The sequence below is a fragment of the Pelophylax lessonae genome (assembly GCF_965119305.1).
Source record: "Pelophylax lessonae genome assembly, chromosome: 2".
Taxonomy (NCBI): Eukaryota; Metazoa; Chordata; class Amphibia; order Anura; family Ranidae; genus Pelophylax; species Pelophylax lessonae.
In genome coordinates, this window is record NC_138769.1 from 589,768,709 (window position 1) to 589,912,887 (window position 144,179).

The 144,179-nt window shown below is 43.3% G+C and overlaps 1 protein-coding gene across 1 annotated transcript; it reads right to left on the reverse strand.

The window, feature by feature from the left end:
- Positions 1 to 2,314: 2,314 nt before the first annotated feature.
- Positions 2,315 to 61,350, reverse strand: TMEM106C (transmembrane protein 106C). Its single transcript, XM_082246804.1, has 8 exons — positions 61,199 to 61,350; positions 37,283 to 37,494; positions 34,301 to 34,364; positions 26,289 to 26,448; positions 25,369 to 25,509; positions 24,287 to 24,336; positions 10,507 to 10,560; positions 2,315 to 2,746 (listed from the first exon to the last, which is right to left on the reverse strand). Exons 2-8 carry the CDS (start codon positions 37,476 to 37,478, stop codon positions 2,632 to 2,634), a joined length of 780 nt encoding a protein of 259 aa, XP_082102930.1. The 5' UTR covers positions 37,479 to 37,494; positions 61,199 to 61,350; the 3' UTR covers positions 2,315 to 2,631.
- Between the last annotated feature and the right edge of the window lie 82,829 nt (positions 61,351 to 144,179).

The window sequence follows — 144,179 nt, forward strand, 5'->3', positions numbered from 1 at the left end:
AAGCAAAATCGCCCAGCCCTACCTCCTATCCTTTAAAGCCAAGGGAGCTGCTTCTGTTTGATCTGCAACTGCCATGGTGCTGCTGTGATCAGTTAGGACTCCAGCCATTTCATGGTTCACCATTTGGTTGAGGTTTTGGTTGGTTGGTTAGAAATCCTGGCATTCCAGGAATGTAACAGTTAAATTTAAGGGTTTAGTTGTGCTTTATGATTTGCTGCTGTACAGGGGCTCTGGGCTTCAGAAAAATGGCAGCAGAATTATTAATGTGGAATGTATGCTCATTACTAAAGAATATTATTTTTTATCAAGTGATTATGGGTAAAGTCCCACTTTAATCAGAAGCATGGTGAGTTTTTTGAAGTTGTAATTATTTGTCACAATTTGTATACTTTTAACATCTCCTATCTTGTCTTTTTTGGAATAGTTACACTTTGCTGATAAAAACAATAGTATTTTTATTAATAGATGTTACCCTATGTCTTGACAACTTTAAATTACAAACACTACAATTACATGAACAAAATACTAACTAAAGTTCTCTCCAATGTACAGGTGAAGATTACATTAAAAACATGGCTCTCCAGCATATTATTTATAAATTTTTGCAATAAAGTCCGTCACCAACCCAAAAAGACAGTTCCAGACGGTGCATGAGCTAATTTTCTCCTTCCCTTACTAAATAAAACACACTTCACCCAAACAGACTCAACCCTCTGGGCAAGGAGTATGAAATTGGGTCCCGAATACTTTCAAACTCAGCAGAAGCAGACATTCCAGAAAAGACAACCATAGAACATAAAAGCCTTTATTTTTATTTTGAGAAAAAACAAGGTAAAAAAGGAACACAATCAGAAAATATCTTTTTACTGATCTGTCTATGCTGAACTGCTGGAAGATTACATTTTTGTGTAACTGGATCATCACACATTGACTTAAAAGGAAACCGGTCATAAGAAAAAAATAAACACAAATACAATGCAATTAAAAAATCTCCTTGGAAGAATGTAGGTGGCGTGGCTGTATGTTGATCAATATTTTTTAAGTCATTGACCCAGAACTACACAAAGATCGGGAGTTCTGACTTGCTTTAGACTTCACGCAATACACAATTGCTCCTGGTTGGTAAACCACAAAATACTAAAACTAGAGGATAAGTATGGTAGGCAATTAGTATTTTCAGGAAGAGGTCAAGAATGACAGCCTATATATTTAATGAGAAGTTTCTTTTAAAGTTACATCTGAGATGGAAATACCAGTCAAGCTTTAAAAGGCATATAGGGGCCAAGGCAACCTGCACAGCATTTTCATTTTTCATTCACATTTAACTGCAGTGCAACAAGTCAAGTAGTCTTAGAACATCAAATGGAGAGTGATGTGAATGGGCATGCTAGGTATTCCAGGTTCTCTTTCAGACAGACTGCAGTGGCAAAGCCCAGAATCCAATAATTAAGTGTGGGCAGTCCTGACCACAAATGAATGTAAGCAGCTTGCAGAATCTGGTTGCACTGGATTTAGTAAAACTCTATTTAGGGGATACTGGTCACAAAAGGAAGATATGGGGCGCTATAGCTTACCTCCTGAAAGTGATAGTTGCCTGGTTGTCTCGGACTTTGCCAATGAGTTGGTGACCCAGAACAAGCATACAGCTGGTGAAGTAAAAAAAAACTCTGTATCTGCATGAAAGTATTTACAAAACGAGTGGGGTCAGCAATGGTTCTCATGACAGGTTTAGGCCTGGAATATTATTTGCTGCATAGCATTATCAGGTCACAATTTCTGCTTGTTTCCAGGAAAAAAAAAGTGCTTGTAAGTTTATTGCAATGTTTGAGTTTGGATTCACATAAACCATCACTGATGTATAGTATTTGCAATGATGCACAGAAACTAGACATCTGACTAATTGCTAGCAACAGCCTGTTTTTTTTTTTAATTTGCTCCTGCTTTTAGAAACACCTACTGCATATTCTATACTTGAAAATGTTCTTGGATGTAAAAAAAACCCACTTCTATTCTTGAAGAAAAAAACAAACCATGTGAACACCTCTGAAAGCCCAAGGCAGTCCGAGATAACCATAAACTGTGATACATTATGGCAGAAGAGATTAAAATGGTGATAGGTCCTGGAATATTAGGGTGTCCAAAGCAGATTTTTAATGCACATAGCCTTAATAAATAGAGCAACTAGTTGGAGAATCCCACACTATTCCTTTAAGTCCCAATAAAAATCTACAACATAATGTAAAAGTATCTTCAAATATAAGTTAGTTATGTACACAAGCATTCCCCGATAACAGGAAGGGTGAGATGAGTTTTAAACTAGTGTGTATATTTTAACTTAAAATCCAAAAAAAATAAACAACAAAAAAGCCTATAAGTACAACTAAACATAGTGCCATTTTGTGCTTTCCTGCATAAAAATATTGCCAACATTCATCTATAAATATGTACCAAGTTACTGAGTAGTTAAGCACAAGCTGTACAATTAGAAGAAACCGTCCGTGTGCACTACAGTACTTTTTAAGGTAAACATGCACTTCGGGCCTCCACAGTGGTATAAGGTTAATGCTCTCTGCAGGGAAATCCGGACAGGTAAGGGATGTGGATGATGTTAACACATTGTCTCATTAAAGTTTATAATGCATGGTGGTCAACTAGTAGAGTTGAGTTTGCTCCACAGTCAATATACTGGTATGTCTCCAAAGAGCTCTGGGATGTGTGTCCAATGTAGGAAAATTTCACCGATGTTCTAAAAGGGAAAATAGAAAGTGATTTTCCAAGTAACAAACTTAAAAACAAACCATGGCATGCAAGGTTACCCAGTCTTATTAGCACCACAATAATATCCAGGTTTTTAAATTGCTTTGCCACTGCTAGGAATGAGTTATTACATGATTTTCTTGCATTTTTCTTAATCTGAACCCATGACTTGTGTGGGAAAACAGTGTCCTTCCTTTAGAGTCGATTCACACTGAGGCGACACGACTCCTTACTACTTCGGGAGCGACTTGTGCATTACCATGCACCACGACTTCGGAGCGACTTGCAGGGACTTCACATAATGGAAGTCTATGCAAGTCGCTCCGAGGTCGCCCTGAAGTAGTACAGGACCCTTTTTTTAAGTCGGAGCGCCTTGTGTCGCTCCTATTAAAAAGGGTCCTGTAGCGGTCAATGGACCGCGAGGGAGCGCGACTTGTCAGACTGACAAGTCGCGCTAGTGTGAACCGACTCTTAATAGCAGAAACAAGATACAAGAGGCAGTGCATTTAGATGAAGCCAGTATTTAATAACTCACAGCAGTAAATAACCATCTGATAATAGGGATATATGGAGCACCAATAGAATATGCAACAAATATATTAAAGAGGAAGTAAACCCTCCTCTGCAAGTTGTACCTATAGGTAAGCCTATGATAAGGCTTACCTATAGGTACTGTAAATATCTCCTAAACATGTACCGTTTAGGAGATATTTACCTTACATGCAGCCAGTGACATCACTGGCGCATGCGCTCTGAAGGAACGGCCGCTTGTGCCGTGACCATTGCCTCCCGCGCGCGTGCGTGCGTGGGAGTGATGTCACCGCGGCTCCGGCCAATCAGATGGCCGGATGCCACGATCCCGGAAGACTGGCGACTGGTCGTGTCACCTGTCATAGAGGTAAGCGGGCGGCACGGCGGGGGCTCGTTCTAAGGTAAGTATTTTATAATGAGCTAGTATGCGATGCATACTAGTTCATTATGTGTTTCTCTTGCAGGGTGAAAAAAAAATAAAATGTGGGTTTACAACCTCTTTAATGTAACAGTGTCTATGAGGAAAGCAATCAAAAAAGGTTACAACTGCACAATAAAATAGCACTGAACTTAAAATGTGAAAATTTTCTTTTAAAAGGGAATATTTAAAAAAGTGTTAATTGCGCCAAATCAGCACCCAGAAAAATCTCAACTTTTGTCTTGAATTCCTCCTGAACAAGAGCACCCATTTGCCCAAAGATCCATAGCTATATATCTGCAGTGAGATCATCTAAGGCACTGCTGCCTCCGACTACTAATCTCAAGATTTGGAGTGTTTAGTGATGTCACCCCTGTGCTGTTCACTGTTCTCTTTGATGTAGACTCTGACATTAGAAAGCAAGTCCCGTCTCTACCAAGATGGTCACTTCCATTAAGAGACAGAGAAGAATAAGTCACAGAAAGTGAGCAATGGTGGCAAATCAGCTGCAGGGAGAGCACAGACAAAACTGGTGGCTAGTACTGCCTCGACTTTTGGGCACAGCTTGCGGTTTCTCTTGAAAAACAAACACACGCACATACATCTTAAAATTTGGCTAGTTTGTGGTGTTCATCACTACTGCTATTAACTGTATAGCTAGCTGATATAGCTAGCTGAATCAAGATCAACACTTTCACTATTTAGCTTTACAGTGATCCTTATGTGCTATGGTAATGAATGTACATAATCAGTGGGCACCTCCCAAAACAAGGATATACAAGAATATACCAAGTGGAAATCCAGTTCTCCTAAATTCTGTAGGACAATAGAAGTTGTGGGCAAAAATAGACTAAGGAAACAGGAAGCTACTGTAGGAAGTAGGAGAAAAACCGCAAGCTGAATATAGAGACTGTTCTCTTTCATGTATGTACTAAATGTCTGCTGCCAAGCTACATACATCTTAAAATATAAACAGGCATCTCTGTGGCGAATAAAGGTCATCTAAAGCTCAAAATCATTTTCCATGAAATATTTTTATGGCTTTCTTTGACAAGCATTCCAGCAGTAATGATTACACTACAAGCTTTCACAAATGCTCACTACACAAAAATGGATTTTTGTAAAATCTTACCGTAAAATCCTTTTCTCTTAGCTCATTGACAGACGTAGTCCTCGGTGATTCAACACCCTCGGTTATGCTGCCCTCTACAGGAGTAGGACTAGACAGGAAAGAAAACGTTCTGGCCACACCCTAGGGGCAGTCCCAGAGGGTATATCCTCTCACTTCCTGCTCTAGCAAATCAGTTATGTCACAAAGCAGTGTTTAGAGAATTTAACCCAACCCAACTCAAACAGAGGGGCGGGTACTAAGTCTGTCAATGAGCTAAGAGAAAAGGATTTTACGGTAAGATTTTACAAAAATCCATTTTTCTCTATCGCTCATTGACAGACGTAGTCCTCGGTGATTCAACACCCTCGGGACGTCCCAAAGCAGTACCACAAATGAGGGGTGGGAAATTGGAAATCAAATCCAATCTAGAAGGCCCAACCGGTGCCAACTAGAAGTTTACAATGCTCATCCTCAATGATGAGACTCAACAGAAATTTTTCAAAAGAAAAAAACCCCCGAGGTAGACCACCGGTCTCCTCAAATTGCGGCCTGCAAAACCTTGCGGCCAAATGAGGCATCCGCCGATGCCATCACATCAATCTTAGAAAATTTTGTAAAGGTATGTACCAACGACCAGGTGGCCGCCTTACATACCTGGACCACTGACACCTGATGGCGATAGGCCCAGGAAGTACTGAGCGCTCGAGTGAAGTGCGCCCTAACAGGGAACGGAGGATTCCGACCCTTAATAGAATAGGCCTGTACCACCGTCTGACTGATCCCTCTAGATATGGTCGCGGCAGACACAGGCAATCCCCTTCAAGGGCTATCCGTGATCACAAAAGTGAGTCCGTCTTACGAAAACCACTTTAGGAAGGAAGGATGGATTCGGAAGAAGAACCACCTTATCCCTATGAACCACCAGATCTGGGGAACGACAGGATAATGCGGCCAGTTCTGACACCCTGCGTACAGAAGTAATGGCCACCAAGAAGGCCACCTTCTGGGATAATGTAAGCAAGGGAATCTCCCTGATATCTTCAAAGCGAAGTTTCTGAAGAACCGACCACACTAAATTAAAATCCCAGGCGGTAAGGGTGTGCGCACTGGCGGAGCCAGCTGTCGCACCCCCTGGATGAAATTCCGCACCAAGGAATGATTGCCAAAGGTTTCTAAAAAGAAGATTTCTAACGCCGAAAACATGACCCTTAATCGTGCTCAAGGATAGTTTCTGCTCAACCCCTTGTTGCAGACAGACCAAAATTCGGATCACCGAATAGGTATGTGGGGGAAATCCAAGAGATTCACACCACGCAATATAAGACTTCCAATGTGCTGGAAGTCGCTTTCCTTGCTTTAACTGGAAGTAGGAATAACTGAAGCTGACACTCCCTTGTCCTTCAGTACCTGGGTCTCAATGGCCAGGCCATTAAGCAAGCGACTGTAAAGCAAGATGGAAGATCGGTCCCCGAGACCGCAAATCCTCCCTGAGAGGAAGTCTCCAAGGAGCGTCCGCGACTAGCCTCACCAAGTCGGCGTACCAGGCTCGACGAGGTCAGTCCGGAATTTCCAGAATAACTGGAATTCCCTCCACCTCTATCCTGCGAAGAAGTTCCCGCAGCAACTTGAGAGGATGGAAGGCATGCCGTAGCTGATACTGTCCCCACGGGGTGATTAGCGTTTCTGCTGCGTCCGCTAGAGGATCGCGGTGCGAGCTACAAACCTCCGCACCTTCCTGTTGAGCCAGGGTGCCAACAGATCCACATCCGGGATGTCCCAATGAAGGGACAGCTAGTGAAAAACCTCTGGATGAAGAGGCCATATGCGATTGGATCCGAATCGGGCTGCTCTAGAGCTGCTCGATCCAGTAAATCAGACAAAATCTGATCGCTCTCAGTTCCGATACCCTATTGGTAATCTGGATCCTATCGGAAGAAATGACTTCCCCTGGTTGAGCATCGGAGACCTCCTGGTCCGCTCGCTCAACCGGATCAGATTGTCCAGGGAATCGGAATTCCATTAAAAAAGAATCTCCTTCAGGAGAATTCGGGTATGAGACTGGGTATACGGTACTGCCTCTAAGAAGGCCACCATCAGTCCCAGCCAATTGACGGACAGCAACATCCGAATCGTTGACTGAACCTTCTGGAGTTTCTCCGCAAGGAGAAACTCTCTTGCCCAGGATGTATCCAACCTTAGGCCCAGATAGTTCAGTCTCCTGGTGGGAACCAGGGATGATCTTTGGGAAAGCGAAAAAACGCTGATGTCCTACGATGATGGGGATATAAAGATAGGCCTCCTAAATGTCTATGGACGCCAGGAAATCCCCCTGATGCAGGGAGGCCACCACTGTACGGATGGACTCTATTTCTTCCCAAGTCCAGATTAGGACGCACCTTGCCCTCTTTCCTGGGCATTGTGAATAGGTTCAAATAGAACCCCTGAAACCATTCAATGTTAGAAGGGAAGAATCGCACCGGTGGAAGTGATCGAAACTCGATCCTGTGTCCTCCAGAAACCGGTGAAGACAACCCCCCCACCCCAGAGATGGGTAGGGGCGCATCAGGCTATATTCTTCAGGCTTGGCTGAGCCGGACTCTTTGTTTAGCCGACCAGCGCCCTTTGAAACCCCTCTAAAGGGGCTTTGGAGGGTTTCGCCTTATCGCCCCGCCCTCGCGGAACGAACAACTCTTATGAGCAGAAAAGGAAGGTCCTCGTTAGTTACGAGGTCCTTTTATCCTAACAGTCTGTGGCAAGACAGCAGGTGGTACCGTCTATCCTATAAAGAGGAATTCCTCAAACAGATAGCACCTAGCCATGCGTTTGGAAATAACAGGGGTTCGTTTCAAAACTACCCCATTTGGGTAAAGGAAAATCCTTCGCCCTTTTGGTAGGCTAACAAGTACCAAAAAGGAATCTCAGTCTCAGCTACCTCTGCCGGTGTAACCTCAAGACTAAAGGTTTCCCGGACGGACACAACTAGTGCATCCACCACTCTAGTGCTATGACGGAGGCAGAAACGTGCTCCTCACTGCTGAGGAGATATTACCTGAGACAACAGCCCCCTAGGAGGGACCTGCAACTGCATTGTATCTGAAGTATCTGATAAACAATAGGGGTAGGCGGGGGTCGCTACTTGAGCCCCGTCCCTGACAGGCCACCTCCACCCGGGATACCAAAGACTCCAAAAACTGCAGATAATGCATTAAAAACAAGTGGGGTACTGGAGGGTCCTGCGGCCACTTGGAGGGGATCAGATGGGGATACCTATGCGGCAGGGTCAATGATTATACAAGACACTTGCCAGCGACAAAAATGACAAAGTAAAAAACTTTTTTTTTTTTTTGTGTCCCCCAGTCGCAACAGCGCCCCTCAGTGTTACCTGCCTTTTTGGACCCCACAGAGAGAGAGAGAGAGACCCCAAGGCACAGAAGTTTTCATCAGCTTGCTCAGTGCTGTCCTGTTACAGACAGGAAGTCTTTGGCCCTATTTCCTGGGTAAAGGAGGCGGCGCCGCCCCTTAACACGCCTGCCGGCGCCTCCCCCTGGCTCCACGAGGTGTTTGAGTCACCTCAAACATGGCCGCCCCCATGCTGGAGACACGAGGCTACACCAAAATGGCGGCCTCGTGCGATCTACCAGACAATGGCGGCGGCCTGCACAGAATAGCGGCATGTCTGCAGAAGGATCTCGGCCTCACAACCCTTCACCCTCATGGTGGTCAGCGTGGTCAGCGGTACCGGACCCTGGCGGGCCGTATGCGGTCCGTGGCCGTCGGGAGGCATCTGCTAGCTGGAGGAATGATCTGGGATGCAGTACACATGTATAGACATCGCCCTGTGGCTTCTGACAGGTAGGATACCTTATACTATCACAGTAAAGTTCTAGTACTGCCACTGACTACAATCATTTTCACATCTTTACAATTAGATTGTCAGCTCCCAAACCAAGCCTCCTGGCTTCTTGTACACAAAAATCACACTCAATTAGGGGGATCTGTGACATGTTATAGGATAGAGGGGAACCCATCCTTACCATTACAGAGAGGGGCCCGCGTTCACCACAAGACCCGTCAGGGGGAAAGGGGGAACATACTACTCACCATACCGGAACCAGGCGGGCGCCAACTCCTGACAGTACCCCTCTCCACCGAGGTAGGAGGGCTGTCGACCAATACGGACGCCGTGACTCATGGTCTTTGGCGTTTCAGCGAGACGTTTAACTCGCAGGGTCAGTCCCCGTCCAGTGGGACTATGTCGCGGCCGACCCAGCGCGGAGCTATGGCCTGCACGCGCTCGTAGGCTGAACTGGGGTGACCACTGGATCTCAACATCCAGCCCGTCGCCCAGTTCAGCTTTCTTGCTTGAAGATCTCACAGGAACCCTGGAGAAAAAAAGCTGTCTAAAAAATCTTTTCTAAGAAAAAAATCCTGCCAGGACCGAAGATCCCAGCAAGGTATCTAGGTCCTTACTCCTAACTAGACAGAAAAAAACTGATTTGCTAGAGCAGGAAGTGAGAGGTTATACCCTCTGGGACTGCCCCTAGGGTGTGGCCAGAACGTTTTCTTTCCTGTCTAGTACTACTCCTGTAGAGGGCAGCATAACCAAAGGTGTTGAATCACCGAGGACTACGTCTGTCAATGAGCGATAGAGAAAATGTATTTAAATACACCCGTGTTCTAGGGAACTTAAAATAAAAATAAACCACTTGCTCCTTAAAGCGGAGTTCCGGCCTCAAAATCGATTTTGGGCCATTCGCTTGCTCTGAAAAACAAATGGATAATTACGATTTTTTTTTTTGTTTACTTCCCTTGTCATTGAAGAAAATATACTCCCCTTTCTTCCACTTCCTCCCTCTGCGGCCGCGGCCCGCGCCGTCACTTCCTTCTTGCATTGATTCCTGGGAGCTGAACGTCATCGCTCCCAGGAATCAATGCGTCTGCACCGGCCCCGCTCGTCAGTTCCAGTGCGGGCGCGTCATTACCTGCTAAACAGCTTCTGGGCATGCCCAGAAGCTGTGGAGGGATGACGCGCCCGCACCGGAAGTGACGAGCGGGGCCGGTGTAGGTGCATTCTGGGAGAAGAGGACACGGAAGAGGACGCGCTGGCTTCAGCTGCCCACATCCGAGATGGCAGCGCTGGAGAAGAAATTTTCAAGGTAAGTGCGACCCGGGACAGTTCAGAGGCTATCCATTGTGGAATGTACTAGCCCTGACTGTCACGGGGGTATTTTTATCTAAAATTTCACCCCCGAGGCCAGAACTCCACTTTAAAATTTCCCCGTGTGCACTTCTGATCCTGGAGCTGGATGCAATGCTCTAATAATGCAGCATACAATGCATTCATTTTGTGGCATAAGGAGCATCCTTCTCTCTCGTGTATTCTAAGCTTCAATCACACACAGAGAAAACCTCATTGGTGTAAATAGGCCCGGTATGTTTAATTTCACTAGTGCCCAAATAAACAATTTCCTGGGGGTGTGTGTTTGATAACAAGAGAATATTCCAAAAATAAACACACTTTCAATCAAACTGTATTTTTCTTTTTTTTTTAAACTTTGTATTTTTTAAACAGAACAGTGTGACTGCAAAAGTGAAATACTTGTTGGATCTTGAATTTCATAAAACTAATTTATATGAATTTTAAGGTTTGTTAATTATCCTAGTAATATCAAGATAAAGCAATACATACCGCACAAAAACAACAATGTTGTGCACTTTCACTGAAGATAATGTGCAGAAGTTGCTGGTAGGAAAAAAAAAAAAAAAAACATTAAAACTAACAGATAGTTTATGTCAAAATTTAGACTTTTTTTAGACTGGATAGACATTTAGTATAATTTTTTTTAAAAATACTTCCTTCTGCATGTTTATAATTATTTACTATGATATTTTATATAGCAGAAATGATGTAGGTTGTTAACAGAACACACAGACACTGACCTAAGTTCCAGTCCTGGAAGAGCTTAAAATCAAATGTTCCTACCACAGTCATACAAAAAACATAGTAAATGCAGCACCCTAACCACTTCAATACAGGGCACTTTCACCCCCTTCCTGCCCAGGCCAATTTTCAGCTTTTAGCACGGTCATGCAGCACTGTACCTAAACCAAATTTGCTATTTTTCCCCCAGAAATGGGAGCTTTCTTTCGGTGGTATTTGGCCACCGCAAGGTTTTTTCTTTTTTGCTAAACAAATAAAAAAGGCGGAAAAGTTTTAAAAAAAAATAATAGCAACCAAAAAGGCCACACTCTGCGACAGAGTGTTTTCAAAAGGAAGCTTTTGAAGTACAAAAATCGAGATCCCACTGAGGTACCGGGGATCGCACCGGAGGAGCCAGATGGCTAACTCCCTGCACAAAAGTGGGAACCAAGGACTTCGCCGCCAACGGCCATTGGAAAAATGTGGCCAAAGTGGAAATCTGGCCCTTGATGGTGCCCAGAGCCAAACCATGATCTACACCTAGTACTAGAATTTCCAACAGGCAAGACACAGAAAAGGAATGGGGAAAACCACCCGCCCCCCCCCCCCCCCGAGACTTACACCAGGCCTGCGTACCAAGACTGGCGAGGCCAGTTTGGTGCCACAAGAATGACTGGAATCCCTCTTACCTCGATTCTGCATAGCAGTCTCGACAGAAGTTGTATTGGAGGAAAAGCGTAAATAAGATGATACTGATTCCCAGGGCATCCAAGGTGTCAGCCAGAGGATCCTGAGACCTTGACACAAACCTCTGCCCCTTCCTGTTGAGTCGGGAGGCCATCAGATCCATATCGGGAGTCCCCCATCGAAGGCACAGCTGATGAAACACCTCCGGGTGAAGAGACCATTCTCCCTGATCCAACATCTGCCGACTGAGATAGTCCGCTTGATAATTCTCTACCCCCGGATAGTGCACAGCAGAGAGAGCCAGAACATATAGTTCTGCCCATTTCAAGATGCCAGCTACTTCCCCGGCCACCAAGGCACTCCCTTGTGCCCCCTTGATGATTGACATATGCCACAACCGTAGCATTGTCCGATTGTATCCTCACAGGGCATCCCTGCAGGCGATCCGTTCACTGGGACAGACAAAGCCTGACTGCCAAAAATCTCCAGGATGTTGATCGGCAGACTGGACTCCTCTTGAGCCGAGTATACTCTCAAAACACCTCTCCATCCGGACAGACTGGCATCCGTGGAAATCACTGTCCAATACAGGGGAAGAAAGGACTTCCCCAGGCGAAGCGCTGGAGAGCAGAGCCACCATATCAGAGACTCTCTACCTCAACAGGGTCAGATTGTCTAGCGACTGCTAGACGTGAGGGGAGGAGGGACACAGGGGGGGGGGCCCCGCGACCACCCCAGCAATTCCCAGGGAAAAGAGGGGGGGCACTACTCACCACATCTTGGGATTAGGCGGGCACCACTCCCGGCAGTCCACCGCACTCATCTTGGAATGAGGGTGCTGCGGCCAAAAGGTATGCCGTGACTCTGATCAGGACTGCTGTTGTGACCAGGGCTATGTGCCCTTGTGAGGTGTTTCACTCACCGGCCAGCCCCCCGTTCAGTGGGGCTATGTCGCGGCCAACCTAGTGCAGAGCTAATAGTTGGTTCGCGCTTGCAGGCCAGACTGGGAAGACCATAAGGATCTAGGATATCCAGAGCGTTGCCCAGTCCAGCTGTTGATTGTAGTTCACACAGGAACAGAAAAAGAGAAAAAAAAAAAAAATTCCATTTAAAAAAAGAAAAAATGCCAGGGAGCCAGGTCCTTAATCTTGACTAGGTAAAAGAAAAACTGAAGTCCTATAGCAGGAAGTGATGGTATACCCCCGGAACCGCCTCAGGGGCGTAGCCAAAATAGTTTCTGCCTAGTCCTACTCCTGAAGAGAGAGCAGCATAAGCCCAAGGGTCTAGAAGACATGGCGCTGTGTCCATCAGTGAACGAAAGAGAAACACGATTTTTTTAGGTCACTCCACAAGTTTTCTATTGGATTAAGGTCCAGAGATTGGGCTGGCCACTCCATAACATTAATCTTGTTGGTCTGGAACCACGATACTGCCCACTTACTGGTGTGTTTGGGGTCATTGTCTTGTTGAAACAACCATTTCAAGAGCTTTTTCCCTTTGAGATAAAGCAACATGACCTCTTCAAGTATTTTGATGTATTCAAACTGATCCATGATCCCTGGTATGCGAAAAATAGGCCCAACACCATAGTATGAGAAACATCTGCATATGATGCTTGCGCAACCATGCCTCACTGTCTTCACAGTGTACTGTGGATTGAATTCAGTGTTTGGTGTGGTCTGCAGCCCCTAGACCCAAAAATAACTATCTTGCTTTCATCAGTGAACAAAACTTTGCACCATTTCTTTTCAATCCATGTGTTCTTGGGCAAGCTGTAACCACTTCAGCACGTCCTTTTTTCAACAAGGGGACTTTTTGGGGCTTCTTGCCGATAGAAAACGTCTTTGTGAAGCCAAGCTTATTGTTACAGTACTCATGTGACGGAACTAACCATCACTAGGATTTCAAAAATCAGATACTTGGAGGTTTGGACTGTTTCAAATGGGGCCTGTATTTACAAGTGATGCTAACGTGTATTGTACTGCAATGTCAGCCATGTCTTCATATAGAGATGTGAAGGTTTTAATCCTACACTGGGAGACTTAGACTGTTCTAGACTGCTAATGTCTTCAGCTCAGCCACTTGTCATCCAGACATTGTTAAATACGTTAATACTGTCTGTGTTTTGAGATGGAATGTGTATTGTGTTAAGTATTCCTGTTCCATTCTTACATGCGAATGACCTTGCATTGTTCTGGCCAGGTGGCTAGATAATTAGTTTAGTGTTGTTTTGTGCCTGTTTACAAATCTATCTGCATATGATAATGCAATCAGACTCACATTACCGGATAGTGTATATAATGTGTTTGTGTGGATTTAATAAACAGTTCTTGGTTAGACTCACAGCATAGAGTGTCATCTCAGGTTTGTGGGAGAAGGCTATACAAGCTCTATCTCCCTTCTGCTTGGATCGCTCAATCACTAGCTATGGTGAGAGCGATTCCTGCTCTACTCTACAGCATCCCTCACACTAGGGGGAAGAGAACATCTCTGGCAGCGAAACCCCTCTTTCCATGGGGGCGGCCGCTACAACTGGTGGCAAGCGGTGGGATGGTTCTTTTCCCCTAGAGGAGATGCTACAACTGGTTCCAAGAACGGAATGAGCAGAGGGAGAATCGCTACAGAAGCTCGAAGAGGTCAACCTTGAAAGATTTGTTGGCTAACCGTGGCTGACCAACAAATAACCGTACCAAAAAGGAACTACTGGCCGAGCTGATGGAAATGGACCGAAACGACGGTGTGATTGAAGCAGTAGTCCCGAATCTGGAGGATGAGTTGATGCGGACTGTGCGTATGCGGTTGGCATTGTATGGACCCAATCCTCCTGCAGACATCATTTCCCAGGTGATGAACGCCGCTATCGCTGAGAACCGGGAGAAGCGATAATACCAGTTGCGCATGGCGGAGATCCAGAGACCAGTGAGCCCAACTGTGGAGAATGCTCCAGCCCCAACAGAGCGGAAAAAGGTACCATTCGCAGCCTTTAAGAGTTTCCAGGAATTGGAGGGGGAAATAGATGGCTACTTAGCCGACTTTGAGAGACAATGTGCCTTACACAAAGTACCCACGGACAAATGGGTCACCATCCTGGCCGGGAAATTAACAGGTAGAGCTGCCGAAGCCTTTAGAGCTATACCTGATGAGGAGATTCACCTCTACCCAGCAGTCAAGGAGGCTTTGCTTGCCCGGTACTCAGTCACCCCCGAGGCGTATAGGAGACGGTTCCGGGAGTCCAAAAAGCACAGCGGGGATTCCTACACAGAGTGGGCCTGCCGTCTTTACAGAATAGCCTCCCTCTGGATTACCGGTTGTCAAGCCATATCAGGAGAGGATGTGTTACAGCGGTTTCTATTGGAACATTTTTTCAACACCCTGCAGCCGGAGATACAGGTATGGATTCGGGATCGGCGACCGCTCACCTTACCCGAAGCAGCTTTTCTGGCTGATGAGTATATTGACTCCAGAAAAACGGAGCAACCCTCCGTAAGACCTGCTCCAGGACCAGTGGCACCAACCCGAAGCCCAGGTACCTGCAATCCCCCACCACCACGCTTCCAACAGCAAAGCCAGTTACAGTGCCATCGGTGCAAACAGTTTGGACACTACCAAAAAAAACTGTGACCAGAGAAGGAACCACGATTCATGGCTTTGAGCAGGACCACCTTCCCCAGCACGGACAGCCGTCCACTACTACCATGGCCACAGGCAGCAACAACCTAGCCTCAGGCCAATGCTCAAGCCCTGGATTACCAATCTTAAACCACCCCTACCACAGAGAAGGAGGGACTCCTCCAACTCGCAGGCACGCAGATACCAATCCCGCAGTGGGGTACAGTGCTATAGGTGCAAGCAGGTTGGGCACTACCAACGAGACTGTACCCAGAGCAGGGACCAAACTGCATGGATCCGACCAGGGTCACCCCCTCCAGTAAAGACAACGGTCCCCTACTATCATGCAGAGGCTCCCCCAGTCATACCAATATTCAAACCCACCGAGGTGCAATTGGGTACCCTTCACGAAGCTGACCCAGTGAAAGCCGCTACAGAGAACCGCCAGCACCATTGCCAATCTGTCCAGTTAAACGGAAAGCCTGGGCAAGGTCTCCGAGACACGGGAGCCACTCTCACTTTGGTCAAGCGACATTTGGTCCCAGATGCCACCCGAACTGGAGGTTCAGTAGTGGTACGGGTAGCAGGGGGAGGGGTGCACTAGATACCCAATGCGAGGGTCCACTTGAATTGGGGTGCTGGGTCAGGTCTGATTGATGTGGGGTTGATACAGGAGCTCCCCATCGATGTCTTACTGGGGAACGACCTAGGCCACTTGACCTCAGCGTTCCTGCCGGTCCAGATCCTGGGCCCACATCACGGAGACCTACTTACATTCTAAGGGTCCAGACGCTTGAATATTTGGATGGAGTGCGGTCATATGGGATAGGTTTTGGTTTGGGAGGGGAGGGCCATGGCAGATTTACTTGGAACTCCCTGGATTGACTCTTTGGGACTTGTTACCCGACTAACTCAGGCACAGACCAGTTGGAGGTCTGGTACCTGGATTAGTCTACCTTTGGGGGGAAGAGATGTGACGGTACTAACCGTCACTATGATTTCAAAAATCAGATACTTGGAGGTTTGGACTGTTTCAAATGGGGCCTGTATTTACAAGTGATGCTAACGTGTATTGTACTGCAATGTCAGCCATGTCTTCATATAGAGATGTGAAGGTTTTATTCCTACACTGGGAGACTTAGACTGTTCTAGACTGCTAATGTCTTCAGCTCAGCCACTTGTCGTCCAGACATTGTTAAATACATTAATACTGTCTGTGTTTTGAGATGGAATGTGTATTGTGCTAAGTATTCCTGTTCCATTCTTACATGCTAATGACCTTGCATTGTTCTGGCCAGGTGGCTAGATAATTAGTTTAGTGTTATTTTGTGCCTGTTTACAAATCTATCTGCATATGCTAATGCATTCAGACTCACATTACCTGATAGTGTATATAATGTGTTTGTGTGGATTTAATAAACAGTTCTTGGTTAGACTCACAGCATAGAGTGTCATCTCATGTTTGTGGGAGAAGGCTATACCAGCTCTATCTCCCTTCTGCTTGGATCGCTCAACCACTAGCTATGGTGAGAGCGATTCCTGCTCTACTCTACAGCATCCCTCACACTAGGGGGAAGAGAACATCTCTGGCGGCCGCTACAACTCACAGGTAACTTTAGACCTTGTTTGATCACCATGGAGCTGATCATTGGCTGAGTCTTTGCCATTTTGCCTATTCTTCAATCCATTTGAATGGTAATTTTAAGATTTTTTTACACGTCTTTCTGGTTTTGGTTGTCATTTTAAAGCATTTGAGATCATTTTAGCTGAGCAGCCTATCAGTTTCCACACTTTATATATTTTCCCCTCTCCAATCAACTTTTTAATCAAAGCACGCTGTTCTTCCGGTCTGGAACGACCCATTTTACTCCGATTTTTAGAGATAAATGCACTGTATCCAGCATGTACATTTGCAGCCTTCGTCCTTAAATAAGGGCCACCTGTTTGACACCTGTTTTTTCACAGACTGAATGACCTCACTAATTGAACTCCACACTGCTATTATTTTGAACATGGTTGTTTCAATTACTAATTTAAATACACGGAATCAGCAGCATGCATGTCATGACTGTTGGATCTGAGGGTTTTCTATTACTCTACTATACCTACCAGTAAATTATTTGCCACGCAGAAATATGATTTATACCAAAAACAGTGACTGATCTGGTTAGTGATGTTGGACTGCTATTATTTTTAACACAACTGTACTGTAGATTAAAAGTAACTAATCGAAGTCTGCACTAAATGGTAGTGAGGTGACCCACAAGGAACCTATACATATGCAAATTTCTAACAGACATAGGGTAAATACAGCGCCTAAAAGGTAAAATTATAATAAAGTGATGGACAGTACAAATAACTCAACTATACCAAAGAAACAATGGATTTCTCATTCTGTACACTGCTAACTCCTCTCCAGTTGAGATTTATAGCTCCAATCAGAGGTTCACTGTGGGTGAAATTGAGTCTTTATATTGTGCAGTGGTCTGTCAACATGCTCAGCCCCTGAAGATGTCCCAATGGATGAAACCCACGTAGGGCCGAGTTGAAGCCTGTTGACATCACATGCTGCTTCAGAGATAGGCAGTGGCATGTTGTAGTTCTGCATGCAGCACATCACACCTGCACACCACTGGAAAACAGTGGTGTGAACCTCACACATAGAAAACAAGGCATTTCACCTTGTCCATGTGGTGGGGCTGTGCTGAAAACTCCATCCAACGCAGTCCCACGCAGTTGGTGTCAACCAGCCCCAAGAGCTTCTTTGCCTGTCCTTTTAATTGTGGCACAGCACTGCTTTATATTAGCGGTGCTGGCTCTTTGAAAGCAGATTGAGCTGTGCATGCATCCAGCCTGGGACAATCTGCACATGCTGTTTTTCTGTGATTGGAGTAATATATCTCGACTGGAGGGGAGAGAGCGGTGCACAGCACGAGAGATTTATCCATCTCGGAATAGCTCATGCTTGCGGTTTTGCCTTGGATTGGGGCTATAAATATTTACCTCTGGTGGTGGGTGTTGTGTTCCTATCTCATACAGATTTAGGTTATAGAGGTTACAGTGCATCATTCACCTAAATTGTTTAAATTATGTATAAATCCGTATCACTATGATGAACAATCTTTGCAGAACCTTTGATGAACTCTTTTTCTTACTTCTGTGATACTTTTCTCTGCCACTATTTTATGTGTGTTTCATAAAGTATTTTGGGTAGCATATATTGTTTCTTTGATATAGTTATTTGCACACCTTATTAATTTATTTTTGGGCGTTGCATTGTCCCTATATCCATTAGGAATTTGCATTGCATATATCGATTCCTTGCAAGTAGCCTCACTACTTATTAGGGCTGCATGATTAATTGTTAAAACATTGCAAACTCGATTTAACCCCTATCTGAGACCGGAGATGTAAAATGAATAACTAGCCAGCAATTCTTCCAAACATCGACCTGAAAATGAACAGACCGACCAATATCATCAAAAGTTCCTGATCTACATATTTGTTGTAGGTCAGGACTCTAAGCTAAAGTCACTGGATTAGCAGGATAATCAGGGAACCAATATTTTAAAACAGAAGGCAACCTCAGTTCATATTTGACAGGCGATTCTGGGAAAATACTCCTATGTAACTAGACAACTTCCAACAGGAATTTATTTCTGAATATGTCGCTTTTGGAACCACAATTTTATTTATGCTGATCTTCGTTTCTCATAGAGAACAAACTGGATCAAGCAGATGAAGCCGACTGCACAATTCGGCAGACCAGAGAACAGAGTGTGCTGTATATATATATATATATTTTTTTTAAAGCCCGTAGCGTGTGCAACACACTCAAAAGATTCCACCCGGTGCATAAAAAAGTGCACACACACAAAGTGAGAACACAAAAAAGTGCACAGGGTGTGCGAAAACAAATGGTCTTCCCTCCGAAGAGGTAGGACCCGAAACCTCGATCCCCCGGGCCCAAGACTCCTGACAGGGATTTAAGGTACTCATGGTCTGTCTGGCCGAAACCAGACTGACCCTGTTCTCCAGGGGGACTGCCGAAACAGCCCCCCCGAGTACTAAGTGGGGCTCCCCCGAAGGGAGACCCCATGAGAGAGGGCAAACTAAGCCAAAAGGCCATATCCACCCCCTAGAAGTAGGCAAAATCCAAGCAGGGTAGACCGCTCCAGGTGAGACTGGGATCAGGTGCCGGTCGGATCCGCAATCCAGGATAACTTCAAACAAAAAGGAATGACCGCACTTCCGATGGATTTTCAAAGAAAGGAGTATCTTTATTCCACATCAATCAAATGGCAGGTACAGGTACACACTGTGAATGCAGGACAATCGGTGGACGCGTTTCACGACTGCATATGTCGCTTATTCATCACCAAGTTCACTCTGGATGTGCACCGGCCATATATACACCCCATACATGCAGCTGGCAACGATTAGAGTCATCAAGCTAGTTGTTCCTCCCATCGGTCAGCTGTTGGGAATCTATGGCCAGATTGCACAGACAGAATGACCCCAAACAAATTCAAACTTGAACACACTAGTGCAAAAAACATTGTACATTTTGACATAAATATAAGTCAAATAAATATCCTAGTGATGAGTGTTGAAGTGAGAAACAATCAAGAATAAAAAAACATATTCAATATTCGTAGTGCATTTTGTCATATGTCATATATTTGACAAAGACATATATATATCTGATATGAATGAAAAGAATATGTGTGGAAAAACTTTGTAAAAGTGACTTTAAAGTGCAAAGATTTATTGTTGTGAAATAATAAAAATATATTGTTGAAAAAATTATATAAAGTGTCACGAAAAAATTCTTGATTTCTAAAAAATCATTTTGACCGGCTTCAAAAAGCAATAGAGTGTATTTCAAAATAAGAGCAATATAGAAAAAACTCCAGTCTGTATTTTCTGCCCAATAATCATATCTGAAACAATATAATGGTATATATGTGGAAAATGATTCATATATAAATTACCATATGTAATTCTCAAAAATACGTTTTCTATAAAACACTTATAAGTGATAAGACACCAATAAAATTACATGAGAGAAAATCACATATGTGTGATCCATGCATATTTAGGAAACAAGGAATAAAAATTTCCATAAATAGATAGATATGCATGGTTCATAATAGTCAAATGTGATATGTATAAGAGATATGCAGTGCATAGTGATATAACCAGTGTTCCTCTAAATAACAATGAGTATCAATCAAAGTAATCAAAGTAATACATTGTAGCAACCCATTGCTGTATTGAGAACGATACAATACAAACACCGGTGTGCACATGCTTTCTCATGGACTAAATTTCCTATATAGTGTTTTAAAACCACAAAAAATCTCTCTAAAGAAAACCCTCGAAGAAGGCTCTAAAAAAGAATTGTTTGGGAAGAAAAAAGAAATACAAAAACAAAGCAAAATCGGGTGTGGTTCACTATACATCTGTTAGCTAAACTTGGCTAAACATAGCTCTCCATTTGTATTAGGATAGTCAACCATTGTTGTAGGAAACCCGATGTGTTGAAATCGGCCAGTCTATGGGTAAATGTGGGAATTTATCTTATCCAAATCAGTCTGAGCAAAAAGATAGTTACTACTATATCATTGCTATAAATATTGGCATCACCCACAGATCCCAGGGACGGGGAAAAGAAAGTTTGCAAATGAACCTCCAATATGATGTTATAATTGTGTATTTTAATATTTCGATACTGAGGATCTATGGCAATAAAGATGACTTCAGGACATATGGTCGAATATATCAAATATTGTGTCACTTGTATGTACATATACTATACGAGCATATATAGTCCGGAGTCACTTCCTTAATTGTCATTGATTCTGAGAAAAACTTATTTTAAGTGTCATTAAGGCTTTTATGTGTGTGTAAACACATCCTGGCTGAATAGAAAAAAGCTCAGATATTCCTATGTAAAAAATTTTTGTTATTACAAAATATCTGATATGATATTACCAAAACAGGGAAATATATATATTTTAATGGTCATTTTTCTGGACAAAATTTAATGCTAATAGATATCTAGGTGTAAAAGTGTGTCACGTCCCACTCAAAATTCATACCTTTAGGTAATCTTGTGTGGAGTTTAAATATCCAGAAAACTTCACGTTTGCAGAGTATCTGGAAAATATCTCCTCCTCTTTTAGGTTTTAAGATTTTTTCAATGACCTGAACCATGACCAGAGAAATATCTCCTTCATGTAGGTCATTGAAGTGACGAGCGACATTCGTTGACTTGAGACAACGTATGTCACTTAGATGGAAAGAGGAGGAGATATTTTCCAGATACTCTGCAAACGTGAAGTTTTCTGGATATTTAATGGTATGAATTTTGAGTGGGACGTGACACACTTTTACACCTAGATATCTATTAGCATTAAATTTTGTCCAGAAAAATGACCATTAAAATATATATATTTCCCTGTTTTGGTAATATCATATCAGATATTTTGTAATAACAAAAATTTTTTACATAGGAATATCTGAGCTTTTTTCTATTCAGCCAGGATGTGTTTACACACACATAAAAGCCTTAATGACTCTTAAAATAAGTTTTTCTCAGAATCAATGACAATTAAGGAAGTGACTCCGGACTATATATGCTCGTATAGTATATGTACATACAAGTGACACAATATTTGATATATTCGACCATATGTCCTGAAGTCATCTTTATTGCCATATATCCTCAGTATCGAAATATTAAAATACACAATTATAACATCATATTGGAGGTTCATTTCCAAACTTTCTTTTCCCCGTCCCTGGGATCTGTGGGTGATGCCAATATTTATAGCAATGATATAGTAACTATCTTTTTGCTCAGACTGATTTGGATAAGATAAATTCCCACATTTACCCATAGACTGGCCGATTTCAACACATCGGGTTTCCTACAACAATGGTTGACTATCCTAATACAAATGGAGAGCTATGTTTAGCCAAGTTTAGCTAACAGATGTATAGTGAACCACACCCGATTTTGCTTTGTTTTTGTATTTCTTTTTTCTTCCCAAACAATTCTTTTTTAGAGCCTTCTTCGAGGGTTTTCTTTAGAGAGAGATTTTTTGTGGTTTTAAAACACTATATAGGAAATTTAGTCCATGAGAAAGCATGTGCACACCGGTGTTTGTATTGTATCGTTCTCAATACAGCAATGGGTTGCTACAATGTATTACTTTGATTACTTTGATTGATACTCATTGTTATTTAGAGGAACACTGGTTATATCACTATGCACTGCATATCTTTTATACATATCACATTTGACTATTATGAACCATGCATATCTATCTATTTATGGAAATTTTTATTCCTTGTTTCCTAAATATGCATGGATCACACATATGTGATTTTCTCTCATGTAATTTTATTGGTGTCTTATCACTTATAAGTGTTTTATAGAAAACGTATTTTTGAGAATTACATATGGTAATTTATATATGAATCATTTTCCACATATATACCATTATATTGTTTCAGATATGATTATTTGGCAGAAAATACAGACTGGAGTTTTTTCTATATTGCTCTTATTTTGAAATACACTCTATTGCTTTTTGAAGCCGGTCAAAATGATTTTTTAGAAATCAAGAATTTTTTCGTGACACTTTATATAATTTTTTCAACAATATATTTTTATTATTTGACAACAATAAATCTTTGCACTTTAAAGTCACTTTTACAAAATTTTTCCACACATATTCTTTTCATTCATATCAGATATATATATGTCTTTGTCAAATATATGACATATGACAAAATGCACTACGAATATTGAATATGTTTTTTTATTCTTGATTGTTTCTCACTTCAACACTCATCACTAGGATATTTATTTGACTTATATTTATGTCAAAATGTACAATGTTTTTTGCACTAGTGTGTTCAAGTTTGAATTTGTTTGGGGTCATTCTGTCTGTGCAATCTGGCCATAGATTCCCAACAGCTGACCGATGGGAGGAACAACTAGCTTGATGACTCTAATCGTTGCCAGCTGCATGTATGGGGTGTATATATGGCCGGTGCACATCCAGAGTGAACTTGGTGATGAATAAGCGACATATGCAGTCGTGAAACGCGTCCACCGATTGTCCTGCATTCACAGTGTGTACCTGTACCTGCCATTTGATTGATGTGGAATAAAGATACTCCTTTCTTTGAAAATCCATCGGAAGTGCGGTCATTCCTTTTTGTTTGAACATATCCACCCCCTCCCAAGACTCAAGGCTGGGCCCGAGGACCCACACCCTACAAGTCGTGCAAAAAAGAAAACAAAGGTGATAGTGCAGGTGACAAACTCCAAAGAAAAGGACAAACAAACAAAGAAGTGGGGGAAGGGGAAGTGGGGAAAGTGCTATGGTGCCATGTGAGGAACCAAGGCAGGCCTTCCAGCCGGAATAAAAAATTCCTCTGGTGCAAGCCAAAAGGCCTGTCCCAAGAGGCAGGTGTGAAAAAGTTGTGCATAGTGCAGTGACCAAGGTGCCGAAAAAACTCAAAGCGAGCTGCCCCTCACCAGTGAGAAATTAAGGCACCCCTGGGCTGCCACCCCAGGGGCACTTACACTAGGGGCTTTTTCTATCTCAGCCCCCGGCCAGACCGAGTGTAGCCTATCCCCACCAGCAGACATCAGAACCTGGACAGCTTAGAGAGAGCTCACCTCCCCTGGGGAAAGGCCCGTTAGCCAGCCAGATCAAAACCCAGGAGAGAAAGCCCTCCCCTCGCCATCCTGTTCCTCAGCCCATTACATCCAGGAGCAGTTCCACCGGGCTCACCCTCCAGACCGGCTTTCCTGCTCCCTTCAAACTGGTTAGGACAGTTCAACCCATTTGAATCAGAAGGCGGCGGGCCCCACATGCTTTCCCAGATGACCTACTCCCCATACCTCAATACTTAGAGCGCTCCGGGTTTCGGTCATACTGGTACTAGCTAAGGCCCATACCAACTGATAAGAACAGATACTACACTTGATCTTAGCCAAAAGGCCGAGAAGCGATAGTGTGCTGTATATATAGAAATCCAGCAAATGTTTTAGTGCATGAACACAAACTCTGTCTACATCTACTGCTTTTGATGTATACAGAACACTCTGTTCTTCATTCAGATAGGGCTGACGGCTCACTCCATCAGATATGTATCTACTTACAACAGTTCTCTCCTTGCAAGGAGGGTAGATAATATAAAAATCTGGTATAAAGTCTATAATACTTACTATAAATAAGAAAGGACTCCACCCAACTCAAGATTCACTGTGAAATTCACCTGAGGGATAAATGATTTAGGTCACTGCTTTTGCATACTGTGGTATTATTTGCATAATTACTTGCAATCCAGAATTAAAACAGAAGATCAGGTAGTCAGTCACTGGAGGAAAGAAATATTGCACTTTTTTCGCAGTGACCTAACTGGAAAACAGTGGATGGAATGTGTAGAACCAAAACATGCAACTTCAACCTAGCACTAGAAATAATTCTCCATATCACACTTGTGATAAGGTGCATACACGCATCAAAGAATCATCAGATGCACATGCAAGATCCAACTGATATCTTTTGGACCAGCTTCTTCTCCAATAAATGTTCTGCTGCATCATCCTTCAGGTTTAGGAAATTAAGTGAGGAGACTGCAGACAGTTCCTGCACCCAATAAATTTAGGGCATACAATAGCAAATGGACAAGGGTTCCTAACCAAACTCGTTTATTTGTCCTTGAAAAAAAAATGTAATTTGCAGCTATTTGGAACTGCCCCACAACATTACTTAGTAGCCCAATTTGGCCATGCTGAGATGCGGTCATCTAATTTTATAGACACTTTTACAATGATCCATTCTTTTAGGGTGCACCCACATGGGTGATTAGCACACACTGCAAATTCCAGCACAAAGAATCTGACAATTTCTGCGGCTGGAATGACAGCTGAATGCAAAGGGCTGTGGCTGCTCATCTCTTACAAAACAACGATAGGCTGACTGTAGCTGCAGCTATCCATGACTGTTCCTGGCTGTTAGTTAAGCCAGCAATTACCTACGGTTAGGGACAGATGATCGCGATAGGAAGCAGCCTGCGCCCTAACTGCAGGGGATTGCTGGCCATGTGAACAGTCTTTGCTTTGTATGAGCTGGGCGGACACAGCTTTTTGCACACACCTGTCATTCCATTTGCAGGATTTTGCAGATTCTTGCCACTAGAATTCACAGTGTGTGCCAATTGACCATATGAATGCAGACTATACTCAGAGAAAGAACTGCAAGGCAAATGTAACAAAAAGTAATGAAATACAATCAGGTAATCTACCGATTTATCGCTGCGTGGCTTAATGACAGACACATTGGTCTGCAGTTGCGTTCCAATGACTGTGTTCATGTACTGTACTTGGCTAATCAAGCTATCCACAGAGACTGAATAAAAGTTGGAATTGGTGAATCCTAGGGTGCTCTGGAATACATAAAATAAAAGCATAAATAAACAAAAGCCACAGCACAGTTGTGCACATAAAAAGCTTACAAGATAATATCCACATTTACCATTAGTACTGTATATTATGTTACCAGTAGGTTTATGCGAATAGTCTTAAAATAAAAAAAAATAACTGCTAGTGTCTTTTACAAATGTGCCCCTTTTATAACAGTGCGGCAAGTCCCACTACATAACATATGACTCAGACAGACAAGGGGAAGTAAGACAAGGGGAAGTAGTGCATCTGCCGTCTATCACTTCCTACTACGAGTGAAGGATCAGCCCTGCTGTGTAGAGATTTTCTGGAAACCCGTTGGTAGCCCTAAATCTTCACAATGGGTGGCTATTCGGAAGTGCCATCAAGAGGTTTCTGCCCAACATTATATAATATAAAGGGTATCTACTGTATAGCTGAAATTTCTTTTTTGGACAAAATAGAGTAAGGAGTTAAAACCACTGTCTTTTGATGTTTGTGTCTATAGGGTAGATTTCCTGTCCCATGGACATAACAGGAAGTGAGAGGAGATCTCTTCAAAGTAAGAGAAACCCCCTCTTAGACAGTCATCACCAGAAACAGGGCTCTCAGTCAGAGATTTGCTCTAGTGGATTTCTCATCATATTCGGTTTGCCATGACAAACAATGGAGTGAGACTTCCTAGGAAGGACACTAGAGGACCCTTTAACATTCATAGTAGAATAAAAGTAATTGGGCATCCTAAAGAGAAAAGGTTATGAATAAAAAAAAAAAAAGTAATTACCGTCATAGCAATGTGGACAATAGCCTTTTCCTTATCAAACCACACTTTTACCATTCGAATGCCGCCATCCTGCACTCCCATAGTACGTGGAAACACAAAGAACATCACCAGACCACATGCTAAGAGGCAGAAAAATATCGACAGCACAACATACAGTTTTCTGTTGAGAAAGCATAGATAAAAAACACACATTAAAATAACATTAAGGAAGAGGCAGACAAGCAGAGCTTCCCCTTTTAGGTGGAGCTCCGCTTTAAGGTAAAAAACCTTAAAGAGGAAGTAAACCCTCCTCTGCAACTTTTACCTATAGGTAAGCCTATGATAAGGCTTACCTATAGGTACTGTAAATATCTCCTAAACATGTACCGTTTAGGAGATATTTACTTTGCATGCAGCCAGTGACATCACTGGCACATGCGCTCTGAAGGAACGGCCGCTGTTGCCGTTCCTTCAGAGCCCCGTGCCGTGACCGTCGGCTCCCGCGCGCATTCGCGGGAGTGACGTAATCACGGGTCCCGCCAATCAGATGGCCGGATGCCACGATCCCGGAAGACGGGCAACTGAACATGTTGCCGTCATACGGGTAAGCAGGCGGCACGGCGGGGGCTCGTTCTAAGGTAAGTATTTCATAATGAGCTAGTATGCGATGCATACTAGCTCATTATGCGTTTCTCTTTCAGGTTGGAAAAAAAAAAAAATTGAATGAGTTTACAACCTCTTTAAGGCTTTACAACCACTTTCATTTGTTAGTACAAGTTTTTAGAGATTGGAAATGCATCCAAGCTGCACTCATACATTGCCATGGCTATAAATTAATTAAAAAAAAAAAATAGTGCATGAAGTATTTACATCTATTCATGCTTGTGATCAATCAATCAGCATATTATGGTTTCTGTTAACCTGTTATAATATAAGACCGATAAGCATGTGACCTGTCCATGACAGCTACCCTGCGATCAAACATCTAGGATTGTTTTTATGGTAAAGAGCAAAGTGCTATAACCTTTGGCACCCAGTATTCATGTTTTACTGATAGTAATACAGTACAATTAAAGCCACTGTGTTGCTTTGAACAGCATTATTTAAATTACAGTTAATAGCTGCCTTGTTGAATAGGCTGATAGCCTGCAAATGACTAACAGGTAATCATTACATGCCATAAAGTCATAAATGTGAGCACACAAAATAAGGTAAAGAAATAAAAAATGCAACCCTAAACATATTTAGAATAGCATGGCTAATAGCACAATGTCTGTGCACAAGGGGGGGGGGGTGTAATCTCAGCTGGTGACATGGATTCTGCAGAGTAGCTGTGTGTATTGCAGTAAAGACCTCACTTGTGACATGGATACTGGGGAGTGAGGAGGAGCCTGGGGTCCCTCATTTTAGCAGCAGGATCTCTGTCATAGCTTCTACAACCCAAGTGAATGTAGCAGATGTTGTACCCCCTCCCACCAGCGCTGTAAAAGAGTGCCAGTCAGGTTTGGCACAAGATTCTATACATTACAGCTCTGGAAATAATGTCCAAGTCCTGTTTGTTCTATCTACACTGTTGAACTGAGTATAGATTACCAAGGTTCCTTAATACGGAAACAACATTGTCTGCAAGTAAAATAAAGTATGAAGTCAACTAATCCAATTAGTTTCTATCCAATATATCTTTTATATATATGGTAATAATTATCTACTGTGAACCTCTGTTTATATAAACTAAGCTAGGAGCCAAGTTCAATGTCTGCTAGGCAGGGCAATTTAGGATTGCCACCACTCACTCTTTGCTGCTGCAACCCAGTGTTAATTTCGTCGACTAAAACGTTTTCGTCGACTAAATGAACACAATTTTAGTCAACTAAAATACGACTAAAACAATTCAGATGACTAAAATACGACTAAAACTAAAATGGCATTTTAGTCATAAGACTATAACTAAAACTAAATTGAAATTTGCAGCCAAAATTAACACTGGTGTAGTGCTGTGCTAGTGCATGCTCAAAGCTTAATACCATAAATAATAACATATTAGATTTTTCACTCCAGGACCAGCAGTAGTATATAATGAGTTTGGAAATTCTAGAGAAATGCTTAAATAATGCATTACAAATTACAATTGAACTACACCCATTCGATTATAGATGAATTAAATGAGTTTTAGTCTACTAAAATGTAGGACGTTTTAGTCGACTAAAATGTACTGGAGTTTTAGTCGACTAAATACGACTAAAACGAAAACACTTGCAGAAGACTAAAATGGGACTAAAACTAAAATGCCATTTTAGTCCTAAGACTAAGACTAAAACTAAATTAAAATTTGCTGCCAAAATTAACACTGCTGCAACCTCACACCAGAAAGATGGTCGATAGACACAGGAACAAAGAGGATGGCAGCAAGTATTCTTCATTTACTGAGCCTTGAAAAAGTATTCATGCTTCATGAAATTTTCCACATTGTCATGTTACAACCAAAAAAGTAAATGTATTTTATTGGGTTTTTATGTGATAGACCAACACAAAGTGGCACATAATTGTGAAGTTGAAGGAAAAATATAAATGATTTTCAATTGGTTTTTATAAATAAATATCTGGAAAGTGTGGCACACATTTGTATTCAGCCCCCTTTACTCTTGATACCCCCATCTAAAATCTAAAAGGAAACAAATGCCTTCAGAATTCACCTAATTAGTAAATACAATCCACCTGTGTGTAATTAATCTCAGTATAAATACAGCTGTTCTATAAAGCCCTCAGAGGTTTGTTAGAGAACCTTAGTGAACAAACAGTATTATGAAGGCCAAGGAACACACCAGAGAGGTCAGAGATAAAAAGGTGTGGAGAAGGTTAAAGCAGGGTTAGGTTATAAAATATCCCAAGCTTTGAATATCTTACAGACCACTGTTCAATCCATTATCCGAAAACATAAAGAGTATAGCAAAATTGCAAGCCTACCAAGACATGGCCGTCCACCTAAACTGACAGGCTGGGCAAGGAGAGCATTAAACAGAGATGCAGCCAAGAGGCCCATGGTAACTCTGGAGGAGCTGCAGAGATCCACAGCTCAGGTGGGAGAATCTGTCCACAAGACAACTATTAGTCTTGCACTCCACAAATCTGGCCTATATGAAAGAGTAACAAGAAGAAAGCCATTGTTGAAAGAAAGCCATAAGAAGTCCCGTTATAGTTTGCGAGAAGCCATGTGGGGGACCCAGCAAACATTGAGGAAGAAAAGTGCTCTGGTCAGATGAGACCAAAATTGAACCTTTTGGCCTAAAAGCAAAACGCCATGTGTGGCAGAAAACGAACAATACATCATCCTGAACACACCATCCCCACTGTGAAACGGTGGTGGCAGCGTCCTGTTGTGGGGATGCTTTGCTTTACCAGGGACAGGGAAGCTGGTCAGAGCTGATGGGAAGATGGATGGAGCCAAATACAGGGCAAACTAGAATAAAACCTGTTCGAGTTTGCAAAAGACTTGAGACTGTGGCAGAGGTTCACCTTTCAGCAGGACAACAACCCTAAACATACAGCCAGAGCTACAATGGAATTTTTTAGATCAAAGCATATTTATGTGTTAGAATAGCCTGGTCAAAGTCGAGACCTAAATCCGATTGAGAATCTGTGGCAAGACTTAAAAATTGCCGTTTACAGACACTCTTTATCCAATCTGACAGAGCTTGAGCTTTTTTTGCAAATAATGGGCAAAAATTTTACTCTCTAGATGTGCAAAGCTGGTAGAGACATACCCAAAAAGACTTACAGCTGTAATTGCAGTGAAATAATTAGGGTAGCATCACAATTTCTGGAGATGTACGGTAATTGCAGTGAAAGGTGGTTCTACAAAGTATTGACTCAGGTGAGCTGAATACAAATGCACCCCACACTTTTCAGTTTTGAAAACCATTTATCATTTTCCTTCCACTTCACAATTGTGTGCCACTTTGTGTTGGTCTATCACATAAAATCCCAATAAAATACATTTATGTTTTTGGTTGTAACATGACAAAATGTGGAACTTTTCTAGGGGTGTGAATACTTTTTCAAGGCACTGCATAAAATTTCCAAAGTGGTCAGTGCTTTTAATTGGGTAACTAGGTCCAGAAAAATGGGATTTTTGACTTACAGTAAAATCCATTTCTCTGATGTTCATTGATAGACACAGCTCCGGATATTCTTAATCATTAGGTTATACTGTCCCCTACAGGAGTAGGACACTAGGCAGAAAAAAAAAGTCTGGCTACGCCTATGGGCAGTCCCAGGGGGTATACTCCCTCTCCCCGCTATAGGTACTCAGTTTTGTTACAAGCAGTGTCAGAATAATTATAACTCCACAGAGGGGTGGGTGCTGTGCCCGTCATGGAACATCAGAGAAATGGATTTTACAGTAAGTCAGAAATCCCATTTTCTCTTTCGTTCATTGACAGAGAGAGCTCCTGATATTCTTAACCATTGGGACGTCCCATAGCAGTGTTAAACATGAGGGGTGGGAACAGCAAAAAAATCCCCAAGGCTAAACAGTAGCCAACCAGGCAACAGGAGCCTAACCAAAAAAACCTGAGCCCACCTGAAAAAAACAAAACAATACACCCTCAAAGAGGATCAGGTCCTCTCAACAGCAGCCTTCAAAACCTTGCAGCCAAAAGAAGCATTCACAGATGACAACACAGGAAGGTACTCTTACCCCCTGTGAGACCTTTTATGATGTCATCCAGGGAAGCTCCAAACAGCGGTTTTCCGTGGAAGGGAAGATCAGTAAAGGCCTTTTTAAAAGTCTGGTCCGCAGACCAGCATTTGAGCAAAAATACACTCTTGAGGACCACTGCCGAAACAGAAAGCCGCATCCAAAGAGGCATTACAGATAAACTGCACTCCCTGGACCAGCTGGTCCTCCAGCCCAGCAAAGGCAGGGGGGAGCTGTTCTCCCTCCAGGTCACAGCATAAAAGCTAAGCCAACTCGGTCAGAGTTTGCGAGACCAGGGCAATGGTAAATACCGGCCGAACCAGAACCAGCCAGAGTGTACATATTGCAGGCTACAGCCTCCGCCTTAATGTAAGCCAGATCCCTAAATGCTGGGGACTCTTCAACTGGAATCATGGTTGCCTTATTCAACCTGGAAACCGGAGGGTCCACCACCGGTGGAACAGTAAACTTCTTAAAAAGCAACTCCTCATAGGGGTAACGCCTAGTAAAGCGATTAGGCACCCCAAGGGGACGCTTTGGTCGTCCCCACTCTTTAGCGACAATTCTGTCAAAATAGGTGGGGAAAGGAAACATCTTTGCCGCTCTGGATGGCTTGCTAGTGCCAAAGAGAACCTGCGCCTCCATAGCAGCTGCTTCCTCCATCTTCAAGGTTTCACGCACAGATACAATCAGTGCTTCCACCAGCACCTTTTCGTGCCCTGTTGCAAATATGAAGGAATCAGCCTCACTATCAGAGGATTCTGGGCGCGTGGTTGCCGACCCAGCAGGGTGACCCACATCCACAGCAGCCAAATCAGATTCAGGATCTGATTAGACAGATGAAGGGGGGAAGGCAGTGGGGGCTTCGCCTGAAAGCCACCTCTACCTGGGACACAAAGGACTCCAGGACCGCCGTCAGTGCATCCATGGATGGTTGGGACCCGGAGGGCCCCGCAGCCTCAGAGAAGGCATCAGGTGGGGAGATGTGCTCCAAAGACTTCATGAGTTACCAGGGGAACCCCACAAAACAGGTGTTAAACACTGCAAGGGACACCCCCACCGCGCTGGCAGCACCACCTAGTCGCACCAAGTGATCCTCAGCAGAGAGGGAGAGAGAACCCCACCAGACTCACCACCCAGCAGAAACAGGCACCTGCAATCACCAGGATAATCAGCACTGCACGCGCAGCGATCAGGAAGTACAACGATCCAGGAGTCAGCACCAGGGGATGAGGAGGGGCTTCCACCGCTGAAATAGTCACCCACAGGGCTCCACTGTTTTGGTCAACGCAATTTTTAATGGCAAACCACCGGAAAATGGCCGCCAGACTACACAAACATGGCCGCCGTGCATAGAAACACACAAAATGGCGGCCCCCTGCACGACACCATGAGGTTTCCAGGAGGGATCCCTAGGCTTCTGGGACAGACCCCCCATCCCCAGTATAGCGCCCTGCCCCCACCCCAGGAGGTGGACCAGACCACAAAACAGTCCCAGTATAAGTAGGGGGGGGGGAATAGGATAGGGGACAGATGAAAGAGGGGTGCCTGATGGGAAGGAGGGAAACCCGGGAGTCAGACCGTCCCAAGGAGGGGCCCACGTCCACCCCAAAACCCTCCAGGGGGAGACAGCTACTCACCATACCAGAAACCGGGTGGGCACCGCTCCAGACAGAGCCCCTCTCAATCGAAATGGGGGGGGGGGGGCTGTCGGCCAGGAGGAGCACTGCGACTGGGGCCAAGACCCGGTTGTATGCGACCTCATGAGGCGTTTAACTCGCATGCCAGCACCTGTCCAGTGGGACTATGTCGTGGCCGACCTAGCGCGGAGCTGAGGTCTGTGCGCGCTCGCTGGCCAGACTGGAGTGACAACTGGATCTAGATTATCCAGCCCGTCGCCCAGTCTGGCAGTTGGCTGTAGATCTCACAGGAAAAATCCAGGAGAAAAAAACATTTCTATACAAAAAAGAAAAAATTTGCCAGGACCAGAAACCCCAGCAAGGAACTAGGTCCTTTCTCCTGACTAAAAGAAAAAAACGAGTGCCTATAGTAGGGAGAGGGAGTATATCCCCTGGGACTGCCCATAGGTGTAGCCAGATTTTATTTCTACCTAGTGTCCTACTCCTGGAGGGGGTAGTATAACCCAAATGGTTAAGAATATCAGGAGCGGTGTCTGTCAATAAAACGAAAGAGAAATATAAGTTTGCTGTAATAGTGCAAAGACTTGTACAGAAGTAGGGAAAAAGGAGTGAACAGCATAAATCTAACATTTTGGTATGAAATTATACAATTCTATTCTGCTTTCCCAAACCCCTTCCTGCCGACGTAACGCAAATATGCGGCTTTGGCTTCAGATTTGATCGGGTTTCTGATGTAGAAACCTGGAAGTGAAGTCATGACATCACTTCCGATTACTGGAGCCTTACAAGGCGCCAAATTTATAAATAAAAAAAAAAAAAAAAACCAAAACAACAACATGACAGTGTTCAAAACAGCCAAACCTGGCATTTTGAATGCTTTTAAATGCAGAGGAGGGATTTGGGGTCTTGGGGACCCCAGATTCCTTCATAAAAAGTATCTGTCACTGCCTATTACTGTCACAAGGGATGTTTACATTCCTTGTCACAGCAATAAAAGTGAATAACATTTTTTTTTTTTTTTAAAAGGGACAATGTAAAAATAAAAAAAAAATAAAATAAAGAATAAGAATAAAAAAAATTGAAAGCGCGCGGAAGCGAACACATAGGTAAGTCGCATTTGCATATGTAAACGGTGTTCAAATCACACATGTGAGGTATTGCCACGATCATTAAGAGTGAGATAGTTATAGCAATAATTCTAGCACAAGACCTCCTCTGTAACTCTAAACAGATAACCGTCAAAAAGTTTCAAGTGTCGCCTATGGCGATTTTTAAGTACCATGGTTTGTCGCCATTCCACGAGTGTGCGCAATTTTAAAGCATGACATGTTAGGTATCTATTTACTCAGCATAACATTATCTTTCACATTATACAAAAGAATTGGGCTAACTTTACAGTTTTATTTTTTAAATTCATGAAGGTGTATTTCTTCCAAAACAATTGCATTTGAAAGACAGCAGCGCAAATACTTTGCGACATAAAATATTGCAAAAATCTCCATTTTTTTCTCGAAGGTCTCTGCTAAAAAAAAAAAAAATATATATATATATATATATATATATATATATGATTCCAAGTAATTCTCTACCAAAAGATACGGATTTAAACTTGTAAGCAACAAATGTCAGAAAAATTGGATTTTCTCTCTTTAGGACATTTTTGAATTTTAATATTTCCACAGCAAGGGCACACTTACGTTCTTTGGGGCTGCAGTCTCTGGTCACTGTACGGTATTAACGCAACCAACTCGTTCACTTGCTCTGTAGCAAAGCAAATACACACAACACATTTTATACAGTATTATTATTGTACAGGATTTATATAGCAACAACAGTTTGCACAATACTTTACAAAATGAGGGAAGACAGTACAGTTTCAATACAAATCAATACAAGAGGAATCAGAGGGTTCCCCAGTGTAGATCCAACGCCAACCGCTGTCCCGAAGAAACAAAGATAAAAAAAAAAAAAAAAAAGGAAGAGGACCGCTCCAGCCGAATGATAACTGCACCGGCCTCCCACTGCTAAATAAACGATGGGGCGAGGCTACCCAATGACTTAACTGGGTAGCTCCGCACCATAGTTTATTTGGGGGTGGAGCAGTCATTCGGTGGAAGCCAGCATCGGGTACAGACCTCTTTTTTTTTTTCGTTTGGGTCGGCGGCCAACGTTCATCATGACCACCAGGGGACACTTTTTTTTTTTTAAATTAGGAGGAAAGGGGAGAGTCCACTTATCCACCCCCTTCCTGGCCTGCTCAGATAAGGGTCTGGTATGGAGTTTGAGGGGGATCTCCCCGGCTCTTTTTTTTTAATTTTTAATTGCCGGCAATTCTTTTCTTTACATTGAGCTGTCAGCTAGTCATCCGTTGCCAAGGAAGTGGCAATCAGCTTAATAGGCTGCTCCTTAACAACCAGCTATTCACTGGTTGTTAGGGGCGCCAGTGGCCACCTGCTCCTTAACAAAAACGATACTGCTCATTGTTAAACGCCAGCAAAAAATGCTAATTATTAGCATTTTTTTTTGTTTATATGGAGCATTATAATAGTTTAGGAGCATTCAGCTCTCAAAAAAGCAAACCAGAAAGGTTTTTTTTCAGCCTCTAATCTCAGAGCTTAAACTATGCCTCTAAATATTCCAATGTGCATAGACACATAGGATAACATTAGCTGCTTCTACAGGTAAAACGCTAAACTCCTCTGGAAGCAGCGATTTTTTTTAAGCCAGTGTGCATGGACCCTAAGACTGCATTTAAATACATGAGGCTCCTTGTGACTAGGAACTCGATCTCCTGCTGCAGTAATCTCTGACCTCATTGGCTTTATGCTGAGCAGAACAGGTAGGAGTTCCATGGATAATATTTCATTCACTAAAGCCAAAAAAATTAAATAAAATAAAAAAAGAAGAGCACGATAACCTCTATTTGCCCTAATGTCAAATCTTAGCCTTCTAAAAAGGCTTACATTTTAACACAGAACAACAATTTAACCACTTGCTACCCATGCCTATTCTGACAAGTATAAAAATCACCTTTTTGCTAGAAAATTACTTATAACCTCCAAACATTTTAAATTTATATTAAGCAGGGGTCTTACAGAATAGAACGGTAGTTGTTGTAATTTTTTATGTTACACAGTATTTGGGAAAAAAATACACTTTAACCACTTCCCGCCCAGCCTATAGACAAATGACAGGTGGGCAGGATATTCACTGTTCCAGTGGAGGTCAGGTGTGACTTCTTCCCGAAACACAATGGATGACTGATCAATTTATCAGCCACTACCAAGTGAGAGCTGTGACCAATCATAGCAGATCACATGACAATTGTACACAATAGATGGCTTTCATTCATGCCATCCATTGTAGGGATGCACCGAAATGAAATTCTTGGCCGAAGCCGAATAATAATGAAATGCTTGGCCAAAGGCCGAAGGCCGAATACCGAACGCGGTGTTTCACATTTTTTCCATTTATTTTGCCAATTTTTTGTCCTCTCTCTTGTCCTCTCACTCTCGTCCTCTCATGTCTCTCTCTCTCTCTCTCTCCCTAAAGGTTACTGTAGGGAATGGGATTCAGTGCACACTGCAGCCTTGTACAATAGGGTTAATGTTAGTGACACTGTAGGGATTGGGAAGGATGCTGGGAATGGAAATCAGGAAGCATGCAGGCAGCCTTGTAAATTTTAATTGCAGATACAGGGCCCTGGGCAGGTCAGGGTTAATATGGTAACATCAATTACTCAGTGACAGTCAGTCAGTGTCAGTGTGGACTCGATCAGATTATACAGTGACAGACACAGTCTCTCATAGTGGTGGTAGTAGGAGGCTGGAGGTGGACTAGTAGGAGCCTGGAAAGGAGCACAGCCGCATACATACATTACTCACTCGTGCACTGCAGCCCGCCCCACACATTCAGTGAGTCTTACTCTCCGCCCTAGTTTTTTCAATAGCACATTCAGGAAGCCAATCATGCCGTGAGTATCGGCACAGCGGAACCAATCAGTTGTGCAGGCACGCGTGATTGGTGAAGCTAATCACGGCGTGATTGGCTCCCTGAATGTGCCATTGAAAAAACTAAAGCGTTTTTTTTTTTCTTTTTAATTCATTAAAAGTGTATTTAAAAAACAAAATGCGTATAAAAGACAGCTGTGCAAATACAGTATGACAAAATTTTGCAACTATATTATTTAAAAAATATATAATGCTTGGGGGTTTAGGTAATTTTCTAGCAAAAAATACAGATTTTTACTTGTAAACAAATGTCAGAAAAAAGCCTGGTTAAAGTGGTTAAACCTTTTGGTTGCCATGACATGTAGAATACCTGCTTGACTGTCAAAGCTTAATAAAGTTTTAGAGCAAAAACTTGCTGCACCCTGCATAAGAGTAATTACCAAAAAGATGCCTGCTATTACTGTTGTTTACCAGAAAATTCTCTTCTCTGTGTCTCTTTAAAACTAGTCTTAATTTGTTGTTAGGGGCCTGATTTTCTTGACTTCAGGCTAAGCCAACAAATAATTTCCAGTCCAGTTAAAACTACCCTCACTGGACACTGGAAAGGCAACTGGTAATTGGGGGAGCCTACTACTCATGAACTTAAATGGTTAATTTATCCATGTTTTCCCAATACCAGACTCTTGATGGTAAACCTAGATTAAAAGTAAGAACTGCAGTGATCTTGACCTGTTGGAATGCATCCAGTTCCCTGGCAGGATGGACAGGTAATGCTGTCCCGACCAGTAAACTCAACATAAGGAAATTGTGCAATATCTTCATCTCGGTCTCTTCCATCTAACAAATCATCATCTTCCACATTTGTGTTGCTAGCCTGCTTCGAAGTTGTCACACGACTGGTATAGGCAGATGCTACGGACCCCATTGTCTTTGTTCAGCATCTGTTTTGAAAGAAAATATACATGGAATTATAATTTCAAGGATTGGCATAGGTGGTTCAAAAATGTAAACACTGTTTTTGAAACCTACTAAAACGGTGTTGTCGTGCAACAGTAAAATAGGATTTTTGTACTCGTCCTAAAATCCTTTTCTTGGTGTCCATTGTGGGATACAGGGATTTCTTAACCTTCAAGCAATTCTGCCACCAACAGGGGATTTTGCTATGGCTTCCAAAAAAAGAAAAAAAACTGTAGGCGAGCCAAAGATAACTCCTCCTACTAGCAGTATGCTTCAGTTTTGTAGCAATACGTTACTGAGAATATAATTGGACTTTAACCACTTACCCACTGGGCACTTAAACCCCCTTCCTAACCAGACCAATTTTCAGCATTCAGTGCTCTCACATTTTGAATGATAATTACTCAGTCATGCAACACTGTCCCCATATGAAATTTTCGTCCTATTTTTTCACACAAACAGATCTTTCTTTTGGTGGTATTTAATCATAATTGGGTTTTTTATTTTTTTGCGCTATAAATGAAAAAAGACTGAAAATTTTGTAAAAAAAAAATGCAATTTTCTTCGTTACGGTTTAAAATTTTGCAAACGTAGTCATTTTTCTTCATAAGTTTTGGCCAAAATTTATACAACTACATATCTTTAGTAAAAATAACCCAAATAAGTATACATTTTTTGGTCTTTGTGAAGGCTATAGAGTCTACAAGCTATGGTACCAATCATTGAAAATTGATCACACCTGATGTACTGATTTCTTGAGACCCTAACAAGTCAGGACAGTACAAATACCCCCCAAATGACCCCTTTTTGGAAAGTAGACATTCCAGGGTATTTAGTAAGAGGCATGGTGAGTTTTTTGAAGTTGTAATTTTTTTCCCACAATTCTGTGCAAAATGAAGATTTTTTTTTTTAATCATTTTTCACAAAATGGTCATATTACGAAGATATTTCTCACACACTGTACAGGCATACTTGCAACTACACCCCAAAATACATTCTGCTACTCCTCCTGAGTATGGCGATACCACATTTGTGAGACTTTTCCACAGCCTGACCACATACAGAGGCCCAACATCCAAGTAGCACCATCAGGCGTTCTAGAAGCAAAAAATTACACATATTTTCTGATGACCTATCACACTTTTGAAGGCCCTGGAGCACCAGGACAATGGAAACGCCCACAAAAAGACCCCATTTTGGAAAGAAAACACCCAACACATAATCTAGGAGGCATAATGAGTCATTTTTTTTCCACAAGTTTTTGGAAAATGTGGAAAGAAAACCAAAACGCATTTTTTTTTTTTTTTTTTTTACACAAAGTTGTCCATTTATAAGACATTTCTTACACCTAGCATGTACATAGCAAAAAATGACATGCCAAAATTAATTCTGCCACTCCTCCTGAGTATAGCAAAACCACATATGTGTGACTTTTCCACAGCCTGACCAAATACAGAGGCCCAACATGCAAGGAGCACCGTCATTTCCTGACTTCCCATTACAATTTTGTGAGGCACTGTAGGGCACTGATAAGCATTGTAGTGGCACTGATGTGGCATGGATGTGGCCCGGATGAGCACTGACGTGGCATGGATGTGGCACTGATGTGGCACGGATGAGCACCGACGTGGCATGGATGTGGCATGGATTAGCCCTGATGTGGCATGGATTAGCCCTGATGTGGCATGGATGTGGCACGGATGAGCACTGACGTGGCATGGATGAGGCACAGATGAGCACCGACGTGGCATGGATGAGCCACAGATGAGCACTGACGTGGCATGGATGAGCCACAGATGAGCACTGACATGGCATGGATGAGCCACAAATGAGCACTGACATGGCACGGATGTGGCATTGATGTGGCACAGATGAGCACTGACATGGCATGGATGTGGCATGGATGAGGCACAGATGAGCACTGACATGGCACGGATGTGGCATTGATGTGGCATGGATGTGGCACAGATGAGCACTGACGTGGCACTGATGTGGCATGGATGAGCACTGATGTGGCGTGGATGAGCACTGCCGTGGCATTGATGTGGCACTGATGACCACTGACGTGGCACGGGTGACCACTGAAGTGGCATGGGTGTGGCACGGATGAGCACGGACATGGCATGGATGAGCACTGACGTGGGATGGATGAGCATGATGTGGCACGGATGAGCACTGACATGGCAAGGATGAGCACTGACGTGGGATGGATGAGCATGGATGTGGCATGGATGAGCACTGAGGTGGCATGGGTGGCACGGATGATTCATGTATGGGGCACAGATGAGGCACTGACATAAAGGAGCAGGTGTTTCTAGGCTATTGACTCTTAATGACACACCCTGTATTTGGATCTTGCTGGTTATGTTAGTGCTGCTTATATACATTATTTCATTTGGAACTTTTATTCTGCACAGATCAAGAAAAAAGAAGTTCCACAGAGGACCAGAGCTCAGAGATCCATCCATCCCAGGCAACAGGACAGGCTGCTAACGCAGACGGAATATACCTTTCCATGCCTACAATCATTTACCATCTGGTAAGAGGCTGACCTACTCTCTTTTTTTGAGAGAGGGATTTGAGGGTGTTCCTATCTTTCCTGGTTACTATATTGGATCTGATAACACTTACGCCCTTGTGTTATTTTATCTGGTAAGGGGCTTATCCAATCACGGTGGAGGTTTCACTGCCCACATCTATTTAAATTGGATTTTGCACTCTTGGATTTTCTTCACATGCATGTCGGTTGAACATGATTTTGGATATTCACTTCATTTATGGACTCACAATTTTGATATTTATATTATTGCTTGTCACTTTTGTTTATCATTTTGTGGAAAGATTTGTCCTTTCACCATAATCACCATTTCTGTTGATTTGTCACTATATGTTTATATATTTGACTTATTATTCAATAGTTTAGCGCACCTGATACACATTCTTCACAAGGTTTAAACATGAAGCTGCAGCAAAACGTCTGGTTTCATCCTGATGATCAATGTACACCCAAGTCTTGGCACTGTGACTGAATCCAGACTGAAGGCCAACCAACAGGATTCGCTCAAAGTTTTAGAATGTTGATCAGGAGATGAGGCTCCTCTGACAACCAAGTCCGCTGCATGGAAACAGCACCCAGGGCTCCTCTCCAGCCTGAAAGGCTAAGATCCTTCATGAGGATATTCCAAAACAAAAAAAAAAAAAAGGCAAGAAGGACTTTCCCAATTCCAGAGCCAAATTGCTGAGTCGCCAGGCCTGGGACACTCTAGTCTTCATTACCAAACTATTTGGTCTGTTCAAGGAATAGACTGAATTTTCCCACAATGGCAAAATGCTATATTAGAAGGGTATAAAGAGAAATTAAGCAAATGGGACTCCCTCAAAAGGAAGCTGCCATCATACTTAAGATTCTCATATAAAAGTGGCTAATGAGATTTCGGGAATTTTCTCCTTCAATAGGTGCACTGTAATCAGCACCGAAGCCAGTAATATAGCATGAGCTGGGAGCAATTGTTACAGCGTGGCTGGGCCCCTGCCATGACTCCCCCCCATGACAGAGACATTTGCAAAAGGCTGAAGAAACCCAAACAACTCATAGTAGATGGGGGTCAGGTCAGGGGACTGGCAAGGTGTGAATGCTACAGACATCCCTGTTTGGGTGTATAAAGGTTTAAGAAGATCCAAGTTTTACTCAGGGCTGTGGAGTCGGGAGTTGAGGAGTTGGAGTCTGAGAAAATTTTGGGTAACTGGAGTCGGAGTCAGCAAACAATGCACTGACTCCAACTCCTACTAAATTTAGATTGGAATTTAAAAAAAAGCAAGTTTAAATGTCCCAATTCACAAAAAGTTATAATTAATGACTTAGTATAAGGAAAACTTATAATTGAGGAGGCCAAATGTAAAAAGGAAGAACCACAGAAAGTTCTGAAAGGACGTTTTGTCTTCCTTAAAATGGATGCATGCACACGTCACAGAGTCAATTAATTTGCTATTAATGTTAGATTTGTGGATAAAAATAATAATAATAATAATAATAACAACAACAGGGACCCTCGGAATAAGTGCCGGTTCACACTTGTGTGATGCGGGAACGCTGCGAATATGCAGCGTGATCCCGCATCGCATCCGCACATCTGGCAGTTCACACTGCCATATGCGATACGCAGGGGGTGTCAATTAAATGTTAATGACACCCCCCAGTTTGATTGCATATCGCAGTGCGATCTGACAGTTCGCACAGAATCGGATCGCACAAATGTGAACCACTGTGCGATCCGATTCTGATGCGGCTGAAAAAATGCCTCATGTGCGTGTTTGGTGTGGATACAGTGCGAATTCAGCCATACAAAGTGTATGGCTGAACTCGCATCCGCACATGAGATCGCATGTAATGAAGGATCAGTTCGCTCCGAATTGCATGCGATCTCACAAGCCGCACAAATGTGAACCGGCACTCAAGGACACTCAGGCACATCACACCAGTGATTACCTTCAGAGGTTAGTAGAGGGTGTTCTAGAAGATTTTGAAATGACAAAGGAACAGATTTTATGTGTTGTAACAGATAACGCTTCTAACATGTTGAGCACATTTGAGAAGATGTGAACGCAGATGAAGAAGGTAGCAAACGGATATCAGAGTTAGAGGAAGACAGCTCTGCAAGTATTGGAGAAAGTTTAGAAAACTTAGAGAAACTGCTGTTCATACACTGCAACTTGCCATAAGAGATGGATTAAAAGATCGCCATGCAGCTACACTAATTGGAAAATTACGGCAAGTAACTGTTGCAGCCATGGCCCCGAAAACAGATGCAATTTTGATAAGAGGTGCAGAAAAAGGAGCCATTTTGGATCAAACAACTCGCTGGGGAAGCACTTATTTAATGGTGAAGAGTTTGCTTGAACCTAAAAGACTTCATAGGACAATGAAAATCTTGCATTAACTGAAAGCCAGTGGACACAAACAAAAGGAGCTGGAGAACCTTCTTTCTCACCCCTTCATCGTCAGGAAGAGGTTGCAATGTGACGATCTAACCCCGGGTAAATTCCTCTTGGAATGGAAGAGCCTGTTATATCGCCTGAACAAAAAAGGAGGGTTAATAGCTGAGGGCATTGCATCTTCAATGATGAAAAGAGAGAGTCTTTTGCTGGAAAATTAAATCTTGTTAGCGGCTATTTATGTCGACCCAATGAGCCGACTTTTGTTGAACAGTGAACAGACCGCTACTGGGAAAAAGGCCCTCTATGATGTAGCAGTTCACATGAAGGGATTACGACCTGAAATACCTCCACAGGATGAAGTTCTTTTAAGCAATAGTGGTAACTCAGGATCATCTTCTTCAAAACGAAGAATTAGACTTTGATTCCTTCTTAGACAAAATGGAAGTTGCTAAAGGAAAGTGACGTCGCATAAGCGTTACAGAACCAGTAAATATCCAAATAAAAAAATTCCAACAGGAGTTTTATAAAGCACTAAAAGAAGTTGAAAAGTATGATCGCTCATCAAAACTTACTGTAAAAGAAGCCATCCTTGCTTATCCAGAGATCGTTAGTGATGTGGTTTAAAATAGTTACTGCAATGCCACCCACCCAAGTCATTGTGGAAAGATTAATACAGAAGAGTCGGAATGTCGGAAGTGCAAAAAAAAAAAAAAAAACGGAGTCGTCGGAGTTTTACCCTGGTTTTACTTGTCACATTACATCAGAACTGCAGTTTCCATGTCACAATGAATGGGTCCATAGGGAAGCGAATCCTGACTTGGTACTGCCCAGTGGCAAAGAAGCTTCATTATATAGTCACACAGCAGATATAATAAATGGGCTACAGTCACTGCTGGGAGCTGATCACGTGATCAGACCAGAGCGCCCGAAATAACCAAGTATACACATCTTCCTTATACAGGTGTAGTTAGAATAGAAGTTAGAAGGGGGCGGGAGAAAGTTTAGTGCCCTCTCACACTGATGCGCAAATGCGCATCAGAAATATTTCCCTTTAAATCCTATGAGATTTTTTACATCACTGTGCTGCGTTCTAAAAAGTCCTGCATGCACCATCTTTGATGCGCTTTCCAAAAGTGCACCAAAGAGGCATCTTCCATTATAATCAATGGGAACCGCATAAAAAACGCACCCAGGGTGTGTTTTTAGTGCATTTTCGGGGTCACATGACCCTCTTAAAAAAGATGATGGTTATATAGCTACGCATATGCCCCTGCACCTCTCCATGGTTAGTTCGATGTTCCATTCAGTTCAGCCGCCCCTTTTTCCCCTCACATGGTGCCCAAGCTGCTCTCAGCTTTCAGTTCAAGTTTTCGTCTGCCTCTCCTCCTTTCTGTCCCGCCCAGCTTACCTGGCTCCTCCCCCCTCTGCAGTGTCCTGTGTAATGACGGGGCAAAAGATGGTGGGTTCTGCTCTGTCTTTGCACCACCATCCAGATCACTCAAACAGAAGGGGAGCTTGGTGACCACAATGGAGGTAAAGGGAGGCACTGTATGTGTAGTTATCTGCTTAAGAATACTGGCTGGTTCCGGCTCCTTAAAAACCAATGAATAGCCAGTGTAACTCCCAATTTTGTTTTTCCCCTCTGGGTGATCTCTGTACATTACAAGGATTTTAACAAACTTCGTTGCAGATTTCTACCTTTAGTTAGTCTGAAGAAACCATTGTTTGTTCCTCTGTGCTGAGTGGGTCTAATAGGAGTGGTTTCATAATTATCTATCAGCTGTGGCAGCTGCAGGGCTTCAATGAGGAAACCTGCTGGGCCTGCAACCCTTTACACGTGTTCCTATTGGGAGTATCTCACCTAAAATTACATTTTTGTTGCAGGGGAGGCCAGAAATCTGACTTGTATCTTAGGCAGACTTCTGGGAAAATTGGTGAGCCAATCACACAAGCAGGAAATTATGTTTCTGGAGTGTGGTCAGTAAACATTCTGTGTACAGAACACCTTGAGGTAGCCATATTCATATTGCATTACATTTTCAGGAAATTACAACAGCTGCAGATTAAAAAGAAAAGGTAATTTTTAACAACATTCAATTACAATATGATTTGTGTCCTAATTGTATACGCTATATTGTTTTTTCTTTATTTGCTGATTATTTACCCTTTAAAAAGGAGCCAACATCCGACGGCATCCTTAACAACCGGCTATTCACCGCTTATGCGCTGCCTGCAATGCATTTAAAATGCACTAAGCGTTTTTTTCAAACACGTTGAAATGCTGCAGTGTGAAAATTGACGAGCTTCAGTGTAAAAGGGCAAAAACCTGAAATTCCAGGAACTTTTTGAATGTAATGCATACTTTTACAACATCACCAGGAAGAGTGCCAAGTTTGTAATGCTTCCAATGACATGCAGGTAAGGTACAGCAGAACTAATTGATTTTAGCTTGTGGGACTAACTGCCATTTTATTAACCACTTGGTGCCTGCACTAAAGCCAAAACACAGCACGCGGGTGGTGCACTGATTGCTGAGTCTTTGGCACTCGGCTGACCACAGCACATGATAAAGGGCCAATCACAGTGAGCCCTCTACCATGTGATTAGCTGTCAGCCAATGACAGCTGATCGCGGAAGTAAACAGAAGCCGGTTATCTGCTTTTTTTCCCCTCACACTAACAGCAGAAGGAAAAAAGAAAGCCAATCAGTCCTCCCCAGTGCTGCCAATCAGGGCTGCTTTATCAGTGCAGACTAGTGAAGGAGAACTATTACCGGTTTTTAAAATTTTATAACAAACTATAAAAAAAGAAAAAAAAACTTTTTTCCCCCTTCTAATTTTCGGTCTTTTTTTGTTCGTTTTTCAGAAAATAAAAGTGGTAGTGGTGATTAAATACCACCAAAAAGAAAGCTCTATTTCTGCCAAAAAAAATGATAAAAATATCATATGGGTACAGTGTTACATGACTGCACAACTGTCATTCAAAGCATGAAAGAACCAAAGGCTGAAAATTTGCCTGGTCAGGAAGGGGGTATAAGTGTTTAGTAAGCAAGTGGTTAAACCACCATTTTTTTTTACCAGGAAGGTACACATAGACGTGTATGTAATGGCAAAGCTTTTTCAATCTGGAATTTAGCTGGGGAGACTCACCCTTCTATTTGTCCTTGTTACTGTTATCACTAGAGCTGCACGATTCTGGATAAATTGAGATTTTTTTGCTTAGAATAAAGATCACGATTCCCGGCATAACATCTTTTACATTATAAAAAAAATTGGGCTGTTTAGTTTTATTTTTAAAATTAAAGTGTATTTTCCCCCCCAAAAAAACTGCATTTGGAAGACTTCTGCGCAAATATAGTGTGACATAAAAGATAGCAACGATCAACATTTTATGCTCTAGGGTCTCTGCTTAAAAAAAAAAAAAAAAAAGTATTTTTATATTATAATATATATATATATATATATATATATATATATATATATATATATATATATATATATATATATATATATATATATATATATATATATATATATATATATATATATATATATATATATATATATAAAATGTTTGGGGGTTCCAAGTGATTTTCTAGTAAAAAATACTGATTTTAACTTGTAAGCGACAAGTTTCAGAAAAAGGCTGTCTTTAAAAGATTAAACTGCCCTCACTTCCAGATGGAAGTTCATTCCTTTGATCTAAAAGAACGAAATGATACATTGTAAAGCATTGTGTTTATAAACATTTGTCAGAGGCTCTTTTTTTTCCTCTGTCAGTGCCGATTCACATTTGTGCTATGCGGGAACGCTGCGAATATACAGCGTGTTCCCGCATCGCATCCGCACCCCTGGCAGTTCACACTGCCATATGCGATAGGCTGGGGGTGTCAATTTAAGGTTAACGACACCCCCAGATCAGATCACACGCATATCGCAGTTGCGATATGTTCCATGCAAAACCGTCTTAAATGGGCATCTTATATCCTTACATATTCTATTTTTATATATTGCTCTATGCTGTATACTGTATTCTGCTTGCTTCAAAACTGCACACAGCCTTCTATTCGGCATAGTCACTAATCAGGTGATAACACTAACACATGCTTCAGGTGAGTCAGTATGGGTGGAACCTGCATTTTCTTTAGAATGTTAATAGAGGGAACAGGGAAAGTACCAGGTACTGCTAGACTAAAGGCCCGTATACACAATAAGAAATCTGTAGGGAAATTTCGTCCGACGACCGATCTGCCGATTTTCGGATTGTTAGTATGGTGCTTTCGACAGCCAACTCCGACTTTTTGGCTGACAAAATCCTGATGCAGGCTATAAAATTTTTGTTGTCCGTCAAAACAACGTCCGATTTTTGTCTCAGTACAGATTTAGACTGAAAAAAAATCTTAAGAGCAAGACTAGGCATGCTCAGAGACGAAAGAACACATACAAAGCAATCCAACACATGACATCACTTCTGAAGTAGAATTCTGTCGTACGGGAAAATTCGTATGAAAATAACCTCTTCACTTTCCACATCAGACTAGCATGCCACAAGAAACGGACGACAGATCATTCGATAATCTGATCGTGTGTACGGGGCTTTAAAGTGGAAATAAGGCCCCTTTCGCTTTTTTTGTCGCAATTGGACTTGAAGCAATGCCCATGTCTATGGACCTGAAATCGCATCAAAGTCAGACCAAAGTAGTGCAGGGACTACTTTGAAGTTGCGCAGATATGAACGGTACTCATTGGAAATCATGGAGTACAACTTGTCATGCGATGTTGCAGTCCCAAGTCGCACAAGTGTGAAAGGGGCCCTAAACCTCAATAAATAGTGCAGCGCAACCAGTAACAATATCATATGTGATGACTAAAAAATATAAAGTGTCAGAAAAAAGAAGATTAAACAACAATGTGTTTAATAATTGCTGATAAATAAGTCGATGCCCAAAAAAAGAAAATGGTATACAAGCATGAGCAGAAGGTTTTCCCCCTTAATGACCAGGCCATTTTTTGTGAAACAGCACTGCGTTACTGACATTTGCGCAGTCGTGCAACGGTGTAATCACATTGATGTCCTTTTTTCCCCACAAATAGAGTTTTCATTTGGTGGCATTTGATCACCTCTGCGGTTTTTATTTTTTGTGCTATAAACAAAAAAGAGCAACAATTCTGAAAAAAAAAAAAAAAAAAATGTATATATTTTTCACTTTCTGCTATATAAAACATTCCCAATAAAAGAAAATGTAAAAATCTAATTTTTTCATAATTTTAGGCCAATATGTATTCTGCTACATACATAGATAGCTGCCCTAACCCCGGTATTTTTATGCACGGCCGGCGTTTCCCTTTCACATAAAAGTGGTCTTCGCAGCGTATTCACTTTTATGGGTGGCAGGAGAGATGCTCTCCTACCACCGCTTCCTGTTTTTACCCACTTACCGGAGCCGTCGGTAGCGGGGAAAACGATCCGGTCTGTTCCAGTCCCAGGCAGGAAGTTGAGTGAGGGCAAGATGGCCCCCCACTCAACTCTTTGGCCTTGGAGGACCAGAGTGACGTCATACCAACGGCCTTAAAAAGGGCCCATTTTTTTATTTTTTTGGTTTTAAGTGTAGATGTGAGATGTGAGGTCTTTTTGACCCCAGATCTCACATTAAAGAGGACCTGCCCTGCTTATTTCTATTACAAGAGATGTTTACATTTCTTGTAATAGGATTAAAAGTGATCAAAAATGAATTTAAAAAGGGACAGTGTAAAACTAAAAAATGAAAAGGTAAAATAAATGAGGGGAAAAAAAAAAAAAACTTAATGCGCCCCATCCCTCTGAGCTTGCGCGCAGAAGCGAACGCATATGCAAGTCGCGCCCACATACGTAAACGGTATTCAAACCACACATGTGAGATATCACCCCGATCGTTCGAGCGAGAGCAATAATTCTAGCCCTAGACCTCCTCTGTAACTCAACTTAACTCTGTAACCTATAGAAATTTTTAAAGCATTGCCTTTGGAGATTTTTACGTACCAATGTTTGTCGCCATTGCACAAGCGTGCGCAATTTTGAAGCATGACATGTTAGGTATCAATTTACTCTGCGTAATATTCTCTTTTGCATTATAGAAAAAAATTGGGCTAACTTTACGGTTTTCTTATTTTTTTTAATTAAAAAAAAAAAGTGTATTTTTTTTACAAAAAAATTGCATTTGCAAATACGGTGTGACAAAGTTTTGCAACAATCTCCATTTTATTCTCTAGGGTCACTGTTAAAAAAAAGATTATATATAAATGTACTGTAATGTATAAATGTAAATGCAAAAAATACTGATTTGAACTTGTAAATAACAAGTGTCCAAAATAGACCTGGTCCTTAAGTGGTTAAAGATAAAGATATTTTTCTATTTAAGATATATTAATAATTTTGTTTATGCAGCATGAAATGGAGCTTATTTATGTAGCACGAGACTGTATATTCTGCAAGATTTACATTTTTGGTAAGCTCATTCAATGCAAGCTGAGATAATGCACTAATACACAATTTCACACTAAGTCCTTACATTTAAAGAGCACCTGTCATTTTAGATCCATCATGGCAGCGCCTGTTAGCGGGCATCCACTCACCTGCTGCCGCCACGTCCCTCACCTTGTTTTGTCACTGCTGCATCACTAGCTGTCCCATTAAAGTGAATTGAACTGTTGGTGAGTCAACAGCGGGTCAGAGAAGCCGCTACAGGACAGAGATGACAGCTGCTTTTTAAAAATTATGATTTAAATCAAGCCTTTTTTACTAGTGATTTAAATAGACTTAAGCCCCGTACACACGTACTGATCGTCGGCCGAACGATCGGCCGTCTTTTGTCCAGGGCTGTCGTGTCTGTTGAAAACTGCAAAAGACTGCACACGAATTTTGTCGGCCAACAACAGCCGACTGCAGAAGTGATGTCATGTGATGGTTAACTTTCCTTGTCTTTTTTCTTTTCTGAGCATGCCCAGTCTTGCTAATCTGCTGTCTGTCGGCTGAAATCTGTACTGACTGGCGAACAATCGGCCGTTCTGGCGACGGCCAACAAATATTTTAAAGTCTGCACGACAGATTCTGTTCGGCCAAAAATGCGCTCTCGGCTGTCGGAAGCATCATACTAACAAAAGAAATGGGGGTATTGCTGCGCTAAAACATCAATTCCAATAACAATAGCAAAAGTAATGCATATTACATGAATTGATATATAAAAAGGTGAGTCACATCGACTATAATCATAAAAAACTGAGTACAGCTGCCAACACCTGATCTTGAATTAGAAAATACAGATCAAGGGAAAAACATATGCTATATATGGTGTAGCGCTTGTAATGTTAGATTTGAACTGCACAGTCCATATATATTCATAAAATCAACTGGTGGAAATCAAGTCCTTCCGAGAAAAAAACGTGCTCCCAAAAGGTAATGCCAAACTTTCCACGATCCAAAAGCCCAGTGTATAGAGACCACCACCAAGAGATAAAAATGGCCCCTTACAGCAATGCAATGATCCCCGCTACAGAGATCATTTCCAGCCTGTACCACACATCAAAAGACCCATGCAGATGGTAACCCAGCTCGTAGCGATATCCAGATCAGCTCCGCTCAGTATAGGTACATGTGTGAAAGGGAACAACTCCCATGGTGAAGTACAGTAACAAATTTATTGATGCACGAGCTAAAAAGTGGCAACTCACATTTAGTAGAAGACAATACAGCGTGTCTCTCTCATGTATAGCCCTCGGGACCTGGTTTCCAACCAAGAAAATGGCCGCCGCGCCCCCTCGTGTGTCCCAGCGTGGCGTGCCGCAGGCTCCTACGCGTTTCGTCAGTAGATGACATTGTCAGGGGGTGTGGCCTGCGGTAAGCCTACCATATTTATACGCTGAGCGGGACGGAAAAGGCGGAACTTCGTATCGTCGACCCGAACCCGGAAGTTGAACACATGCGTTCCAACGACCGGAACTTCCAACGATCGGAACCAGATACCACTCGTTTGCGTACCAGCACCCCGGACACATGCGCTCCAACGACCGGAACTGGTGGATCGAGATCTCTAGCGTCCGAAACCGGATGTCAGTCGTTGATGTACCAACACCCCGGACATAAACAGAAAACTAATAATATGGCAATTAAGACCAATTAGTTAAATCAATGGAAATGCTATGACCGCATCATACTAACAAGCCTACAATCGGCAAATCGGTCGGCGGCCGAATATTTACGGCTGACAATCGGTACGTGTGTACGGGGCTCTAAATTAAATCCTACCCGGGAAAAAAATAAATGTAATGCAAACGGAAAGTTTAAGTCATAAATTTAAATTCTTTGTTAATGAGAGGGAGAAACAATGGAAGGCAAAATAAGCTGAATAAACTTCAGCTTTAGGCTGGATTCTGATAAAAAGCCTGGCTATTCCACATGCAGTCAGCACATAAGACACACACAATGAAAGCATTAATCCTTTGTCAGCAAATGACAAGCAAACAGTATTTGCACTGCAGCTGATCTTAGCTACCTCATTTCTCACTGCAGATGTAGATAGATACTGTATAACAAAGACAAATCATCTAACCAGAAGATCATGTCATTTGGACAGTTTGCTAATAGATTATTTCATCACTTTCTAATATTATTAAGTACTGCTGAAGACAGGGAAGTATGCGTTTATTTTTATAATGTCAACTTAAATGTAATGTATGATGCTTAGTTAGAGGACTAAAAAATAAAGTGTCAATTCATTAAAACAAATATGAAATACTGCATATCAATAGTTTATCTTTACCACAGTCTAGGAAATTCCCTATCCTTTTATTTTAACCAGGCAGACTTTGCTGCTTTGATGTGAAAAGCATGCCTTGTAAACATCTAGATTTTTGCTCAAAGTGTTCATAAACAATCACTCTGTAAAAAAAACCCATTCAGTTTAAGGGCCCTTTCACACGGGCGCTCCGTATGTCCGCAAATCATCCTATTTTTTTGCGGATGATTTACGGACATAATGTAAGTCAATGGCATTGCGGATGTCAGCGGAATACCATCCGCTGACATCCGATTTTCTTCCTTTCAGTTCTGTTCCGTTTTTTGTAACGGAACAGAACCCTATTTTTCCTCCGTTCAAAAAACGGAAAGGAAGGAAAATCGGATGTCAGCGGTGTCATCCGCTGACATCTGCAATGCCCATAGACTTACATTATGTCCGTATATCATCCGCAAACGGATGGGATGATATGCGGACATACGAAGTGGATGACACAAATGTCATCCACTCCGTGAAGAAAAAAAAAAAAAAAAGTCCCGCAGCGGAGAAAAACAGCGGAGCGGCCGTGTGAAAGAGCCCTAACATTGAAATGAAAGGCAAAACATTTGTGTATAGATATAAAACAAAACCCATAAATACCTTGTTTTCCCTTTTTTTCTTTTATAATTTGATCACATTCCCTCTGTTCTCAGCTGCATAAGAGCTGGGGGTGAAAAACAGCAGTACACGGATCTTCCCAGTGAAAGGCTGTGTAGGGATGGGGAGTCGGGACAAGTCTGATCATTGAAGGAGAGCACACTGAGTTCTCAGCATAGCTAGAGAACTGACCACGCCGTGTTCTGCTTAGTGCAGACAAATTTTAATAGGAAAACAGAGGAACTGGCAGAAACACCAGGGATTTCACAAAAATGAAGCAATACAAAGCGAACAGGATAATTTTTTTATAGAAGTACATTGAACAGCAGGCACATAACAGGGTAACAAACACTTCAAGTTGGCCATAAATGGCTTGAATTTTAGATGGTTTCTGATGAATAATCTAAAATTTAAGCTGTGGGTGGTGTTGTCGGCACAGATTTCACCTGTTGTTCACCAATTAATTGTTTACCTATTTGTCACAATATTTTATTTATTTATCATTAATACTTTAAGATAAGCCACCATTATCTATTTATTCAATTATTTGTCACCACTATATCTAGCACTTTATATTAAGATATACCTTACTCACGCCTGTTTTTATACCATATTTTATTTATATATACATTTTATTTAGATATTGTGTGATCATATCTGTTTTGGATAGTAGGTTTTAGATATTTATACTCTTCTAACCATAGGAGCTCATCCAACACTTTGTATATTTATTTAATATTTTCTCACTGGATTTCTTTATACTAGTTTATGTATACCTATTGGGGTGACATTACACGGCCACAACAAATTTTACTCACACCACATTCTTTTTAGTGCATTCCCCACATTGCACTTTTTATTACCTGATCACCATCAGGGGAGAAATACCTCTCCCCCCCCCCCCCCCCTCCCCTTCTTTTGTAGTTCCTTTTACAGTACCTCACATCCCATTCAATATATCAATTACATCCTCAGCATATCCGCACCTTAGTAACCTCCAACCACATCATTGTAACCAGGCAGCGCCATTTCCCTATCTCTCTTTCATTTTCATGTTTATTAAGAGATTTGTGTCGAAATTTGTGATTTTTTTGCAAAATTTTACGTGTGAAAATATCGTCCGATACCGATATGAGACCGGCAAGGTATCGGTATCGGCAACGAAAAAAACGATATCGAGCGATCACTAGTTAGTACAGCGGCTCCAACCAGAGCCAACAGTTTTTTTTCCCCGCTCAACCCGCTGGTAAACCTATCCCCTAGTTTATAGAATGATAACTTTTGTGCAAACAAATCAATATTAACTTATTGGGATTTTTTAAAATTTGATTTTTTCATTTTTTTTTTTTTTTTATTGGGAAAGTTTTATAGCAGAAAGTAAAAATATTGTTTTGTTTTGTTTTTTTTTTCAGAATTGTCATTTTTTTCTTTGTTCATAGTGCAAAAAATAAAAAAACGCAGAGGTGATCAAATACCACCAAAAGAAAGCTCTATTTGTGTGAAAAAAAGGACATCAATTTTATTTGGGTACAGCATCACACGACCGCACAATTTTCAGGTAAAGTAATGCAGTGCCGTATCGCAAAAAAATGGCCTCGTCATTAAGGGGGTAAATCCTTCCAGTCCAGAAGTGGTTAAAGCAGAACTAAATGTCTACTGTAACAGTGAGCAGGCAGGTCTTTACTGCTGCACTTTCTGTTCTGTAATAAAATGCCCTTAACCTGCCTGCTCACTGTCTTCTCTGGAAATGGAAACTGGGCTGCTCATGTGCAATGGCCGTTAATCTACATTGGCTGGGTGAAAAGTGGGTAATCAGGTTGCCTTCCAGGGGGTTAAGCCCTATGCACTGGCACAAAAAGGCTGCCTGGTCCTCTGCCAATGCCAGTAGAGCACGGCATCACAAGTGCCAAACGTGTGGAAATGAATGAGACGGAGGCACCCATCATCCACATATTGCCTCAAGCACTGCAGACACCCCAAAAGGCAGCAGGAGGTGTACGTCATTCTTGAGAAAGGAGGAATTTCTTGACCGTAGCACTAAAAGGCTTCTTTAAAACTTGCGGCTGAGGGGAAGTAAACACACAGGGCTCAGCTTCCCCTAAGCTGCAGAAACAGCCAACTAGGCTGTACATATGTTGCAGTCAAAACGTATTCCTACTCACAGGTTTGGAGGGCAGTTCATTCCCTTAACGAGACCCATTCAACTGAATAGGGCCATGCAATACACACTACTGCGGCATGGTAGTGTGGGTTTTTAGAGGTTAAAACAGGTGCTGAGAAGGCAACATAACATCTCATGGCCTGTCAAATGCCCTCTTAAGTGCAATCAACTGTGAATTGTTCTTCAAAGGGCATCACACATGTAAATGAGCCCAAGAGGTAAATGTGAATACTGTATTTTCTGGCGTATAAGACTACTTTTGAACCTCAAAAAAATCCCCCAAAAATAGGGGGGTCGTCTTATACGCCGAGTATAATATCTCCAAGGTAACCTAAGTAGAAGTATTACCGGTAGATGTAATCTCTCAAGACACTGGCTGTGTGAAAATCCTGTACTGGTATACCGCATGTGCCGTAGCTTCGGCTACATACAGTGTACCGCGCTGAGCCAATCAGGGAGGGCGATGTATTCTATTATTGAATGCAAAGCCTGCTCGGATTGGCGGAGTAACATCACCCCGCCTCTCTGTCTCTGCCAATCTGAGGTGGTCTGCCAATCTTGATGGTGTGATGGGCAGTGGCTCATAGGGAAGGATAGTGCAGCATGATGGGGGTGATAGGAGATCCAGTAACTCATGCCACCTTAGACCCCTTTCACAGGGACGACTCCGCTAAGAAGAAACTGCTTGCTCAGCCAAGATGTCTCCGCTAATCCCAGCTGAGCAGGGGGATGATAGGTCCTGTCTGCTCCGCTATGCAGAGCGAACACAGACACAGTCCCGCTCTCCTCTATGGGGTAATTGGATTGAAATGGACTGCCTGTCCCATTTCCATCCAATCTGCCGGACGGATGGAAAATAGGACCACTATCCATCTGTTTTTGGCACACAGGATCAGACGGTGGCAGTAGACATCTCCGCTGACATCCACCGCTCCATAGAGGAGACTGAAGGGTCCGATCAGGTCCGCCTGAAACTGGCAGGGGGGTCTGTGTGAAAGGGGCCTTCGGCTGCGTGGCTGTGGCATGAGAGAGAGAGAATGAAAAGTAAAAAATGAATTTTAATAATAATAAAAAAAAAAAAGATAAAGGTTTTTCATCCTTGTGGGGGTATAAATTAGGCCATTCCAACCAGCTGCCCCACACTCCCTGTCCACTCGCCATAAAGGACAGGGCACCAGATCAAGCCCACAACACCTTCTCTTGGGAAGATGGGTGAGCAGTGAGAACAGGCAGGGAGAACCTATGCGCAGTCAGTGACTGCTTGTCTCAGTCCCGGCCACCACAAGAGGACGCCAGTTCCCTGACGTAAGCATCTCACTCCAGGGAGTCTCAATTACTGGGCAGTGTGGCATCTTATTCTGCACACCCGCAGGCAGGGGTAGCATGGGAACAAGACGCCTGCCGCAGTATAGCTCAGGCACCAGGCCGCTAATTCTAGTCGCCAATGCGACCTGATGCCTGGGGTTTGTCGAGCCCTGGTATTGTGTATAGTAACCCTAAGGCTGATGACACGAGTGATTCTGCCTCTAGAGACAAATGCCTAACAGCAGGGTTGCTGGTATAAGAGCAGTGTGAACAGCAAAAGCATCTGCAGAGTTTTCAGCAAGCTTTGGAGAATTTCTTTAAGTATCATTTAGGTAGTTTGTAAATGTTAAACACAGATCCCAATGGGAGAGCTGATTGCCACTTTAAACAAGGTGCTAGCACGCTTCAGCAGACTTCAAGTAGTGCTGAAACCTGCTAGCAGCTTGTTTAAAGTCAGCGCTCCCGTTAAGATCCGTGTTCAATATTTACAAACTAGAGCTTAATGGTACTTTAAGGGCTCATTTACACTTGCTTCGACTTCAACACACATTTAAGTGCCTTCCGCTTCAACATGCTTTTTTGATGCCTCGTGATGCTTTTTTGAAGCTTGGTAAAAACCCATTGTGTGTGTAAATGTAATATTTGTTTTGAAGGGGCCCAGCAGAACCCCAGCTCAACCCCCAGTCAGCAGATCCTAATCATAAGTACCCCTGTTCAGCAGACTGCCAGGTCATTGGTACCCTCATACAACAGATTCCCAGCTTATTAGCACCCTTGTTCAAGCAAAACGCCTGCTCATCCCCCACCCAGTAGTAACCCACAGCTCTGCTGATCCTCTGGTTTGCTGTTTCTCCTCTCTCTGGTCCCCGCTCGCCTTCTTCTAGATTGCTTCCACGCTGTGCAGAATGTGGAACATGGGGTATAATTTTTGAAGCGAAGCAAAGCAAAACCAACGTGTAAACAGAACTGTAAGCTTACCATTTTACTTAGGGACAGGGGCTTTGATTGGCATTGAGAGCGCTTAAAGAGGAAGTAAACCCTCCTCTGACACTTTTACCTATAGGTAAGCCTTATCATAGGCTTACCTATAGGTACTGTAAATATCTCCTAAACATGCAGCATTTAGGAGATATTTCGCTTACATGCAGCCAGTGACGTCACTGGCGCATGCGCTCTGAAGGAAAGGCCGCTCGTGCCGTTCCTTCAGAGACCCGTGCTGTGACCGTCGGCTCCCGCACGCGTGCGCAGGAGTGACATCACCGCGGCTCCGGCCAATCAGATGGCCGGATGCCGCGATCCCAGAAGACGGGCGGAGGCTCGTTCTAAGGTAAGTATTTCATAATGAGCTAGTATGCGGTACATACTAGCTCATTATGTGTTTGTCTTACAGGTTGCAAAAAGAAGAGAATTTTTTTTTCAGGTTTACAACCTCTTTAACCACTTAAGCCCCGGAAGATTTTACCCCCTTCCTGACCAGGGCCTATTTTGCGATTCGGCACTGCGTGAATTTAACGGACAATTGCGTGGTCGTGCGACGCTGTACCTAAACGAATTTGGCGTCCTTTTTTTCCCCACAAACAGAGCCTTCTTTTGGTGGTATTTGATCACCTGTGCGATTTTTTGATCATGCGCTATAAACAAAAAAAAGAGCGTCAATTTTGCAAAAATAACAATATTTTTCACTTTTTTTATATGAAATTCCCCAAAAAAATTTTTTTTAACATTTTAGGACAATTTTTTTTTTTTACCATACGTTTGGTAAAAAAAAAAAAAAAAAAATAATAATATCGCAAAAAGCGTATTTTGATTGGTTTGCGCAAAAGTTATTGCGTTTACTAACAAAGGGAAATATTTTTGTCATTTTTGTTGTTTTTTTTTTTTTAGCGCGTAATGGCGGCGATCTGTGATTTTTTTGGGTGGGACTGCGACATTGGGGCGGACAGATCGGACCCTTGACTGATATTTTTGACACTTTTGGGGTTACCAGTGACATTACTACAGTAATCAGTGCTATATATATGCACTGTTACTGTAAAAATGACACTGGCAGTGAAGGAGTTAACTGTAACATAGTAACATAGTAACATAGTAACATAGTTAGTGAGGTTGAAAAAAGACATCAGTCCATCCAGTTCAACCTATGATGCGTGTGTGTGTTTGCTTTTAACCGTACATTGTATACCCCTGTATGTTGTGGTCTTTAAGCTGTATTGGAGAGGGAGGGGTTAAGTGTGTCCTAGGGGCGTGCTTCTAACTGTGATTGGCTGTGTGTGTAAGAACAGTGATCAAACGGTCCTACATAGTAGAACCGTTTGATCATCATTCTTACACAGGGAGAACTGACAGGCGGCTTTGTTTACACTAGCCGCCTGCCTTTCTCCCGCTGTCACGGACATTGCGTCCGCCGGGCGCACACGCGGGGGGGGGGGGGGGTGGCCCGTGCTCCCAAAACCCTCACAGGCTAGCGACGTAGCCCTACGTTACTGCCTGTGAGAGGCTGACTGCCGACGTAAATAGTCGTGCGGCAGTCGGCAAGTGGTTAAACACTTGCTCTCCAGATTTATCCCCCTTCGTGACCAGGCCATTTTTTTGCATTATGGCATTGCGTTACTTTGACTGAAAATTTTGTGGTCATGCAAAAATGTACCAAAATAAAATCCATGTTCTTTTTTCCCCACCCTTTCTTTTGGTGGCATTTGACCACCTCTATGTTTTTTATTTTTCTCGCTATAAACAAAAGACCAACAATTTCGAACAAAAAATAATATTTTGTACTTTCTGCTATAAAACCTATCCAATAAAAAAAAAGAAAAAAAAAAATCTAACTTCTTCAGGAATTTAGGCCAAAATGTATTCTGCCCAAAAAAAAAAAAAAAAACCCCAAAAAGCGCATATTGATTGCTTTGCACAAGAGTCTACAAACAATGGGATATTTATATTTTGTACTAATACTAGTAGCGATCAGCAACCTACAGCGGGACTGCGATATTGCACAGTCTGATACTTTTTGGGGACCAGTGTTAAAAAAAAAAAAAAAAAATAATAATAATAATAATAATAATAATAATAATAATGTGCTGTCACTATACTAGCACTGGCAGGAAAGGGGTTAACTGTGTGCCTAACCAGTGTTTTACTGTAGTGTGGGAGGTGCTTTTACTAGGGGAAGAGATAGAATTTATATCCCGCTTTGAAGGGACACAAACTCCGTCTTCCCTGTCTTGTTTACATGTTTACATAAACATATCGCCGTTCTACATCTCTGCCGAACAATTGGCGGGTGTCAGAGGACTTTGGGTACTGTGCATCCGCCGATTGGCTTCCGCTGTGTGTAATCACAGCAAAAGCGAGCAGCCAGGCGGTGCGCTTGCGCTCCCCCTACCTGGAAGTGTCATTTCATGTATATATACACACGTAATCTGGCACACAGGTGCTGCCTCGTAGCAGTAAAACTGCTGTAGGGTGGACCTGTAGTTGTTAAAAAAAAAAAAAAAAAGCATGTCCGAAGCCACATTTTGAAGCATGTGTAAACGAGCCCTAAGGCCCCTTTCACGCGGCTCCATTCCGTCGACAGAGCCGTTCTGCTCAGCGAGGACCGATACGCCGATCCCCGCTAAGCAGGCGGATGACAGCTCCGTCTCCACTCTGTGTGCGGAGACTGAGCTGTCAGATCCCCGATGTCCCCTATGAAGGAATCGGATGAGAACGGACCGCCTGTCCATTCTCATCCGATGGACAGAAAATAGGGTTTACATCCGTCCTGATTTGACGGACAGAATCAGATCGAATGGCAGCGGGTGTCAGCAGAGATAACTCCACTGACATCCGCTGCCCCATGGGGGTGCATGGAGGATACGATCAGATCCGCCTGAAAAACTGACAGGCAGATCTGATCGGACCGTATGTGTGAAAGGGGCCTAAAGCTTTAACAAGACTGAAGAAAGCTCTTCAAATGCTTTGCCAAAGCTTGCCGTCCACACTGCTCTTGTACAGGCTGAAGCCTGTGTGAAAATGGCCTGCAAGATTTCGTTCTGTTGCAGCACTGAGTGCAGCTGAATGTCAAACGCTCTCTCGGTGGGAGGAACAGTCCTTTTTCGGAGAACGCTCCTTCTTAGGCTGAGGTCAGACGGCATTCTAGCAGTGCGTGGCGACAGAGCACCATCTCGCAGTGCGCAGTGGCATCTCAGTGCTGCTGAATCTTAAACGCTCTCTTGAGGGACAGTCTTTTTTCGGAGAACGCTTTTTCTTAGTCTGAGGTCACCCAGGCAACTTAGGCAGAGCGGCAACTCGCTGCGCCCCGAGACACAGCGGCAACTCGCTGCGCCCCGAGACACAGCGGCAACTCGCTGCGCCCCGAGACACAGCAGTACCCTGAGGTGGCGCGGCACCCTGAGACACAGCGGCACCCCGAGACAGCACCACCTCGCGGCGCCCCGAGACACAGCAGCAACTTTGCGGGACCCCAAGACACAGCGCCACCTCGCGTCACCCTGAAACAACAGCGCCACCCCACGGCAGCGGGACAACAGCACTACCCCGCAGCAGCGCCACCTCGCGGCACCCTGAGACAACAGCGCCACCTCCCGGCACCCCCAGACAGCGCCACCACACTGCGCCCCTGAAACACAGTGCCACCTCCAGAGTGCCACCTCGCGGCGCCCTGAGACACAGCGCTACCTCGCAGTGTGTGGTTACAGAGGGAGCAATTCCATAGTGGAGCGGCAACTCGCAGCGCCCCGAGACACAGCGGCAACTCGCTGCGCCCCGAGACACAGCAGTACCCTGAGGGGGCGCGGCACCCTGAGACACAGCGGCACCCCGAGACAGCACCACCTCGCGGCGCCCCGAGACACAGCAGCACCTTCGCGACGCCCCAAGACACAGCGCCACCTTGCGTCACCCTGAGACAACAGCATTACCCCGCAGCAGCGCCACCTCGCGGCACCCTGAGACAACAGCACTACCCCGCAGCAGCGCCACCTCGCGGCACCCTGAGACAACAGCGCCACATCCCGGCACCCCCAGACACAGCGCCACCACGCTGCGCCCCCGAAACACAGCGCCACCTCCAGAGTGCCACCTCGCGGCGCTCTGAGACACAGCGCCACCTCGCAGTGTGTGGTTACAGAGGGAGAAATTCCATAGTGGAGCGGCAACTCGCTGCGCCCCCGAGACACAGCGGCAACTCGCTGCGCCCCCGAGACACAGCGGCACCCCGAGACACAGCAGTACCCAGAGGTGGCACGGCACCCTGAGACACAGCGGCACCCCGAGACAGCACCACCTCGCGGCGCCCCGAGACACAGCAGCACCTTCGCAGCGCCCCGAGACACAGCGCTACCTCGCGTCACCCTGAGACAACAGCGCCACCCCGCGGCACCCTGAGACAACAGCGCCACCCAGCGGCAGCGCCACCTCGCGCCACCCTGAGACAACAGCGCCACCACGCTGCGCCCCCAAAACACAGCGCCACCTCCAGAGTGCCACCTCGCGGTGCCCTGAGACACAGCGCCACCTCGCAGTGTGTGGTTACAGAGGGAGCAATTCCAAAGTGACAAACGGGCAGCCTTTTAAGCGATCCTCCTGTTAGCGATTTGTACCCAGGGGCAGAATCACACATGTGTCATCAGCCTTTGGCTGACCATTACAATCAATGATTCTGACGCTGGTGACTGATGGACTGTTAGTGGCAGAGTCGCCCATCTGAGAATGTTCTACATAAAAGAGACAGAGTCAGCAGAGTTGCATGGTGTGCGATCAGCTGGATGTATGACTTCCATAAGACACAACAATGTAACAGAACAGGGTCACCCGTATAGATGAAACCCGACATAACAAGAGGACAGTGCTCGGAGACATTGTAATGTTGGACGGTCACTCACCTGCCGGTCAGGGTGGCGGGGGCCGGGTGTCCCGCACAATGTGGATATCGGAGGCTGGAGAGAATATCGTACACCCTGAATAAAAACAAAACACACACACACACCTGTCAAACCCCTCCCCCCGGCTCTGTGCACACCTCGTGACCGGAAGCAGAAGCGCCATATTTGTTTACGTACAGCGCGTGAGTGATGCTGCTAGGCGCCGGTGGGAGGAGAAGAGCTCTTCCTATGGGGAGGGGTTACCAATTCTTCACACGTCCTGCCAGCATGGTTCCCGGACATTTCTTCTGTTCTATACATCCATGTCCAGGGAGTCGGAAATACTGTTGTGTTCTAAATGTATCAGCCAAGCCATAGTTTCTCTTTAACTTTTTTTTTGATTTAACCACTTGACCTTCAGAAGATTTACCCCCCTTCATGACCAGGGTATTTTTTGCGATGTGGCACTGCATTACTTGAACTGATAATTGCGCGATTGTGCAACACTGCCCGAACAAAATGATGTCCCTTTTTCCTACAGATAGAGCTTTCTCTGCGATTTTTATTTTTTGCATTATAAACAAAACAAAAAAAAAAAGACAATTTTGAAAAAAAAAATATATATATTTTTTTTAACTTTCTGGCATAAACCATATCCAATAAAAATGTAAACAATTAAATTTCTTCATAAATTTAGGCCAATATGTATTCGGGCCAGGTTTTTTGGTAAAAAAAAATCACAATAAGCGTATATAGATTGGTTTACACAAACGGTATAGCGTCTTCAAACCATGGAATATATATATGGATTTTTTTTTTTTATACTAGTAATGGCAGCGATTGGCGACTTATAGCAGGACTGCAATATTTCAGCTGACAATCAAACACTAACTGACAGTTTGCAGGAACCAGTGACACTAATAGAGTGATTAGTGCTAAAAATATGCACTGTCACTGTACTAATGGGAAGCAATTAAAAATCCAGGGAGATCAAAGGGTTACCTGTGTGCCTAACCAGTGTTTATTTGTACTGTGTGTGCTGCTTTTACTATGCAAAGTAATGGATTCTAGACCCTGCTTTGCAGGAATACAGAATCCATTCCCTCCCCCCTGTTAGAACAGCGATCTCTTTGTTTACTTAGGCAGATCTAACTTCTGCGTGTATTACAGACGATTGGCAGGTGCCACAGGACATCAAGTGCTGTTACCCACAAATCGGCTTCTGCCGTGAATATTCACAGCAAAAGCAGCCCACCGGTGGTGCGTGTGCACCACTGGTAGGTGGAAGTGCAGAATCACGTATATATATATATATATATATATATATACACAGTAGGGTGACCAGATGTCCCCGGATTGAGGACACTGTCCCCGGTCCAAGTATGTCCCTGGTTTTGTCCCCGGATTCAGGGCTGGATTTTTGTAGACAGGGCATCTCACTGCCACTCCTGCTGCTGTTCAGTGGAGGAGAGGCAGAGCCAAAAATTTACTGTGCGGAGGGCTGAGAACGAGAGATGAGTAGATAGGGGGAGGGGGGGGGTCTGTTTGTACACAGGTGAGGGCAGCGGGGGAGCAGGGGGTCAGAGCTGATGCAGCTGCATGGAGAGATGGAGAGTTTAGCTGTTGTGGGGGAATGGCAAACAGGTGGCTGCAGAGATAATCTGTGAGAGAAGGGTGCAGGGGTGAGCTATGTCTATGCATGTGGGGGCAGAAGTGTCCTCTGTGCAGAGCAAGCCTCTGAACCCTGAACTCTATGCCTAACACCCTCCTCTATATTATGCAGTCCTATGCCCAGCGCTCTGTGTATTATGTAGTCCTGTGCCCATCGATCTGTGTATTATGTAGTCCTGTGCCCATCGATCTGTGTATTATGCAGTCCTGTGCCCAGTGCTCTGTGTATTATGTAGTCCTGTACCCAGTGCTCTGTGTATTATGCAGTCCTGTACCCAGTGTTCTGTGTATTATGTAGTTCTGTGCCCAGCGCTCTGTGTATTATGCAATCCTATGCCCAGCGCTCTGTGTATTATGCAGTCCTGTGTCATTTTCCAATAAAAATAAATAAATATTTTTAAAAATCTAGTCACCTTAATATACAGTGCCTTGAAAAAGTATACATACCCCTTGAAATTTTCCACATTTTGTCATGTTACAACCAAAAACGTAAAATTTCCTATCAAACACCATCATTTTCCTTTCCTGAATACATATGGGTTAACACTGCATCCATTCTTCCTTTATTGGACCCCACTCCCATAAATATTTGCTCTGAGCCAGAGGGCGCGTTCCGTAACTAGCCTACTCTTGCTGCCATGGAGTCTATCAGGAAAGGAAAATTACGGTAAGTATTTGATAGGAAATTTTCTGTTTTCCTGAAAGACTCCATGGCAGCATACGGATGGAAAATAACTAGCCATACAAACCCAGGTGGGCAATTGCAGAACAAAAGAAAAGGGTTTCATTGACAATGTCAATCGACAGGATTTAATCAGAAGATAAAGAGGCCGGCTCTAAACAGAGCCGCCATCAGGGGGGTACAGGCAGTACCTGTGTAAGGGGCCCGAGCCTCTAGAGGGGCCCGGCGGGGACTGCTTCCCTTACACTTTAAGAATATTATCTTCTGAACTTCACCACGACCGCCACCCGCACCTGACCCCCCCTCCCCCCGCCACGGGGAGGGGGGGGATATGGGATAATACTGTTTGTGCCTTTGTTTGGTGGGGGTGGGGGCGTTCTAATCATCAGCAAGATCGTTGCCGCACGCCCCCCGCCCCCACCGCCGCCGCCGTCTGACTGAAGAGAAGAGAAGGAGAAGAAATCCCTGCATACAGGCTTTCTTCTCCTCCGAGTGGCCGCGGGTAGATCCTGCCAAGTAGCTGATTGGCCAGCACTCAGCATGGGGGTGTGGTTATCATTATGCAGGAGGAAGTGTCCCCAGTCCTCGCAGGTACATGGAGTAGAATGAAGATCAGCGTGGAGGGTAAAAGTCACTAAACTTTGAATGTGTGATGTGCTGGCGCTGCAGCCTGCTGCTGGTCCACCTGTTCTTTTGTTTGGACTCCTGATGGGACACATACAGACTCCAGACATGATGGAGTTGCATTGTAAAAATGGCTGGGGATGATTCTGAGTGGGGAAAGGAATGACACTGTGGAAAGCCTCTTCACTTAGTAACTCTCATCCCCACCCAGAATCATCCCCAGCCATTTTTACAATGCAACTCCATCATCCCCATCCCCGCCCAGGGGGGGCACACTGCATTGAAGGGGGCACGCACGCACGCTGGTCACTGCATTCTAAGGGGGCATGTATGCTGGTCACTACATTCTAAGGGGGCATGTATGCTGGTCACTACATTCTAAGGGGGCATGTATGCTGGTCACTACATTCTAAGGGGGCATGTATGCTGGTCACTACATTCTAAGGGGGCATGTATGCTGGTCACTGCATTCTAAGGGGACATGTATGCTGGTCACTACATTCTAAGGGGACATGTATGCTGGTCACTACATTCTAAGGGGGCATGTAGGCTGGTCACTACATTCTAAGGGGGCATGTACGCTGGTCACTACATTCTAAGGGGGCATGTACGCTGGTCACTACATTCTAAGGGGGCATGTACGCTGGTCACTACATTCTAAGGGGGCATGTAGGCTGGTCACTACATTCTAAGGGGGCATGTACGCTGGTCACTACATTCTAAGGGGACATGTATGCTGGTCACTACATTCTAAGGGGGCATGTATGCTGGTCACTACATTCTAAGGGGGCATGTATGCTGGTCACTACATTCTAAGGGGGCATGTATGCTGGTCACTACATTCTAAGGGGACATGTATGCTGGTCACTACATTCTAAGGGGACAGGTATGCTGGTCACTACATTCTAAGGGGGCATGTACGCTGGTCACTGCATTCTAAGGGGACATGTATGCTGGTCACTACATTCTAAGGGGGCATGTATGCTGGTCACTACATTCTAAGGGGGCCTGTATGCTGGTCACTGCATTCTAAGGGGGCATGTACGCTGGTCACTGCATTCTAAGGGGGCATGTATGCTGGTCACAAACATTCTAAGGGGGCATGTATGCTGGTCACTAAATTCTAAGGGGCATGTACGCTGGTCACTGCATTCTAGGGGGGCCTGTATGCTGGTCACTGCATTCTAAGGGGGCCTGTATGCTGGTCACTGCATTCTAAGGGGGCATGTATGCTGGTCACTACATTCTAAGGGGGCATGTACGCTGGTCACTACTTTCTAAGGGGGCATGTATGCTGGTCACTACATTCTAAGGGGGCATGTATGCTGGTCACTAAATTCTAAGGGGGCATGTACGCTGGTCACTGCATTGAAAGGGGGCATTTATGCTGGTCACTGCATTGAAAGGGGGCATGTACGCTGGTCACTGCATTGAAAGGGGGCACGCTGGTCTCTGCATTGAAAGGGGGCACGCTGGTCTCTCTGCATTGAAAGGGGGCACGCTGGTCTCTCTGCATTGAAAGGGGGCACACTATACCTTAATTACTGAAGGCCCCTTTCACACTGATGACTTGTAATACACTTTTCATTTTCATATATTAAGTTGTAAGAGTGCTAAAATAAAAGTGGGTGCACTGAAGGACTTGGTAAGATGGCCAGTGGGCAGATTTGGTGGGACGGCCAGTGGGCGGGCCATGGGGAAGATTGGTGGTTAAGCACCGGGGGGCCCAGTCCTAAAGCTGTGTAAGGGGCCCCAACATTTCTGATGGCTGCCCTGACTCTAAACAATATTGAGCCATAAATGTATTGATCGGGAACCACAAGGCAGCCCTACTGATTACATTGGGAACCACATGCTGAAAAGCCGCCCAGGATGTGGACACACTGCTGGTCGAGTGAGCGATCACCATTCCCTAGGAGCCAAGCCCTCAGCTCTGTGAACCTGTCGGATGGCCCAGACAATCCATGCCACAGTCGTTCTAGATGAGGCACGTTTCCCTTTGTCCTTTCCAGCAAAAAGAATGAACAGGCATTCTCTGAAGCCTGAAGGAAGCTGCAGCTTATAGATATAACTTCACAATATGTGAGAGATTCCTAGAACCAAAGGAAGGCACTGCTGAGAGTCAAACTCAGGATTCCCTGTTTACTAGACATGCACTTTAACCAACTAAGCTACAGCGCGACCTCTCCCACATCTAAAGGACGCAAGTTAGTACTCCAAAGGTTGGCAGAACAATTTCTTGGTTCCCATGAAAGACTGATTACCGTTGGGAATTGAGTGAAGCATAGGTAAAAGCACCGCTCAAACTGAAAGAATGTTAAGAAAAGTTCTCCATGACCAGAGATGTATAGTAACTAAGTAGAACTACTTCACTACTGTACTTAAGTACCAAAAGGCGGTATCTGTACTTTCCTAGAGTAGAATTTCTTTCTCCTACTTCCACTTTTACTTCACTACACTTTTTCAATGATTTCAATACTTCTACTCCGATATTTTTTTTTTGTGCTGCATAGTTTCTCGTTACTATTATAAAAATTACCACTGCCAGAACAGTAGATGGCAGGTTTCATGAAGCTCAAAACATGTGTATTATCAGCGCATACGAAAATAAATGCTACTGTATATATAAATAAAAGCTGCATTTGAAATAATAAAAAACAATATGATGTTCAAACTTTTGACTTCTTTCTTTAATAACTACATAACACAGTACTTGTACTTTTACTTTCAGTGCTTGAGTAGCAATTTTTTTTTCAAAACTACCGGTACTTTTACTTTCAGTACTTGAGTAGCAACATTTTTAAAAAACTACTTGCAATACTTAAGTACAAAAATTTTTGAATACTTTAGTACTTCTACTCAAGTCACTTTTTGATTGAGCACTTCCACTTCTACTTAAGTCACTTTTTGATCGAGCATTTGTACTTTTACTCAAGTATGGGTTTCGAGTACTTTATACAACTCTGTCCATGACCAGTGAATCAATCTCTGAGGCTTTCATGCTGACGTGATAGCCAGGAGAAAAGCAAACATGACAGAGAGGCCTTTAACTGAGACAGCCCTAGAACACTCAGCTCCAGTTCCTGAGAGGGAGTTGAGAACAAGAGTGAGATTCCATCTAGAAAACCTCTGAGGTCTGAACCTAGCTGCTCCCTTGAATAATTGTTGGACAAGAAAGGATACCTAGACCTGCAAACACCTGGGAAGGAGGATAAAGCAGACACTTGTACTCTGAAGGAGCTAATCAATATAGCCAAATCTAAATCTGACTCGAGGAAGCCCAGAATATTTAGAACTTCTAGATCAGTACATGATCCGTCAGCAGCAGACATATATTGCACAGACTTTGACCAGATTCTCCCGTAAACTTTGATTCTGTTCACTCCTGACATTCAGGGGAGAGAGAGATGACCCAGGGGGACCAGCCGAGGACCTCCAATCTCAAGAACCAGACCGTCAAACGTAACCGTGCTGGACATGGATGTAGAAATGCACCCAGTGGCCAACAGGGCATCACTGCCACTATCGCCACAAATTCTGTTCAGGGTTTTCGTAGAAACCCGAGGATGACCAGGACTTGAAGAAACGCACAGGATCTGTTGCATTTCCGTTGATCCATCAGGCCATCTGCGCCTTAAAAACCTCCACATGTAAAGACCATTCCTTGTTGTCCAACTGAACTCTGGAAAGAAAGTCTGTTAGAATATTCTGGACTCCGGGGAAATAAGCCACAGTCTAATATGTAGGTTTGATTCTTCTGAGCCCAAGACATAATTGGCTCCGCTTCCTGTAGTAGAGAACCGGCTGTGAATCTTCCTTGTCTTTTAACGTAGGAGACTGCCGTAGTGTTGACTAGCCTAAGAGCACTGACGCTCCCTTTGTTATATGGGAAAGGCTTGTATGGTGCAGAAGGTTGCCGTAGTTTCAGAATGTTAAATACAATCTTGAGAAATTGACAGCCCCGCCTGCCTTGAGCTATCCCCGACAGGCAGCAAGCCCCCCCATCCCATATTGGTGGTATTGAATGTGATTGTGAACCAGGAAATGGGGCAATGGAATGGCAAATGAGCCAGTTTCTCCACTGCAGTCACCAAGGGACTCACTCTCATGACTGAGGTTATGTAGATGACCTGAATTCTGCTTCCTGGCTCCCACTGGTGGAGAAACACCTTCCGGAAGGAGCACATTCTCCGGAGCGTCCACTTGACCATTGGATCTGTAGACACCATAGTGTCGAACATTTTAGAAACTGAAAGGCACGCAGGTGGGAAGAAGACACGGCCAGGAGTATTTTGTTCCAGAACATTGGGATCCAGAGACAAAGCAATGGTCCTCTTAATTATATCAACCAGCCCAGAGGCACACAAGAGACAGAGTGGGCTCCATGTGTCTCTTTTCCAGGATCAGCCTCCAACCAAATTCAGAGGAGCAGCTGCCCTCTGTCTTGGGACAGTAGGAGAAGAATATCCAAGTAATTATTCAGGCGTATGCTCCTTGCTTTAATAAAGACCTTAACAACCAATAAGATCCTTAAAACACACAGGGTGATGTTGAAAGCCCAAATGGTAGACAAGCAAGCTGGAGATGGTCTTGACCTACTGCGAACCGAAGGAACTTGCAGAAGTCTTCTACAATGGGCACCTGAAGGTAGGCATCTTTAGGTCTATTGGAAATGAGCCAGTCACTCGGCTGGACCCCCTATGAATCAGGGACAATGTTTCCATCTTAAACTTTTCCTTTTGCTGAAAATTGGTTTAGGTTTGTGATGTCTACAATTGGCCTCCGCAAGTCGCTCCTCTTAATGACCATAAAGAGAGGTGAGTACATGCCCTGAAATCTCTCACATCCTGGGACTGGCACAGCAGCAATTTGCGACACCAGTGACTTTATGTGATACAAGAGTATATGTTTAAATTTACCTCAGAGTGAGGAAAAATCAGTGGAAATGAATCCGAAGATGAGGAGGACTTCTGATGGACCATGCGTGTCCTGAAAAGACCGCTTTGACGTTCCAGTAGTCTGAGACTCAAACTCAGTAGTTTCTTGGATACCCAAGGTCAAGCTTTTAGCATACTTCTGAGGGGATATCTGGATATCTGGCCTCTTCATCAGCTCTTTCTAAAATCCAGACCTGGCCTGTAAAAAAGAAAAAAAAAACGTGCGACCCTTACACGCTCTGAACTTTGTCCTCTAGACTGTGTTGTCTTCCAGCCTAGCAGGCGCTGGTCCTGAGACAAGACCCAACTTGTCAACTGTGGCCCAGGTTACGGTGCTGACCAGATTGTCAAAAGATGAAGTTCCCTCAAAGGGATCTTACACTAGGCCTGTTAGAGGCTGGATCAGCATGCTCAGGCTCCAGCCATAGCAATCACTTTGCCCTAACTGATGGGAACAAAACCCACGCCACTATGTGGATGATGTCAATTGGAGCCTCACCATGGAAACTGACACCAGCTCAGGCTCCTGAACTACAGAGTTTCTAAAAAATGCTCTCAAATTCAGCGTCCGCATTCTCCTTCTACATTTCCATCACTTTAAACATGGCCACAAGAGCCCAGGATGACTTTCAGGCCATTCACTGTATCTTCCAAGGAAGAGCAACATGCTTGCCTCATTAAGGCCTACCAACAACAAAGGCAGCCTTTAGATGCTTCACATCCTTATCTCTGAATGGATAGAGCTTGGCCATCTTGCTCAGAAGGGAGGTAGATCTCACGACCTTGCTCCGCTTATCCAAAATGATGTCCCTTATTTCCGTTAGAATTGGGAAATTGGAACGCTCTCTCTAGAGGTGCTTAAAGAACTTCCTCTTGCTTTGCAGGAGACTCTACAGGTTCTTACTCGTGTAAATGCCCCCTTCATTGTCTTGACCAAGAGTGTCACAAAGGCAAAGGGACTAATCTCGCTCTGCCTCACTTTCTGAGGTCTTCATAGATGGATAGCTTGGTTAGGATGTTTCCAGTTCTTCCTGGCTGTCTCTAGTTTGACAACACATCGTAACAGCTGTTGGACTTCACCTGTTGCTTGTACTCCACTCTTTAAGGGTTTTCTGCACTACGCGCTTACCAGAGATTCCATTTGCTGGAAATCACCATCCCCTTTTCCATCCGCCTGGGTTTAGTATGGCTCACACAGAGACTTGCCCTCTGGGACCTAAGTCCTGCATCCCCAGCAGGCTCCTTCCTTGGAGCAGCTGACATGGCATTGAATGTGGTGCCTAAAGGAGGATTCAGAGCTTCTGCTATGAAGGCTGGACCTTGACGGTGACCAATGACCACTAAATCTGGAAGAAGAATGTTGATGTATTGACCTAATGAGGTCTTTATCATCTCATGCTGTTTATTGTCAATCTGACGTAGAAGGACTTAAAAAAACTAAAAAGAAAACAAAATAGGGTGGAAAGAAAAGGGTTAAAAACCCAAAAGGAGTGCCCAGGCAAGTGAGGAAAGGATTAAACACACCCTCTCATCCCGTCTACACAAAGGCTGGCCACAAAGGGAGGGGGGGGGGGGGGCAGTGATACATCTGTAGTGTGAAAACCATACAGCCAACCTGCAATCAGGATCTCTCACACACACAGGCAGCACACAAGGGTGTTATTGCAGAGCATATACCTGAGATAATTGCACTGCATTTAGGGAAACTGCTGCAAGCTTCCCACAGAGAAATCTCATTACAGTACTGACCGCTGATTGAATTTCTCCACTGTAATGACACCACCACTGCCCACAGTGCGCATGCTCTGAGTCCCTGGGCAGGAGTAACCCAGGGATGCCAGGCCGGAAGAGAAAGTGGCGGCCTTTAAAGAAAATGCGCTCTGGCCGCCATAGGCTGGAAGACATTAGAACCAGGGAAGAAAAACAGAGAAACATACACAACTGCTGCCATGGAATATGCAAAATAAAAGTATACATCACTGCATAGGGCATCCTCCACCACCATGCCTGGATCCAGAAGACGATGATGCATGGGCCCAGGGAGTTTATGGCCACCTGCTAATAGCAAGGCCCTTAAGCTGTACTGCCGCTTTGCCTGCCAATGGCCAAGCTTAAGCTCTTCATGGCACCGCATTCATTGCCCTTCTGTATGTCTCTACCAACTTTGCACATACAGTATAGAGAGTGAAATCTTTGCCCATTTTTCTTTGCAAAATTGCTCAAGCTCTGTCAGATTGGATGAAGAGCATCTGTGAACAGCAATTTTCAAGTCTTGCCACAGATTCTCAATTGAATTTAGGTCTGGACTGGACTATAACTGGGCCATTCTAACAAATATGCCTTGATTTAAACCAGGCATGTCCAACCTGCGGCCTGGAACTGCAGGCAATGCGGCCCACTGACCCCTGACAATTCTCTTTTTTTGCTGGGGAGGAAGGAAGTTGATTCGTGGGAACAGCCACAACGGCTTCCAACTAACGGTAGGCAGAGGCTGCCTCGGAGGGGAGGGGACGTGCATGTGCAGTGTTTATGACTCCTCGCACCATGACCACTTCAAATCACTGAAGTGGTCATGGTGGTTAGAGTGTTCCTTTAATATCTCTCAGAACAAGTAAACCTCTGTATACTGATTCCATTTCATTTGATCATCCTCTAGTTGTGTTAAATTAGTGCGGGGGGGGGGGGGGGGGGCGCGACGGCATTTTATTACTTATATACCTTAACTATAGTATATATTTTATATGCGGCCCGAGAAAATATCTCTACAGTCAATGTGGCCCAGAGAAGCCAAAAGGTTGGACACCCATCATTTAAACCATTCCATTGTAGTTCTGGCTGTAAATTTCAAATCCATAAAAGCAGCGATATGGTATACACTGGTCAGCAAATGCGTTTCACACTCCTGTGCTTAATGTTTGCTGTGTCCCAACATGGCTTCTCACAAATTGCAAACGACACTTCTTATGGCTTTATTTCAACAATGGCTTTCTACTTCCCACTCTTCCATAAAGGCCAGATTTGTGGAGTGCATGACTAATAGTTGTCCTGTGGACAAATTCTCCTACCTGAGCTTTGGATCTCTGCAGCTCCTCCAGAGTTATCATGGGCCCCTTAGCTGCTTCTCTGATTAAGTGCCGGTTCACATTCTTGCGGCTGCGGCGATCGCATGTAATATCGGAGCGCACTGCTCCTTCATTACATGCGATCGGCTGTGCGGTGCGAATTCAGCCATACACTTTGTATGGCTAAATTCGCACTGCACCCACACCAAAGTCGCACAGGACCCTTTTTTTCAGCCGCATCAGGATCGGATCGCACAGTGGTTCACACTTGTGCGATCCGATCCTGTGCGAACTGTAAAGATCGCACTGCGATATTCGATCAAACTGGGGGTGTCGTTAACATTTCATTGACACCCCCAGCGTATCGCATATGGCAGTGTGAACTGCCAGGGGTGCGTTTGGGTTGCGGGAACAGGCTGCAAATTCGCAGCCTTCCCGCATCGCATAAGTGTGACCCAACACTTGTGCTCTCCTTGCCCGGCCTGTCAGTTTAGATGGACAGCCATGAATGTTTGCAGTTGTGCCATACTCCTTTTGCAGATCATGGATTGTACAGGGCTCCGTGAGATGTTCAAAGTTCAGGATATATCCTGACAGTCTCTCCCCGTTCTGTGCACGGCCGATTGCCGGCACTTGCCTTCCGGTTCCCTCCTGCGAGCGTTGCGACGCAGGGGGGGGGGGGGGGGGTGGAACCGGCTGCAAATTCAAAACACAAATGACATGATACAAAGCTGTGATCCTAATGGATCATACTGTATCATGCCATTTCACCGCAGGATTGCACCTGGTGACTTTGTGCCTGGAAAATTTTGAACGACCATGGCATCTAAAAAGCGTTCTTTTTGCGCAAAAGTGCTTTTAGACTAACTGGAAAATAGGGACAGCGAAACTGAGTTACTTGAAGAACTGAGCAATAGCGATTCGCGGGGAAATTCGTCATCAGGTACGGAAAGTGACGACAGCGACGATTCTGATGTCTCTTAGCTCATAGCTTGTGGAATTTGGGAAGTATATCAAATGATTCTTCAAAATTTCCAACAGAGCTATATGCCAGAAAGAGACATCAGAACTGTCGCTGTCGTCACTTTCCGTACCTGATGAAGAATTTTCCCACGAATCGCTATCGCTCAGTTCTTCAAGTAACTCTGTTTCGCTGTCACTGTTTTCCAGTTTGTCTAAAAGCGCTTTCGCGCAAAAAGAACGCTTTTTGGACGCCATGGTCGTTCTCAATTTTCCAGGCACAAAGAACTGGAAAAGCACAGGCAGGGCACTGGAAAAGTCACCAGGTGCAATCCTGTGGTGAAATGGCATGATACAGTGTAATCCGTTAGGATCACAGCTTTGTATCATGTCATTTAGTGTACTTACATTTTTTAAATTGCCGCTGGTTCTACCCCCCTGCGTCACAACGCTCGCAGGGAAGGGAAGCGGAAGAAAGGTGCCAGCATCGGCCGAGCACACAGCAGGAGGACAGCGGGAGGACGGCGTGGGGAGATCAGCAGGGGAGGACTGCGGGGGATCGCAGAGGAAGGTGAGTTTTAAAATGTAAAACAACAGATTTCCATGCAAAAGCTTGTACCACTTTAACCGGTTGCCGACCGCCGCACGACTATATACTGCGGCGGTCAGCCCCGGCCAGGCAGAGTGACGTATCGGTACGTCACTCGCCTGTCACTGACTTGCGAGCCTATCGCGGGCGGGCGCGCGCCCGCCGAGGCGCGCGCCCGCCGCGGCTCGTTCACAGGCAAGTCAGTGCGTGTGACCGGCGGACTCGATGTCCGCCAGTCACACTGCGATCGCTCCTGTGAAGGGAGAAAGACAGAGCAGCTTGTGTAAACAAGCTGCCTGTCAGTTCTCCCTGTGTAAAAGTAAAGATCTGACCGTTCTACTATGTAGAACGGTTGATCTTTGCTTTTACACCAATAGGAATGTCCCTACACAGTAGAAAGCACGCCCCTAGGACACACTTAACCCCTCCCTGTCCAATAAAGTTAACCCCTTCCCTGCCAGTGTCATTTTTGCAGTAACAGTGCATATGTATAGCACTGATTACTGCAGTAATGTCACTGGTAACCCCAAAAGTGTCAAAAATGTCAGTCAAGGGTCCGATCTGTCCGCCGCAATGTCGCAGTACCGAAAAAAAAATCGCAGATCGCCGCCATTACGCGTTAAAAAAAAAAACACCAAAAATGACAAAAATCTTTCTCTTTGTTAGTAAACGCGATAACTTTTGCGCAAACCAATCAAAATACGCTTTTTGCGATTTTTTTTACCAAACATAGGTAGCATAAAACAAATTGGCCGAAAAATGTTAAAAAATTTTGATTTTTACTTTTTTTTTTGGGGAATTTCATATAAAAAAATGTGAAAAATATTGTTATTTTTGCAAAATTTACGCTCTTTTTTTGTTTATAGCGCGTGATCAAAAAATCGCACAGGTGATCAAATACCACCAAAAGAAAGCTCTGTTTGTGGGAAAAAAAGGACGTCAAATTCGTTTAGGTACAGCGTCGCACGACCGCGCAATTGTCCGTTAAAGTCACGCAGTAAAAAATCGCAAAAAAACCCCTGGTCCTTTAGCAGCCAAATCCTCCGGGGCTTAAGTGGTTAAGCACAGAAATATGTACATAATCAGACCACCAGGGAGGTTAAACTTTGAACAACTTTTTCTCTGACCTCTCTGGTGTGTTTCTTGGCCTTCATGATGCTGTTTTTCACTCTCTAACAAACCTCTGAGGGCTTTACCTAACAGCTGTATTTATACTGAGATTAAATTACACACAGGTGGACTCTATTTACTAAATAGGTGACTTCTGAAGGCAATTGGTTCCACTAGATTTTAGTTAGGGGCATCAGAGTAAAGGGGGCTGAATACAAATGCACGCCACACATTTCAGTTATTTATTTGTAAAAATGTTGAAAACCATTTATCATTTTTCGTCAATTTCAAATTTATGTGCCACTTTGTGTCGGTCTATCAAATAAAATCCAAATAAAATACATTTAGATTTTTGGCTGTAACAGGACAAAGTGTGGAAAATTTCAAGGGGTATGAATACTTTTTCAAGGCACTGTACATGAGAGCCAGCCTGTAGGAGTAAAACTGCTTTGGGGCGGTATAGAGAGGAGGAGTGGCAAACGCAGCTGAAACCGATCCTCCCGAGGGAGCTGATCTCACATTGGAAAGTGAAAGCACAGTGTGTGCTTTGCTCTCTGCCTCCCCCTACAGTGCAATACCCGGCAGGAAGTTACAGGAAGGTACAGTCCTCTCTCTGCCGATTTTTTAAAAAGGCTTTCTGTATGTATGTGCATTTATGTATGTATGTGTATGCATGTATGTGTGTGTTTATATGTGTGTGCATATGTGGATCTATATATGGGGAGGAAGGAAGTTGGGTTTATGTGTGTGTGGATATATGTACGTGTGTGTGCTTATATATGTGTATGCTTAAATATATATATATATATATATATATATATATATATATATATATATATATATATATATACATATATATACTGTATATATATATATATGTGTGTGTGTGTGTATATGTGCTTATATATGAGTATGTATATGTGTGTGTATGTGTGTACATGTGCGTTTATGTGTGTGCACATTACTTTTAATTCTGACTCCATATATGTGTACAATTAGAAGTAATTTTTTTTTTTTTTTTTACAGCTTGTTCATAGTACCAGCTAGAAAATGCTATTCCTCTGAAAAGCGATCCATGCTCATATCGCTTTTCAGAGGCATTTGACAGGCGGTGAAAAGGCAATATGTTGCCTCCTCACCGCCTGTTTTAACCCCCTAATGCAGGGGTGGGGAACCTGCGGCCCGCACAATCATTGCATCCACCCCCCCCGTGCCACTGAGCCTGTGTATGCTAGCGGAGCTGTCAGAAGGAGCCGATGGCTCTGTCCTGACAGTGTGAGTCACAGAAAAGCTTCAGAAAAGGGTGGACCCGGGGCGCAGAGCAGTGCGCCCCGAGCCCACCCATTTGTGTGACAATAGCGAATGAAAATTGTGGTCACTCTGCATTGAAAGGGGGCACGCTGTGGTCAGTTTGCATTGAAAGGGAGCACGCTGTACCTTAATTACTGAAGGCCCCTTTCACACTTTTGTGACCCCAAAGTCACGCAGCGTTTTTTGCCGCAAAGCAATGCCTATTACATTTATGCATACTGTACATTTTGTACGGCCCCCGAATGATGTTACAAAAATCCAAATGGCCCTTGGCAGAAAAAAGGTTCCCCACTCCTGCCCTAATGCATCATCACTATGCTGTAACTGTGTACAATGCACACAATTGCGGGGTGGTTGTACTGCAGCCCCATTTACCAGGGGGTATACCAGCCACAGCATGTGTCCACCCCCAGCTGCTGTCTCTGCAGCTACAGGGTGAACATCTGGGGTTGGTAAAAACACAGTTAAAGCGTGTGGTTTTACCACCCCTCAACCTCACATGTAAACAGGCCCTTGGTTCATGTCTGTGCAGCTGTGTGCTGTGTATAGGGCAGCAAATTCATTTCAGTGGGCCGCCCCACAGAAACGCAGGGAAATAAATTCCCTTTTTTTTTTTTTTTTTAATTGTGCTGCAGCAAAAATGCGCCATGTTTGCCAATGTTTAGGGGTACCATTAAGAATGAATGACACCCCTACATGTTTGTCTGCGTGTCAGGAACACGTGCAATTTTGCACGTATTCTGTGACACGGAGTAATGTGAACCAAGCCTTAGACTGGGGGGCCTCCAGACTGAAAATACTTTCAAGATGCCCTGACTGGAAAAAGATGGAGAAACACCGGCATAGAGGAACCCGTCTCTCCATTTTCCTCCTGCTGAATGCCTGAATGCCTGAATGCCTGGGGGAGGGAGAGGAGGAGAAGCGGGGGGAAATTAAGAGATTGGTTCCTCCTATGCAGCTTCTTCCTTCCGTCCCCCGCCCCCCCCGTCCCTACAGCTCTGCAAGGTTCCCCCTTCCCCTCTCCCACTGGCTGCTTCAGGGGATCTGTCAGGATGAAGCCTTTTCTGAATGGAGAGTCAGTGATCCATACCGATCACTGACTCTGTCTATTCATAACTGAAACATAGTAAACTGTATTTACAATGCTTCAGTATGTGAATGAATGGCTATTCCTATTCATTTATTCTGTGCAGCTTCTGTGAGGCTTCAGAGAAGGAGATGGAAAGCTGTGTCTCAAAGGTGGAATATCAGGGGTCTGTTTAGACTCCTTATATTTCTCCTAAAAATTGTAAAAAATATTTAAAAAATATAATATTGTAAAAAAAAATTAATAAAGCAAATGGTAGAAAAATGTAATTAAAAAAAAACTACTGACACCAATGGCAGAACTACCACACAAACATTGCACTTGCGACTGGCCCTGGCGTTCCGCCACCAGGCTGGGAGAGAAGGGCCCTTTATGGTTTCTTGCATGGGGGCCCTGAAGGTTCTAGTTAAGCCACTGATGGTGCCATAGGCAGAACACTTTGACAATAAATATTTTAAAACTTAAAATACCTAGAATAAAAAACATATGACACTATACTTGCATTGATACAATTGGCCGCGGCCATTTATTAAAATTAATTAATAATTAACAAGTGGGAATAAACTTTTTACTTTTTACAAAAAGCCCAAACTAACCAAATATAACAAAATAACTTTTACATGCAGTCCAGCCAAAAAGCTCGAACTACCCATGTTAAACAAGAAAAACAATCCCACAAGCCATGCTCAAAACTTAAGAGCATGGCACAACCACCAAGCCCACAGCCAATTCAATGCAAGTTTGAAAATTTTAATTGAAGATATCATTTGCCACATCAGAAAGATGAACTAAATCAGGCCTATAGAACCCATGAAGACCCCCTTCCAGGTCAGTATGTCTAAAAGACAACCCACCAATTGAGGCCATGAATTTGGAAACTGATCTATTAACACGTTTACGATTTTTTTCCAGAAATATTTTATCATCAGAAAACCAACGTAAACGCGGAACGATCTCTGAAAAAATAAATTTACATTCAGGAAAAACTGATTGAAAATATATAAAATCCGCTCTAATTTTAAGAATAAGGTCTATATTTTTTCGGAAACCAATATCATTACCACCCAGATGGATGATAATGATATCGGGCGAGGGCCATCTCACACAGAGATCACAAAATATAGAATTAAGAGCAGTCTACATTAAACCCCTTCGACCAAACCAAAAGATGTTGACCAATGATGGCGAAAATCCTAAATTCGCTCCATAAGTCCTGACAGCAGCTCTTTTGTGGGCCCAAAACACAAAAGAATGGCCGAGTATCCAAACAACTTTAGCCTGACCTGAAATTAAATATACTTGTTAGGTCTAATGTAAGATTTAAAGGCATTCGATTGCCATCTGCCAATAACTTTATTTGAATTACCAGAAAAACCTACACTTGCTGCAGAAGTTGCAACACCTATTCTAAAAGAATGTGATGTAATTGGCAGATGTTCCAAATGCAAAAAGGTTAAACATTTTTTTAATACAGCACTAAACTGAAAACACGTAAGAGGGATACCAGACTGATGGACAAAAAATTGTTGCTGATGTAGGGGCCGCAGACATAAATATCCCTCGGCCAGAGTAACTACACAAATAGCGTCAACAGGATTGCGCCTTAGAGAAATCCAACTACCTTGACCTAATTAGTCAGTTTTACTACGTTTCAAGAAAATACGTAGGGTATCATCAACTATAGAGACATCAGAAAAACCCAAACCAGTTAAGGTCAAAGAATTTTTGGCTAACAATTCAGATATGCGAAAAGCGCTGAAATAGCAAAAACAAAAAGCAGTTTGAAGCAACAAGGATTCATACTGCGAAAAACAAATGGAATTCGTAGCTGCACATAATCTTTGCAAAAGTGACAGAGATATAGCCAATCTCCTATCAGGAAAGAGATGAGTTCTGCGATATCCCCTCAAAGCAATCTTAACAGAAAAGAAACTAAGACAAGATGGGTGACCTTTCAATTGTGCGAAAAAAGAAATGCCAGCTAAGGTCTTCATAACATGTGCATAAGAATAATGTAAACCCATCAATTTATTCAAAAATAGCAAAAGAGAATTTCCCAAGTCATCCTCCAGGACGGTCACATGAGAGAGATGGCTCCTCCTCCTACAGGAAACACAAGCACAGTTAGGTTTAAAAGGCCGCCCCACAGGCTGCCCCACAGTTCTTGTGTTTCCTGTCCTGCTTGCACAAGCATGGTCCTTAACATCCCCCTGTTTGTTATTTTAATTTCCCTATCCTGAGCAGGCGTCCTGGGATACCTCCTCCTTCCACCGGCCTGAGCCGATAAGAGTATCTGGCGGGCAGGTGCCAGCAATGGGGGCGAGGGAGGAGGACTTCCTAAGGGGGAGGAGGGGGTCGTGAGAGCTCAGAAGATACCCTCTCCTCTCTCTTTATAATGAGGCAGATGTGTGGCTGGAGACCTGGGGGCAGGTAGATTCCAGTAACCTGCCTTAGCTTACCTTGCTCCGAGTGGGACCGAGGAGAAGCCGACCAAGAAGGGACCATGGCGGCCAGCCGGAGGCCGCACTGAGCCGCTCGCCATTCCCTTCGGAAGTGTCATCCTCACGCCGGGCTCCAGGAGGAGTCTCCAGCGTGTGCTGTGGCAGCCAGCGTTGCCGCTGGCGCGGCAGAAATGACGTAGCTAAGATGGCGCCGCCAACGGAAGTGGGGCGGCGGCCATATTGGATGTGGGCAAAAGCGCCGGAAAAGCGACAGCGATGCTTTGGCGGGAAATTCAATTATAAAAGGCGCCCGTTCACATAACAATCGGGCTACACTTGGCTACGTTCAGCTGCACCCCCACCACCCACACCCCCCCCCAGCCCCCCCCCCCCCCCCCGGGAAAAAAAAAAGGACTTTTCTTTTGCTTTACCAAGGAAGGGGGTCGGAGGGAAGGGGGGGCAAACTCAAGGGCCCTTTGGGTCTGAAAAAAGGGGGGGTAAAAAGGGGGAGGGCGAACGCACACCCCAGGGACGGGCGATAATTGGCCATATGTCTCTTTTTCTTTCTCTATCTACAGCCCAAGCCCGCAGAAGCTACAGATACTTTGGTTAAACCAAAGAAAAAGCACTGCCGCACCTGCGGAACAAAAATGCCAACGGATTCAGACAAGCTACTGTGCCAAAAGTGCATCAAGAAAGTAGTCAGCGAAGAATCCAAGCCGCTAGGGAAAGATTTCCTTGATTTCACATCCACTCCATTTCACATCCACTCTGAAATCGCTACAAAAATCCATAGAAGGGATGAAAAGAGCAGACCAACCCTCCACGTCGGGATACCGCACAAAAACGGCCAGGATTCAAACGGTCGCCAGACTAATGGAAGAAACCTCGGACTCAGACTCCCAGGATGAAGAAAGGGAACTCCTGCTGGGAGACAGCTCAGACTCAGAGGAGCAAGACAGAGAAGTACAGGAAAAGGTGACCAGACACCTATTTCCAACCGAAGAGACAGAAGAACTCCTGAAAGCAATATACGTAACAGAAGACTTACAAGAAGAGGAAGAACCAAGAACGGTAAGAGATCGACTATACAGAGGCCTACAGGTTCCGAAGACACGCACCTTTCCGGTCCACCAATCCCTTAAAGGGATCATCAAGAAGGAATGGGAATGTCCAGAAAACAAACTTTTCTTCCCAAAACCGATGAAGAAGAGATTCCTCTTCGAAGAATCAGTAGACATTTGGTCCAAATGCCCGAAAATCGATGCGCCTCTAGCCAAGGTGTCAAAAAAGTCGGACTTGTCTTTCGAAGACATGGGCCATTTAAAAGATCCAATGGACAAAAAGATTGACGTGACACTTCGGAGGGCTTATGAGGCAGGAGCGGCATCATTCCAGCCAAATATGGCTAACACCTGCGTGGCCAGAAACGTGTCCTTCTGGCTGGAACAGCTAAGAGGACAGTTGGAGAAGGTCCCAGGTAATGAAGAGGCACAGGATTCCCTTCTCTTGATAGAGAAAGGGGTGGCCTATATGGCAGATGCGGCTGCGGAAGGTGTACGAATAGCAGCCCGAACCACTGGTCTGGTAAACTCAGCCAGAAGAGCCCTCTGGCTCAAAACATGGGAAGGAGACTATGCCTCCAGGAATAAGCTCTGTAGTATCCCTTTTGACGGGAAACCCTTTTGACGGGAAACTACTTTTTGGCCAGGAATTGGATAAGGTCCTGGAAAGATCGGCAGACAAATCCAAAGGATTTCCTTCCAAAAGGAAGGAGAAACAAAAGAGATTTTTTCGCCGCCCAAGAGGCGATACACAATCCAAGGGAGGAAAACCAAACACCCAGAGGAAGTGGGTGTACAATAAGAACAAGGGTAGACCAAATACCCTCTTCCCCAATAACAGCAGCAATGTCAGCAAGCCCCAGTGACGCCAGGCGGCCGGTAGGGGGAAAACTGAGATTCTTCTCCCCGCAATGGGAAGAGTTCTGTACGAACCACTTTATCTTACAAATTATCAAAGAGGGCTACAAGATAGAATTTGTGACAACTCCCCCTCACAAATTTTGGACAACATCTTTACCGAGAACATCGCCAGCAAAGGAAGCCTGGGAAGTATCCATCTCGAACCTACTACAAGAGGAAGTAATGAAGGAAATACCTTTATCGCACCAAGGGGGGGGGGGGGGTTCTTTTCCAGAGTCTTTTTAAGACTAAAACCATCGGGCAAACACCGCCTCATTCTAAACCTCAAGGACCTCAACCGCAGAGTGAGGTACAGGAGGTTCAAGATGGAATCCATCTTTTCAGTGAGAACTCTACTCCCCGAAGGTGCTTTCCTGGTGACCCTGAACCTCCAAGATGCCTATTTACACGTGCCAATTCACCGAAGGCATCAAAAGTTCCTAAGGTTCTCAACCAGAGTAGGGGCACAGACACGCCTATTCCAATTCCAGGCGCTCCCATTCGGAATCACCTCGGCACCCAGAATCTTCACCAAGATTATGGCGGAGGTAGTCCAGGAACCCCCCGAGTAAGAGGGGTCCAGATTATTCCCTACCTAGACGACTTCCTAATATACGGCAAATCAGAGTCAGAAGTGTTGGAAAATCTCCAAACTACAGAGGATTTCCTCACATCACTGGGGTGGGTGATCAACACCCAGAAATCCAACAAAATCCCTTCACAGGAGACAGTGTTTCTGGGATTCCGGATAAACACAGTGACACAAAAAATCTTACTACCAGAAAACAAGATTGCGAAGCTCAAGGAAGCTACGAGGCGCCTAATAGAGCTACACCAAATATCAAGAAGAGACACCATGGTGGTCCTGGGCCTCATGTCAGCAGCCATCCCAGCAGTACAGTGGGCTCAGCTACACATGAGGCCCCTCCAGGGACATCTCCTGAGCCACTGGAACGGAAAGACCTCATCGCTGGACGGTTTAATATCAATTCCGCCAACCGTAAAAAGATCACTAACCTGGTGGTTAAAGGAAGACTCCCTCTCTCAAGGGAGACTCTGGATGCCCACCATACAGGTCAGGATAACGACGGACGCGAGCCTCTTCGGCTGGGGAGCCCACATAGGACACCAAGTGAGGCAGGGAACTTGGTGCCAATCTGGGGAAGAAGCATCCTCAAATATGCGGGAGCTAGTGGCCGTAAGAGAAGCTCTGATAGGATTCCAACAAGAAATAAAAGGGAAACGTGTTCAAGTTCAGTCGGACAATGTCACAACAGTTTCTTACATCAACCACCAGGGTGGCACGTGCTCAAAGCACCTGATGAGCATAGCGCAAGACATTCTAACAGAGGCAGAAGCAAACCTATTATCCCTCTCGGCAGTACATATAAAGGGGTCAACAAATGTGCTGGCAGATCTCCTGAGCCGAAAGCACCTGGACCCATCGCAGTGGGAACTAAATCAACAAATTTTCAACAAGCTGGTACAGAAGTGGGGGACACCGGAGGTAGACCTTTTCACCACCGAAAACAACAGAAAAGTGAGAAAGTTCTACTCTCTACACAAGGAAAGGAACGCATTGGGCATAGACGCCTTAGCATTCCCCTGGAGATTCAGTCTGGGGTATGCGTTTCCCCCGATCCAACTGATTCCAAGAACAATCAGAAAAATCCATCTGGAGGGGACAAGGGTAATTCTAGTAGCACCCTTCTGGCCGAAACGGGCATGGTTTACTCCACTCCAGAAAATGGCGGAAGAAGAGCCCTGGATTCTACCGGCTCAGGAAGATCTTCTGGCGCAAAAGGGAGCGCATCACCCTTCCAGCCAGACGCTACAACTAGCAGCATGGATCCTGAACGGATCATACTACTGAATAAAGGACTATCCACCAGAGTCACGGAGGTACTGCTTCAAAGCAGAAAACCGGTGAGCAGGAAAATTTACAATAAAATATGGAAGACATACAAATTTAAAATGGAGCCCAGCAACAGGAACCTAAGGGACATTAGCACTGTGCTGGACTTTTTTCTAGACGGAGTAGACAAAGGTCTGGCAGTAAGCACTCTTAGAGCTGCAATCTTTTTGGAAAAACCTATAGGAGAAGATCCTTTAGTGAAGAGGTTTTTTAGATCCATCGAAAGATCCAGGCCCAGCAAAGACCTTAGCTTGGCCCCATGGGATTTAACGTTGGTATTACAGGCACTCACCGAAGCCCCTTTTGAGCCTTTAGAAGACTGCAGTCTAAAGAATCTTACTTTGAAAGCTGCATTTCTAGTGGCAATCACCTCAGCCAGAAGGGTGAGCGACCTACAGGCCCTTTCCACCAAGGAACCTTTTCTAAAGATTTTTCCAGATAAGTTAATCCTCAGGACGGACCCTCTTTTCCTCCCGAAGGTATCATCGGAATTTCATCGGACACAGGATGTAGTCCTCCCATCATTCTGCCAAAACCCAACCTCCCCAGGGGAGGAAATCTTTGCTACTCTGGACGTCAAAAGGTGTATCCTACACTACCTAAGAGTCACCAAAGAAATCAGAAAATCAGCCAACTTATTTATTCTTTTCGGAGGCACACAGAAAGGGAAAGCTGCCTCAAAATCATCCATAGCCAGGTGGATCAGAATGGCCATTGGCGCAGCCTACACCGCGCAAGACCAGAGCTTACCGGCCGGTATCAGGGCACACTCCACCCGGGCGATATCAACATCTTGGGCAGAAAAGGCTGGGGCCTTAGCAGACCAAATCTACAAAGCAGCCACCTGGTCAAGCGATCTGACGTTCGTCAAACACTACAGGGTCGACCTGGTCTCCGCCCAGGATCTATCCTTCGGTCGCAAAGTGCTCCAGGCAGTAGTCCCACCCTATGTATGCATCATTGGGGTCTCATGTGACCGTCCTGGAGGATGACTTGGGAAAGTATAAGTTATTACCTGATAACTCCCTTTCCAGGAATCCTCCAGGACGGTGGACCCCCACCCTATTACTAGGTTGTATACTTATATTATAGTTTGAGCTAGTCGCTTAAGCAGTCCAGTTCATCTTTTAACAACTGTGGGGCAGCCTGTGGGGCGGCCTTTTAAACCTAACTGTGCTTGTGTTTCCTGTAGGAGGAGGAGCCATCTCTCTCATGTGACCGTCCTGGAGGATTCCTGGAAAGGGAGTTATCAGGTAATAACTTATACTTTTCTTCAAATGAAAATTCAGGCAAGCCATTGTTATCCAAGAAGGATGTCCACAAATTCCATGCAGAGGTGTAAGATCTCCATGTAGACAGAACCAAGGAATTTTGTATAGTGTCCATAACGTTATTCATACCAATTCCCTGCACACCTGAATTCCATCTTAACCGTATCAATTTGAATACCCAAAAATTCCATTGAAGTAGTAGGGTACACCGTTTTTTCCTCTGCTAAAGGAACACCAAAAAGATTGCATATAATGGGAAATTCAGTGAAAATAGCTAAACAATCAAGGTAATCAGACTGCCCTACAAACAAGAAGTCATCAAGGTAATGTAAGATATTATCTGACTTAGCTCTAAATGATACTACCCACTCTAAAAAACTAGAAAATAACTCAAAATAAGTACAGGAAAGGGAACATCCCATTGGCAAACATTTGTCAAAAAAATATTCACCATTAACAGGTTGCCGACCGCCGCAAGTACATTTACTGCGGCGGTCAGCCCCGGCCAGGCAAAGTGACGTACCGGTACATCACTAGCCTGTCACTTGCTTGTGAGCCAATAGCGGGCGAGCGCGCTCCCACCCCGGCCCGTTCCCTGGGAAGTCCGTGCGTGTGACCGGCGGACCCAATCAAGACACTGATGTGGACCCTATGCCACCAATCCCTGAATCCTTTCACAATGAGCATAATCATAAAGTCCGACAAAGCTTCATACAAAGCAATTTTTCTTATTTTGTAGATCCTACCATGTTGTTTACTCTGTTTTTGATGAATAGGCTTTGGTTGTTGCAAAGGAACATAGGAAGTGGCCCCATATCAGGCTGTCTGTAATCTACTCACTTCAACACAAGCTGTTTGTTTCAGCAGCTTCTGTTGAAGCTCTGAGCCCTTCGTTGAACATACACTAGGTCACATGTATTGGCAATATCTTCATTTTACACAAAGATGTTTGAACATATCTTAGGTGAAAATAAATGCCACACAAAAGCATTCATTAACCACTTGCCGACCGCCGCAAGTACATATACTGCGGCGGTCAGCCCCTCACAGGCAAAGTGACGTATCGGTACGTCACTAGCCTGTGAGGCTCTGGGGAGCGAGCGTGCACCGCCGAAAGCGCTCCCGCTCGCCACGGACCCCACCGTGCGTGTGCCCGGCGGACCTGATGAATGTAAGCCACTCTCTGTGTAAGTCAAGTTTATTTTGTCGATACTCTGTTGTTCTAAAGAATTCCTTCCTGCATACATGCCTTTATGCCCTGAATTCCTACTTCAGTGACCTTTAGACGATCCTCATAATTTCATGCTGTTCTATTTTAGCTTGGTAGGACCTCTCACTCTGCTGTTGCTCAAAAATAAGTTGTTTTCGGTCAAGATTTTGCGTGCGACTCATATTGGTGGAGTGGGCGAACCCAAATTGCTGTTAACATCTGCTGAACTTTGTGGTAAATGGTCATCTTTAACAATTTCAGGGCTTCACGGTGGTTAGTGCTGCAGTTAACTGTAACTTTCTCTTGCCAGCTCTGCCCACTTGTAGTGTGGCTCAGGCTGTGAGAACCCCGATCCAGCCAGGCAGACTTTCACCACTTCAGCCCCGGTAGGTTTTACCCCCTTAATGACCAGGCCATTTATTGCAATACGGCACTGCGTTACATTACCTGACAATTGCGTGGTCATGCGACAATGTGCCTAAATAAAATTAATATTCTTTTTTTCTCTACATATAGAGCTTTCTTTCGGTGGTATTTAATCACCTCTTTTTATTTTTTGAGCTATAAACAAAAAAAAGACCAACAATTTTGAAAAAAAAAAAAAAAACAATATTTTTTACTTTCTGCTATAAAACACAATCAATTAAAAAATGTAAACAAAATTAATTTCTAGATCAGTTTAGACCAATATTGGCGCTTTTCCACTGCATGGAACCGAACGGTTCGGCTCGCTTTTGTGCTTTTCCACTGCTGGTACCGCATGGTATAGTGTAGGAATGGTTCAGTACGGTACGGTACAGCGGCGCTTTTCCACTGCATGGAACCGAAACGGTACGGCTCGCAAAAACAGTACCACCTCGATTGTGGTTCCAAGAGGTACCATAACCGCTACCATATCCCACAATCCTTTGCATGCAGTCACTACTAGCCACTGATTGGTCAGAGAATCCCCCCCACCCCGTTGTTATCCCACCCACTTAACTTTAGTACTACTTTAGTGGAAAAGCAAACCATACCGTACCGTACCGAACCGTTCCAACACCGTACCATGCGGTACCAGCCACTGATTGGTCAGAGAATCCCACCCACCCCATTGTTATCCCACCCACTTAACTTTAGTACTACTTTAGTGGAAAAGCAAACCATACCGTACCGTACCGAACCGTTCCAACACCGTACCATGCGGTACCAGAAGTGGAAAAGCAAACAGGGCCAAGCAGGGCCAAGCAGGGCCGAGTAGAGCCGAGCCGGTACTTGCAGTGGAAAAGTGTCATATGTATTCTGCTACATATTTTTGGCAAAAAATCCCAATAAGCGTATATTGATTGGTTTGCGCAAAAGTTATCGCGTCCACAAACTATGGGATATTTTTATGGCATTTTTATTCATTTATTTTTTTTTACTAGTAATGGCGGCGATCAGCTATTTTTAGTGGGACTGTGAGATTGTGGCGGACAAATCGGACACCAAACTGACACTTTTCACACTTTTTTGGGGACCAGTTACATTATTACAATGATCAGTGCTAAAAATATGCACTGTTACTTTACTAATGATACTGCCAGGAAAGGATTTAACATCAGGGGGGATCAAAGGGTTAAATGTGTTCCCTGGGAGTGCTTGCTAACTGTGTGGGGATTTCTCTGACTGGATGAAGACAGAGATCGGTGTTCCTGCCTAGCAGGAACACAAGATCTCCATCTTCTCCCCTCTCAGAACGACGACCTGCCTTGTTTACATAGGCAGATCGCCGTTCTGCCTGTCTCGGGAACGATCGTGGGTGGCCGGCGGACATCGGGTCCACCGGACCCGCTGATTGTTTCCCCCTCTGTCTAATCAGTGATTTTGCGCAATAGAGCCAACCTTCCACAGTACATGTACGTTGGGTAGACGGCAAGTGGTTAACAGCAGCCAAAGCTGGAAGAGAGCATCCTTCACCCATGTGGATACTGCCATAACTGTAGATGCAGAGAGGAGGCACACAATATGCATAGTTGCCAACATTCGCAAAAATATTTTGGGGCCACTTTTTTGTCTGTAGGCGGGGTATTATTTTAACTAGGGGTGGGGCATTCATTTGTAGGCGTGGTCTAGCTAGAGTGGAAAAATGTGGCACGTAGAAATGGGCGTGGTTTAAACTATGCTAAATATTGGGTGTGGCTTAAAGGGAGATAGGGAAGTAAGGAGAGAGAAGGAAAGAAAGAGGGATGCAGGGACAGCAGGCCCAGATCCTATACCACAATAGCGAAAAGTGTATTCCAGAAAGTTTAAGAATCAGCATGAACAATCAACACCATCCCCCCAGGCAGATCCCATCAGATACAAGAGACAGATACAAGAGACAGTCAGAGACTGCAGACGTGATACAAGAGATGGTCAGAGAATGTGCAGGCATGCTACAGGAGAAGGTCAGAGTGTGTGCGGACATGCTACAGAAGATGGTCAGAGAGTGTGCGGACATGATACAGGAGATGGTCAGAGAGTGTGTGGATATGATATAAGAGATGGTCAGAGAGTGTGCGGACATGATACAGGAGATGGTCACAGAGTGTGCTGACATGATACAGGAGAAGGTCAGAGTGTGTGCAGACATGCTACAGAAGATGGTCAGAGAGTGTGCAGACATGATACAGGAGATGGTCAGAGAGGGTGTGGATATGATATAAGAGATGGTCAGAGAGTGTGCGGACATGATACAGGAGATGGTCAGAGAGTGTGCGGACATGATACAGGAGATGGTCAGAGAGTGTGTGGACATAATAAAGAAGATGGTCAGAGAGTGTGTGGACATGCTACAAGAGACTGCAGACCTACTACAAGAGATGGGGTCAGAGACTAAGGACACAGCTGATAGCACAGAGCGATGAGGAGGACTTGTGTACATGTACAGATGGGGGAAATGATCACCAGTTCGATTGTGTCCCGGTCTCCTGATTCACCGATGTCTCCATGGGGGGCATGCCAAGCCCAAATGACTAAACTAGGCCGAGCTTGCCTGAGCCCATGTGCAGTTGTAAAGTCTGCCCGCGGCCATGTTTAAACGGGCAGAATCTGCGGCCCTGTTACGGGGAATCAGAGCAGCCCAAGGGGCCGTCCAGGAGTCGGGACAAAGCCAATTTTCCAGGACTGTTGGCAACTATGCATCAGGCTCCCCCTTACATCAGAATCCTCTCTTCTATCAGAGTCTCCCTTACATCACAGTTCCAGATAAGTTGTTGCAGTGGGTGCAGCTTGGAGAGCCCTGTGTTCAAGAATGCCCCATGTATGTGAGGTCACCTCACCTTGTGTAGGGGGGTGACAGATGTCTATCCTGCTCCTTATTATGTGGGTGGCTGTAATTAGTCATATGGAAAAGACAGCCCTCCTCTGGCCTGGAGTGTATATACAGTGGATCATTTTCCCAGGGCGGTGTGGTGCCAATAATGCACAGCACACCCATTGGCTAGGACGCAGGGCAAGCCTGCCTCTGCTTCTTCCTCAGCCACTAGCTGGCTGTTACATCCCTCCCTCCATCACCCACTCCTGACTCCCAGCCCACCCAGCTTACTATGTGGGCAGCGCAAGGTAATGGCAGAGTGGTGCAACTTTTTTTATGGGGATCAGACACCCTGGCCCAGTCGACCCCTACCTGGGACAAAAATTATTTTTCGGGATTCTGCCCAGGAGGGCCTCAGCCTGGATATGGGTCTGAAACCTGTGAATGTCCTGGCAAAATCGTGACTGTTGGCAACTATGAATGTGCACGGGCACAACCTGAGCTCTATGTACCGGCTGTAGCAGAGTGTGGTAGCAGAGTTCAGGGCATGGGGTCATGTGACAGCCAGGAAACTTGGTGGAGAGTTTCAACTGCATGTAATAAGCAGCTGGCAGTCTGATGCCCCCTCCCACCTCACAAGATTGTGCCCAGGGAAGTTGTCCCTTTCCGCCCACCCCTTGTTTTGGCCCTGACTGCAATATAAAGGAACCACCCTGAAACAGGAAACCTGGGGCTGCAGTTATAACACCAGAACAAACAGGAACATAGACAATGATTACAAAATAAAGAAGCTGTAAGTGATTAAATCAGCTGCTGAAGGTGCCTAAAAAACGGAGGGTTTTATTATTACTTTAGGGCATTAAAAATCAGCACACCAATGTTGCATTTTTGTACAGTGCCCTTCATGTTTGTTAAATATTACTATAAGTCCACATTGAGGGAAAATTGAAAGTTAATGACATTACAACGCACTGCAATATGCAGGTTACCATGCATTGAAGTAACACATTGTAATACATAGGGTTTATCACATGCTAAAGTCTCATTTATTTTTGTTTAAAAATAACAAACATAACCATGCACTTGGTTTTGCACAGAGCAGCCCTGATCCTCCTCTTCTTGGGTCCCCTGCTGGCGCTCCTGGCCCCTCTCTCCTGCCAAGTGCCCCCACAGCAAGCAGCTTACTATGGGGGCACTCAAGCCAAGCCGAATTGCTGCTGCTTTGTGTGTCCATTCAGACATGAAGAGCTGCGACTCGGCCTGGCACCACCCCACCCCCCTCTCTCCTCATTGGCTCACTGACTTTGATTGACAGCAGCGGGAGCCAGTGGCACTCGCTGCTGTCTCAGCTGATAAGGTGGGAGAGACAGCTCTTGTGCAACATCACTGGATCGAGATGGGGCTCAGGTGAGTATTAGGGGAGATGAGAGGGAGCTGCTGCACACAGAAGGTTTTTTATCTTAATGCATTAAGATAAAAAAAAATTGTTCTGCTTTGGGAACCACTTTTAACATAACGCATAAATCTAAATGGTAGTTTACAAATGATAGTGAAGATCTATGGGCACAATACAGATAGGGTTAAGTATCTTAATCATTCCTCCACAGCCCCCTTGTAAACATTACAAATCAGGGAGAGCTTGTTAAGATTTTTATGAAAGTAAAAGCACTTAAAAAAGGTAACCAGCAATTTTTACTTTTTTTTAAGCTATGATAAATCAGCTGGAACATGTAACAAATTTAAAGGGGGTGTCAATCCAATATGGCTGCAAAAGTGGAAATACAATTTACGCCCTCCATATTTTCTAAATTGACCACCACTGCTCTATTATACTAGATTCTTTTTGTATAACATTTGAAAATCATTATACATGGTAAGCAATCATTTTCTAACTTGTAGGGATACTGAAAAGAAAATACAACGCTCAGGTGGATCTATATCCACAATCAGCCGTGGGTGCTGGACTTTGGATCGCCACTGGATAACAGTAACAGGAACATGAAGAGAAAGTGGCTGCACACCAAAACGATGACTTGATAGTAGCAAAGATTTATTTGTACAAATCTGGATACAAGGTACAACAGAATGGAAATGGTAGACGCGTTTCACAGGACCAACAACGTGCTTGTTCACTGTAAAATCTTTGCTACTATCAAGTCATTGTTTTGGTGTGCGGCCACTTTCTCTTCATCTAACTGGTAGGGAGATTCTGCTTATTAGAGGATATACATTAAAATATGGAAATGTGTGTGGTTTACTTCTGTTTTTACTGTTTAGTGTTGATGCAATGTTTTAGCAATATTGTTTTGTTCCACTAGATGGAGACAAATGGAAACTTTACTTTCAAATTTTTATATGATGTTGAAATGTCAGTGTAGGAATACATACAGTGTATACTTTGCTCTTTACCTAGGCCTCTTTCACACAAATGATCCGATCAGATCCTCCTGTCAGTTATTTAGGCGGATCTGATCGGATCCTCCATGCATCCCTATGGGGCAGCAGATGGCTGCGGAGGCATCTCCGCTGACACCCGCTGCCATCTGCATCCGATCCTGTCCGTGAAACCTGGACGGATGGAAACCCTATTTTCCATCCGTACAGGGGATCGGATCGGATGGGATCGGATGAGAGCAGATAGGCGGTGCGCTCTCATCCGATTCCCCCATAGAGAGCAGCGGGGCTCTGACACCTCCCTCTCCGCACACAGTGCGGAGACGGAGCTGTCATCCGCCTGCTCAACGGGGTTCGGCGGATCGATCTCCGCTGAGCAGAGAACGGTCTGCACCACACAGCGGACCGTGTGAAAGGACACTTACATAAACTTTACAAAATCCATTGAATTGATATAAAAATAAATAAATAAATAAATATTACCTAAAAAAAATTACAAAACAGTGATTTATGTTTGTATTGCCCCAGTTATATAATCTGTCAACGTATAGTTCTTAACCACTTGCCTACTGGGCATTTTTACCCCTTTCCTGCCCAGGCCAATTTTCAGCTTTCATCGCTATCACACTTTTAATGACAATTGCGCGGTCATGTAACACTGTACTCATATGACATTTTAAAAAAAAAATTCACACAAATAGAGCTTTCTTTTGATGTTATTTAAATAAACAAAAGACCAAAATTTTTAAAAAAGGTCCTGATTATCAGTGTAGATGTCCCTTTAACACAAGCCTTTGTTTTTGGCTCTTTCCTCCTCACGCTATCAGCGTGAGGAAAGGAATAGCAATAACCTGCTTATGTTTACATCGTGATCAGCTGTGATTGGACACAACTGATCACATCGTAAAGAGTAACTGATTGGCTCTTTACCCCGATCTGTGATCAGCTGTGTCATAAGCACAGCAGCTACATTTTGATAATTTACCCTAGCGCAGATTTCACACGCATACAACATTATCCAGTGCAGAATGAATATAGTGGCTCTCACTGGGCCCAAGCAGCCCAAACATCAAATCAGGGAGGGGGTAGGAGACGTCACCCTTCCACCTATGGTAATAGTGGTCGACATGATACTACTTATGGGTGGCCCTCATCACCTAGGAGCAGTGGCGTAGCATGGGTTGTCAGCGCCCGGGGCAAGGCAAGTAATTTGCGTCCCCTAACCTGCGGACTTTTAGCACTCCCCGAGTCTCTTCCTACAATAGTACTGACCAGCATGATTCCTATACTGACCTGCCTGTCCACTACGCTAACCTACCTGATTCCTATACTGGCCACTACACTGACCTCTATACTGACCTACCTGTCCACGACACTGACCCTTACACTGACCTACCTGATTCCTACCTGACCACTACACTACACTACACTGCCCACTACACTACACTGTCCACTACACTGCCCACTACACTACACTGCCCACTGCACTACACTGCCCACTACACTGCCCACTACACTATGCTGCCCACTGCACTACACTGCCCACTGCACTACACTGTCCACTACACTACACTGTCCACTACACTACACTGCACTACACTTCCCACTGCACTGCCCACTGCGTTACACTACACTGCCCACTACACTACACTGCCCACTACACTACACTGCCCACTGCACTACCCACTACACTACACTACGATACACTGCCCACTACACTACAATACACTGCCCACTATACTACACTACACTGTCCAATACACTACACTGCCCACTACACTACACTGCCCACTACACTACACCGCCCACCACACTATACTGCCCACTACACTACACTGCCCACTACACTGCCCACTACACTACACTACAACACACTGCCCACTGCACTACACTACACTGCCCACTACACTACACTGCCCACTACACTACACTGCCCACTGCACTACACTACACTGTCCACTGCACTACACTACACTGCCCACTACACTACACTACACTACAATACACTGCCCACTGCACTACACTACACTGCCCACTACACTACACTGCCCACTACACTACACTACACTACCCACTACACTACACTACAATACACTGCCCACTACACTGCCCACTACACTACAATACACTGCCCACTACACTACACTGCCCACTACACTACACTGTCCACTACACTGCCCACTACACTACACTGTCCACTACACTGTCCACTACACTGCCCACTACACTACACTGTCCACTACACTACACCACACTACACTTCCCACTACACTACACTGCCCACTACACTACACTTCCCACTACACTACACTTCTGTTCCCACTACACTACACTGCCCACTGCACTACATTACCCACTGCACTACTTTATACACAGTGAGGGCTCTCCACTCCAGTCCAGGCTGCTCCCCTCCCCCCTTCCTCTTCTCTCGATGCCTGCCAGTCTGCAGTCAGTGTTCTCCAGTCCAGGCTGCCCCCCCCCCCCCAATGGTCTCACCTCACCTCTCACAACTGCTGGCTGAGTGTCACGACAACAGGGAAAGATAGATAGATGAATGGATACTGACTCTGTGACAGTGCCAGGCTGCTGATTCACTCGCTGAGCTGACTGAGCTCTTCTGAACATGCGGCCGATTGTGAGGCCGCACAGGCGGGGCTTGGCTTGCAACATTTCCACATGCGCCGCAGCTCCACTACACCCTACGCCAATGGACAGGTGAGGCACAGTCCAGCCCCGCCCTGCCATTTTCATCCATAGGGCACCCGCTGGACATCTCCCAGCCTAAACATACGGACAGCGTGTGATACTGTGTCAGACAGAGTGACACTGCGGGAATGCGTCCCCCCCAGATGTTGCGCCCGGTGCGGCCTGGTCCCCCTGCACCCCCCACGCTACGCCACTGCCTAGGAGGTATAATGTGGAGACTCATAATTGGTTTGCACCCCTAAGGGAGGGAGCTAGGGATGAGATGAAAGCAATACTTGTAGACCATCCTCTCGCTACCCCCTCTTATGGATATGACTGTGATAGAAATACTGACCATGTGTATGATCAGGATAGGGACCCTGATTATAGGAACAACTATGACCATTGGGGTTTTCACATAGAAAGGAAAGTGGGCTACAAAAGAAACATGGACATAAGAGAGGGTTCAGAAGGGGAGGTGTGTACACCCCAAAAAGAAGACAGATTTAAAGGAAAGTAGTATCAATAATCTTAGTGGTAAAGTGGTAACTAAGGAGGGGGAAACTATAAATAGGTGCCTTAAATATGCACCCCCTCATAATCTAAGTAGCAGTGCATCCTGCTGGACATCATATGATGCCCAGTCAGGATAGTTTAACCACTTTGCAGCCGTCATTCTGTCATATGGCGAGTGGGAAGTGGTTAATTTCATGGCCATGAAAGGTCATCTTTATGGAGAGATCTGGGGTCTATTCAGCTGTTCTTCTGCCCATTAATGGCCAGGAAAACAAAGAATCAAAACCAAAAGTGACTAAATCCTCGTTGCTACCAGTTTCTGATGTCATACAGTGGGAGGAACAACGTCTGTTCCTCTCACTGTGTGCCCAGAGCCAGATGCCACTGGTCACATCCTTAACGGGCTCCCCGATCGCTCAGGAGAGCCCAGGAAAAGCAGCAGCGGGAGGGAGGGTGGTACGCCCTTATGGCCAGATGAAAGTAAAATGTAAATTTTTGGCCTCAACACCAAACGATACGTCTGGCAAAAATCCATCCGAATAACACCATTCCCCCAGTAAAGCAAGAAGGTGGTAATATCCTGTTATGGGGGTGTTTCTCTGCAGCAGGGACTGGACCACTTGTCATGATAGAGGGAAAAATGGATGGGACAAAAAACTGTCAAATTTTTGAGGAAAATCTGCTACCCTCTGCCAGAAACTTGTCAATGGGAAGAAGGTTTATCTTCCAACATGACAATCACCAAAAACACACATCAAAAATGACCACACAGTGGTTGAAGGAGAAAAAGGTGAATGTCCTTGCATTTCTTAGTCCGAGCCCAGACTTAAACCCCATTGAAAATCTGTGGAATGACTTGAAAACAGATCTCCACAAATGGTCACTATCAAATTTAACTGAACTTGAGCAGTTCTGCAAAGAAGAGTGGGCAAATATTGCAAAGTCAAGACGTGAAAAGTTAGTAAGGACATATCCCAACACACTAAAGGCTGTAGTTAAAGCAAAATGTGGTCCAATAAAACACTGACATAAGGAGCTGATCCTTTTTCCAACTAAGGGATTCTGTTTTTGAATTTTTAAAAACTTTTTTCTGACATGTTATTTTTTTCACTTGGATGTTATAAGTTGCACTAGTAAATGCAGCTGGGTAAAATAAAAATTGTGTCTGTCTTCATTTCAGGCTGCAAGGCAACAACATCTGATTATTTTAAAGGGGGATGATTATTTTCTATAGGCACTGTAGGTACATAGCAGCTGATATTTTTAGTCACTGAGTTGTCCCAATAGCTGCTGATTGCTAAGCCGTCCCTGATTATTTTAAAATGGAAGTATGATCAAAACTTGTTTGGCCATGATTCTTTTCTAGGTCATTTACTTTTGCACTCCTGTGACCCAGAATCAGCCAACAGTGGGCTGAAACTTGCTATTAGCTGATGTCCCAGAGCCAATTCAGGCTCTGGAAGCATCTCAACAATAATGTCGGGATAAACCCAGATGCCTAACCAGTGCTGTGTCTTGGCTTAGGCCAACAAGGCCCAGGCCTAGGGCGGCACTTTGCAGGGGGGGAGCAAAAAAGCTGCACCCTGCACAAAAAAAACAGCCTCCTCCCCGTTCCCGCAATAAAAGGGTCTCCGCCGGCTTGCGCTACACTTTTAATATAGATCCAGTCTTATGGGGTGAATTGGGCCAGAGGGCAGAGTCCAGGAGGCAAATCGGTCTGGCACCCCCATAAAGTGGTCAGTGATGAGGCGGCACTGATAAGGCTGCACAGATGGGCACTGATGAGGCTGAACGTGTGGGAACTGATGAGGCTACGCTGATGGGCACTGATAGACTTGTGGTCTGTGGTTCACAGATGACAGGGCGGGTCGTAAACAGTAAAGGGTGTGGCCTTTACAGGAAGGGGTCGGCCATATGTAAATTAGGGGGTGCACAAGTTTAGTCAGGGCTAGGGCAGCACAAAACCTAAATACACCACTGTGCCTAACTGGTAGGTTTCTCAGCCTCTCAGTGTACCACTGAAAGCCTCAGCCTGTGCTTCTTGCCTGCTCCTGATGTAGAAAAGTAACAAACGACCAGGCAATACATTTTCCAAAAAAGAAGGGAGGTTTAATAACAACAGCTGCAGCTGGGAACAAATTAATTATTTGTTCAAAGAAAGAAACGCAAGCCTTTTTATAAAACTTTTTGACCATAGAATTGCATGTGGTACAATATGATTGGCTGTCAAAACATACATCAATGTAATTACCATAAATTAAAAAAAAATGGACATCTGCAATTTCAGACACCTATGTCTGAAACTGTCTGACCTTTATACTAGTAAGCTTTCACCCAGTAAACTTGTGACTGTCTTATAAAAAATACCAATATGAAGCAGAGAGGTCATCTAGAGTTCAACTTTTAGATATAGCTTTCAATATTATAAAATATTATAGTATACATTGCTAAAGACTAATAACTATTGCTTTAATATTGAATAATAATAATATTGATGATAATTTCACTATTACTATAATAATAATAATAATAATAAATATCTTAATAATCATTGATGATAATAATAATAATAATAATTATATTAATACCATATGCAAAATAATATTAATAATATGAAATACATGGGTTAATATAAAATTCTATAACAGCGGCCTCACGTCATTTGAGGCCAATGGTTAAAACTATCCCATCTCTAATTTTTTTACATGTTCCACAGACTATGTCATTTATGCCCTCAGGTGCCCTTGTGGTCTACTATATATTGGTAGGACCATCAGAGCTCTGAGGACAAGATTTGGAGAACATAGGAGAGCTATAGAGCAAGGTGAAAAAAAAACAAGTATAATGTACCCAGGCATGCCAAATCCACTGTGGGTCTGCAGGTCCAGATTATAGAACAAGTCCCAAACTCTTCTCAAAAGAAGAAAGACTTACAAAAATTATGTGAACAGGAGACCTATTGGATCTTCTCATTGAAAAATCAGGTGTTCATGGGAGTTCATGGTCTGGGGACCAGTGAAAAGAGCAGAGGTACTGCTTCTGAGAAACACGGAGTGAGAGCTTGAGAGCCAGGAGGGCTATCATTTTCGGTTTACTATATATTGACTGGAGAAGAACCCCTGCGTGGGAAACTATATGTTGTGGACTTTCCTTATTCCTTTAATAAAAATGGGCTGCCATGCCCTTAAACCAAAGTTGTGACTGACAGTGAATCACTGGAAAAACGCATCTTCACTGAGCTAATCGCCCCCATATTACAATTGGTGGAGGAATGCTATGGGCACAGATGGCGGTGGTCCAGATCCTCACATGCCAGAACCCGTGAGTGTCAGAGACTGTCTGTATTGCTATTGCTGTGTGAGCAAAGCATTGTGTGTTGTCTCAGACTTAAGGAGACAGTACACCCCAAAAAAAAACAATATTTTCTAAGGACTTGTGTTTTCCTGACTGCAGGGAGAATGTGTTCTCCCATAGCAATCGGGGAAAGTCTGTTTGCAAAAAGGAGGAGCTACAGTGAAGATGTTTGTGCAAAAGTGCCTGCTGTTACCACTGGCAACAGGAAACTGGTTTGGCCTGCAGCAGATGTTGGGGAATCCAAGAAGGCTGCAATGTCGCCCTATATCCATGTGGGGGAATCTGCAAAGTTGAATGTTGTTGCCCATGGAAACAAAGTCAGTGTCAATCCTGAGACCTATGGTAGAAGGTGGAGTGATCCTGATGAGACTTCTGAGTGGTGGGTTCAAGAGGAACTGTTACAGCCAGTGGAAGACTGCTGGAGACGTTCTGTGGGGAGAGTGCAGTCTCCCATGGCAAAAAAGGATGAAGTGTTGTCTGGATGGTGGAGTTCCAGTGGAGAGAACTATAATGTCCGAGAGTCTTTGATGCCTAGGAGGGCATCTGTTGTCTCACCCTGTGACCACATGGGGAAATGCACCAGGAAAAGGGCCGCAGAGGAAATGGTTCCTGCAGCGACGCATGCAAAGTGCAAAACACACCGCTTGGAATGGCAAGACTGTTCTTGTTTCTTGTATGAAAGAGATGGATTATTTATCTTATGCTGGTGAAGTGGTGGCAAGTCCGGTTGGGAGATCCGCTGCCAAGAGAGACTGGCTGCTGTGTAGTACTCTGCATAATGGGGAAGCACGGGTTAATATTGAGCCCACAACAAGACTGAGGTCTGACAAGGACTGCTCTTCAGGCAGTGTGCTGTGTAGCAGGAAGACCAGGGATGAAAATCAATATGAGCTGTTTTCTATTGAAAGTAAAAATGCCAAAACTAAAATGTGTGAAAATGCTGATGGTGATAATGGGTTAATGCAGTCTGTCAAAGAAAATGGAAAGGTTAATGTCTTGAATGAAGCTCACAATGGTGAGGGTGGGATACTGAAACCTGCTATGACTAAAAAGGTATTGCCACAGTGTTGTTTAAACCACAGTGATAGATGCAATGGGTCTGCTGCTGAGCCACTCTGTCTTTTGTCTCCTTTGGTAGATGGAGCAGTGCTGCTGATTGGAGCACAAACAAGGCAGACTGGGATAGTATGGCTAGAAGGATATTGGCATGGTGAAAAGAAATTTCTGAAGGTAATAGTGAGGTGGACACTATGGCTGCTGTGACAAATGGAGAGGCTGCAGAGCCAGTATTCACAGGTGCATTGGCTGTTGCAGAGATGAACCCTTTCATGACTGTATGTCCTAGCGAGTGTGAATGCACAGCAGACATTTTATCCACAATGCATACAGAGGAAAAGTATGTGTATTTTGTGACAGACATGCTAAAAGAAATGCTAGCATCATGGAGTGTGCAGCCGGTGTATATCCAGAGCTGTCTTTAACACAGGGCAAAAGGGGCAGCTGCCTTGGTCCCAGTCATTGTTGTTGGGCCCAAAGCAGCTGCCCCTTGAGCCTGCACTGTCTGCAAATAGTTGATATGGGAATTTGGGAGGGCCCAAGAAAATGTTTGCCCAGGGTCCAATCAATATTAAAGACGGCCCTGTGTATATCTTGCTGTCCTCTCCTACGTTTGGAGAGCTTGTACCATGGGGTATGTCTGATTGGAGCTGGATATTGCAGGCTTTACTGTGCAGAGATAGCCAATGGTGGAATCATTTAATGCAATGTGTTGTGTTGATGTGGAAAGTTGTCTCTCAGTGTGCTGGATTGCTTTCAGGGCCGGTGCAAGCATTTTTGCCGCCCTAGGTAAAATAAAAATTGCCGCCCCCCCCCCATATGCTTTCCCACCCCCCATCCCAAGTTGCTGAAGGGGTTAAAACCAGTGGCGGCTGGTGCTCCATCGGTCGGGGGGGTCGGCAGACAGACATGGTCACGGACCCCACCCACATCACTCCAGAATCCAGTCCACACCATATTCCCTCCCAGGCACCAGTTCACTTACTTTGTTCCTTCCGGACAGCCATGGCTTCCCCCTCAGTCTTCTCCATGTCCCCTCTCAGCGGCTGTCTCCTCCCTCCTCCTCCACCAATAAGATGCCTTCTCCTTTGGCCAATTGGGAAACAGGTCTCGAGACCCACTTCCTTATTGGCCGGGAGGAAATCAGTGTGGCAATAGCAAATATTATCTTCACTATTGTCACACAACTGGATGGACTCAGGGCGCAGTCCTCTGCGCCCCGCTCCCACCCTTTTGTGAAGCCTATTAGAGCCTCTGGCTGTAATCACGTGTTTCAAAAAAGAAAAAAAAAATTGGAATCCATGCATCCGGAGCCCTGCATGTAGATTAGGGGGCTGGACGCATGGATAGTGGGGGCAACGCCCCTGTGCCCCTAATGGACGGGCCGGCCGCCACTGGTTAAAACCCCTTCAGTGACCTACGGTAATTCACTTACCTCGAGTCAGGCTCTGCCGGTGCCCCCTGCTAAGTTTCGCCCTAGGCGGCTGCCTAGGTTGCCTTACTGGTAGCACCGGCCCTGATTGCTTCATACAGAGGTTGTGTATGACAGGCACTCTGGAGCACTGTTGGACAGGTCAGAGGAATTGAAAACACCAGAGGTAACAGAAATGGTTAAAGAGACTGGTGTGGAAAAATGTTTCTTGGTAGAACAGTCGTTGATGAAGTTTTGGACAACAGGGAGCGATGTGAAACTGTGGGAAGGTCCCATAGAGAGTAACTGCTTTCCTGTATGTGGTCCCTCCACAGACACTGTCCTAATAAGCAGTGCTAAAATTGTTCTCAATGTTTTTGACAATGTTGATGATGAGTATATTTCTGGAGAATTCATGGCCAAGGGTAGTAGTGAACCTGAAACACAGATAGTGTTGGTTGAGTCAGGTAATGAGACAGGTGTAATAGAAGTAGGCCCCCTACAGTCCTGGGAGAGTAGGTCTGGGGAGCTTCCTACTTTTCGAAATTGGACCTAAAAGGGGCATACAACTTAATTCGAATCAGTGACGGGGATGAATGGAAGACAGCATTCAGAACCAGATACGGACTGTTTGAGTACCTCGTGATGCCATTTGGGTTGTGTAATGCTCCCGCAGCCTTCCAACGATTTATAAATGACATATTCAGAGACTTGCTTGATGTTTGTGTTGTAGTATATCTGGACGATATACTTATTTATTCTCATTCCTTATCTGAACACATAAAACATGTAAGACTCGTGTTGTCAAGACTACTTGCACATAATTTATATGTTAAATCAAAAAAATGTTTATTTCATAAAGAGGAAGTACTATTCCTAGGATACATTATATGCAAAAATGGAATCAAAATGGACATGAGCAAAATATCCTGTATTCTAGATTGGCCTGTGCCAACAACTCGCAAAGCATTACAAAGATTCCTCTGATTCTCTAACTACTATAGAAAGTTCATCAAGAACTTCTCTGCTATTGTGAGACCTCTCACACAACTCACAAGTACAAAAAAACAATTCAAATGGTCAGAAGAAGCAAATGGAGCTTTCTGCTTGTTGAAATCAAGCTTTACTTCTGCTCCCATACTACGCCATCCAGACCCATCCCTTCAATATATTTTGGAGGTAGATGCGTCAAATATGGCAGTAGGAGCAGTTCTCTCACAACGACCAACAAACACTTCACCACTTCACCCAGTTGCTTTCTTCTCAAGGTCTCTAAGCAGCCCCGAGGTGAATTACCCAGTGGGTGAAAAAGAGTTACTAGCCATAAAACTGGCATTAGAGAATTGGCGACACCTACTTGAGGGTACTCGATTGCCAATCCTTATATACACAGATCACAAAAACCTTCAATACCTTCAGACTAATAGAACTCTTTCCCACCGGCAGGTACGATGGTCATTATTCTTTTTGAGATTTAATTTTCTAGTGACCTATACACCTGCAGACAAAAATAAAAAAGCGGATGCGCTTTCACGATTAACCGAAGATAGCTACGCCGAGGTTCCCTCAGTTCCTATAATACCCTATGAACGTATTGTCGGTGTTGTCCGTTCCCTGAAGGAAGAGATTTTGCACAGCATAGGACTGGATTCACCTCCACCACAACTAAATGCTGATGTAGAAGGCTTCCTCTATTACAACGATAAACTATACATACCCCCTACTATGCGAACCAAGATCTTGGAATTGTCGCATGATGTACCTATGGCAGGACATATGGGTATGACTAAAACATTGAATTTACTTACTAGGCAATTTTGGTGGCCTGACATGAAGACGACCGTACAAAAGTTCGTTTCATCTTGTGACATCTGTGCAAGGTCCAAAATTGACACTACAAAACCATCGGGTCTACTTTGTAGTTTACCAATACCCCAGGTTCCATGGGAAGTGGTGTCCTTAGACTTTATAGTAGAACTACCACCTTCCAAAGGATTCAACACCATTTTAGTGTCAGTGGACCATCTGACCAAGATGGCACATTTCATTCCTATCTGAAGACTACCTTCATCCAAGCAAACAGCGGAATTACTTGTGAAACATGTCTTTAAGTTACATGGTATTCCAAAAACACTTCTGTCTGACCGTGGTTCACAGTTTATCTCAAAGTTTTGGCAAGCTCTATGTCAGATTCTACGAATAGAGCGAAAACTTACTTCTCCTTACCACCCTCAGACCAACGGACAGACAGAAAGAGTCAACCAGTGCATTGAGCAATATCTACGTTGCTATACTTCATATCTACAGGACGATTGGGTGGACCTCCTCCCGCTGGCGGAATTCGCCTATAACAACGCGACCCACAGCACTACTAAACAAAGTCCATTCTACTTAAACTATGGGTTTCATCCCACACTTCTTCCACCACGTATCTTGCCATCAAGTAATCCAGTGGCCTCTGATTATCTTACCCAAATAAAGGATTCCCTGGGTTTACTCAACACCACCATCTCACATGCCCATAGCCAACAAAAGAGGTACTACGACCTTCGTAGAAAACCCTCTCCCCAATATGCCATTGGGGATCTTGTTTGGCTTTCTACAAAAAATTTGAGATTAAAGATCCCTAGTAAAAAACTTGGACCTTTATTCCTGGGACCTTTCCCAATAAAGAAGCTTATTGGAAAAGCTGCAGTACAACTCACATTACCAACAGACCTCAAGATACATCCCATCTTCCATGTGTCTCTACTAAAGCCCCATGTTCCTAACCAAGGAATAAGGCCTACCATCTCACCTCCACCTCCTGTACAAGTTGAAGGCGGAGAAGAATTTGAGATAAAGGAGATTCTGGATTCTCGTATCCATAGAAGAAGACTCCAATATCTAGTACGATGGAAGAACTATGGGCCCCAAGACGACACCTGGCTGGATACCTCCGATATACATGCCCCTAGACTGATTCGCAATTTCCACTCGAAATACCCGGGAAAACCAGTTCTAGAGGCCTTCCGGAGCCGGCCTTAAGGGGGGGGGTACTGTAATGTTCTGGTACCTCTGGTACCCTTATTTCCACATTTCTCTCTTAATATTGCGTCCCATCTTGCTATCCAAATGGAACGCATACACCTTTAAGGGCAATGACGTCATCGCCGGGCGCCGCTATGAGCGGCTATTTCAATCGCCGGCTTTCTCTCACTCATTGCTCGTTCAAACCGCATGTTGCCTTGTCTTGTCCAATGCTGCCGGAGCTTCAAGCTATTCCCCTTGCCTGAACAAGACCGGAACCTCGCTACCGATCCCGTATCTTGCTACCGGATTACTCCATTACTCTTGGACCTTGCTACTACTAACCCATCTAGTGATAAGTACCCCGCAGGGGATTCCTTCCTAAACCTAACTTTCACTATCTACTACTGCATACTAAAGGGACTATTACTATCTAAGCTATTTCTATCGTCTGCATAGATTGCTAGCTCTTGGGACTACCATCATCTATCATTGCACTAGGTTACTCTCTCTTGCATACTTCATCTGCTGTCCCCTACCACCTGTTACTATACATGATTGCTAAAACCTATCTGCATACTATCATCACCTACCACTCTCCTGAATACTACTACTAAGTGCTCACCATTCTATTGCCTGTCTCTCACCTCTATACTATCATATACATTCTATCACTCCAGGAACATCATATTGAGTGTATGTATATTTGCATAACAGGCTGTACACAGTGATGAAGTCCTCAGAGTTGGATATGTTGTTCAACACATTCTCTACATGACTACTGAGTGTAATAATTCTGCAGCTGCAAATCCATTCACTAACAAAAAACGCAGGAGCGTTACATCATGTAACCTCCGACTCCATGTTCCCTCACTAAAAGAGGCTCTGTGGTGTATTGGACCTTTCTGCATTCTCTGTAAGATTAACCCAGTGGTCTACACATTCGATTTTCTTTCCAACATGCGTGTTTCTAAAGTATTCTATGTTTAGTTATTAAAACCTTTGGTGTGCAACTGCTGTACCACCTCAGACCACATCCTTGCCCAGTTCAAGTTGACAACCATGAGCAGTATGAGATACAATTTATCACTGACTACCAAGTTTCGTGGGTGCATACAGGACCTTGTTCATTGGAGAGGTCTTGGATCTCATCCTCGGATGTACATGCTCCTGCCCTCCTCCATGCTTGCCATAGATGTTTTCCCCTCAAGCCTGTTGCCCCTCTGAGAGTAGGGGGTACTGTCAGGGCTGGGCTTTTAGCAGCTCTCTTTTCAGTGCTCAGGCTGCTCAGCTGTCAGATAATTACCAACCACTCATTGTTTCCACAATGACTCACCTGGTTACCATTACCTGCCACATTAGTCCAGCCTACAGCCAGCCCCTTTTGTCTACATAAACTGCCTTGCTCATTCCTTCAGTGCCTTTGCCTGGTCAACATATCTAGTGTGTCTCTCTGCTGTGTTCCTGTTTGACTATTTTGCCTGGCTGATGTTGCTTCTGGTTTCTGATCCTGACTTTGGCTTCTGACTATGCTGATTTCTGGCTCCCTGATTCCGGCTGGTCTGATTACTCGTTTTGGCTTCCTAAGCCTGGCTTCCGTTTTTTTACTATGTTTTTAATTTGTAATATTTTACTATCTCTGTTGTATACGGTCTCTGCCTGGTTATTGGTCCCTGACAAGCGCCCTCTAGTGTGTGCTACTCAAAGTATTGTTCAGGTAAAAACATAAACTGGCATAGACATGTGCATGACAAAAAATGTGTTTAGTTTACATTCGTTAATCTAGTTATTTAAATGTAATTAAATTCAGTTGATTCATTCAATTCGTATTCAAAATTCGTATTCAAAATTCATATTCTGAATTCTTTCTTTGTATTTATCAAATTTTCTTCAAATTTACCGATTTTTTTCTCTATTCGAAACATTAGAATCAATAAATTTTGAATCGGTCAAATCAAACAATTTCGATTCTTATTTATACACATTGATCTTGTTTGTAATAATAATATGTTTGTTCAAAATATGCTAAGTGTTATAATTAATAAAGGTGTTATCTTACTTTCAACATTTTACTATTTACAATACTGTGCAGAAGTTTTAGCCAGCTGAGAAAAATAATGTCAAGTACAAATGCTTTAAATATTTATATTTTACTGGTCTCTTTTTATGAATTTTACATTTGCATAGTGAATGCAAAAGAAAAATCTTTATCAAATGATAACAATGACTCATTAAATCACCTTTGGCTAAACGAAAACAGCAATATTTTGAAATGGAAGAGGAAAAAACAGGCGCCGCTGAATGTAGCAACAGATTTATTACATGACAATAATAAGTAGTAACTCACATTATAGTGTTCTCAAATCCATGTTCCATAGTGTGGCTACTTCCTGTGTTCAATCCTCCGTGTCCTGACTGGCCCGCAGCCGGGAAATGATGATACAGAGGAGCTGGTTAGAGCGGAAGCTGCGGTGAACCGCAAGCTAACCGGAAGGGACATAACGCGTTTCGGAGCATGCGCACTCAGCTCCTTCATCAGACGTCTGATGAAGACAGCACTGATAGACAGCACTGATGGCACTGATAGACAGCGCTGATGAGGAGATTGGAAACACTGATGGGCAGCACTGATTGGCAGCACTGATTGGCATTGATAGGCAGCACTGATGGGTACTGTTGAGGCTGCACTCATAATCAGGACACTTATGATCCATGCCCCGATTATCAGTGTAGATGTTCCCTTTCACACTGGTCGGTTACTGCCTCTCTCTTCTCCTTACGCTGTGGCAGCGTGAGGAAAGGAATGCCGATAACTGACAATTGTGTTTACATCATATTCAGCTGTGATTGGACACAGCTGTTCACATGGTAAACAGCCACTGTGATTTGCTCTTTACCCCGATTTGTGACACAGCAACCACAGAACGCGGTTCAATAGACGCCCTCCCAGAATTAGACGATGGCGCTGCAGCCATTGGCTATAACACGGTTGCCTGGGAGCAGAGACGCCCTTCTGAAAAATGCCACACAAAACAAACACCTTATTTGCCTCACAGTAGATACACCCCTGCACATACTTATATTAGGCTGTTTAGGCAAACAGACAAATAAATCAGAGGAGGGACTAAACTCTTATAGGAGGATATATATATATATATATGTATATATATATATATATCTATATATACACAATATCTCACAAAAGTGAGTACACCCCTCACATGTTTGTAAATATTTTATTCTATCTTTTCATGTGACAACACTGAGGAAATGACACTTTGCTACAATGTAAAGTAGTGAGTATACAGCTTGTATAACAGTGGACATTTTCGGTCCCCTCAAAATAACTCAACACACAGCCATTAATGTCTAAACCACTGGCAACAAAAGTAGCGAGTACACCCCTAAATTAAAAGCTCAAAATTGGGCCAAATTATCCATTTTCCCTCCCCGGTGTCATGTGACTCTTTAGCGTTACAAGGTCTCAGGTGTGAATGGGGAGCAGGTGTGTTAAATTTGGTGTTATCCCTCTCACTCCCTCATACTGGTAAACATGTAAGTTCCACATGGTACCTCATGGCAAAGAACTCTCTGAGGATCTGAAAAAAAGAATTGTTGCTCTACATAAAGATGTCCAAGCTGAAACTGAGCTGCAGCATGGTGGCCAAGACCATACAGCGGTTTAACAGGACAAGTTCCACTCAGAACAGGCCGCGCCATGGTCGACCAAAAAAGTTGAGTGCACGTGCTTAGCGTCGTATCCAGTGGTTTTCTTTAAAAAATAGACATATGAGTGCTGCCAGCATTGCTGCAGAGGTTGAAGGGGTCGGGAAAAGTGTGGGAGTCAGCGCTGCCTTTGGTGAAAATAATCCTCGCGATAAATATATAAATATTAATCAATAAACCAATGAAAAGGACAATTGTGCTCAGTAATAAATAATAAAATACATAAATAAGTGCTAGATGCAAACCGTGCTTAAACTTGTGTGTCTAAATAAATAAATAATTGTCCTCCAATTTCAGTGCATAAAGTAGACAAATGTCCTTCAATAAAGTGCACACATTTGATGAGGTGACTGCTGAAAAGTGCTCCAGTGCTCCACTCCTGTACAAAGCGCTGGTGCTCCCCCTTAAGTATCCCTACTCACCAGGACACAATGTGTAAAGAGTCTTATACACAGATGTGTGTTCTTTCAATCCTGGTAATCCACTGCTGTTTAAATATCCCACTGCAAGGGGCTGCTGGCATGTATTGCTGGCTGACTGTATTCCCCTCGTTCACCAAAGAAAAATGAAGCTCGCCATGGTGAAATACCTTTTTAAACATTTATTATACAAAAGAAAACGTTACACTTACAAAAGGAAGTTGAAAAATGGCTCTGCTCGGTTCGGTGGTTGCTGCTTCTGCAGCGTGCGTTCCACCGACCGAAAATCGCGTCAACGTTGCACGCTCTCTGTCCTGCTAGACGCTGCGTTTCGCTCTCCATCTGGGCATTCTCAGGAGCCAGCCTGTCAGTGCTCAGACCATACGCCGCACACTGCATCAAATTGGTCTGCATGGCTGTTGTCCCAGAAAGAAGCCTCTTCTAAAGATAATGTACAAGAAAGCCCACAAACAGTTTGCTGAAGACAAGCAGACTAAGGACATGGATTACTGGAACCATGTCCTGTTGCCCGATGTCAAGCATGTGTGGTGGCAACCAGGTGAGGAGTACAAAGACAAGTGTGTCTTTCCTACAGTCAAGCATGGTGGTGGGAGTGTCATGGTCTGGGGCTGCATGAGTGCTTCTGGGGCACTGGGGAGCTACAGTTTATTGAAGGAACCATGAATGCCAACATGTACTGTGACATACTGAAACAGTGCATGATCCCCTCCCTTCAGAGACTGGGCCGCAGGGCAGTATTCCAATATGATAATGACCCCAAACACACCTCCATGATGACCACTGCCTTGCTAAAGAAGCTGAGGGTAAAGGTGATGGACTGGCCAAGCATGTCTCTAGACTTAAACCCTATTGAGCATCTGCGGGGCATCCTCAAACAGAAGGTGGAGGAGTGCAAGGTCTCTAACATCCACCAGCTCTGTGATGTCATCATGGAGGAGTGGAAGAGGACTCCAGTGCAACCTGTGAAGCTCTGGTGAACTCCATGCCCAAGAGGGTTAAAGCAAAGCTGCACAATTATGGTGGCAACACACAAAATATTGACACGTTGGGCCCAATTTCAACATTTTCCCTTTGGGGAGTACCCACTTTTGTTGCCAGCGGTTTAGACATGAATGGCTGTGTGTTTAGTTATTTTGAGGTGACAGCAAATTTACACAAGCTGTACACTCACTACTTTACATTGTAGCAAAGTGTAATTTCTTCAATGTTGTCACATGAAAAGATATAATAAAATATTTACAAAAACATGAGGGGTGTACTCACTTTTGTGAGATACTGCATATATCGAGTATATACAGTCATGGCCAAAAATATTGGCACTCCTGCATTTCTGTCAGATAATGCACCACTTCACCCAGAAAATTGTTGCAATTACAAATGTTTATACATTATCATGTTTATTTCTTTTGTTTGTATTGGTATGGCAAAAAGAAGTGAAGAAACAAAAAGCCAAATTAGACGCATTCCACGCAAAACTCCAAAAATAGACTAAACAAAATAATTGGCACCTTCTCAAAAGTGTAAGAAATAATTGCATTGCAAGTTTGTGATGCTCCTGTAACTTGTAATTAAACTTACCTGTTTTAAATAACAGGTGCTGACAATACAGTATACCTGTAGAAATCACACCAGCAACCAGTTAAAATGGTGAAAAATGTACTCAACCTTTCTATTATGTGTCTCTGTGTGCCACACGGAGCATGGAGAAGAGAAAGAAGCAAAAAATCATCTGAGGATTTGAGAACAAAAATTGTGGAAAAGCATGGACAATCTCAAGGTTACAAGTCCAACTCCATTAAATCAACTCCCATGTGAATTTAAACATTCTCCAGCACAGGGAATCATTTTGGTGACTCAAGACCCACTAATATATTCTAAATACTACTATTATCCAATATAATATTTTTATGGACCGAAATAACTAGATAATCCACCATAGAATGCAGCCTTGGGGGAGGGGGGGCGTGGTTTGCACATGGCGGCGAGCAGATGTGCCTAGACCGAGCTCCGACGGCTACCTGGCTTTTCTTCCTTTGGCTATGCCTACCAAGACGCCTAACCTTTGCCCTTTGTCGGGCAAAAGACCTGGGAGCGGATCTGCCTCCAAAAAAATGTCACTAAGCTCCATAAAACACTTCCTGTCCGTGGGCGTTGCAAGCTCTCAGTTACGCGGTGACCAGGCCGGGGCCCCGCGCTCAGGTAGGACCACTTCGGCACATGAAGCCTCTTCTCGGGAGTGCTCTCCCTCTTCGTCCTACTGCTCAAAGCCCATGGGTGACCCTCCATCACCAGCGACCTCCCTCCTACACTGTCTTAAGCAGGAGCTAGGGGGCATGTTCCGCAGCCTGGAAAAGTCAATTAAAAAGGAAATGACAGCTGCCTGCTCTGACATGTTTCATTTGCTTGTCAGAGTAGAAGACGCTGAAAAGCGACACAACTTCCAGGAGGGTGCCATCAAGGAGCTTCAGGAGAAGGTAACGCAGCTGGCAATGGCACATCGTGCGGCCCTGTATAAACTAGAAGACCTGGAAAACCGCAGCTGCAGGAATAATCTGTGCATACGGGCGTTGCCAGAGGCAACCAGGGACAATCATTTGGAAGACACTGTCAGAGGCATTTTCAACTCTATTCTAGGCAGGCAGGCAACTGAGCCTCTGCGATTTGATCGCACGCACCGTGCCCTCTGCCCCCGCAACCTCTCTTCAGAGCTTCCCCGGCATGTCATCTGCAGGCTTCATTACTATGAAAATAAAAATGCCATTATGACCAAACTTCGGGGCACACAAGCCATAGACTTTGACGGGATCTCCCTTAACATCTTTCTGGACCTCTCCAAAGACACCCTGGAGCGCCGCCGGCATTGAAACCAGTCCTTGAGCAATTGAGAGCCAACGGTTTTACTTACAGATGGGGGTTCCCTGCATGCCTCATTGCAACTAAAAACGGCTGTTCTTCCACCCTCCGATTCCCTGAGGAGCTCCCCAATTTTCTGTAGGAGACTGGTCTCCCCCCCTGTATCTCCCCGGATGGCATGATTGTATTCCCATTTTCTCATTTGTTCCAGACTCCCCGTGGCACAAGACACCTTCCAAGAAGAGGCGCACATCCGCACCATCCTCTTCCTAGAAGGCTGGTAATGCTCCCCCATGATTCAGCACTAGCCGACCCAGGTCACACCTAACCTATTACCACACCTGTATGCTATTGCTTTGCAGATTGCTTATCCTTATACAGTTAATTTACCTCTCCCTGGTTTCTACATCTGCCAGTAGCTATTAAGTTGTTATGGTTAACCCCATTGTATTTTATTAGCTGGGCTTTAGCTGTCTGACCTTGCTGTGCTCAATAGTATTATGTTCCCCCTGCTCGCCATGTTTCCCCTCCTCCTTTGGGGTGTGGGGGATGCCCGCTTTACTTGGCCCGCTTGAGTTACTGGACGTGGCCCTGCCTCCCGGTCCTCCCACTCCCTAAGGGATCACTGTCGTTTCCTGCAGGACTTCACTCTGTGTCTTGATTGTTGCACACATTCTGTTAATATAATGCTTCTTACTGTGTATTTCCCTCACTTTTTCCTTTCCTTCCTTTCTCCCCCTCTCTCTCTCTCCCCCCATCCCCACTCTTTTCATTTGCAGGCCCAGGTGTATGTGTCGAGGGGGGATTGGTGTTACGTGACTTGATGGCCACCTTGACTATATTGTCCTATAATGTGAGGGGCATTAACACTGCTCTGAAGCGTCATCAAGTGTTTCAGGAACTCCGTAGAGGCTCTTGCTCAGTGGCTTTCCACTAGGCCTGAGGAATATAATGCAACCCTTCGCGATTCTGTATCAAATCGGGGTGCCGGCAACATCGATTAGGAAATGACATCATCAGCCACGCCACGCCCTCCTCCCGCACCTGGGAGAAAAAAAGTCACAAAAACAGAGCTGATTGGTGGATTAGGGCGGGAGCTTAATAAAAAGGCTCCTCCCATTCCTCTTCCCTCTTTGACCCGAGGCGCAGCGGTAACAAGAACATCCCCCGCGTGGTATCGGGGTCCCACCTGCGGTCTTACAGCCAGCCAGCCAAGCCAGTCCACACTCCACACAGGAGCCCTGAGTTTTGCAGCCAGCCAGGACCTGGAGCCCCAAGCATCCCCATCGCAGCCAGCCTCACCGTGGTCGTCCCAGGCCCAGCCCCGAACGCCAGCCAGCCAGCCACTGCAGTCCAGAGAGCAGAGCACTGTCCTCCTCAGTGTGGTATGCAATGCAGTGCACAACAACCCACACACAGCAGGTATGTAAGTCTGAACTAATAATGTATGTAGCTAATCATGGGGGTCTCTGTATCTCTGGGGGGATGTCTGTGATGGGGGGGGACCTGGGACAGGGAACGGTCGGTCGGGGACACTAGTAGTATTTCTGTTCTGCAGTGGCAGGGGGGTCTCTGCCAGTGTCACTGGGGGGAGGGGGGTCTCTATCAGTGTCAGTGGGGGGTCTCTTTCAGTGTCAGCTGTGGAGGAAAGGGGGGTCTCTGTCAGTGTCAGCTGTGGGGGAAGGGGGGTCTGTGTCAGCTGTGGGGGAAGGTGTGGGAAGGAAGGTCTCTGTCAGTGTCAGCTCAGCTGTGGGGGAAGGGGGGTCTCTGTCAGTGTCACTGTCAGCTCAGCAGTGGGGGAAGTTGTGGGGGAAGGGGGGTCTCTGTCAGTGTCAGGTAGCTGTGGGGGAAGGGGGGTCTCTGTCTGGCTCAGTGCATTTATAAAAGGGACTGACAGACAGACAGACAGACACAGTAATATTTTACGAAATATGTTGCTTGCTTGTTGCGGCTAAGGTTTACAAGTGCTTTTTTTTTTTTTTTTTAACACTGACAGAGTTTGGCAACTTACGTCATCCATCTCCGTCACATATGTGGTAGTATGGTAATGGCAGAAGGAGAAAAAGAGCGAGAGATAAAAAAATGCACCTAGCGTTTTAAAGCAAACATCTGGGCACATTTTGGATTTTACGAACAAACAGGGAAGCGTGAGTTGGACAAGACACACGCTGTGTGTAGAGCATGTCACACAAAAATTAAATACCTAGGGAATACTACGAACTTGAGAAACCATGTTAGCCGTTTTCACTCTGAGTTAGTAACACCTGTTGCCACCAGCAGTGCCACTGCCAAGGAAAGACTAGACCCAGATCAGCCAAGAATTGATGCCATACTGTCAACTTATCCGCCCAACTCTGAAAAAGGGAAGAAACTAACCTACTCTGTTGTGGACAACCTCGGGTTTCGCTACCTTTTGAAGACGCTAGAGCCACGTTATAAGATCCCGTCACGCAGTCACTTTACAGAAAATGTTATACCTGCACTCTACCACGACACCATGGACTTCAGTCACAATGGAGTCCTATGTTACAATAACAGCACATTACGTTACTAAGGACTGGCAGGTTTTGTCACATGTGTTGCAAACGAGAGCCATATATGAGTCTCACACAGGTGTTCATCTGGCAGAGCTACTGTCTCATGTCGTGGAAGAATCGCAGCTGTCTGAAAAATCTGTAGGGCTTGTGACCGACAACGCGGCGAACATGATAGTTGCAGCTCAAGTTGGTAAATTTCCTCATGTTAAATGTTTCGCCCATACACATAATCTTGCATGTCAGCGGGCACTGAAAGGGGCCATGCTCTCCAGGCTTCTCGGCAGAGTCCAACGAATATCCACATTCTTTCACCGCAGCACTAGAGCAAGCCACTGTCTAAAAGAGAAACAGAAATGTCTGGGCCTGAAGAATCATGAGCTAATAACTGATGTGCCAACAAGATGGAACAGCGCATATGACATGGTCGAGAGGTTCTTAGAACAACAACCTGCAGTTTGTGCCACCTTGCTGTCTCCAAAAGTCAGAAAAGGAGAGTCTGCTCTCTGCACTCTCAATGAAACAGATGTGTCAAATGCAGAGGATGCTGTGAATGCATTAAAGCCAATGAAGGATGCAACCTTACTGATGTCAGAAGAGCGCAACCCAACAGTGTCGCTCATTGCCCCTCTAAATGCACAACTGCTCCAGAGCATGACAGACACCATGGGAGACACACCCATGACCCATGAGATCAAGCATGCCCTCAAAACAGATTTCCTGAAGAGGTACAGCACTGAGGCAGAGAAGAAGATCCTTCATACAGCCTCTGCACTGGATCCACGCTTTAAAGGCCTGCCTTTTATTTTCACAGAGGAGGAGAGATCGGAGATATACAAAGGAGTGACTGAGGAGGCTGCATCTTTGGAGGTAATTAGAATTTCATCATGTTTCCTCCCTGACAGCTATAAGCTCAGCTACATTGTGTTGTGTAATTAGCCCTGCTTCCCTGGTGCGGTGTGGGAAGTGGAACTGTATGGATTACTGTGCAGTTTCCCACACCTCATCAGAATGAATCACACTCTTAGGCAGTTCAGCTCTTCTTATACTATTATCTTTTGTTCAAACACAGATTACATCTAATAGAAGGACAAATGTGGATGAAGTGCCTAGGGAAAAAGCAACTTTGGAAGAAGAAACACCCATTGAGGACAGCCATTCTCCTCCCAAAAGAAAGGCCACAACATCGCTGCTCATGACGTTGCTGGGACAGTCTTTCACTGATGGTGCAATAGAACCTAAGACCCCCTATGCCAAGGCAGAATACGAAATGGAAAAATATTGTAAGGCCCCACCTCTGCCTCTCACTGAGGACCCTTTAAAATGGTGGCGTGAGCATGAGGTCATATTTCTCCTCCTTTCTCAGCTGTCAAAGCAATACTTGTGTATCCCAGGTACAAGTGTATCTGCAGAGAGGGTTTTCTCTACTGCAGGAGATGTTATAACTGCAAAAAGAAGCAGTCTGAAACCAGAGCATGTGGATCAGCTAGTGTTCTTACAGAAAAACCTACATGTTCCCAAATGCTAAGCACTGCAGTAATTACTATGTCTGTATATTAAGAACAGTATACAGGTAAATATGAGGGATGATATTAATAATGGAGCTAAGGACGAGGCAGAATCCCTATGGGTAGAGCTTCAAAGGGAAGGCACGGTGGGGAAGGTAATATTGGGCGTATGCTATAGGCCCCCCAACCAGAGGGAGGAGGGTGAGGCGGACCTCATGTTACAGATAGGATTGGCAGCAAGGATGGGAAATGTCATTATAATGGGGGACTTTAATTATCCGGATATAGACTGGGCAGAAGGAACCGCGCACTCAGCCAAGGCTCGGCAGTTCCTAAATGTTTTGCAGGACAATTTCATGGGTCAGATGGTGAATGCACCGACAAGAAACAATGTGGTACTTGACCTACTGATTACCAACAATACAGACCTGCTCACGGATATAGAAATACGGGAAAACTTAGGGAACAGTGACCATAGGTCAATTGGTTTCAGTATTAATTACAGTAATAGGAAACACAAGGGTAATATAAGGACGCTGAATTTCATAAGAGCCAATTTCCCTAAACTGCGCTCGCTGCTAGAAAATATCAAATGGGATAGAACCCTGGGAACAAAGAACACGGAGGAAAAATGGGAGTGCTTCAAGAGCATACTTAACAAGGGGGTGGGCCAGTGCATTCCACAGGGAAATAAATTTAAAAGAGCAAAACTAAACCCTGGGTGGCTAAACTCCAACATAAAAAGGTATATTAGAGCTAAAGAAAAGGCCTTCAAAAAATACAAGACTGAGGGGTCATTGGCAGCATTTAAGCACTACAAAGAGTGTAAAAAAACAATAAAAAGAAAAGAGAAGGCGCCTGGCCCTTTAAATAAAAGATTGTTGAACCTGCTGCCCTTTTAATTGTAATAAAACAATAAATAGGTATATATCATAGGTAAAAAGGCGCTGGTAATCTTAATATATCACGTGTTATAAAAATTAATAGGTGATTTAAAGTGTAATATATGTGATTAAAAATTGCTACAAATATATATATGATCTACTATTGGTGCAATTAGCAAAGAAAAGTGCATACCAGTGCAATTTCAATTCAGAAGTGTTTGTGCTTCTCAAAGTAAATTAATCCACAAAGGTGTGGATCAGTGAACCAATAAATAGATATATAAAGAATTCCATACAAAAATCACATAAGAATATATAAAAATATAAATATATAAATGTGCTCCAAGTAGTGTTTAAAAGTCCAGGCAATAGCATGCAATCAAAATTGTGCTTGGTGGATTCTTATTAATCCCTTCACAGTGCTCCAGGTGCTGGGATGTGACAACCGTCAATTAAGAAGTGCTTGTGCTTCTCAAAGTAAATTAATCCACAAAGGTGTGGATCAGTGAACCAATAAATAAATATATAAAGAATTCCATACAAAAATCACATAAGGATATATAAAAAAATCACATAAGAATATATAAAAAAGTATAAATATATAAATGTGCTCCAAGTAGTGTTTAAAAGTCCAAGCAATAGCATGCAATCAAAATTGTGCTTGGTGAATTCTTATTAATCCATTCACAGTGCTCCAGGTGCTGGGATGTGACAACCGTGGCCTCTTACCAGCTAGCAGCAGGTCACAAGGACCCCCAACGCCTGTGATCCCTTTATTGGGTGGATCAGACCTCTCCTCGATTGCTTGGATCTCTGGCTCCTATATTACTCGAGTTGGACCATGTAGTCCCCCCATACACATAAAGATATAGAAGAACAAATAGCCTCCAATAGTGAAATACTGTTTTATTCTCCAAAAAACATACACTATAAGGTGACAATTAGCCTCTTACTATTTGTTGTGCCCTCCTGGCACTGGGCAATTCGGCAGTACAAAATCGTTTTTTTGGGTCTTAGGAAGATATTCTCCGGGGATCTGCAGCACCCTGTATCTCCTTTCCCCCTTTCTTTGTATTGCAGCGGTGGATGTGTATCCCAGCCTCTGTTCCGAATGCCTCTGTGTGTTACTTCCGGGTTAGCATTGACCACAATGCATTTCGCTTAACGAGCGTCCTCAGGCAGTCTCAGACTGCCTGAGGACGCTCGTTAAGCGAAATGCATTGTGGTCAATGCTAACCCGGAAGTAACACACAGAGGCATTCGGAACAGAGGCTGGGATACACATCCACCGCTGCAATACAAAGAAAGGGGGAAAGGAGATACAGGGTGCTGCAGATCCCCGGAGAATATCTTCCTAAGACCCAAAAAAACGATTTTGTACTGCCGAATTGCCCAGTGCCAGGAGGGCACAACAAATAGTAAGAGGCTAATTGTCACCTTATAGTGTATGTTTTTTGGAGAATAAAACAGTATTTCACTATTGGAGGCTATTTGTTCTTCTATATCTTTATGTGTATGGGGGGACTACATGGTCCAACTCGAGTAATATAGGAGCCAGAGATCCAAGCAATCGAGGAGAGGTCTGATCCACCCAATAAAGGGATCACAGGCGTTGGGGGTCCTTGTGACCTGCTGCTAGCTGGTAAGAGGCCACGGTTGTCACATCCCAGCACCTGGAGCACTGTGAATGGATTAATAAGAATTCACCAAGCACAATTTTGATTGCATGCTATTGCTTGGACTTTTAAACACTACTTGGAGCACATTTATATATTTATACTTTTTTATATATTCTTATGTGATTTTTTTATATATCCTTATGTGATTTTTGTATGGAATTCTTTATATATTTATTTATTGGTTCACTGATCCACACCTTTGTGGATTAATTTACTTTGAGAAGCACAAGCACTTCTTAATTGACGGTTGTCACATCCCAGCACCTGGAGCACTGTGAAGGGATTAATAAGAATCCACCAAGCACAATTTTGATTGCATGCTATTGCCTGGACTTTTAAACACTACTTGGAGCACATTTATATATTTATATTTTTATATATTCTTATGTGATTTTTGTATGGAATTCTTTATATATCTATTTATTGGTTCACTGATCCACACCTTTGTGGATTAATTTACTTTGAGAAGCACAAACACTTCTGAATTGAAATTGCACTGGTATGCACTTTTCTTTGCTAATTGCACCAATAGTAGATCATATATATATTTGTAGCAATTTTTAATCACATATATTACACTTTAAATCACCTATTAATTTTTATAACACGTGATATATTAAGATTACCAGCGCCTTTTTACCTATGATATATAACTACAAAGAGTGTAATAAGAAATGTAAAGACGAAATCAGGGCGGCTAAAATAGAACACGAGAGACATATAGCGGAGGAGAGTAAAAAGAACCCCAAGAAGTTCTTTAAGTATATAAACAGTAGGAAAGCGAGGCCAGAGCACATTGGCCCCATAAAAGATGATAAAGGAAAAATGGCCACTGAGGACAGAGAAAAGGCGGAAGTGTTAAATAATTTCTTTTCTTCAGTCTTCACAAAGGAATCGGGGGGCTACACGAACCTTGCTTGTAAGGCCGAACTAAATAATACACCTCAGGAAGTGCCGCCATGGCTAACAGAAGATAGACTTAGAGCTAAACTAGAGAAACTTAACATAAATAAATCCCCGGGACCGGATGGCTTGCACCCGAGGGTTCTTAATGAGCTCAGCCAGGTGATTGCCAGACCATTATTCTTGATCTTTAAGGATAGTTTACAGACGGGTATGGTGCCAGCTGATTGGAAAAAAGCCAACGTGGTACCAATATTTAAAAAGGGGCCGAGATATATCCCGGGTAACTATAGGGCGGTCAGCCTAACATCAGTAGTCTGCAAGATTTTGGAGGGGATGTTAAGGGACCACATACAAGACTTTAGTAATGAAAACGGTATTATAAGTAGTAATCAGCATGGATTCATGAAAAATCGTTCGTGCCAAACCAATCTATTAACCTTCTACGATGAAGTGAGCTGCCACCTAGATAAAGGAAAGCCTGTGGATGTGGTGTATCTGGACTTTGCAAAGGCCTTTGACACCGTTCCCCACAAACGCTTACTGTACAAACTAAGGAAAGTAGGTATGGACCATAAGGTGAGTACCTGGATAGAGAACTGGCTCCAGGGGAGAGTCCAGAGGGTGGTGATTAATGGGGAGTACTCGGATTGGGCGGGTGTGGAAAGTGGGGTCCCCCAGGGTTCTGTCCTGGGACCAATCCTGTTTAATTTATTCATAAATGATCTGGAGGAGGGGATATCTAGTACAATCTCAGTATTTGCAGATGATACTAAACTAGGCATGCCAATATCTTCTATGCAGGATGTGGAAACCTTGCAAGCGGACCTGAACAAAATAACGGGGTGGGCAACTACATGGCAGAGGAGATTTAATGTTGAAAAATGTAAAGTAATGCACTTGGGGGCCAGAAACCAGAAAGCAAGCTACTCACTAGGGGGGGAACCTCTGGGTGAGTCTAGGATGGAAAAGGACTTGGGGGTACTGGTAGACAACAGGCTTGGCAGTGGCATGCAATGCCAAGCCGCCGCAAGCAAAGCCAACAGAATACTGGGTTGTATAAAAAAGGGGATTCACTCCAGAAATAAAGAGATTATTCTCCCACTCTACAAGACTCTGGTCCGGCCACATCTGGAGTATGCTGTCCAGTTCTGGGCACCGGTCCTCAGGAAGGATGTGCTGGAACTGGAGAAAGTCCAGAGAAGGGCAACAAAAATAATTAGGGGAATGGAGGACATCAGCTATGAGGAAAGACTACAAGCACTGAACCTATTCTCTCTGGAGAAGAGACGATTGAGGGGGGTTATGATATCAATGTACAAATACTGTACTGGCGACCCGAGCATAAGGAACAAACTATTCAGAGAAAGGAGATACAATAAGACACGTGGCCACTCGCTAAAACTTGAGGAAAGGCGGTTTAACCTTAAAGTGCGTAAGGGGTTCTTCACTGTAAGAGCGGTAAGGATGTGGAATTCTCTTCCACAAGCAGTCGTATCAGCAGGGAGCATTGATAGTTTCAAAAAACTATTAGATGGACACCTTAAAGACCACAACATACAGGGGTATACAATGTACGGTTAAAAGCAAACACACACACACATCATAGGTTGAACTGGATGGACTGATGTCTTTTTTCAACCTCACTAACTATGTAACTATGTACTAATTCATGTTTTTTTTAATGAATTAGTAATTACTAATTCAGTCTGCCAGTCACACCAGTGTTGTTTTATAGCTTTATAGCACTGATGCTTTGTTTTTGAAGATTATCCTGTCCAATGTCCATTGCCAATCCATAATCCGTTGTTTCACACTAAAAGTGTCTAGGGGTTAATTTAACCCTCAACCAAATAAATAATATTAAAGTGTGTTTTCTTCTAGACAACTAACACCAAGTCACGGTGCCAGCATTATAGGAAGGAAAATCATTGAGAGAAATAAATTGTAAATTAACCTCGAGTAAATCTTAACTTATTGGATCACAAATAAATAATACACCAATTTTGGATACTTGTGTAATATTACTATATTTGTGAGTTTGTGAATGTGACCCCATAAGGATTTCCTCAAGGTTAAGCTTCAGTTGATGATTTATTCTCTCAAGTATTTTCCTTCCTCTAATGGTGGCTTGGCTAGCCTGGCTTTAGTTACAGGTGAACAAACAAGGAGTCACTGCTCAAGGTGGTGTAATTGCCTGATGACTCACACAGGTGCATGCCCCGGGTCGCCTCCGTGAAAACTTGATAAAAGAAAAGGAATTGGCAGCACTCCAGGTTGAGTCAAAATCCAGGTTTTTTGACTGGACATCCAAATATGACAATCGTGACAAGGTAGACGCGTTTCACACACTGACTGTGTGCTTAATCATTACTAATTAGTAATGATTAAGCACACAGTCAGTGTGTGAAACGCGTCTACCTTGTCACGATTGTCATATTTGGATGTCCAGTCAATAAACCTGGATTTTGACTCAACCTGGAGTGCTGCCAATTCCTTTTCTTTTATTTATTTAGTTACAGGTGTTGTGAACGAATTTATGCAGCGCTAGCTCCAATACTATTTGGCTATATTAAATTATCATAAACATAAAGTGCTAAGTGCTAAAATAACATATATGCAATAGCCAATAAATTATAAAGTGCATAAATCCACATAAGTGATTGTAAATAAGTCCAAGTAAGTATTCAGTGCTTGAGAAGAAAAGTCCTTATTGTGATCCAAATAAGGTGCCAAAGTGCCAAGTAATCAAAGTGCTTGCAAAGTGATAAGGTGCCCCTCGCGGTTCCCCACTCACCAGATTGCCAATATAAAAAGACCTTGGAAATTATTGCACACTGGCCCGGGATCTTATGAAACCAAAACTTCTCCTATGCAGCCTTCGAGGTTAAATGGGTCCGCTTCCGCTTCCACCATTAAATGAAAAGATGGCCATACATGGTGAAGTAAGTTTAAACCAATTTATTGGCATAAAAAAGGTCAAATGGATACTCACAAGCGAATATATTATGTAAGCATGTACAGTGAACTCGTGTGGCGCCGCTCTCGGCGTGCGTTCCACACACAGGAAGTTCCTGACCGGAAGTGACGTTCCGTCTGGTTCGCAACCGGAAGTGCGTCAACGCGTTTCGCCGTCAATACAGCGTCTTCAAAGACATCACTTCCTGTTAGCGGAGGCTTTTTATATCCCAGCCTCTCAATCATCATTTCCGGAATCTTTAATTTGTACTTTTACAATTGATCACAAACTATTAAAGTTGATTAATGGAATTGATATAGTGGTTTTACTCATCTATATCTATTATTATTTTATGAATATAATCTATTATGATCGTGAACGTTTACTACGTCCGGGCATCACTTCCTGTATACAAAGCTTGTTTAACTCTTTAGTATTTCCGCTATACTTTATTATTAAAAACATCAATATTTAGCATTCATAGGTTCAAACGTAACATTTTGTCAATATTAACTTCTAAAGCCTAATTTTATTAATAATATTTAAAAATTATGGTTTGAACAAATATTATATTAAAATATATATAAAATTATTTAAAAAAAATTAAATTAAATTAATGAAAAATCCGGAAGTTTGGGAATCATAATAACTTTGGAATTGGGACATTATTGAAAAAATTATTATATAAATATATTAATTTGATTCAACTTAGTATAAAAATATTGTTATATAAATATTTATTCTTTGAACATAAATATGAAGCTCTAATAAGGAGGAAATAGAGGTTCTGTGAGGCTCGTTAAAAAAAGATTTGGTTATATGCAGGAGGGAATAGAAAAAATTATTAAAATATTAAAAAGTAGAAATGGAAATTAAATAAAAAATATAAAAGAATATATTAAAATATACGTGAGGAGTATAGCCTTATGCATGAGTTCTAAATTCAGGCTGATAAAAAGAGAAAAATTATTATGTGCAGGAGGGAATTAAATTATTAATTAGAGTTATAAATTATAAAGATATGCTAGAGGGAATTAGGAATATTTTAAAGTTATTATAATATGCATGAGGAGTATTACCAGTTGGATAAAAAACAGTTAACATCTACGTCTATATTCAGTCCTTTGGGTTTGAGTGTCTCCAAACGATGGATCCACTGTGTTTCATTTTGTGACACTGCTTTTTTTAGGTTACCTCCCCTCCAGTGGGGTTTGTCAATGGCACAGAAGGACAGAAGGGTAGGATCGCTCCGGTGGACCAATTTAAAATGGTGGGAAAGACTGTGGTTTTTAAACCCTTTTTTAATATTTGAGACATGCTCTCTAAGTCTTACCCTCAGTTCCCTGGTGGTCCTACCCACATACTGTAGTCCACATGGACATGAGAGGAGGTATGTCACATGTGTGGATGCACAAGTGATGAATTTGTTAATTTTATACGTTTTTCCGTTAAAAGAAGATTTAAAATCCATATTTTTTCTTTTCCTAAACCTGGAGGTACGACATATCATGCATTTGCCACAGCTAAAAAACCCGTTCTGATCCCAAAATGTACCTATTTTGGTAAGTGGATTGACCACATTATGGGCTAGTTGTAATCTAAGAGTTTTAGGTTTGGTATATATAAACTGTGGTTTAGATGGAAGAAGGGTTTTTAGAACATTGTCTTTCAATAGAAGGTGCCAGTGCTTTTTTAGAATCTTCTCCATTTGGGTATGCTGTCTTGAGAAGCTAGTGAGGAATGCCATACTATAATCTCTCTTTTTCTTTTCTTTGCTCTTGAATAAATCCTTCCGTTCAATATTTTTAACTTTGTTCTTGGTTTTCTCTAGGTCTCTTTTCTTATATCCCTTTTCTTGAAATTTATTTATGATTAATTCCGCTTGTTCTTCATAGTCACTTTCTTTGTCACAATTCCTTCTTATCCTCATTAGTTGACTACTAGGGATTGTGTTAAGCCATCTGGGATGGTGACAACTGCCTATGGGAATGTAACCATTGGCATCCACTTCTTTAAAATAGGTTTTTGTAAAAAGTCTGTTAAAATCTTTAAAAATGCACAGATCTAAAAAGTTAATACCTTCCTGGCTACTTGTGTGGGAAAAGGAGATATCATATTTGTTGTTATTCATAGATGATAAAAATTGATTTAATGTGTTCTGAGTACCCCTCCATATAATAAAAATATCATCTATGTATCTCTTGTAGGTGATGAGTTCCTTTGGTCTGTTATTGAATATTTGTTCACTCTCCCATTTCCGCATAAATATGTTCGCTATGGAGGGAGCATATTTGGCTCCCATGGCTACTCCTTTTTTTGTCTGTAATATTCTTTTTCATGCCAAAAAAAATTGTTGCTCATTGCGAGGTCTAATCCTTGTAATAAAAATTTCTTTTGTTTAGTTTTTATTTCCGTCTGGTCCAGGGCCCATTTTGCTGCTTGCAGTGCGTGTTCCTGCTTAATGTTTGTATAGAGGGAGTTGACATCTACTCCCACTAGGATGTCACTCTCCTCTATTTTGATGTCTTTTATGATTTCCATTAGGTGTTTGCTATCACGCAAATAGGCTAACCCTTCCTGTGCTAGCGGCTGAAGGAAACAGTCCAAATATTCTCCCAGGCGTGATAAGAGGGAATCCACCCCACTTACAATGGGCCTGCCAGGTGGATGTTCCCTATTCTTATGTATCTTTGGCAATTGATATATTACCGGTACTCTGGGTGTGTCTGGTACCAAGTACCTACTTTCTTTTTTGTTAATGATATTTTCTTGGTTTGCCCATTTTATAAGTCTGGTGAGTTTGGCTTTGTATCTTTTGGTAGGGTTTCCTTTTAATTTTTCATATGTCTCGGGATCATTGATCAACCGATTTAGTTCATTCAAATAATCATTTTTAATTAAAATTACGAGGCCGCCACCTTTGTCCGCGGCCCGTATTACTATATCTTTCCTTTTTTCCAAGGATTTTAGGCCTCTTTCTATGTCTTCTTTTTTCCTGGAGTTTTTTATTTTTAGACTATCCAGATCATTTTCCACCATAGCTTTAAAAACATCTAAAAATTGGTTGTTTAAAATTTTGGGGTTAAAAACAGATTTATTTCTCAATTCGGTATAAGTGAACTCCCCTATAGATGCAGTGTTAGATGTATTCTTTCCTGCATAATATTTTTTTATATTTAATTTCCTCACAAATTTTTGAAGGTCGATATAGGTATCGAATTTATTCAAAATTTTTTTTTTTTTCTGGCGCATATTTTAATCCCAAACTTAAAACTTTGAGTTCATCCTCTGTAAAAGTGGCACTGCTTAGGTTAAAAATTCCTTCTGTTAGTTTGTTCTTTTTCTTTTTCTGCCCTCCTCTACATCCTCTCTTTCTTCTTCTCTTTCCTCTCTCACATATTGTGTTTGTTCCATCTGGGGCCAGGGTCTCCAATCGTCTCTCCTGTCCAGATGGTAGGGGTTCCCCCCTCCTCCTCTGTAATTGGGTCCTCCTCTTCCTCTCCATGGGGGTCTGCCTGATCCCCTCCTCTGAAAATTCCCTCTGTAGTTGTTATATCCATAATTACCTCTACCTCCTCTGAATCCTCCATTATTTTGTGGGCGTCTTGTTCCACGTTGTCCACGTTGTCCCCTATAATTATTAGTATACCCTTGTTGCTGGAGATACTGTTGTTGAGGGTATTGTTGTTGAGAATATTGTTGCTGGGGAGTTTCATCCCTTAATGGCATAAATCTATTGTTAGTTGGAGTATTTGGTTCCGATCTATTCGATCTAATTCCAAAGTTATTATGATTCCCAAACTTCCGGATTTTTCATTAATTTAATTTTATTTTTTTAAAATAATTTTATAGATATTTTAATATAATATTTGTTCAAACCATAATTTTTAAATATTATTAATAAAATTAGGCTTTAGAAGTTAATATTGACAAAATGTTATGTTTGAACCTATGAATGCTAAATATTGATGTTTTTAATAATAAAGTATAGCGGAAATACTAAAGGGTTAAACAAGCTTTGTATACAGGAAGTGATGCCCGGACGTAGTAAACGTTCACGATCATAATAGATTATATTCATAAAATAATAATAGATATAGATGAGTATAACCACTATATCAATTCCATTAATCAACTTTAATAGTTTGTGATCAATTGTAAAAGTACAAATTAAAGATTCCGGAAATGATGATTGAGAGGCTGGGATATAAAAAGCCTCCGCTAACAGGAAGTGATGTCTTTGAAGACGCTGTATTGACGGCGAAACGCGTTGACGCACTTCCGGTTGCGGACCAGACGGAACGTCACTTCCGGTCAGGAACTTCCTGTGTGTGGAACGCACGCCGAGGGCGGTGCCACACGAGTTCACTGTACATGCTTACATAATATATTCGCTTGTGAGTATCCATTTGACCTTTTTTATGGCAATAAATTGGTTTAAACTTACTTCACTATGTATGGCCATCTTTTCATTTAATGGTGTAAGCGGAAGCGGACCCATTTAACCTCGAAGGCTGCATAGGAGAAGTTTTGGTTTCATAAGATCCCGGGCCAGTGTGCAATAATTTCCAAGGTATTTTTATATCGGCAATCTGGTGAGTGGGGAACCGTGAGGGGCACCTTATCACTTTGCAAGCACTTTGATTACTTGGCACTTTGGCACCTTATTTGGATCACAATAAGGACTTTTCTTCTCAAGCACTGAATACTTACTTGGACTTATTTACAATCACTTATGTGGATTTATGCACTTTATAATTTATTGGTTATTGCATATATGTTATTTTAGCACTTAGCACTTTATGTTTATGATAATTTAATATATAGCCAAATAGTATTGGAGCTAGCGCTGCATAAATTCGTTCACATCATATTCCCTAAGATTTTCTTAGCGTTTGCAGCAGCTGCACATATTTACACTTTTATACACATTTTTTCACAGAATAATCACACGTTGTGTAGCGCGGGCATAATTTTGTTTTTTTTTCATTCACTTGTTCCATTATGGAATCACCCCCAGCAGCTCACATGGCAATATTTAATTTTATGACTAATAAGAAAATTGATGCAGATGAGTTTTTCTCATCTAGCAATATTGGACAGACTATGCACCAGGACTTTAAACTACTCAAAGGCTATGGACAAACAGGTCAGAACGTGGTGGGACATCTTTACACTAAACAAATATATAAAAGATGGTATGACCCCCAGGACGCTAAGATGGGACTTGGCCCCTAATGATGGCCTCACTGATAAGGCTCTGGAGGAGGAGTGGTACAGTTTCTTCAATCTTATGGAGACTAAACTATTAGAACTACTCATCTCCAGGAAAACAAAAAAATTGAAATTATTAGAGGCCAACATTAATGGTATCAAGGCAAAATTTGTGAACCTAGAGGAAACTACAGACTTCAAAGAAAAAATGAAAAATCTACAGGAATTTGTTGAAAAAATTGATAGGGACTGTTGGAGGCAACATGTAGTTTTACGTGTTCTGATATCAGATGCTTCTGGATAGTTGAACCTAACCACACCTGGTCTGGAATGCAAAGTGCCCAGCAGGACATTCCTGACAAGGCTCACAGGATGTTCTCGCATAAGCCTCCTATTGTGAGATATGGGTTTAGAGGAGCCTCAGATAAGATCTCCTGGGGAGGTAATTCCAACATCAAAGGCCAGCGGTGAATAAAGATGACCCGGGTCAAAAACAGTGATTCGTGGACAGATGGCGCCCCTAGTGGAAGAATATAACATGCTTCCTGGAAAGATGAGATATTTCCTGTTGAGTAGGAAGGGGGCATGGTATGAACTGTCATTGGACAAGAAGACAGTAGGTGGTGTCTGAGTGGACTTTTGTAAGAATTGCCAGCTAGAATTCTCTCTCTAAATATAACTACACCTTTTCAAAATAAATTTTATACTTATTACACGTAAAAATTTCTCTTAAGAGAGCCTTTACTGTTACCCCTAAAGTCCCACAAACCCAAGGGGGTTTTCTTTTTTAATTTATGACGGGATTATGGTAACCAATTACCTGGTAGCTATCTACATTATTCAGAATTCTCTCTCTTACTCTTGGCTGCTGGCTCTCTTAACTCTTACTCTTGGCTGCTGACTCTTGGCTGTGGGCCATCATGGCTCTTGAGCTACTCTCTTTCTCCTTCCTGTGTGCTTGAGACCAGCTGAAAGTTATCGAATCCCGAGGACGAATATGTAACGTATCATCTGTAATTGTTTTGTCTTATATGCTCTGTAATATACCTTTAGTGTTTTATGTTAGCATTTCTACTTTCTTTATAATAAATTAGATCCTGGTTTATTTAGGCAGTGTGTTTATTTTTATAGCTAGCATTGTTAGTATACCTTCCATTAACCTAATCAGAGCTTTGATAGACTATTATAGGAATAGACAATAGAATACAATATTTATAATATATAGGGGAGGTACAAAACCACCCCAAATTTATTTCATTTGGCACCCCAGAAGCAGGAGTGTGGAAAGAAATTCCGCACAGAATCCAAACCCTAAAGTATTTTTGTTTTGAGTTCCTATAAGCTAACAAGTCCTCTACAAGAGACCCAGAACTGAAAGAATTCCTCTGCTGTGGACAAGATTTGCGCTGGTTCGTGAATTCTGAAGCCCTGCTTGAGTGGTCCTGAAAGTTCTGTGAAATACTTCATCAGTAAGCGGACGCGCATTATCTGGTAAGTATAGTATTCGTATCTCTGGATGGAATATGTATATGTGTTAAAATTTAAAGTGTTTGTTAGTGCAAATTGTTTTTTTCTAGGCCTGGTTAGCTGTTAAGTTGTGTGCCGGCAAAGGAAGGGCTGATCACCCTTGGTTAACTGATGTACCCTGCAGATTTATAGGATAAACCATAATCTTTGAGGAGAAAGTGGGAGAAATATAGATTATATTTTATATTTTTTTACCACGTGAAAGGGAGGAAGCTTTCTGCTCCAAGAGAAGGTCCATGTGGCCTAGGATCTGAGATAGGAGGGCTACAGTCAGTGGTGTTGAGGAGAGAGCAGGGCACTAGTTTGAGTAGTGTGCTCCTCCTTGTGGGACTACAAGTCCGTGTTAACTTTGGAACAGCTGTGTCTGTGTGTGTGTGTCTGTGTGTCTTGTATCAGCAGCTATGTGCAAACTGGTTAGGCGAGCTCCAGTGTGAACGTAATTAGCATATCAATGGAGGTCATTGGAACTTTCCTTAAGAAGTATGCCTCTGCTAGGTTTAACACTTCTACAGAAAACGCTTTAACTCACCAATTTAATGATTTGTTAAAACAATGTGATATACAAAATGATAATATGAAGGAGAAACCGTCTTCTAAAAAGGGAAAAAAAGCGAGAATGGCGAATGTAGTGTGCATGCTGTTAAGAATGAAGGAAATTGCAGAAAAAAAAGAAATGCAATGGTATTTTGAGAAGTCACAATTACTAGATCAGATAGAAAGTGCAAGTAAAAATATATTAGCGATAGCTGTGAAGACAGATGCAAAGGTTTGTAATCAGATTGCACAATTGGTGACTGAGAAGTGTGTATTGGAAAAGAAAGTGGATGAATTGGAGGAAACGTGTAATTTAAGAGAAAGTTGGGTTGCCTCTTTAAAACAAAGAGAGGCGAAGAATGAGCGTATTATAACGCTGCTTAGAAGAGAGCTACAGGAGTCCCAAGCTGCCATAATAGAGTTATCCACCAAACAGGCAGAGATTGAGCAGTCTCAGTGTTCAGCACAGATAGAGAATTTAGAACAACAATTAGGGAAGTCTAATGCTCGTGTTGCTACAAGTGATGTTGCTTTGGTTGGAAGCAATGTTAGTGATGATGAATGTGTTGTAACTGATCTTGAAATAGATTCAGGAGTTGAAATGCAAAATGAACCTGGTCTTTTGGAGACTTCTGATGAGTCCATTGCTAGTGATTACTCCTCAGACAGTGAAAGTGTGAAGTCTGTTGATTCCAATCATAGTATTGTTATGCGGCAATGTGAGTCTCCATCTCCATATGCTCAGAGAAGGCCCTATGCAGGGAAACCAGCTCTCAAGTGTTTTGCCTGTAAAAAGTGGGGTCATATTGCCAGGTATTGTATGGTGGCTAATAATAATATGCAAAGAAAATCACACTACCCTAAAACTACACCGAGGTATTATGAAGTTTATTCTGCGAGATGGGGTAGCAATCCAAGGCATAGAGGCCATAGTAGTCAAACCCGTGTCCCTTTTAAAACTCAAATGCTGAGATTACATTCTGAAAATAATCAGTTAAGGCAGGAAAGGCATCAGTATATGGAACAACTGAATAGACTCAAAATGGAGGTAGCCGCATGTTCACAGAGGTATAGCAACGGGGGAAACAAATCTTTTGTTATTAGCCCTTAATGAATCGCATGGATGGTAAGGACTTTCTGGTTAATGTTTCTTTGCTATGAATAAGGTTTAGATGCAAGTCTCAAAGATTTGGCTTTAATTTTTGGAATATTATGGAGAGGACCTTGATGTGTTTTTTTTTTATTTTAATTTTTTTTAGTATTGTCAAGGATAAGCCTTTGGATTTGGTGTTAGGTTTATGTATTTTTTTTATATTTTTTTATATATATTTTTGTTTTTTGTTTTGTTCAGGTGGAAAAATTCCAAATGGTTAGGTTTAGTCCACCTGAAAGGGGGTCATTGGCTATGCCCTAAGTTAGCGGCTGAGTACAGTTTTTATGTAACGCAGGAGTTTGTAGAAAGCTATAGCCGCTGGAGTTATTGTATTTTTCCTTTTATTTTCATTCAGGTGGAAAAAAAACCCAGATGTTTGGTCCACCTGAAAGGGGAGTTTTTGCATAGGTTAAGGTAACAGTCAGTTGCGCAGATTTTACGGTTGAAGATAAGAAGTTTTGGAATACAGCACTCTTTCATTTTTTCTTTTTCTTATCATGGGGGAACCATTTTAAAGTGGGTTTATCCCAAAGAGTCAGGGTTGTTTTAGTAGTTCAGAGTTGTAGAAGCCAGGAAAACTAAGTTCCTGGGATCCAAGTGAGGTTCTGTAAGCAAACATAGTATGCTAATAGATATTGGGGATAAGATTTTGATTCTGCTCTTGATTTTCATTTCCAGAGTCCTGGTGGAGCGAGATATTGGAGAGGTCTCTGGAACATGGACGAAAGATGTTCAGCTGGTTGGCAGTTTGTCTGTGCCATGCCGCATCTCAAAATTGTTCTGACAAACATTCAGGGGAGAAGAGATAAACTAAAAGATGCAGATTAATATGTGCAATATATGATTTCTTTTCCCTATGGACAATTTAGTGCTAACGCTGCATTTGAAAGACTTTGCCCATCAACAAGACTTGTGAAACATTTTGCCGGAATCTTTCCTATCATTTACAAATGCAAAAGTACTGTAAATACATGTGCAATTGGTTGGAGGTTAGGGAAGGAATATCACCTATCCAATCCTTTAGAACAAGAGATGTAAACTATGAGATTTTTGGGGAGGAATTGAAAGAAAAAAATATGTTTTTAATGTGTGACATGTATTGGCATAACTGAATTAATATGTAGCAGGTACCCAGTAGGCTGGAACTTAGTTATCATAAAGTGTCTGTTGGCCAGAATAGGGAACTCCAGATGGCGCATCAATGGGGTGAAAATTTCCTTGTGGGGGCGATGTCCTATGTTTAGCAGTCCTATAGATAGGGTATTGGTTACAGGACATGTGGGACACCAGAGCTGGGTATAGGGGAGCTACGCCTGGTTGATATTTCCCTTTGTCGTGGCATGACCATGATGTCCTTTGTACACAAGGTCAATATGCAGTAGTAAATGAGAAATGCTGGGAAGAGGTTTCACTCTGTGGTCTGGATGGGGAGATCATTGCTGGGAAGGAAGCACCTGGGTATTATTTGGGGCATAGACGAGTTTGTTGCTTTGTCCTAAAGGATACCAATGTAATGTTAGTCATGGAACGAGGGTGTTCCTTGAACCTAACCATAGCTAGAGGTGCATGGTGTACCCTGTGCATTGTCTCTGAAATCCAGGCACAGGGATGGAATTTTGTGGTTTGATTATTGTTTTACATGTGTTGTTTGACATTACATTTATAAAGGAAGGTCGCACATTTATCTATGTAGGTTGAGGGACGAATTGACGGTAAGGTCTCTTCGTACAAGTCTGAGGCTTTGCTGCCAATTAACAGTCCTGAAATACCTCTGGTATGCCTGAATTGCGGTAGAAAGGGCCATAGTGAGCAAGCCTGCCTAATCCCGACCCGTATACACAATGAAGGGTTATAGGAAGTTGGGAATGTGATGCTTAATTTGGTGGGTCGTATGGGTATATGTGTATATATTATGGAAACGGGTTGATTTGTGTGCTTTTATAATTTGATGTACATGTATTACGTTAGTGATATGGTTGAGTAAGACCCTCCTCGAGGTTCTGTATCTGAAAGCTGGTTGATATGTGGCTCTGAGTGTATTTTGGTGAATGGTGAGTGAATGGACACCCCTTGCCTATATTGCACACCCCTTGCATATATTGCACTCCATCCTGAAAATACCAAATGGAGAAGACACGAACTGGTGCCATGGAAGCGGTCATTGAAGAATAGTGGTGGTATGTCACCCAGAGGCAAAGCGGCACATGTTGGGAAGCACAACATATAATAAGGACGGACATTTATGGACTGTTTTATGGAGGCTGCCTCTGAAGAAGGGTGATGTGTGTCACCCAGGGGCAAAGCGGCACATGTTGGGAAGCACAACATATCGTAAGGCCGGACATTGATGAACTGTTCTATGAAGGCTGCCTCTGAAGAATGGTGGTGTGTGCCCTTCAGGCACAAAGCGGCATATGTTGGAGGCAACATGAAGTTTTACGTGTTCTGATATCAGATGCTTCTGGATAGTTGAACCTAACCACACCTGGTCTGGAATGCAAAGTGCCCAGCAGGACATTCCTGACAAGGCTCACAGGATGTTCTCGCATAAGCCTCCTATTGTGAGATATGGGTTTAGAGGAGCCTCAGATAAGATCTCCTGGGGAGGTAATTCCAACATCAAAGGCCAGCGGTGAATAAAGATGACCCAGGTCAAAAACAGTGATTCGTGGACAGATGGCGCCCCTAGTGGAAGAATATAACATGCTTCCTGGAAAGATGAGATATTTCCTGTTGAGTAGGAAGGGGGCATGGTATGAACTGTCATTGGACAAGAAGACAGTGGGTGGTGTCTGAGTGGACTTTTGAAAGAATTGCCAGCTAGAATTCTCTCTCTTACTCTTGGCTGCTGGCTCTTTTAACTCTTACTCTTGGCTGCTGGCTCTCTTAACTCTTACTCTTGGATGCTGGCTCTCTTAACTCTTACTCTTGGCTGCTGACTCTTGGCTGTGGGCCATCATGGCTCTTGAGCTACTCTCTTTCTCCTTCCTGTGTGCTTGAGACCAGCTGAAAGTTATCGAATCCCGAGGACGAATATGTAACGTATCATCTGTAATTGTTTTGTCTTATATGCTCTGTAATATTCCTTTAGTGTTTTATGTTAGCATTTCTACTTTCTTTATAATAAATTAGATCCTGGTTTATTTAGGCAGTGTGTTTATTTTTATAGCTAGCATTGTTAGTATACCTTCCATTAACCTTATCAGAGCTTTGATAGACTATTATAGAATAGACAATAGAATACAATATTTATAATAAATAGGGGAGGTACAAAACCACCCCAAATTTATTTCAGGGACACACAAAAGAAAAAAATGAAAAAATATATAAGAGATTCTAATGACTATAAATCTAATAAAATCTATAAATGGCAAGAAGATGTCACTCCACAAGAAGGAGCCTCAAGGGATTCATCCCCAGAAAGAGGTTTTCCATATCCCCTAGCCATGACTCCAAGAGTGAATCCTAATGAAAATGGAGGATATGTGGAAGAAAGATTTGACAATCCCAATTTCACTCCATACAATAGATCGGAACCAAATACTCCACAATATAATGTTCCAACTAACAATAGATTTATGCCATTAAGGGATGAAACTCCCCAGCAACAATATTCTCAACAACAATACCCTCAACAACAGTATCCCCAGCAACAAGGGTATACTAATAATTATAGGGGACAACGTGGATAACGTGGAACAAGACGCCCACAAAATAATGGAGGATTCAGAGGCGGTAGAGGTAATTATGGATATAACAACTACAGAGGGGATTTTCCGAGGAGAGGGATCAGGCAGACCCCCATGGAGAGGAAGAGGAGGACCCAATTACAGAGGAGGAGGGGGGAACCCCTACCATCTGGACAGGAGAGACGATTGGAGACCCTGGCCCCAGATGGAACAAACGCAATATGTGAGAGAGGAAAGAGAAGAAGAAAGAGAGGATGTAGAGGAGGGCAGAAAAAGAAAAAGAACAAACTAACAGAAGGAATTTTTAACCTAAGCAGTGCCACTTTTACAGAGGATGAACTCAAAGTTTTAAGTTTGGGATTAAAATATGCGCCAGAAAAAAAAAAAAATTGAATAAATTCGATACCTATATCGACCTTCAAAAATTTGTGAGGAAATTAAATATAAAAAAATATTATGCAGGAAAGAATACATCTAACACTGCATCTATAGGGGAGTTCACTTATACCGAATTGAGAAATAAATCAGTTTTTAACCCCAAAATTTTAAACAACCAATTTTTAGATGTTTTTAAAGCTATGGTGGAAAATGATCTGGATAGTCTAAAAATAAAAAACTCCAGGAAAAAAGAAGACATAGAAAGAGGCCTAAAATCCTTGGAAAAAAGGAAAGATATAGTAATACGGGCCGCGGACAAAGGTGGCGGCCTCGTAATTTTAAATAAAAATGATTATTTGAATGAACTAAATCGGTTGGTCAATGATCCCGAGACATATGAAAAATTAAAAGGAAACCCTACCAAAAGATACAAAGCCAAACTCACCAGACTTATAAAATGGGCAAACCAAGAAAATATCATTAACAAAAAAGAAAGTAGGTACTTGGTACCAGACGCACCCAGAGTACCGGTAATATATCAATTGCCAAAGATACATAAGAATAGGGAACATCCACCTGGCAGGCCCATTGTAAGTGGGGTGGATTCCCTCTTATCACGCCTGGGAGAATATTTGGACTGTTTCCTTCAGCCGCTAGCACAGGAAGGGTTAGCCTATTTGCGTGATAGCAAACACCTAATGGAAATCATAAAAGACATCAAAATAGAGGAGAGTGACATTCTAGTGGGAGTAGATGTCAACTCCCTCTATACAAACATTAAGCAGGAACACGCACTGCAAGCAGCAAAATGGGCCCTGGACCAGACGGAAATAAAAACTAAACAAAAGGAATTTTTATTACAAGGATTAGACCTCGCAATGAGCAACAATTTTTTTTGGTATGAAAAAGAATATTACAGACAAAAAAAACGAGTAGCCATGGGAGCCAAATATGCTCCCTCCATAGCGAACATATTTATGCAGAAATGGGAGAGTGAACAAATATTCAATAACAGACCAAAGGAACTCATCACCTACAAGAGATACATAGATGATATTTTTATTATATGGAGGGGTACTCAGAACACATTAAATCAATTTTTATCATCTATGAATAACAACAAATATGATATCTCCTTTTCCCACACAAGTAGCCAGGAAGGTATTAACTTTTTAGATCTGTGCATTTTTAAAGATTTTAACAGACTTGTTACAAAAACCTATTTTAAAGAAGTGGATGCCAATGGTTACATTCCCATAGGCAGTTGTCACCATCCCAGATGGCTTAACACAATCCCTAGTAGTCAACTAATGAGGATAAGAAGGAATTGTGACAAAGAAAGTGACTATGAAGAACAAGCGGAATTAATCATAAATAAATTTCAAGAAAAGGGATATAAGAAAAGAGACCTAGAGAAAACCAAGAACAAAGTTAAAAATATTGAACGGAAGGATTTATTCAAGAGCAAAGAAAAGAAAAAGAGAGATTATAGTATGGCATTCCTCACTAGCTTCTCAAGACAGCATACCCAAATGGAGAAGATTCTAAAAAAGCACTGGCACCTTCTATTGAAAGACAATGTTCTAAAAACCCTTCTTCCATCTAAACCACAGTTTATATATACCAAACCTAAAACTCTTAGATTACAACTAGCCCATAATGTGGTCAATCCACCTACCAAAATAGGTACATTTTGGGATCAGAACGGGTTTTTTAGCTGTGGCAAATGCATGATATGTCGTACCTCCAGGTTTAGGAAAAGAAAAAATATGGATTTTAAATCTTCTTTTAATGGAAAAATGTATAAAATTAACAAATTCATCACTTGTGCATCCACACATGTGACATACCTCCTCTCATGTCCATGTGGACTACAGTATGTGGGTAGGACCACCAGGGAACTGAGGGTAAGACTTAGAGAGCATGTCTCAAATATTAAAAAAGGGTTTAAAAACCACAGTCTTTCCCACCATTTTAAATTGGTCCACCGGAGCAATCCTACCCTTCTGTCCTTCTGTGCCATTGACAAAATAGAACCCCACTGGAGGGGAGGTAACCTAAAAAAAGCAGTGTCACAAAATGAAACACAGTGGATCCATCGTTTGGAGACACTCAAACCCAAAGGACTGAATATAGACGTAGATGTTAACTGTTTTTTATCCAACTGGTAATACTCCTCATGCATATTATAACTTTAAAATATTCCTAATTCCCTCTAGCATATCTTTATAATTTATAACTCTAATTAATAATTTAATTCCCTCCTGCACATAATAATTTTTCTCTTTTTATCAGCCTGAATTTAGAACTCATGCATAAGGCTATACTCCTCACGTATATTTTAATATATTCTTTTATATTTTTTATTTAATTTCCATTTCTACTTTTTAATATTTTAATAATTTTTTCTATTCCCTCCTGCATATAACCAAATCTTTTTTTAACGAGCCTCACAGAACCTCTATTTCCTCCTTATTAGAGCTTCATATTTATGTTCAAAGAATAAATATTTATATAACAATATTTTTATACTAAGTTGAATGAAATTAATATATTTATATAATAATTTTTTCAATAATGTCCCAATTCCAAAGTTATTATGATTCCCAAACTTCCGGATTTTTCATTAATTTAATTTAATTTTTTTTAAATAATTTTATATATATTTTAATATAATATTTGTTCAAACCATAATTTTTAAATATTATTAATAAAATTAGGCTTTAGAAGTTAATATTGAAAAAATGTTATGTTTGAACCTATGAATGCTAAATATTGATGTTTTTAATAATAAAGTATAGCGGAAATACTAAAGGGTTAAACAAGCTTTGTATACAGGAAGTGATGCCCGGACGTAGTAAACGTTCACGATCATAATAGATTATATTCATAAAATAATAATAGATATAGATGAGTAAAACCACTATATCAATTCCATTAATCAACTTTAATAGTTTGTGATCAATTGTAAAAGTACAAATTAAAGATTCCGGAAATGATGATTGAGAGGCTGGGATATAAAAAGCCTCCGCTAACAGGAAGTGATGTCTTTGAAGACGCTGTATTGACGGCGAAACGCGTTGACGCACTTCCGGTTGCGGACCAGACGGAACGTCACTTCCGGTCAGGAACTTCCTGTGTGTGGAACGCACGCCGAGAGCGGTGCCACACGAGTTCACTGTACATGCTTACATAATATATTCGCTTGTGAGTATCCATTTGGCCTTTTTTATGGCAATAAATTGGTTTAAACTTACTTCACTATGTATGGCCATCTTTTCATTTAATGGTGTAAGCGGAAGCGGACCCATTTAACCTCGAAGGCTGCATAGGAGAAGTTTTGGTTTCATAAGATCCCGGGCCAGTGTGCAATAATTTCCAAGGTATTTTTATATCGGCAATCTGGTGAGTGGGGAACCGTGAGGGGCACCTTATCACTTTGCAAGCACTTTGATTACTTGGCACTTTGGCACCTTATTTGGATCACAATAAGGACTTTTCTTCTCAAGCACTGAATACTTACTTGGACTTATTTACAATCACTTATGTGGATTTATGCACTTTATAATTTATTGGTTATTGCATATATGTTATTTTAGCACTTAGCACTTTATGTTTATGATAATTTAATATATAGCCAAATAGTATTGGAGCTAGCGCTGCATAAATTCGTTCACATCATATTCCCTAAGATTTTCTTAGCGTTTGCAGCAGCTGCACATATTTACACTTTTATACACATTTTTTCACAGAATAATCACACGTTGTGTAGCGCAGTGTTAATTTCGTCGACTAAAACCGACTAAAACGTTTTCGTCGACTAACACAATTCAGATGACTAAAATACGACTAAAACTAAAATGGCATTTTAGTCTTAAGACTAAAATACGACTAAAATTAAAATGGCGTTTTAGTCAAACCAAAACTAAATCAAAATTTGCTGCCAAAAATTAACACTGGTGCATGCTCAAAGCATAAATAATAACATATTAGATTTTTCACTCCAGAACCAGCAGTAGTATATAATGAGTTTGGAAATTGTAGAGAAATGCTTAAATAATGCATTACAAATTACAATTGAACTACACCCATTTGATTATAGATGACTAAAATGAGTTTTAGTCAACTAAAATGTAGGGCGTTTTAGTCGACTAAAATATACTGGAGTTTTAGTCGACTAAATACGACTAAAACTAAAACACTTGCAGAAGACTAAAATAGGACTAAAACTAAAATGCCATTTTAGTCCTAAGATTAAGACTAAAACTAAATTAAAATTTGCTGCCAAAATTAACACTGGTGTAGCGTGGGCATAATTTTGTTTTTTCATTTAGTTACAGGTGTAATCGACGTGGTAGAGTGCAGGTAATGTTTTCTTTCTGTAATGTGACTGACTGAGTGTCATGACAACTCAAGAGCTTATGACGCAGCTCTAGCATTAACTCAACACACACACACAGTGTGTTGAGTTGATGCTAGAGCTGTGTATAAGCTCTTGAGTTGTCACGACACACACACATACACACTGTGTGTTTAGTGGACTGGCAGTGGCAGGGGCAAACACAATCATCACAGTGAACCTGGAACATTTTATATTTTTACAGCTTTTCTGGCACTGGAGATGGAGAATGGCTTGTTTTAAAAAATGGTCCCTTTTGAATGTTCATTCACGTTCACACACTCAGTGTCTGTCTGTTCTGTAGCAAAAGCAAGTGTAGGAGTTCCCTCAACCAAACAAATACTAAAAGGTAAAAGTGTAGCTAGACAACTGAAGACAAGCCAGCCATGGTACAGGAAGGAACATCCTTGAAAGATTAAATCATACATTGAAGCGTAAAACCTTGAATAAATCTTTACTGGATCGCAAATACACACAAACCTGACCAAACCTCATGTGCCTTGAGTTGTACCAATGCCAAACCTTTCTCATGATTCTGATGCAGACAATCGTGTTGTGTGTTTTGTGATCCCATAAAGATTTACTCAAGGTTTAAGCTTCTGTTGATTTACTCTGTCAAGGGTTTTCCTTCCTCTAATGGTGGCTTGGCTTCAGTTGGGTTTAATCGTGGTAGAGAGAGACTGTCTGCAGGACAGGTAACATTTTTGTAAAGTGACATAATTGATATAAGTGATAAGCTTATATTTATAACTCCCCTCTAGCAGCCATCAACTCACTTGAGTTAACTGGCAGTTACAGGGGGAAACAAACATCACAGTGAACATGGATGTTCTGCAGCAGTGCACTATTGCCAGGTTCACCTTGATGTTTGCTACTAGTCAGGAAGTGCTCTGTTTTGTAGAGGACAGGTTATGGCACACCTGGAATTTATTGCAATGCATATATTCACATAAAGGATTTACGGTATATAATGTTTTGTGGGAATTTATGATGACCAATGGTCATCCATTTTGACAAGAATATTAGCTTGGCTGGCTGGCTTGACTTCTATCTTGGCTTTAAAGTACAACTATAGGCAAAACGTTTTTCATTTTGGATAGAGCAAGGGAAGGTTCTTTAATTATTACACCTGTAACGTTTATTTTTGCAATGTTGCCCCCATTGTAGAAATTTACCCTCACTTTGTCCCAAACTGAAAGTGAGAGGAAAATGTAAATCCCACAAAATTTGGGGGATTTTTCATTTTACTTTCAATGATAATCATAAAAAAACAGGACAAATAGAGAGGGTGAATCTCTCCAGCGTGGGACAACAGAGACAGCAATAAAACACTGACATGTTCTAATACAGCTATGTCCAAACTATGGCCCTCCAGCTGGCAGCTGTTCAGGAACTACAATTCCAATCATGCCTAGTTATGTCTGACTATTGTGAATGTCATAGAGGCCTCATGGGAATTGTAGTTCCTGAGCTTGAGGGCCATAGTTTGGATACCCCTGTTCTAATACATCTCCTCTCCTCCACTCTATCCAAAATCGAAAATAAAAGTTTTGCCTTTAGTTGTACTTTAAAAGGTTTAGACCTTATATTAATATTTTCTTTTCTTTTATGAAGCAGTAAACTGCACTACTACAGTTTGATGCCATTACTAATTTTACTGTTACTTCTAGTAAATAGTGTTGTTGTCTGTATCTGCTATGCTATTTTCAGACCTTCCTATATGTTTGCAGTGCAAGTGCACTGCACTGCTTGCAGGCCATTCCAGGGTTCAGGGAAGTGTCATTTAAAAGCAAATTAAAATAAAAATGATTCTTTAATTTGTGACTGCTTGATTGTTTTTTTTTTTATAAAGTTTTGAAAACCATTGAGCAGTCGGCTGGGCATGGGCACTGGGCAGTAATCATGATGCATCGCGGAATCGAATCGTATCGAATCAGTGCCCTAATTATCATAATCGAATCGAATCGTGAGGTAAATGAAGATGCGCAGCCCTACTTTCCACCTTACCTATTCTACTAATGTCCAACTGCCCTCCATGTATTATCCTTCTTTGTACTACAGTCTATCTTGCACTAACAAAGCCAAAGGTGTTGCCATTGGGTTCCACAAGAACACCCCTTTCCAGCTCGAGGATAGATTGACTGATGAGGATGGTGGCTTTCTCTTCCTTAAGGGTACTATAGGCAACACCCGCTGCACTTTAGCTAATATCTATAGCCCGAACCATAATCAATCCTCCTTTGTGTCTCACATTTTGGCCAAACTAGCAACTTTCACCAAGCGATTGGTCGTCCTGGCTGGGGATTTTAACTTGACCCTGGACCCCATATTAGACACCTCCCACGGTCGTTCTAATATCTCCTTTGTAAAGACTTCCCAAGTTAAAAAAAAGACTCCACGACTTACAGCTGATGGATGTCTGGTGTATCCTTCACCCCAAAATGAGGGACTATTCTCTTCTCCAGGACTTCTCCAAGACGCACAACTGCTATTCTAGGATCGACAACATTTTTATCTGACCACGCACCGGTTTCACTGACTTTGTCCTTGCCCTCCCTTCACGCCCGCCCCAGCAACTGAAAGCTTAATGATTCCCTCCTTACTAACCCCACAGATGTGGCAATCTTGTCTACTGCCTTGATGCAATATTTTGCTCATAATTCTTCTGGGTATATAACCCCTCCCCTGCTGTGGGAAGCGCACAAGGCCATGATGAGGGGTATACCTCTGGAGCTGGGTGCGCAGAAGAAGAAGGAGCATGGTCAACTTCTTGCTGATCAAATGAGGTTAGTGACAGACTTGGAAAAATCTCATAAACTGTCTCTACACGTTTCCCACTTGGAGGCTTTGACGCGAGCCAGGGAAGAGTTGAAAACCCTCCTAGACAAAGCCACTAAACGTACATTTCCCTTACTCTCCCACAAATATTACAAATGGGGCAACAAACCTGGTAGACTCCTTGCCAGAGCGTTGCAAGATAAAAAGACGGCCTCCTTCATTCCAAAAATGAAATCCTCTAACGTCCACCTTGTTCACACCTCCACTCAGACAGCCAGCACTTTTCGTGACTTCTACCACTAACTTTATAATGTAGAGGGCGACCTCCAACACCTGTCACCCACTGAGAAGCGCATGCAAATATGGACTTATTTTAAGTGTGCAAAGCTCCCCATACTCTCTGCATGATTGCTGAGAAAACTGGAAGAGGACTTCTCGTGGAGGAATTCCAGAAAGCTCTAAAACATACACCCTCGGTTAAAGTTCCGAGCCCCGATGGCTACACGGTCTTTTACTACAAGACGTTTGGAGATATCCTCCTCCCCCACCTGACTGCTTACGCTAATTCCATATCCAAGTCCGCTGGCCTCCGTCCAGAATCCCTCGCTGCCCACATATCCGTTATCCCCAAGCCTGGCAAAGACCCTGTGAATTGTAGCAGTCATCGCCCCATTTCCCTGCTAAATGCGGACGTCAAATTATACTCTAAGGTTTTAGCTAACAGACTTCTCCCCCTCATCCCCAAGTGGATTACTGCGGACCAGACTGGCTTCATCCCGGTAGAGAGGCAAGGGACAATTCCCTCCGAGCTCTCTCCCTGATCCACTTTATCTGCGCTCAGTCCCGGCCCACCCTGTTCCTCTCGACTGATGCCGAGAAGGCTTTTGACATGGTGGACTCGGACTACCTGCTGATCACTCTGCGGTTTTTGGCCTGGGCCCCAAAGCCCTTCATTGGATTGCCTCTCTCTACTTACATTTGTCCGCACAGGTGTGCGTCAATGGTATTTTGAGCGCCCGTTCACACTGCACAATGGCACGAGGCAGGGGTGCCCTTTGTCCCCCCTGCTTTTTGCCATCTCGCTTGAACCTTTTCTTGCCACGGTTAGGAACGCCTAGGATATCCACGGTGTCTCAGTTGGACACAGGACGCACAAATATGCCGCCTACGTGGATGATATCCTTTTCTTCATCCAGCAGCCGCGCATATCCCTCCCGAATCTTATGAAAGCCTTCCACGATTTCAGCCCACTCTCGAATTATAAGATAAATCTGACCAAGTCCGAAGTATTAAATATCAACATTCCCCTTCCCTTGGTGCCCTGATAGGCTAATGCACCTAGGCATCTTCCTCTCCCCCGGTCTACGGTCAATCTTCCAATTCAACTATATTCCTCTTTTGAATACTGTTAAATCCGATTTGAGAAAGTGGTCTTCGCCACCCCACTTGTGATCGGGCAAGATTAGCATAATTAAAATTAACATCCTTCCCCGTATACTTTTTGTTCTGCAAATGTTGCCACTGGGTGTGCCTGTAGGATTCTTCTCTCTAATGCAATCTCTAATTTCAGGTTTTGTATGGCAGGGCAGAAGTCCCAGAATAGCCAGAGTGACGCTTTATCGCTCAAAGCGTTCCGGGAGGCTTGCACTCTCGAATGAGAAGGAGTATTACCAGGCAATACATTTGTCCCGCATCGCTGATTGTAAATATGCAGTCTCCGACAAACTCTGGGTGTGCCTAGAATATGACCTCTGTGGTGCAGTCCTTTCCATGACTCCTTGGATCCTTGGATCCCCCCTTGGACCCTATCTCCATTCAAGTCACGCTTAACAATTTCTACTCTGGACTCCTGGGACTCACTCCACAAAAAACCTGCCTCTGATGCCCCTTTGGAAACATAACTATTTCATGCCTGGCACCCTGGACACTGGTTTCCAAGCTTGGTCTCCTGGAGGCCCTCTACTACTTCACCAGGTCATTCACCTGAACGGCCCATGGCCTCTGCACCAAATACTCAGACCTAGCCCTGCCTCCCCAATGGACGTCTGGAGATACGGACAACTCACAAAATGTATCCACTCCCTCCTACGACTTCTTCATGGACTGTCGGAGTTGAACCCAATTGAAGAAATCTTCAAATCCACAGGCCCACCGTTACATGCTGTCTCATAATTTTACAAAGCTCTCATTGCTCTGCAGGGACAGCAATACCCAGCCTTCTAACAGAAATGGGAGTCTGATTTCAGATGCTCAGAAGGACAAAGTTCTTGCTCTCGCTCATGTGTCATCAATTTCTTCTAAAGTGGCCGAATAAAACTATAAGCTGTTATCTAGATGGTACTTCACACCAGTTAAGCTCCACAATATGCCCCCTGCCAACTCCCCGTTATGCTGGAGGGGTTGTGGGGATGCAGCCTCACATGCTCATATCTGGCGGGCTTGCCCACTGATACGGCCATTCTGGCAGGATATTTTGCACCTCATCTCTTCAATTACAGGTGATGCTCTCCCTCCGAACCCATGGACTATACTGCTACATTGCACTTCTAAGCCTCTGAAAGGCTACAAACGCTCCATCATTCCCTACCTGCTAAATTCAGCAAAAGCTCTCATCTCTGTCTTCTGGGGTACGTCCACTATACCCACAACTAAACTTTGGCTGCGGAAAGTGGAGGAAACATGTCAGCTGGAGGAACTCTCCTATTTAGCCAAAGACAACCTGGATCTGCACACAGCGACTTGGTTTCCCTGGCTTACATTCAAAGACACTTCTCAGTACATTTGCATCCTCTCCGAAACCCCCCCAGAGGGCTTGGCCTCCACCAGTGCCCTTGGTGTTCTCAATATGTAGTTTTTGTCATATATGGTTTTTGTCATATGTTCCCGAAGGTTGATTACTCATTAGACTGCTATTGCTTAGCAAACGATTATTTTGTTTGCTCTTTACCACCCCCCACCTCCATATACCGACATGTGATTTTGTCTTGCATACTAATACACCTCTGGCCTGCTACCCCCCCCCTCCCTGTACCTCTTTTTCTCCTTTATTTCTCTGTATTTCTTTATTTTCTTCTGCCCCCCCCTTTTTCCACCTCTCTGCTCTTATGTTCCCTCTCTAATGTACCAACTTTGATCAGTTCCTTCTATACTTGGCACACGCCTCTATAAAGAGAGCTCTTACTGCTTCTTGTTATACATTCTATGGTATACACTTTGCCTGCTGCTCTCCTTCATGTGCACCATACTCAGGTTTGATATGTATTTGCATAACTCCCTTTCTGTTTACTGCGTTTTTTTCTTCTCGTTACCAAGGTTTGTATTTTATGTTT

Coding starts and splice junctions, on each gene's coding strand:
- TMEM106C (XM_082246804.1), bottom strand. CDS start 37,478: ATGGGGTCCGTAGCATCTGCCTATACCAGTCGTGTGACAACTTCGAAG. Junction 34,365..37,282: donor AACTGGATGCATTCCAACAG/GTCAAGATCACT, acceptor GCTTTGCTACAG/AGCAAGTGAACGAGTTGGTT. Junction 10,561..24,286: donor GGAGTCCTTTCTTATTTATA/GTAAGTATTATA, acceptor TTTTCCTACCAG/CAACTTCTGCACATTATCTT.